This window comes from Dipodomys spectabilis, unplaced genomic scaffold (genome assembly GCF_019054845.1).
Source record: "Dipodomys spectabilis isolate Male_0828 unplaced genomic scaffold, ASM1905484v1 ptg000533l, whole genome shotgun sequence".
NCBI lineage: Eukaryota > Metazoa > Chordata > Mammalia > Rodentia > Heteromyidae > Dipodomys > Dipodomys spectabilis.
Genome location: NW_024871210.1, coordinates 3,604,667 through 3,748,845, shown reverse-complemented (window position 1 = coordinate 3,748,845; position 144,179 = coordinate 3,604,667).

Below are 144,179 nucleotides of genomic sequence, written 5' to 3'. Positions count from 1 at the left end.
CAACCCTGTACAGCAGTGTGTTCATGTCTAAAAATTTTCTTGAAAGTGCTCACTCAATTGTCATTGTGCATCTTGTGCATGGAGCATATAGATCTCTATAACAGTTCTGTAAGATACCAAATTTTCTAATGATTTATTTAGTATTAACATTTATATGTAAAGTGAAAGAGATAATCATATAGTCGCTGGTAAATCTAAACCAGTGCAGATGATCTTTACTGTACAGCAAAGCATACATATATTGCAGTAATTTTATTGAAGATTTGTTACCCTTAATTAAAATTCCTATGAACGATGAATTAACTTATTGTGAAACTTTTTGAAACTTTTGATTTTTGCTGTGAAGCAATTACAAAAAATGATTTTCTGGCTCCCTGCAAATGAGAAGCATGCCCTTTCAAAAACTTGTTCAGATTGAATGGGAGGGAAAAATAAAACTTTTCTGATTTTAATCATCACATTTATTTACTTAAACTCAGTTTTGGAAATGAGAAATGGCCTAGAGGTTTTTATGCCAAAGATTATGACAAAATCCTATTTATATATTTCCTAAGCAAGGGACCTTAACATACAACTTGTAATGTGGAAATAACGAACAAGAATATTCAGGATTGATCTAGATATCAGAATTTAAAAGATAGCCTTGGCTAATTAGCCTAAAACTCTTTTGGTCTCAGTTTGTTTTGTATATCCAACAAGGAGCTAGTGGCACCAGTAGTACTCAAAGAATTACTCATAGATATTATCATTCTCATCTGTTTCAAAGGGAATTGTTATGGAATATGTACCAATAGTCATCCCATCTTTTGTAGGATTTAGGTCTTTTATTTTTATTTTAATTTTATTGTCACGGTGTTGTAGAGAGGGTGTATAGCTACATAAGAAAGCTAATGAGCACAATTCTTGGTGAACATGTTACCCCTTTCCTCATTTATGACTCTCTTTCCAATCATAATCCCCTCCCCAAGTTTTACAGGTTATATCCAGCATATTTTCGTGATAGTGTTTCTAATACATATGTTTCTCCATTTCTTACCATTTTCTTGTTATGTGAATCATTGCAGAAGTTCTATAGTTTCAGTCTAATTTTTCAAATTTAATGTCATGGCAAATGCATAATCTCCACAATTTTTATAACAATTTCAGAAATACATCTCACTTATTAACCCATGTTCTATAGGGAATTACAGATATTCAAAAGTCATCATAGGATGTGATATAAAAATACAATAAAATTTACTAAATTTGGAAATAATTTATTCATGATTTTATATGAATTCATCACACATTCTGTTCTCTGGTGCTGTTTTCCTAGACTCTTGCATTTCACAGTGTCATGCAATATGCCTTGTTATGTTGTGAAGACTATCATGAATTGATAAAAATTATAGCCATATATGCAACATATTATATTGATGTAATAATCTTCAGTACAATTACAAAACAAGTGTCATAGATAAAATTTCACCTATGTTCAAACACAAAATAGTCTTGATTCCATTAGGATGTGTGAAATATGCAAATGTTTGCAACATAATAACAGTCACAGAAGGTAGTGCTCTTAGGAACAGATTCATAATGATGTGGAATAATTAGCTATCTTTTCATAAATATATAAATGATTCATGTCTGTGAGAATAGTTGCATTCTACATGTCGAGTAGGAGATTTTAAAGACTGACTCCCATAAAATTTCTTTTTCATATCTGTATCTTGAGAACTTTAGTGTTGGGGGACATCAGTATTTACCAACCCTGCAGATGATAGAGCACTTTGTGGTTATACAAATTAGGTGAAAGGAGAGCAATAGTGTAGGATGGTGTAGGGTAAAACTAATTTATTTAAATAGTATTGCAAGGTGTGGTATGTGATTAGGTTAATCCTTTAAAATAATACGACCAATGATGATTCCCTCATTAATATAACAAAATTTTTGTTTTTGCAAGTATGGAGGTATAAGGTGGAACAAGACTGCACCACATCAAAGCAAATATTTCAGACACATGCATATGGGAAAAAAAATTAGCATGAATATACAAAGGCTTATTAAGCATACACATATTTACACAGCTCATCACTAAGAAGCAAAACAATTGTTTAAACAATATATCGAGACATAACAGAAAGTATTGATTTCACCTTGATATTTTCAAATGTTCTCTCAAGACAAATCTCTAGATATTGAAATTTTCCCTCCCAGAAGAATTAAACAGCAAGTCATATTCAGTATGAGTTTTAAAGCTTTGAGATATCATGGAGTAATTAAATGGTGTTGCCTAAGTTTATAACTTATAAATATTCTATATTGATGTGAAGAAAATTTCAATAATATCTCAGGATATAATACATGAGTAAAACTACTAAATTTGCTTCAAGTCCTATTTTAGATATGAAGAAATTACAGAATTCACAGACTAGTGTTTCCAGAATTAATCCAGTGGTATTGTGTATACGAAGGATATGCAGACAAATTCACAGAAATATTAAGATGGCATTTACAACAAAATTTAGTATAAAATTTATATCAATATATGTATTTTGTTTACTGAATTCCATAATGCTTTTATACATTGTGCATCACAGTTCAAAATTATGACTGAAAATTCTCTGGAAGCTACTGAAAATATATTTTCACAGGAGAGTTCATGGGACTGGATAATACCGTTTTTCCAAAGTATATTTTAATACTTACCTGCCTTCTATTAAGTACTGCTAGAAGGGGCTGGGAAGGTGGCTCAGTGGTAGAGTGCTTGCCTTGCATGCATGAGGCCCTGGGTTCGATTCCTCAGCAACACATAAGCAAAAACAAAAAGCCGGAAGTGGTGCTGGGTGAAGCCTTGAGCTGAAGAGCTAAAGGACATCACCCAGGCCCAGAGTTCAGACCCCACAACTGGATTATCCCCCAGCACCCCAAAAAAGAACGAACTGCTAGGAAATATTCCTGAAGAGCATCCTAGCAAAGACTACAGTGTAAATTTCCTGAGTTGATAGAATATTCGGACAGAATTTAATGATTGGTGCTATCATTCCATGATTCAAAAAAAAAAAAAAATGCTTCAGAGAGTAGTGTCTTGCCAGTTCAATTAAACCTAGAAAACTCAACATAACAAAGAACCTGTAAGAAGACAACAGCTGATACTCAGAAAAATTCTGAATCTGAATAATATTTAGCTCTAAGAATAAAAGTAGTAACATAAACGGGAAGAATGAAAAGAATTGTGTGCACATTAAGGTATTTGCTAAAGATAAGGAGACCCATCAAAGACAACAGGAAGCTCTTCTACCAAATAGACATATCATTTTCAGTGGTCACTTCTAATGTCTCCTCTGTTTGGTTCCACCCTTAATGTAATCATTTCACGTTGAGGATTTCGGGTCCTTCATCATCGTGCCAGGTGTCTCAATTGAAATGCTCCCTTCTGGCGCAAAGACTGAAGGGACGATTCCATTTCTGAGTGCTATGATTTTCGTCATAGAATTCACTGGAATTGTGCTAGGCTTTGATAGATGTGTGCTGCTGGTGTCCTCTTAGCATTTAACTCACCAGAACTATGATCATACTTTTTATACATACATAGAAGGTACTTTACATGGCACTTGTTTCAATGGTCTGTTTGATCTAGGTAAATATATATATCCCTGTGCTAAAATATTCCCAGCAAAAAATAATAACTGCATTATATTTCAGCCACTGAAATAGGGTTAATGGAGGGCAGTGTACGTTTCTCCTCAATGAAGTTTATCCAGCAAGGAATGAAGTAACTGCTTGCAAATATAAATACCTTAAAGCTCATGGTGAGTACTTTACCACTGGAACCACAACACCACTTCTGGTTTTCTAGTGCTTTATTGGAGATAAAAGTCTCACGGTCCTTCCTGCCCAGGCTGGCTTTGAACCATGATCCCCAGATCTCAGTCCTGAATAGCTAGGATTACAGGTGTGAACCACCAGTGTCCGGCTTTGTTTCAATTATCTTAAACCATATCATATTTTTCTACCTATAGAAATAATGAAATGCTTCAGTTCAGCTATTGGAAACAGACAAATTTGTAGACCAATAACATCCTATCCTCATTATTATATCATCATAGTTTAATTTACAATAGTTTGTTCATATACACTAGTTATTTATTGAAGAACCTTGCCACTGAGAATACATAATTCTCAAAGTTTCCTTAGGGTACAACAAACATCTTTGGCATATTTTTAAAAAATTACTTGGTATTTATGAAAAATAATGATCTGAAATCTACATAATGCTAAAAATGTGACATATGTTAGGTAACACCTCATATATCAGAAACACTTCAATTCATCTTACCAAACTTGCATAATATCTTCATATTTTATTAAAATCTAACTGAATTTCATGTGTCCTACATGAACTTGTCAATAGATTCTTCAGTTGCAAGTTCTATAATCAAAAGTTATAGTGCAGGAAATTTGCATGTAGTTTATATTATTGGTGATTAAATAATGCAAAGGCATTCCTAAAGCCAGACATCCAAATGTATTTTTGTACAGCTTTTATATGTTTATTTTGTACTATTTAATAACATTAATATTTGTATAAGTAAAAATATACGGTATATACATGAAGAAATTCATCTGTGAACTTGTCTCTCACTTGCTGTTTTCATTTAATATTTGTGACTATTTGCTCTGAGAAATCCTAGAGTACATTACTCTTACATTACATGGATTTTAATAAAAAATGTGAATTAAAAATACCAATCATATCTCCAAGGAAGGCTAAGGAACATTTTTGGCAGAAGGTGATTAAGTTCTAGAAGGGTCTTTTTGTGAAACTGTCTCCTAATAAACATATTGATGAGTAAAGAAACTAAACAAGGAAAGAATACTATGTAAAGAATGACTTATTGTGGCTATATAGACCATAGTAAGTGTACAGATGTCTAGGCAGAACAATTTACATAGAACCAGTAGTTGATGTGTAGATCAAACGTGTGACACATCCATTCACATTATTGTTCTACTGAATACTCCCACATTTCTATTATACTGAATTGGAGTCCACCAATGCATTCCAAAGAGAAATGTAACTTTATCTTCCGGGTTCAGGCCGGAAGTCAGCACTTGCGTTATCATACGCGGAAGTGTGACTGAGTTCCATCAGTTGGTAAAACAGAAGTGAGATTTATGAGATACATCACAATAACGGTGGCCCCATGCAGAGAAGTCATTATACAGGAGTAGCTGTTGCGGTTTAAAACCTGCTAGTGGGGCATCGTCTGTCGTGGGGAGGAAGAGATCCTGACTTCTTTGGTGAATCCAGTTAACTGAAGGAGACAGGGAACAGTCCCTTGCCCTCTTTTCATACTTTTACGTCTTAGACATGGAAATCATCTTCTTAGCTCATGTATGTGACTGGGACAATTCTTGCTGACACCAGTTGTAGTTCTTAAATTTTCTCCAAATACGCAGTATCGTTTCATTGGTAATATAATGAAAATTCATTACTTTCTTAGTCTTCAGAAAATACCTATTTCCATTCTGGGGATTTAAAATTTACTTTTATTCCCGTCACTTTTATGTGTGTCAAAGTAGTCATAGTTTTAATGACTTCTGGTTCTGCTTCATGGCCACTAGACACTGTAGTACTGAAATTTACTCCCTATTGAATGACAGCACGATCTCAAACTTTGACTCTAACGTTTCTCAATGATTCCTTTGCTTTGTAATACTTATCTTCTCTAAGAAGCAGTTACCTGAATAATACTCCATACTGATCTTATAATCTGAATAGGAATCACGCTATATCTATGAGAACACCAAATCCTCCTTCAGATAAGTGCATATTTTCTATGGGTATTAGATATTTGTAAAATGGAATTTGGAATTTGTTAATTCAGACATAAATAATTTAGAAAACTATTTCCACATTCGTTTAAAAGTTGTCAGAATACATCATCCTCTGTTTTGGTATGATGAAGAAAAATGCCTGAAATATACGAAATATTTTGAGTTAAAAGTTATACATTTCTACAGCTTGCTATAAGTGACCATAATTTTGGAAGTAGACAGATATCAATATATCAATTCAAGTGTGTCTAGCAACAAAAAGTATTAGAGATGAATAGGTTCTATCAAATTGTTTCTCATATTGCTGATGAAATCACAACATTTAAGAAATATGGTTTTGAAGTATTTCGTCATGTTTTCTCTCAGAGAATTTTTTTATCCACAGGACTTGCTGATATTTAGCTGTCTGTCAAAATGGAGAAAGGTAAACCTGTTTACGCATTTGTTATGAGAAATTACTTTAAATGGTCTAGTTCATGCTATTTTTTTTTCTTGTTTGGAATCACAGAAAGTATATTGACAGGAACCGAGAGAATAGAATAGTAGGATTCGTCTTGATTGAATCTGAAACTTTAGACATATAACTTTGACTTTTGCTGTGCTAGATTGAAAGGTGAAAAGAATGTAAATTATGGGTACATTTTAGACTGAAATATAAGAAAGAATTTAAATCAGGGGCACTCAATGTATGTATGCTTTCAAAGATAAAAACAAAATCTGAGTTCGATTTGACTCAAATCAATAATTTTAACTATAATAAATATATTTCATAATAAAAATTAAGAACTATCTAATAGGAACTGAGAGTACATCATAACTTAAATCCCAGAGTAATACTCTTTGTCATATTTTGAATCTATATTCCCCAAATAGGGATTCCTGAGCTAAGGTAGACTTAATATTGGAAACAACATTGAAGACTTGCATGTTCCCCAATATATTGATTTTCCCGAGGTATTTGTTCTCTTTCAAAGGTTATCTGTGGATCCTGAGAGGTTATTTCAGTGTCCCTATGATAAAAATCAGAAAATCAGATCATGCAGGTTCCCATACCATCTTGTGAAATGTAAAGAGGTAGTGATTCATTGGAACATGTTGATATTACATAATTTCTTTAGTTCATGGATAAATCTGAGTATTGTTTTTGTAATAAATTGTGGGAAATGTATGTGAAAATATGAGAGAGACTGTGGGCATAAATGTCATAGTAAGATTTTTGTATTTTTTCTGATATCTCAGCAGCATGTAATGGAAAGTAAGACAATCGTAGTCCAACTTTATTTGTAGTCATGTTTTTCTAGATCCCTATTCAAAGCAGAACAAAGGCCAGATGTTTTATGTGGGCAATTATGTCAAACTATCTGTGCCATATTTCACAAATATTAGAGGTCGTTTCCTTTTCCTCCCCACAAATATTAGAAGTGGTTTCCTTTTCCTCCCCATTGCCTAATGGCCAAAATGTAACTCAATGGTATTATAAACATTAAATTATTTGGTTAAAACACCCACTCTATTATCATATGGCCTAGAATTCAGTTTGGGTACTTTACTTTTCATGCCACGGCTATAAACATTACATGGGAGGTTCATTGTCTCTTTTCTATATAGAGGGTATTTATTACAAAATTGCTCTTATTTGCATCAAAAACATCACAATATTTGAAGATTCACTGAACTATGGGTAGAAAATTACTATTGTACTTCATGTGATACTGCTACAATAAGTTCCAAAGCTTTAGTAGAGGCATAGTTTCTGATATTTTGTTTGTAAAAAAGACACATGAGAATACCCACGGTTTTGGATATTTTCAAATTTTGGATGTTTTCAATCACCCCATCTATGCATTGGTCAATTGTATATAAATAATACATATTTGAGTAAACATAGGCCAAATTGAGCATATATGTATGTTTCTACAGGTCCATATACAATTTATGGATACTGGCACTGTTTCCTCATTAAGGTGAAGGGTTTGAGATCGCTGTAGCATTTTTTTAATGCCAATCCAGGCAGGAGATTCATAAACCTTCTTATCTCCACTATCAAATGAGAATACAAGAAGTGCTGTGGCTAAAATTGTAGAAGTCTAGCCCTGTTCAAAAGGATGCCCTTGTTTTTCTCTTCCTCACCCAAATTAGGTAAATGTATATACACAATGCATTGCACTAGAATCAATTGCAGTGAAAATAGGGTTTATACCATGGTGGAGGAACAAACCAAAGGAAAAAAAATCACATAATTTATTACAAATACGTTGAAAACTATAGCAAGAAAGAAAGAAAAAAAAAAAAACACTCGAATCTCTACCTTTGTGTTTATTTCATTTAACATCTTTTTTTAAAATAAGTTTTTTATTGTGAAAATACTGTACAGAGTGGTTACAGTTACAGGAGGAAGATAATGAGTATTTTTCTTAACAACATTGTTGCCTCCTCCTTGAACTTTCCCCTGCCATCCCTTTCCCAGTCTCCAGAACTACATTCCCCCTCCCCCTGCTTAAATTATAAAGTTCATTTTTGACATAGCGTATTTTTAAATAGTTTTTATTGTGAAAATATTGTACAGAGGGGTTACAATTAATGAGTACATTTCTTATCTAAAATTATTGCCTTTGTTTTTCCCCTATCATCTCGTCCCTCCCAGCTCTTTAACTACACACCCTCACCTCCATCCTTACCCCTGCCTAGATTGTAAAGTTGTTTATTTCAGTCTTGTACATACAATTGTTGCAATGGATCAATCTGTATTCTTAGTTAAGCATTTTGTTATTTCTCTTCCCCTTCCCAAATTATACAAGCATCAAATACAATGAAAACAGGGGTTATACCATGGGGCATGGACATACAAAAAAAAAATCACATACTCCCTTAAAAATACATTAGAAAAAATAGCAAGGAAGAAAACAAAAAACACCCTGTGTCCCTATCTTTGGTTCATTTCCCTTAACATCATCTTATTTAACCATTGCTGCTTGTGCCACATATATACTTGTTGCGAATAAAGGAAAATATGGGACCTATGTTTTTGGGGGCTGGCTTACTTCCCTTCATATAATTTTTTCCAAGTTTTTCCATTCCCTAACAAATGGGGCGATGTAATTCTTTCTAAGGGAGGCACAGAATTCCCATATATATATATATATATATATATATATATATATGTATGTATGTATGTATATATATATATGTATGTGTATATATATATGTATGTATGTATGTATATATATATATATATGTATGTGTATATATATATATATATATATATATATATATATATATATATATATACCACATTTTGGTGATCCATTCATCTATTGAGGGGCATTTGGGTTGGTTCCATATCTTAGTTATGGTAAATAATGCTGCAATAATCATAGTTGTACTTGTAATTTTACTATGGCCTTTATTGTGATCATGTGGGTAAATGCGAAAAATGGGTTGCTGGGTCATAGGGTGGCTCTGTGTGGAGTCTTTAAAGGAAACTCCATACTAATTTCCAAAATGGTTGAACAACATTACACTCACACCAATAATGCAGTAGGATTCACTTCTGGCCACATCCCTCAAGCATCTGTCGTTATTAGAGTTCTTGATTATAGCCATTGTAATGGGTGAGGGGGAATCTCAATGTTGCTTTAATTTTCATTTCTTTTATGGCTAGAGAGGTTGAGCATATCTTCATGTGTCTATTTGTCATTATGATTACCCATACAGAGAAGTTTTTCTTTCTGGCTTTAGCCCACTTATTTATTGGGCAGTTGTTTCTTTGAGGATTTGTTGTTGGGGAATAAATTTTTACAATTTCAAGCATATTTTATATATGAGACCCTTATCCATTGTATGGCTAGTGAAGTTCTTTTCACAATGTTTGGACTTTCTAATTGATCTTGCCAGGTATGTTCTTTGCCTTGCAGAAACACTGCAGCTTCATGCAATCCCATTTTCCAAATTTTCTTTGATTTGTTGTATTTCTGAGTCTCTATTAAGAAAATTTCTGTCTAGGCCAAGGAGACCAAAGGTTTCTCCTATTACAACCTGTAACGTTCTCAGGATGTCTGCTTTTACTCGAAGGTCTTTAATGCATTTGGAGTTGATTTTGGTGCAGTGTGATATTTAAGGATCTAGCTGTAGTTTTCTACAGGTGATTAACCAATTTTTCTAGAAACACTTATTGTAATGGTTATCCTTCCATTATAGTTTCTTTAGATCCCCTATCAAAGATTATGTGGCTATAGGACTGTAGGTTGATTTTTGGGTTTTAAATTCTGTTCAATTGGTTCTGAGGTCTCTTCTTGTGGCACTATCAAGCTGTTTTGATTACTATGTCTTTTTAGTAGAGTTTCAAATTTGGTATTGGTATTCCTCCAGCATTGTTCTCTCTTTTAAGAATTGTTTGTGCTATTCAGGGTCTTTTATTGTTCTATATAAAATTTTGGATTGTTTCTTGTATTTCCTTGAATAATGGGGTTGGAATATTGATAGCTATCGCATTGAATTTGCAGATAACTTTGGGAAGTATTGCCATTTCCACGATGTTGATCCTTCCAACCCGTGAACATGGGAGGTTTTTCCACATTCTAAGTCCTGTTTTGATTTTGTTTTTCAGACTTTGAAAGTTTTCATCACAGAGTTCCTTCACTTCTTTGGTTAATTCCTAGTTATTTTATTTTTTGTGGGGCTATGACTAATGGAGTTGCTTTCCTTATTTCAGCTGCTCTCTTCTCATTTTTGACATACAGAAAACTCACTGATATTTTGAAGGTTAATTTTATAACCTGCTACTCTGCCAAAGTATTGAATCAGCGTTAGTAATTTGTGAGTGGAGTCCATGGGATTTTTTAAAAATTAAATAATGTCCTCTACAAAGAGGGAGAGTTTTTCTTCATTTTATACTATTTGAATCCCCTGTATATTTGCATCGTGTCTTATTGCTGTAGCTTTGCAATCTAGTATTAAATTGAAGAGAAGTGGAGAAAGTGGGCATTCTTGGCTCCTTCCTGAAGTTAGAGGAAATGACTTCAATTTTTCACCATTGAGTACAAAAATGAGCCTTTATTATTTTGAGGAAGGTTCCATGGATTCCTAGTTTTTCCAGAGCCTTCAACATAAAGGAGTTTGGATCTTGTCAAATGGTATTTCTGGATCGATTGAGATAACCATGTGATTCTAATCCTTGGTCTTGTTGATGTGATGAATTATATTAGTTGAATTGCATGTATGGAACCCGCTACGCTTCCCTGAAATGAATCCTGATTCATAGTGGTGTATGGCTTTTTAATGAATTGTTGAAGTTGATTGACCAAAACTTGTTGAGAAATCTTGCATCGATGTTCATCAAAACCATACGTACATAGCTCTCTTTCTTTGATGAGTTCCTGCCTGGTTTTTGGAGGAGACTTATGATGGCTTTATAGAAAGAGTGGTAGTGTACGTTCGCTTCATATTCATTGAAAAATTGGAGGAGTATTGGTGTGAGTAGTCCTTTGAAGGCCTTTTAGAATTCCTCTTGAAATCCATTCAGTCCTGGGAATTTTTAAGATGGGTGGTCTCTTATTGCTGTTTCTATTTCAATGCTTGATATGTGCCTGTTAAGATGGTTTAACTCATCTTGATTTAGTTTGGGTATGTCGATGTTTATTAGGAATGGGTCTATTTCTGCCAAAATCTCAAACTTATTAGCATAAAGAGTTCAGAAGTATTCCCTTATAATGTTCTGAATCTTGGTTGTTTCTGTGGTGATGTTTCCATTCTCATCTCTGAGTTTATGTATTTGGCTGAATTCTCTTCTTTTTCTGATAAGATTTTCTAAGGTTCTGTCAATTTTGTTAATTTTTTTTCCGAAGAACCAACTATTTGTTTTGTTGATTCTATATATGTATATATATTTTTTGGTTATAAATTATTTAATTCTGATTTAATTTCAATTATTTCTTTCAATCTACAATTTTTGATATAGGAACTCAGAGCTATAAACTTGCCTCTGAGTACTGCCTTTGCTATATCCCAGTGGAGCTGGTAATTTGTACATTAAGTTTTGTTCAATACTTGAATAATTGAATTTCCTTTCTAATCTCTTCAGTGACTCACTGGTCATTCAACAGTGTGTTGTTCAGCATCGATGTCTTACAGGACTTTCTTTGGTGGCTTTTGGTATTGAGGTCTAATTTATTCCCTTGTGGTTTGAGAGAATGCGGGGCATAATTTCAATGTTTCTGAATTTGGACAAGGTTGCCTGTGACCTAAAATGTGGTCTATTTGAAAATGCCCCAAGTGCTTGAGAAAAACGTGGATTCTGGTGTTGCTGGGTGAAATATTAAGTACATGTCTTTTAAATCTAGTTGATCTATGTAGTTCTTTAGATGGACAGTTTCCCTGTTCAGTTTTTGCTAAGTTGATTTATCTCGTGGGGATAATTCTGTGTTAAAGTCTCCAGGAATTAACATCTTTGGGTTTATATCAGAGTTTAGGGAAAGTAGTCTTTCTTGGATGAATTTGGGTGCTCTGTTTTTAGGTGAATATTTAGAATTTTAATATCCTCCTGAAGGAGAGATCCTTTAATTGGTATGTAGTAACCTTCTTTATCTCTTCTCACTAATTTTAATTTGAGAAGGCTATTTTACCTGAGTGTAAGTAGTGAAATTTCCACCTGTTCACGGGGGCTCTTTGCTTGGTAAATTTTATTTCAGCCTTTTACTTTCAAAATATGTTTGTTTTTATGGGAAGGTGTGACTCCTGAAGGCAGCAGATACAAGATTCTTGCTTTTTAACCCAACTAGTTAGTCTATGTCCCTTAATTGGAGAGTTAAGCCCATTGATATTGAGAGTTAGTACTGAAAGGTGTTTTATAGTTCCTGCCATGTTATCCACCTTCTTGGAGGCTGTGACAATTGGCTTCTTCCTATGGTTCTTAGATTCTGAGTATGTGTGCACATTCTTTAGACTTAATTTTGGTCTTGTTGGTTTTCTATGTGTAGGACATCTTTAAGTATCTTTTGTATGGCTGGTTTGGTTGAGATTTATTGGTTCAGTTTGTCTTTGCTATGGAAGGTTTTTATTTGACCTTTGGTTATGAAGAAATGTTTACAATATTCTTGGTTGATAATTGTTTAATTTTAGGGCATGGCACACATCATTCCAGGATCTTCTTGCTTTAATTGTCTCTACTTAGAAATCTGAGGTTATGCTAATTGAGTCCCTATATAGAGGATAGATATTTTCTACTTGATAGCTTAAAGGATCTTTTCCTTGGTCTGAATTGCTCCTGTATGGATTATAATATGACAGTGGAATATAGTGTTCTGGTCTGGTCTATTTGGGGCTCTAACAGCTTCTTGTATCTAAATAGGCCTATCATTTTGCATGTTATATAAGTTCTTTTCTAGGTTCCTATTAAATAAATTCCTTAGACCATTAACTTCTGTCTCCCGGTGTTTCTCTACCCCCATTATCCTCAGATTAAGACTTTTGATGGTGACTTCCAAACGTGAAAAAGATCTATTATGTTTTTTGGGTTTGTCTTGGTTAGTTGTGCGTTTTTCTCTCTGTTATCTATGCTGTCTTCCATCCCTGAGATTCATTCTTCTTCATGGTATAACCTACTGTCAAGTTTTGCACTCGATTTAATCGCCTTTTCTTCAAATTTATCGACTTTGATGGTTTCCAATTCTCTGTTGTAGTTTAATTTTTGATCTTCCATGAACTTCTTTACTTTCTTAATTTTGTGTATAGTGTTTATTCTCAAATGACTTAGCTGATTGGTTATGGTTTCCTTGTACTCCCTTTCCTTCTTATGGCCTCCATTCAGCAATCCCTTTGTGGTCTCCCTGGATTCCTTCAGCTTTCTCTTTATTGATTCCATGAATGCCTCTATTGATCATCTATTCTTATCCTGCTCATCAAATTCCTGTATTTGTCTTTCATTAGCTTCCTCAAGCTCACACTTCCTGTGTTTCTCTTTGGGTGTCCTCAGCCTGCTCACATAATTCCTGTCTTTCTCTTTGATGTTCTCAATTATTCACACAATGCCTTTCTCTTTGACTGTTCTCAGACTGTTCATACAATTCCTGTTTTAATCTTTGATTGGCTTTCTAACACTTTGGAGATTTCTGTATTATTCTCTGGTTTTCCTCCTCTTGGTCCTTATCTTACCGAGTCCTTTGGAGGTTTTTCAATCTTTTCATTCACCACATTTATATGTATTGTTTTTAGAGCTTTTTGGGATCTATCCTCTGAATTATTCATTAAAAGTTTGTCACCTGCTTATCTTGGATGGGAGATGAGATACCCAGACTTGCCATTTTTCTTGTGTTTTTCCTTCTTTTTCTGCCCATTTTGTATGAAAATAACAATTTTGTTTTAGAGCAGTCTTAAGGAAAGCATCAACCAAAGTCCTGTAGATGCACAGTCAAAATGGCTGTAGATACAGTCTAGTTCAAGAGATACAATCTATTCAACATCAAACAACCATGGATTAAAGAACTAAGAAGAACAGAGAGGGATTTAGCAAACCAGAAATTATTAGTTTTAGGGCGACTTGTGGGGAAAATAGGATTAGAGGTATGGAGAGAGGTAAAAGGAGAGTGAAGTTAAAGAAGCCCAAATCTCAGAGGGGAAATGGATTTGACAGAATGATAGGAGGGAGATAAAAAAGAAAGAAAAATCGAAAAACAAAAATATAAATCTAAGAAATGAAACAGTTCATATATGTAACTATGAGGAAATGATATTGATAGAGGAAAAGTATAGGATGAGAGGAGGCAAGAAATAAAAAGGAACATGAAAAATTAAATAATAAAAATTCTTAAAATTGGAATAATTCAGCAGCTGGGAAGGTGGCTCAAGTGGTAGAGCAGTTGCCTTGCATGCTTGAGGCCCTGGGTTCAATTCCTCAGCCCCACATAAGCAAAAAGGAAAAAGCCGGAAGTGGCGCTGTGGCTTAAGTGGTAGAGTGCTAGCCTTGAGCTGAAGAGCTGAGGGACAGCCCCCAGGCCCAGAGTTCAGGCCCCACGACCGGAAAAAAAATTGGAATAATTCAAAGTTACATAGGTACAAAGAGGTAATACGACTTAAAAAATTAAACCTAAGAGATTGTGAAATGAGTAATACTTTCCTGGATTAAGTATGTACACAATGGGGGATTAAATCTTATAAATTATTAGGGGTATATATCTAGGGATAAGCAGAACAGCAATTAAGTCATGTAAAAAGAGAGAGAAAAGAATAAAAAGCAAAAAAGTAGAAAAATAAAACAAAAAAGGACCATAAGATCAAAGGAGATTACAAAAATATATCACACTACATATACACCTAAAATAAAAATTATGAGATTTTAAAATAATAAGAAATATTTTTAAAGAAAATAAAAATAAAACAAAATAGACAAAACAATTTTGTGATTTATTTTTTTGGGGGGAGGAGGAAAATCTTGTATCTCCTGTTTGTCTGGATAAAGGCTCTTGTTGGAGTTTCTGGTTTGGTTATGGTGTTTGCTTTTCCTGTTGTTTTATTGGTTTCTTGTCAGTTTGGTTGAGCAGGCAAAAAATGCTCTGCATTGCTCAGGATTTTGTGATCTTCCTCCCCCAGGCTAGTTTAGTGAGAGAGAGATCTGTTTTGAGTATCACAAAAGAGAGAAATGGCTGTTTCCTCTAGCTTGGAGTTGATATGATAAGGTAAGGGTTTGGGTAGGGGTGAGACTTATCAGCAATCAGTAGCTCTTCCCTCAGAGACTAGCTCTTGAAAAACTCACAGAGCCCAGGTTGGAGTCATGTCAGGGTTGATGTTTACTGAGTTCCAATTGTTTTTCTAAGCTGCTGTGGGCAGGGGCAGGCTCTGGCTCTGTTTACCCAATGAAGCAAGACAAGCCTCCAGGGACGAAGCTCCCTCTGCCTGGGAAAAGTGATTTTCCCTGGGTGGAGCAGAGCCTGGCAGGTCAGGTCAGGTTCTTGGGACCTGCTAAATGGCTGTTTTTGTATTCTTCCAAGGCCTGAGTTGGAGCTAGATGCTCTGTAGGGCCTTTGTCAGTATCAAATATGATGATATCAGTTTGGGGGAGAGCAGCCTTCTCACAGGTACTCCATGAGGAGTACAGATGTCATGGTTGTACTCCTGACATACTCTTGGTTTCTGGGCGGTCTCTGGTCTGCGAACCTCAGGATGAAGATTTCTGCTCCTTTTCATTTTTTACTGGTGGTGAGTAGAATCCACTGGCCCACAGCATCTGATGCCTATATCCCAGACTCTCTCTGTTGGTATGGTGGCCACGGCTGCCTCTTCCACTTAAGCCACTGAAGCTGCAGCTACCTGCAAGGCTCAGATCTGTCCCTGGCTGGGCTTTCCCTCTCTTGCCAAACTCTCTGTACTCTAATATCACACTTGGTGTGTGTCTCCAGCCTAGGACTGTTTACTGGAACACTAAAATTGCATTCTATGCGAGAGCTTGTATATCCTCCAGCTCCTCTTCCCCCATCTTCCTCAGGTCTTCCTACATACAGGAGTTATACCATTGGGAAAGGACATTCAAAAATAAATAAATAAAAATCATGGGGTGTGAAGACTCAGGATTTATGTTGAGGGGTCAGAATGCTGCAGGCTCCGGCCTCAGGATTATCTGAAGACTGTGTTCGTGTATGTGGAAAGCTCTTGGAATGCTGGTCTAGATAGTGAATATGTTCTCTCTCCCTATGCCAAAAAAAAATGTCACAGACTCCTGGGAGCTGAGGAAATAACTCTTCTGCTTGCTTTAGCATAGATGATCAGCTAGTCAAGCATTTTCCTGAGATTGGGGAAGTGGTTTGAGATTGCTCTAAAATTGTTTAGATAATAATATACAAAGAAATTGTCTCATAGGTTAAGTAAAAATGTATCTGTTGAAACTTTTTTTGTGTGAATGTCTCCTGATTAATCTTGGCAAAGAATCATGCTTGCTTGCCTTTAAATAACCACTAGCAATAAAGGACAGCCTGCAGTGGTAATTGTTGTTTTCACTATGCATCCCCTGTGTCCTGATTTCTTGACCCTTACCCAGGGACCCCAACACCTTAGACGTTGACAATGGGGAAACTTATAGATACATTAGAAACAATAGCAAGAAAATAAAAACTTCTGTCCTTGTGTAGGGGTTCTTTGCTCTTAACATCATCTTATCTGAGCTTGTGTGCTTGTCTCAGACATTGGAAAAAACGAAACCATGGGAACTATGTTTCTTTGGGCCTAGCTTACTTCACTTAATATAATTTTTCCAAGTCTTTCCATTTCCTAACAAATGGCGCAATGTCATTCTTTCTGAAGGAATCATTGAACAATTTCCCTTCTCTTTTATTTTTTCTCTACCAACCCCTCATTCCCACTTCCTCAACTACAATTGACCCCTGACTTATCCGCCTCTTTAACAGTAAAATTCATTTTTTAATGATCCTATATACATCGCTTTTGAACATTTCTGCTTGTCTTAAATATATACTAGTTATTTCAAATAAGGGAAACAATGGACCTATGTTTATTTGGGCCTTGTTTACTTCAATTAATATAATTTTTTCAGAGTCTTTCCATTTCCAACAAATTGAGCAATATCATTCTTTCTGATGGAGGCATAGAATTGCATCTTAATATATTTACCACGTTTCCTTAATCCATTCATCTACTGAAGGACTTTGGGGTTGTTACATATCTTAGCTATGACAAATAATGGTGCTAACTTTAGTATGGTCTTGTATGTGATCATTTGGAAAAAGCACAAAAGTGGGATAATATATGCTTGCCAAATTTCATCCAGCTACTATAATTTATATGTTGCCAGAATTGAAGACATGGTTTTTCTTTTTTCCCTTCTATTCCAGCCACAATAGAAAATTTGAGGATTTCAAGTATCATCCAGAGTACTTAAAACTTGAGGCCCAATTGTTCTGTGTCACAGTTGGTTGGCAAGTTTCATGAAAAGACCAGTATTTCGATTCTCTGTCTCCACACACACTTTAGGATTCTAAACCATACTACTCAAGCTTATTTTTATATATTTTTTGCTGTGATAAATGCTATAACATAACTGTAAATTTTCCTCCTCTGATTTTATTTCTAGACAAATAGTGGAAGAGAATAATAGGGTGTTACGTGTGCATAGCAATAAATAATCCAAGGAAAGGTATAATATCTGCTAGGAGAATCATGGAAAATACAGAAAATTCAATCAAGGCACACATCTCCTTAAAATAGCACAGTTGCCATGAAATTCATTAAATAAAAGAATAGTGACCATAATGTACACCTTGTCAGGTTGTTTTATGTTTCAGTTGACTGAAGCACAAGTTGATCTTAGAGTTCTGAGGTGATGAAAAGGAAATGGCCAGTATTTTGCCTATCACAATGAAAAAGACAAAACTCAAGGACATAGTCAAAAAGGCTACAATTGGTTGTAAACCCGGCAATGAGGATGTTTTCTTCCTTCTTCTGGGAGGATCCTGCTTTATTTTAGGTGATATCAACGAAAATGTATCATTTGTGCACCTTTCCAATACTATTTCTGAAGGTCATTTGGTTCTTGGTTGGTTCTACCTTAAAAAATAATAATATTATTCCTCTATTTCCACTTTCTGATGTATGTTTTGATGATAGTTTCTAAAAATTGCTGGTTTTGTCCTATATGTACAGCAACACCACAATGCTTCTGTTTCTATCAGTTTAGAAAATTGCCTTGTAAAACTCATATAAATGGAAATGTCACTAATATTCATGTTATAGTTTTTAACACAAGATGTTCATATGTTTTCTCTTGTGAAATTCAGTCACTTCACTTACATATTAAGAAGTTTGTTACCATTAAAAAGAACTTTCCAACAAGAGCTTTTGATTGTTAATATTCCCAAATTTTACTTCTCCTTCATTGAAGAATCTGCTTTAAGATATTCTTGTGTGATGAACGCCGGTGTCTCATGCCTGTAATTCGAGCTAATCAGGAGACTGAGATCTGAGGATCCTGGTACAAAGCGAGCTCGAGCAGGAAAGTCCCTGAGGCTTTTATCTCCAATATACCACTCAGAAAAACGAGAATTGGTGCAGTGGCTCAAGTGGTAGAGAGATAATCTTGAACTGAAAAACTGAGGGACAGCATTCAGGCCCAGACTTCAAGCCCATGACATACAAAAAAAAAGAAGAAGTCTTGTGTGAAATTTTGAAGTTGAGTCCTGGTGGTCATGCCTCCAATCTTCACCACTCAGGAGGATGGTGGGTTAAAGCCACTAGGGCAGGAGAGTCTTACTTCGAGTGAAATACCAGATCACAGGAAGCATCACATTGGTTCAAAACAATAGAGTGCTGGACTTGAGTAAAAAGACCTTAGAGATATGGAAGGGCCCTGAGGTCAAGCGCAATGATCTATACAAGCCTATCTGTTATTTATCAGAATTTGCCAGTTGCAAAATAGGAAATTTCAAAAAATGACATTATTGCTAATGACTATTACAAATCATTAAACATTTTACAAATAGTGTCACACAATTCGAATATAATTGTGAATTGTTTTCTTCTTTCATTTGTGAATTGTTTTCTTCTTTCATTTGTTATCAAGAAAAGTTCCAAAAATATGAGCAATACATTCTAGGCATGCCAAGTTATAAGGACTAACTGCTACTATATATCTTTATTTGACACCTATATTGAGTACTTCCCTCTGTCTTGCTCTTAGTCATCAGTCGTTTAGAGAAAACCCAGGGGATGGGGTGTTAGCATTACATCAGCACTTGGCATCACTTTCGCTTCACATTATTTTGTTAATTTTTTGAGAATATTTTAAATCAAAAGATGTTATATCATATAACACCATGTCACATTCTTTTTTCTTTCTGCCTTTTTTTTTTGTTGGGAGGGCGTTGAACTCTGGGCTTGGATGCTGTCCTTGCACTCTTCAGCTCAAAACAAGTGCTTTTTCACTTGAGCCACAATGCCACTTGTGTATTTTTACTGGTTTGTTGGAGATAAGTGTCTCACAGAATGTCCTGTCAGGACTGGCTTTAGACCTTGATCCTCAGTTCTCAGCCTCCTTAGTAGCTAGGATTACAAGCATGAGCCACCAGCATCCAGTTCCATGTCACATTTTAATGTACAGTATTTACATACTTTTTAAATACAATTAAATCTACATCATTCTATATCTTTCCTTATACCTACATACTGTGACTGTGATTATTTTACAAACATTGCACACTTCTTAAGGGAAACAAACTAATTCTCTGTTTAAACAAAGGGGCACCATTATGCATGACAGGCCTTTTTCAATTATATTCAAGATTTTTTTTTATTATATCACTTGACAATTTTTTGTAAATTGATATATGTCTTGAATCAATTAATTGTAGTCTCCTCATCATAAAATATAGTCTCTTTATCACTCTGTGATTTGCAAGACTTCTTTTTGTCAGTTGTGGTCTCAGAATTGTCCCTCACCTTTTCAGGTCAAGGCTCATCCTCTACTACTTCACTCACAGTACCACTTCTACATTTTTCTGCTTATGTGGTGCTGAGCAATTGAACCTAGGGCCTCATGCATGCAAGTCAAGAACTCTATCAATGAGGCACATTCCAGGCCAAGACAACTGATATTTTCAGAATTCTGGTATCTATAATAATCCCTATGAATATACATGCCTGTTATTTCCAGATTACAGAATGTATGTTAGAGTATTTTGCACAGAAAATATATAAATGAGGAGTTGTTACCAGTGAATAGTATTCTCCAATTCATGTATTGATTTTACCACCAAATAAATCACAACATCTGATATTCTCTAGAAATTTTAAAAGGATATATATGCTCCAAACACAGGAATGTAGCATGACAACGGAACGAGAACTTTCAAGAAAACTTTTAGACAAGAATTGACTACTGCCAGAGTTTTGACAGAATCATTCTATCACAGGTGTTCACTGAGTAAAATTATTAAAGTAGTATGAACTCCTAAGTTTGCAGTAGTTACTCCTATTGAAGAAGGACCTACAAAGAGAAAGAACACATGCTGAATATTTTAAGAAAGTGATTTTTGGGGCTGGGAAGGTGGCTCAGTGGTAGAGTGCTTGCCTTGCATGAATGAGGCCCTGAGTTTGATTCCTCAGCACCACATAAGCAAAAAGACAAAAGCTGGAATGGCGCTGTGGCTCAAGTGGTAGAGTGCTAGCCTTGAGCTGAAGAGCTGAGGGACAGCACCTAGCCCAGAGTTCAGGCCCCACGACCAGATCCCCCCCCCAAAAAAGAAAAAAAGAATGTGATTTGTCACTTCATTGAACCCAGCAATATGTAAAATTATACAACGTGTGGATATGGTGAAATTCATAAATTTCAAGAAATATTCCAGAGCATGTTAAAACTATTGGCAAGTTACACCTACACACACACACACACAAGCTCACACACACAAGCTCACACACACACACACACACACACACACACACAAACACACACACACATGACCCCATAAAATGTTGTCCATGTGATTCATGCCTGGACAAGAACCTAACACAGAATCAGAAAATGTAAACAGTAATAATTGTGCTGCTCAGCACAAACAAGCTTTCATTTTCGTGACCTGAGCACTTATGGAAATGCATAAAAATTTATAGAAAATATTTACTTCTTGGTTTCTGTTGGCCACTGTCTGGAAGGGCAGAATTACTCAATCTTTTTATGTTCTCATATTTTTTCAATTTTAATATGCTATGTGATTGTTTTCTCCTTTGTTGATTCCTTGATCCTTCCTCAGCCTCTACACCATTCCATATGAATAGAAAATCCTTAGGGTTATACATAGACTCTGGTCCTCGGCCTTGAATTCAGGTCTGGGAAATGAATTACCTGCCTGAGCTTTGAACTTGGCACCTAGGACTTCAAATTTCTGCCTGGCTTTGAATTTAGTATTAGGACTTGAACTTTCAGCATCGGACTTGAACTCAGGGTCTGAACCTTGTACTCAGTGCCTGGGACTTGAATGGTCAGCCTTAGCCTTTAACTCAGGACTAGATCCTTGAACTTTTGACCTGGTCCTTGAACTCATGGGCCAAGATATGAACTCAGCACCTGGGAATTAAGTTGCAGCATGAGAATTGAACTTAATACTTGGGCCTTAAACTATCAGCCTGGGTCTTGAATTTGGGCCTGGAATTTAAAGTCAATATCCTGACATTTATTTGGGGCCTGGGCCTTGAAGTTGGGATCTCAAATTTTAATTTGAGCTTGGGAGTTGAACTAAGGCTTGAGGCTCTTATTCACAAGTTGGGCCTTGAATTCACAACCTGGGACTTGAACTGGGGTCCTAGACCTTGTACTTAGTGTTGGGCCTTGAATTCACAGGGTTCAATTTTAAAATGCAGCCAGGGATGTTAACATAGCCTGGGACATGAAGTTTACCTGGAAGTTGTTCTTTGAATTTGGGAGTTGAACTCAAACTTACGACTGGAACTGACATACTGAGGCTTGAACTCACAAACTGGGATTTGAACTAGTCCCTGGACCTTGACCTTACTGTCCAGGCCTTGAACTTACAGTGTGTGAGTTGAACATGGAGCTGGGGATATTAAAAAGCTTGGGACAGCTGGGAAGGTGGCTCAGTGGTTAAAGCACTTGTCTTGCATGCCTGAGCCCCTTGGTTCAATTCTTCAGCACCACATAAACAAAAAGAAAAAAGCCAGAAATGACGCTGTGGCTCAAGTTGTAGAGTGCTAGCCTAGAGCTGAGGGACAGTGGCCAGGCCCAGAGCTCTGGCCGTATGACTGGAACTCCCCCCACCCCTCAAAAAAAAAGATGTGTCTAAAAAGCTTGGGACATGAACATGGCCTGGGGTTTGAACTCAGGATCTGGGAATTAACCTAGGGTTCAGGCTTAAATGCAAAGCCTTTAACTGGAACTCACAGTCTAGGGCTTGAACTCATGCAGTGATATGTGAATTGTTGCTCTGGATCTTGAAATCTGAGCATGGTGTTTGAATTCACAGCCTGGGCTTTGAATTCACAACCCAGGTCCTGAACTGAGTGCCTAGAACATCAAGTTGGAGCCTGGGAATCTAAGGGTCTAAAACTTTGGGCATAGGCCTTGAACTCACAAACTGGGCCTTGCATCACACCCTGGGCCTTGAAATCACAGCCTGTGACTTAAATGACTGGCCTGGGACTTCAACTCACAGCCTGGCCTTAATCTTATTTCGTGATTCTTGATCTGGGTCGCTGAACTTTGAACTAGACAAGAAGTGGGTACTGAAATTTCATTTTGGGGTCTAGACATTGAACTCATAGTCTGGGCCTTAATCTCATGGTCTGAGCCTTGAACTGAAAGCCTGGGATTTGAGATCTGGGCCTGGGACTTGAATTCAATACCTTGCCCTTCAATTTGTAACGGGCAATGAACTGTGTGTTTCAGCCTTGAATTGGGACCTGGGACTTGAAATCATACTCTGGGCCTGAAGCACTGGGCCTGGGTCTTGAGCTCACAGAATAGTCCTTACTCAGTAGTAGTTTGACAAAACCACAGGAAGTTTAGGATTATATGAGAACATATCATTTTCCTTTCACAATCCTAATTTTCTCAGAATAGTTTTACATGTACAAGTATATCATATTCCTTGATGTCATAGTCTAAGGCACAGGTTTTACATACTTTTATACATGTTACAAATCATAAACTATTTCCTAACTAAAGACACATTTATTAAAATATATATGTATATATTCTAATTAAAGATATACTTACTAAGATATATATATACATATATACTTACCAAGCAAGTATTTCATTCCTTGCTTCATAAATTTCATTAATAAGAAAATATTCTGCACTCCAGTCACCTTGTTTCAGGGGCTGAAATGTTACAACCCAGGTATTTTCACTGAGGCCTGGGAATATTTTTAGGAAAGGGAAAAATTCTCTACAACAAACAAACCTTTGAAACAATAGTGATATAAAGCACTTTTACCTAGGTATAAACACTATGATACTAGTTTACATGAGTTAGAGGTGAAGAAAACACCAGCAGCACCCTTCTGTTGAAGAATAGCAGAATTCCAGTGAATTTTATGATGAAAATCATAGTACTCAGTAGTGGAATCTTCCCTTCTGTCTTTGGTGCAGAAGGCAGCATTTCACTTGACATAGGCTGATTTGCTGATGAAAGACCTGAGATCATGAAAAAGAAAATGATTATATCAGAACAATAGCAATTAGCACTCCACATAGAGAAGATAGTGGTTGTGACCAGTGCAAATAAAATGTCTATTTTATGGAAGGGCTTCCTCCTATATTTGCTGTGTCTATTTATCTTTCACACACACCATTTTCTGGCAATCATGTGGGACATAAACTTGAAAACAAAAAAGTAGGACACAAGTCACAGTAATGAAGGAAAAATCAATTAGGGTTTAAACTGACTAAGGATTCACTATCACCTAATTTGTGAAAAACTACTTAATTATCAATAACAAAATAGTCATTGGCAATTCTGACAAAGGATATATATTTCAAGTATAAACATGATATGAGAGACAACTCCCCATATAATTTTATGTTAACTAAATATTGGAAAAGGAATGCCATTTTACATTACCTATATTATTTTTTGAATTGAGTTATTTATCCACTCAATTGATATCTTATCTGGGAATGGGTAATGATTAACTGTATGTCCTCCAAAAGAATCAACTATTCCTGCAGTCAATAGGAATTACATTCACATATATTCTTTTTCGGTGTACATGTTATGTGCATCTGACCTTAAAAGAACAAAAATATGAGTGGATACAAAATCACCAGCTACTTTTATTTTCATATAAAGGTAAATTTAATCAGGGAAATTTATTGAAACTTGTAAAAGTTGTTTAATTTGAGGCAGCACCCCAAAGGCTGTTTGCTTGGGGATCATATATACATTTCATAAAATTTTCCAAAGATAAATATAGGCAACACCATTTAATGAATCCATGATAATTCAAATATTTTACCTGCTGCCGAAAATAATTGGCAGCTTAAATTATAATTTTTTTTTTTTTTGGGTCCGGTCGTGGGGCCTGAACTCTGGGCTTGGGTGCTGTCCCTCAGCTCTTCAGCTCAAGGCTAGCGCTCTACCACTTGAGCCACAGCGCCACTTCCGGCTTTTTTCTTTTTGCTTATGTGGTGCTGAGGAATCGAACCCAGGCCCTCAGGCATGCAAGGCAAGCACTCTACCACTGAGCCATCTTCCCTGCGCCTTAAATTATAACTTTTAAGGGCGGAAGAAAACAATAGTTTAGGTAGTTGTGTTGAGAGAACATGAGAAAAAATAAAGACCAAATTAATGTTTTCTGTTTTTTTATCAAAATTTTTTTTTAAATCATTGATTTCCTTCTTTGTGATGAACTGTGTTAATGTGTACATATTCATTCCTTTTCTTTTGAGGGTTGTGGGGTCCAGTCGTGGGCCCTGAACTCTGGCCCTTTGCCCTGTCCCTCAGCTCTTCAGCTCAAAGCTAGTGCTCAACAATTTGAGCCACAGTGACAACTCTGGCTTTTTTATTTTTTCTTATGTGGTGTTGAGGAATCGAACCCAGAGCCTCAGGCATGCAAAGCAAGCGCTCTACCACTGAGCCAACTTCCCAGTCCCATATATGCAAAACTTTCTATGTGTCAGTTTCTTCATGTAATTCTCTCATGCATATTTGTGAAGCATTTGGTTGGAAATTGTGCAATCTTGTTTAAACTTATGTCTCCTTGGTTGTAATAACAAAATTTTTGTTAGATTAGTTTGGGAAGCATGAATGTTCCCGTTATTTTAATGTTATCAACTCAAACGTACATATATGCAATTTGGCACCTTGCCATAAAGTTTAAACTAAATCATTATTTGCATGACTTCTTCCTATACTCCTCACTTTTTTTTTTTTTTGTCGGTCGTGGGGTTTGAACTCTGGGCCTGGGCGCTATGCCTCAGCTCTTCAGCTCAAGGTGAGCGCTCTACCACTTGAGCTACAGCGCCACTTCCGGTTTTCTGGTGGTTTATTGGAGATAGGAGTCTCACGGTCTCTCCTGCCCGGGCTGGCTTTGAACCACAATCCTCAGATCTCAGCCTCCTGAGTAGCTAGGATTACAGGCGTGAGCCACCAGCGCCTGGCTACTCCTCACTTCTTATCATGCAATTAGAATAACTAATAATTTCTCTAACACATAGAGAGCTTACACATATTGATATCCCTTTCACCAGAGTTCTGATGATACAGGTAAGTTAAAAACGATTTTTAACAAGAGCCATTCCTTAGAAACTCCTATTGTTTCACTGTCCAATTGCAATACTCACATCGGCAGATATTAATATATTTATGAAAATAAAACTAATTCTACACAGTTCTATATCTCTCCCTATTATCACTATGTATGTGATGTTAATACTTTAAAAATTTGCATGTTTCACAGGTATAATGATTAAACATAGGGACACCGTTATGCATGACATATGTGTTTTTATTATGTTAAAGACTTTGGATCATATCACTTCAAAATTTTTTGAATATTGATATAATTCTTGATGAATTCATCCTAGTATCCTCATCCAAGTACACAGATCGCTTCACACTGTGATGTGCAAGAGCTTAGGAAATGAGCAAATGAGTACAGTAGTCACATAAAATCATGAATAAAGTACTTCCAAAGCTAGTAAAATTGCATTGTATTTCTTCATCACATCCTGATTTTTTTTTTATCTCATTTGCTATTGTTCTTTTTTTTTTAATTTAATTTTATTTTATTTGAGAACATACTGTACAGAGGGGTTACAATTACATGGGCAGGAAAATGCATACATTTCTTACCAAGCATTGCAGCGTCCTCCTTTGTTTACCCTTCACCTCCCTTCCCAGCCTCCCGCCTCCCCCGCACCCAATCATACCCCCCCCACACCGACACTGTAAAGCTGGTTTTGACATGACATTTTGTACTTCTCATTGTTGCAACAGGTCCACCTGAATCCTTAAACGACTTGTTTGTCCCCATCTCCTCCACATGTTATACTGACATCAAATATAGTGAAAGCAGGGGTTACACTGTGGGTGAGGGACATACAAAACAACAAAGAAATAATCTTATAAATGCTTTAGAAACACATGCATGAAAGAAACAAAAACATTAAAATACATATTTGAGGGTTCTTTTTCCTAACATCCCATTATCTGACTTTTTCCTCTTGACTCATACCTATACTAGATATTGCAAATAAAGGAAACCATGGGACCTATGTTTCTTTGGGCCTGGCTTACTTCACTTAATATAATTTTTTCCAAAGCCTTTCCATTTCCTAACAAATGGAGAAATGTCATTCTTTCTGATGGAGGCATAGAATTCCATTGTGTATATATGCCACATTTTCTTGATCCATTCATCTACTGAGGGGCATCTGGGTTGGTTCCATATCTTAGCTATGGTAAATAATGCTGCAATAAACATAGTTGTGCTGGTAGCTTTCGTGTGGTCTTTTTTGTAAACAATAGGGTAAATGCCCAAAAGTGAGATTGCTGGGTCATAGGGGAGTTCTATGTGACGTCTTTTGAGGAACCTCCATACTGCTTTCCAAAGTGGTTGAACAAGTTTACATTCCCAACAACAATGAAGTAAGGTTCCTTTCTGTCCACATCCCCTCCAGCATCTGTTGTTGTTAGAGTTCTTGTTTTTTGCTGTTCTAACTGGAGTGAGGTGATATCTCAATGTTGTTTTGATTTGCATTTCTTTCATGGCTAGGGATGTTGAACATTTCTTCATGTGTCTATTGGCCATCCTTCTTTCTTCTTCAGAGAAGCTTCTCTTTAAGTCTTTCGCCCACTTACAAATTGGGCAGTTGTTTCTTTGAGGATTTGTTGTTGGGTGGTTTAATTTTTTGAGTTCCAAGTATATTTTAGATATGAGACCCTTGTCCGTTGTATGGCTAGTAAAGATCTTCTCCCAATTCGTGGGCTGTCTATTGATCTTGCTAGCTATGTCATTTGCCCTGCAGAAGCTCTGCAACTTCATGCAATCCCATTTGTCCAAACTTTCTTTGAATTGTTGTGTTTCCGGGTCTCTATTCAAAAAATTTCGGCCTAAGCCAAGGACCTAGGGTTTCTCCTATTCCATCCTGTAATGTTTTCAGAGTGTCTGCTTTGACTTCAAGGTCTTTGATCCATTTGGAGTTGATTCTGGTGGAGGGTGATATATAAGGATCTAGCTTTACTTTTCTACATGTAGTTAACCATTTTTGCCAGCACCATTTACTGAAGAGGCTGTCTTTGTTCCATTCTATTGTTTTAGCTCCCTTATCGAAGATTAGATGGCTATAGGTCTGGAGGTTCATTTCTGGGTTTTCAATTCTATTCCATTGGTCCTGAGGTCTGTTCTTATGGCAATACCAAGCTGTTTTGCTTACTATGGCTTTATAGTAGGGTTTGAAATTTGGTATTGATATTCCTCCAGCAGTGTTCTTTCCGTTGAGGAGCGCTTTTCCTATTTGGGTCTTTTATTGTTCCATAGGAATTTTTGGATTGCCTCTTCTATTTCCTTGAAGAATGAGGGTGGAATTTTGATAGGTATTGCGTTGAATTTGTAGATAGCCTTGGGAAGTATTGCCATTTTCACGATGTTAATCTTTCCAATCCACTAGCATGGGAGGTTTTGCCATTTTTTAAGTTCTGTGTTGATTTCCTTTTTCAAGATTTTAAAGTTTTCATCATAGAGGTCCTTCACTTCTTTAGTTAAGTTAATTCCTAGGTATTTTGTTTTTTGTGGGGCTATTACAAATGGAGTGGCTTTCCGAATTTCAGCCACACTTTTCTCATTGTTGGCATACAGAAAAGCCATTGATTTTTGGGGGTTAATTTTATAACCTGCTACATTCATAAAGTTTTGAATCAGATTGAGTAATTTGGGAGTGGAGTCTATGGGATTCTTTAAATACAAGATCATGTCATCTGCAAAGAGGGAGAATTTTATTTCTTCTTTCCCTATTTGGATCCCGTTTATGTCTGTATCTTGTCTTATTGCTGTAGGTAGGCATTCTAATACTAGATTGAAGAGAAGTGGAGAGAGTGGGCATCCTTGTCTTGCTCCTGAGTTAAGAGGAAATGGCTTTAGTTTTTCACCATTGAGTATAATGCTGTCATATATGGCCTTTATTGTATTGAGGAATGTTCCATGGATTCCCAATTTTTCCAAAACCTTCATCATGAATGGCTGTTGGATCTTGTCGAATGCTTTTTCTGCGTCTGTTGAGATAACCATGTGGTTCTTATTCTTGCTCCTGTTGATGTGATGAATAATATTAATTGATTTGCGTATATTGAACCAGCTTTGCATCCCTGAAATGAATCCTGTTTGATCGTGGTGTATGATTTTTTGGATGAATTGTTGAAGTCGGTTGGCCAAAGTTTTGTTGAGAAGTTTTGCATCAATGTTCATCAAAGAAATGGGTCTATAGTTGTCTTTCTTTGATGAGTCCCTGCCTGGTTTTGGGATGAGGGTTATGATGGCTTCATAGAATCTGTTCGGTAGTGAGCTTTCTCTTTCAATTTCATTGAAGAGTTGGAGAATTGGTGTGAGCTCTGCTTTGAAGGCCTTGTAAAATTCCGCTGTAAAACCATCTGGTCCTGGACTTTTCTTAGCTGGGAGGTCTCTTATTGCTGTTTCTATTTCAATGCTTGATATGGGCCTGTTAATATAGTTTACCTCATCTTGGTTTAGTTTTGGCATGTCAATATTTGCTAGGAAGAGGTCCATTTCTGTCCAGTTCTCAAACTTATTAGCATAAAGTTTTGAGAAGTATTCCCTTATAATGTTCTGAATCTTGGTTGTTTCCGTGGTGATGTTTCCATTCTCATCTCTGAGTTTATTAATTTGGGTGTGTTCTCTTCTTTTTCTGATAAGATTTGCTAAGGGTCTGTCAATTTTGTTGTTTTTCGAAGAAACAACTCTTTGTTTTGTTGATTTTTTCTATAGTATTTTTGGATTCTAATTCATTTAATTTTGATTATTTCTTTCCATCTACTGGATTGGGGTTCATCTTGCTGGTCTTTTTCAAGGAGGTTTAGATGTGTCATTAAATTGTTAGTTTCAGATCTCTCCAATTTGTTGATTTAGGAGCTCAGAGCTATAAACTTGCCTCTGAGTACTGCCTTTGCTGTGTCCCAGAGGAGCTGGTAATTTGTGTGTTCATTTTTGTTGAATAGCATGAACATTTTAATTTGCTTTCTTATCTCTTCCATGACCCACTCATGATTCAGCAGTGTGTTGTTCAGCCTCCATGTGATACCGGACTTTCTTTGGTGGCTTTTGGTGTTGAGTTCTAATTTTATTCCCTTGTGGTCAGAGAGGATGCAAGGTATCACTTCATTGTTTCTGAATTTAGACAAGTTTGCTTTGTGGCCTAAAATGTGGTCTACTTTTAGAAAACGTTCCATGTGCTGCTGAGAAAAACGTGTATTCTGATGCTGCTGGGTGAAATGTTCGGTAGATGTCTGTTAAGTCTAGTTGATCTATGCAGCTGTTTAGATCTGCGGTTTCTCGGTTGACTTTTTGCCGAGTTGATCTATCTAGTGGGGAGAGTGGAATGTTAAAATCCCCAACAATTAATGTCTTTGGATCTATATGGGATTTGAGGGAAAGTAGTATTTCTTTGATAAATTTGGGTGTTCCATTGTTTGGCGAATAGATATTTTGAATTGTAAGATCCTCCTGAAGTAGAGATCCTTTAATTAGTATGTAGTGACCTTCTTTATCTCTTCTCACGAATTTTAATTTGAAGTCTATTTTATCTGATATTAGGATTGCAACTCCCGCCTGTTTATGGGGTCCGTTTGCTTGGTAGATTTTGTTCCAGCCTTTAACATTGAAAATGTGTTTGTTTTTTCAGGCAAGATGTGACTCCTGCAGGCAGCAGGTAGAAGGGTCATGTTTTTTAATCCAACTAGACAGTCTATGTAGCTTAATTGGAGAGTTCAGTTGTTAATATTAAGAGATAGGACTGAATGGTATTTGGGAATTCCTGCCTTGTTATCCACCTTTTTGGGGGCTGCAAAAACTGGGTTCTTCCTATGGTTCTTGGATTCTCAGTTTGGGTGCAGTTTCTTGGCCTTTATTGTGGTCTTGTTGGTTTTCTATGTGTAGGACATCTTTAAGCATCTTTTGTAGGGCTGGTTTGGTGGAGATGTATTGTTTCAATTTTTCTTTGCTATGGAAGGTTTTTATTTGACTTTCAGTTATGAAGGAGAGTTCAGCTGGGGACAGTATTCTTGGTTGATAATTGTTTGTTTTTAGGGCATGGCATACATCATTCCAGGGTCTTCTTGCTTTGATTGTCTCTGCTGAGAAATCTGAGGTGATTCTAATTGGTTTCCCTTTATAGGTGATTACCCTTTTCTCCTTGACAGCTTTAAGGATCTTTTCCTTGGTGTGAGTTGATCCTGTGTGGATTGTAATGTGACAGTGGGATGTCCTATTCTGGTCTGGTCTATTTGGGGTTCTAAAAGCTTCTTGTATCTGAATAGGCCTATCTTTTTGCATGTGTGGCAAGTTCTCTGCTAGGATCCTGTTAAACAAATTTCCTAGACCATTAACTTCTGTTTCTAGGTGCTCCTCTACACCCATTATCCTTAGATTAGGCCTTCTGATGGTGTCTTCCAGGTTTTGGATAGATCTATCATATTTCTTGGACTTGTCTTGGATGGTTGTATGTTCTTTCTCTATAATATCTAGGCTGTCTTCAATCCCTGAGATTCTATCTTCTGCATGGTCTAACCTGCTGTCAAGACTCTCTACTTTGTTTTTTATCTCTTTCCCTTCTAATTGGTCAGCTTTGATCGCTTCAAGTTCTTTGTTGAAGCTCTGTTTTAGGTCTTGTATGAATTTCTTTACTTCCTTAATTTTGTGTTCAGTGTTTGTTCTCAAATCACGTAGTTGATTGGTTATGGTTTCTTTGGACTCCCATTCCTTCTGTTGGGTTCCATTCAGCATTCCCTTTGTGGTCTCCCTGACTTCCTTGAGCTCTTTGTTAATGGATTCCATGAATGCCTTTAGTGATCATTGTGTATTCTCTACCTGGTCTCTCAATTCCTGTATTACTCTTTGATTAGCTTCCTCCCGTTCGTAGGATTCCTGTAGTTCTCTTTCCTCCCGTTCCTGGGATTCCTGCAGTTCTCTTTGAGTGTTCTCAGCCTGCTCACATCATTCCTCCTTTCTCTTTGAGTATTCTCAAGTTGTTCATGCAAATCCTGTATCAGTTTTTGAGTAGCTTCCTCAGGCTTAGGTTATTCCTGTATAAGCTTTTGGGGTGCCTGCTCTCTCTCCCTTTCACTCTCATACAGAGTCCTTTGTACCTTGTCAAACTTGTCTTTTATCATGTTTCCAGCAGTGTTTGTAGAGCTATTTGGGAACTCTCCTCTGGATTATTCACTATCTGTTCTGACCCCTGGTTATCAAGATTGGGAATTGAGATATCCGGATTTGCCATTTTTCTCGTGTTTTTCCGGCTTACTCTGCCCATTTGAGATGAAAATAGCACCAGTTTTGTGCTAGAACACTATCTAAAGGCAACCAGCAATCAAAGTTTGCATTTGTACAGTCAATAGTCTACAGATACAATCTTGTTCAACAGATACATCTATTCAACATCAAACAACTATATGTTAATGGGCTTTGAACCGCAGAGAAGAATTTGGAAAACCAGAAATTATTAGCGTTAGGGAGAGTTGTGGGTAAAAAATAGGAATAGATTGGTGTGGGGAGGCACAGGGAGAGTTAACTATCTCCTAATCCCAATGCAGGAAATAGGTTGGGTAGGATGCAAGTAGAGAGAGAGAGAAAAAGAAGCAAGGGAAAGGGAAATGAAAAGAGACCAGAAAACAATAGAAACGTAGAAATTAATATTATTATGGAGATTAAAAGACCATCTATTTAGAGAGGAATGTGAGTATATTAAGAGAAGGGAAGGGACAGAGAGAAGTGAAAAACTTAAAAAAATGCTTAAAATATTTTATAGGTATAAAGAGGTAGTACTGCTATTAAGGAATTTAAGTGTCAGAGGTTTTGAATTGAGTAATAAATTTGTGGATAAGTGTGTACACAATGGGGCGTAGGGTCTACTAGTTAACTATGGGTTTATCTGAGGATGTGCAGGACAAGAGTTAAGTCACATAAAGAAGATCAAAAGAGAGGAAAAGCTGGAAAGGATAAGAAAGGGAGAAAAAAAGATCAGAAGTTCAGTAGAGCTAGACAAAAATCAAAAAGATAGTTAATAAAGAAAGAAAAAGAGAAAGAAGACAAGAAAAGAAAGGAAAACGCACATTCACGTATTCCTAAAATAAAAATTATAAGTGGGGAAAAAAAGTTACTGGAAAACAATTATTTTTTCAAAAAAGGCAAAAATTAAGGATTAATAAAATTTTAAGAAATTGAAAAAAAAAATTTTATATATATAAAGTACCAAAAATAAATAAAAAAAAAAAAGAAAAGAAGAAGAAGAAAAAAAAAAAGTTCTTTGATTTTTTTTTTTTGATATTTTTTGGGAGGGGTGGGAAGAATCCTATATCTCCCTTTTGTCTGTAACCAACCTCTTGTTGGAGTCTCTGGTCAGCTTGAGGTCCTGTGGCTTGATTGGTTTCTTAAGTCAGTTTGTTCGAACAGGCAGAAAAATGCTCTGCTTTACCCAAGATTTTGAGATCCCCCTCCCAGATTAGTTTAATGGGAGGGTGATCTGCTTTGAGAATCACAAAAGAGGGGGATGCAGTGGTGAGGCTAGGTTCTGCATAGAGTTGAGGCCTTTCAACAATCAGTAGCTTTTCCCTGGGGCTATTTTGTGAAAAAATTCACAGAGCCCAGCCTGAAGCCATTCTCAGGGTTTCTGTTTTTCAATTGATTGTTGAGGCTGCTAGAGGGAGGGGCAGCCTCTGGCTCTGGTTACCCAATGAGGAGAGCCACTCCAATGGCTGGCGCCTGAGCTGGATGACATTTCCCTGGATGAAGCTGAGTCTGTGAGGTCACTTTGCTGTTAAGTTCTTTTGACCTGCTAAATGACTCGTTTTATTCCAAGGCCTGAGTTGGAGCTGGCAGTTCCTCCCAGCTTTGTAGGTATCCGAGATGGAGATCACCGGTGCTGGGGGGGGGGGGGGAAAGGGGTGGCCTTCCCTCCTCTGCTCCCTGAAAAGGAGTGAGGACATCAGGCTTCTACTCACGCCGAGTCTTGAATCCTGTGTCGTCTCTGGTCTGCAAACTGCAGGATGAAGATGTCCTCTCCTTGTCGGTTCTTGCTGGTGTTGAGTAGAATCTGCTCACCTGCTGCATCTGGCTCCTTCATCCCGGACTCTCTGTGTGAGGACTCAGGTATGGCCCCGGCTGGGGTCTATGCCGGACCCTGCCACCGCTGCCGCGGCGGCTTTTGGCAAGCGCTCAGATGTTTCTTCTTGCCTTGGCTTTCCCTCTCTTGTCTAACTCTCTGTCCTTTGATGGCACACTTAGTGTGATTCTCTGGCTTAGGACTATTCACTGGAACTCTAAAACTGCTTAATATGTGAGAGCTTGTTCAGATGCCATCTTCTCCTCTGCCCTCTTCCCGGAACCCTTCATCCTCGTTTAGTTTTGGCATGTCAATATTTGCTAGGAAAAGGTCCATTTCTGCCAAGGTCTCAAACTTATTAGCATAAAGTTTTGAGAAGTATTCCCTTAGTTGTTTCTGTCGTGATGTTTCCATTCTCATCTCTGAGTTTATTTATTTAGGTGTGTTCTCTTCTTTTTCTGATAAGATTTGCTAAGGGTCTGTCAATTTTGTTAATTTTTCCAAGGAGCCAACTGTTGGTTTTGTTGATATTTCTGTGTATTTTCTTAAATTCTAGTTCTGTAATTCTGATTGATTTTTAATTATTTCTTTCCGGGTACTGGATTGGGGTTTATTTTGTTGATCTTTTTCAAGGAGATTCAGATGTCTCATTAAATTGTTGGTTTCAGATCTCTCCAATTTCTTGATGTAGGAATTCAGAGCGATAAACTTGCCTCTGAATACTGCCTTTGTTGTGTCCCAGAAGAGCTGGTAATTTGTGTGTTCAATTTTATTGAATATCATGAACAGTTGAATTTGTTTCTAATCTATTATATGACCCTCACCTGATTGAGCAGTGTGTTGCTCAGCCTCTGTATGTTACAAGACTTTCTTTGTTGACTTTTTCTCTTGAGTTCGAACTTTATTTCCTTGTGGTGTGAGAGAATGCACGTTATAACTTCAATGTTTCTTAATGTGGACAAGATTGCTTTGTGACCTAAAATGTGGTATATTTTGGAAAATGTGTCATGTGCTGTTGAGAAAAACTTGTATTTTGATGTTGCTGGGTGACATATTCGTTAGAAGTCTGTTAAATCTAGTTATCTATGCAGTTGTTTAGATCTGTGGTTTTTCTGTTTAGTTTTTGCAGAGTTTATCTAGCTGGTGGTGATAGTGGTGTGTTAAAATCCCCAAAAATTAATGTCTGGATCTATGTGAGGTTTGATGGAACATGGTGTTTCTTCTATAAATTTCAGTGCACCAGTGTTTGGCAAATACAAATATAGAATTGTAATATTCTCCTTAAGGACAGATCCCTAAAATAGTATGTAGCGACCTTCTTTATCACTTCTCACTAATTTTAATTTGAAGTCTATTTTATCTGATATTAGGATTGCAACTCCTGCCTGTTTATGGGGGCGATTTGCTTGCTTGATTTTTTTCTTACCTTTTACTCTCAAAATGTGTTTGTTTTTATGGGCAAGGTGGGACTCCTGAATGCATCAGATAGAAAGATCTGGTTTTTAATCCAACTAGACAGTTTATGTCGTTTAATTGGAGAGTTAAATGTTTATATTGAGAGATAGGATTGAGAGGTATTTGGAAGTTCCAGCCATTTTACCCACCTTCTTGGGGCTGTGGCAACTGGCTTCTTCCTATGGTTCTTGGATTCTCAGTTTGAGTGTGATTTCTTGGCCTTTATTTTGTTATTGTTGATTTTCGGTGTGTAGAACATCTGGATATCTTTTGTAGGATGTTTGCTTGAGATATGTGGTTTCACTTTTTCTTTGCTATGGAAGGTTTTTATTTTACCTTTGGTTTTGAAGGAGAGTTTAGGTGGGTACATTATTCTCTGTTTATAGTTGTTTGTCTTTAGGGCATTCTATACATCATTCCAGGCACTTAATTGTCTCTGTTAAGAAATCTGAGGTGATTTTAATTGGTTTTCCTTTCGATGTGATTGATCTTTTCTCACTGATATTTTTAAGCATTTTTTCCTTGGTCTGAATTGATCTTTATAAAGTGTCAGTGGGATGTCCTCTTCTGGTCTGGTCTCTTTGGGTTCCCAAAAGCTTCTTGTATCTAAACAGGCCTGTCATTCTGCATGTTTGGGAAGTTCTCTACTAGGATCCTGCTGAACAAACTTCCTAGACCATTGACTTCTGTCTCTAGGTCCTCCTCTACACAAATTATCCTCAGATTATGCCTTCTGATGGTGTCTTCCAAATGTTGAATAGATCTATCATATTTCTTGGAATTGTCTTGGATAGCTGTATGTTCTTACTCTATAATATCTAGACTGTCTTCAATCCCCAAGATTTGATCTTCTGCATGGTTAAACCTACTGTCAAGACGTTATACTTTGGTTTTTTTTTTAAATTTGTTTTCCTTCTATTTGGTCAGCTTTGATGGCTTCATTTTTTTTTTATTGTAACTTTGTTTTAGATCTTCTGTGAACTTTTTTCTTCCTTAATTTGGTGTTCAATGTTTATTCTAAAATCACTTAGTTGATTGGTTATGGTTTCCTTGGACTCCCATTTCTCCTGTGGGGCTCCATTCAGCATTCCCTTTTTGTTCTCCCTGAATTCTTTCATCTGTCTGTTTATGGATCCCATGAATGCCTCTATTGATCTTTGCCTGTTCTCATCCTGCTCTTGCAGGTCCTGTATTACTCTTTGATTAGCTTCCTCACGTTCACCCAATTCCTGTAGTTCTCCTTGACTGTTCTCAACCTGCTCATGCCATTCCTGACTTTCTCTATGTCTGTTCTCAGGCTGCTCACGCAATTCCTTTAGTTCTCTTTGAGTCTTCTAAACCTCCTCACACAATTCCTGTATCAAACTTTGAGAAGCTTCCTCACACTCATGATATTCCTGTATTGATCTTTGGTTTGCTTCCTCTCTCTCCCTATCACACTAACACTGAGTCCTTTATGGGTTTTCAATCTTTTCATTCACCATGTTTACCATTAGTGTTTGTAGAGCTTTTTGGGAACTCTCCTCTAGGCTATTTATTTTCTGTTTTGTCCCCTGATTATCATGAGTTGGAGTTGAGATACCCTTACTTGCCATTTTTCTTGTGTTTTTCCTGCTTGTTCTATCCATTTTGTATGAAACTAACACCATTTTTTGCTAGGAAACTCTTTTAAGGCAAGATTCAACCAAAGTCCTGTAGTTACACAGTTAAAGGGCTGCAGATTCAATCTAGTTCAACAGATACCAATCTATTCAACATCAGACAACTATGTATTAATGGGATAAGAACAACAAAGAAGAATTGAGCAAACTAGAAATTATTAGATTAGGGAGAAATCAGAAAAAATAGGATTAGAGGGAAGTGGAAAGGTAAAAGGAGAGTGAAATTCACCAAGTCCTAATCTCAAAGAGGGAAATGGATTGGACAGAATGATAGAGAGAGAAGAAAAGAGACAAGAAAAAAATGGAAAAACAAAAATTTAAATTTAATAAGTGAAACAAAAATATCTAATTTTAAAGACGAAATTGAGAGAAGAGCAGGGATTGAATGAGAGTAGGAGAGGGATAGAAAGAGACATTAAACACTAAAAAAAACCAAAATTCTTTAAAAAATGGTACTGGGGTCGTTTCTTGTGCAAGTAACAAGCTGTTTTGATTACAATGCCTTTACAGTAGAGTTTGAAATTTGGTATAGATATTCCTCCAGGACTGTTCTTTCTGTTAATGATCATTTTTTGCTATTTGGGGCCTTTTATTGTTCCATATAAATCGCGAAATGAACATAAAGACTTATAGCCATCTAATCTTCAATAAGGAAGCTAAAAATAGAATGGAATAAAGACAGCCTCATCAGTAAATGGTGCTGGCAAAATTAGTTAACTACTTGTAGAAAACTAAAGCTAGATTCTTATACATCACACTGCATCAGAATCAACTCCAAATGGATTAAAGACCTCAGAATCAAAGCAGACACTCTGAAAACATTACAGAATGGAATAAGAGAAACCCTAGGTCTCCTTGGCACATGCCAAAATTTTCTTAATAGAGACCCAGAAATACAACAAATCAGAGACAGTTGGACTAATGGGATTTCATAAAATCACAGAGCTTCTGCATGGCAATAGACAGAGTTAGCAAGATCAATAGAAAGCCTACGGATTCGGAGAAGATCTTCACTAGCCATAAAATAAACAAGGGTCTCATATCTAAACTATACCTGCAATCCAAAAAATTAAAACCCCCAACAACAAATCTTCAAAGAAACAATTGCCCAATAAATAAGTGATCTAAAGACTTAAAGAGAAACTTCTCTGAAGAGGAAAGAAGGATGGCCAATAGACACGTGAAGAAATGCTCAACCTCTCTAGCCATAAAAGAAATGCAAAACAACCAGTTAGAATGTATAAAATCAAGAACTCTAAGAACAACATCGGCTGGAGGGGATTTAGATAGAAGGGAACTTACTGCATTGTTGGTGGGATTGTAAACTTGTTCAACCACTTTGGAAAGCAGTATGGAGTTTCCTCAAAAGACACATACAGCTCTCCATGATGCAACAATCCCACTTTTGGATATTTACCCAAATGTTCACAAACAATACCATACTAAATCTACCTGCACAACTATGTTCATTGCAGCTTTATTTACCAGAGCTAAGATATGGAACCAACCCAGATGCCCCTCAGTAAATGACTGAATCAAGAAAATGTGCTATATATACACAATGGAATTCTAATGACTTCTATAACATTGCTCCATTCATTAGGAAAGGGATAAGATTTGGAAAAAAATACTTTTATGTCTTCATTTATTTAATTTTTATGTATTCATTTATTTTGGGAAAACCAAGTAAATATTTCAAATGTACCTAAATTAAGGGGGACATATTATATTGGTCTCTTTTTAACCTGGAAGCTATAGATTATGTTTGTGGGTTTTTTATACTCTAATTAGGGATAATGATCTGCTGTCAGTTATTTTCGTCTCCTCCCCTTCTTTTGCCCTTTCATGTACACGATTTTTATTTAAAGAGACATAGTTGAGTTTTCATTTCAAAACTCTTCAATATTATATGAACTTTATCCTCTGGCAGCCTCCTATATCTTTCTCAAGTGAATATTTTATCACTTCTATTTTCATCCTATTTTATATTGGATATTTTCCTGTGTAATTCCGTGCAACATATACATTAGAATCGTTCAGATATCTCAATGCTTCTACCACCAAATAATCATATCTTACTTAGAAATCATGCTTTAAAAATGTCTGTGAAATTGGCATTTGTCATTTTTGAATGTTCTTAAGTGATACTTTCATGTAACCATCTTTAAAACTCATCTACCTCTCAATGGATGAATCGAGAGAATGTGATAAATATATTCACAGTGGAATTCTATGCTTCCATCAGAAAGAATGATAATGCACCATTCATAAGGAAATGGAAAGACATGAAAAAATCCTATTGAATAAAACAAGCAAGACACAAAGAAACAGATTGCATGGTTTTCCTCATTTGTATTAATTAGGAAATGTTTAAGAGAGTATATCTGATGAGCAGAATGGCTCCATCTCTATGTATATATGATGCGATAACATGATGCTTAGCAAAAGGGCTCCAAGATAGGTTAACCGAGGTTTTTCTTTGCAGGGTTTTTTTTTGTGTAATATGTCATTGCGTGTGTGTGTGTGTGTGTGTGTGTGTGTGTGTGTGTGTGTGTGTGTTTTCCCCCTTTCTCTATCCTGTGCTGTATTTGATTTTGGTACACTGTGTATGGTATATACATTGATCTTAATTAGAGAAGGGAAGAAGAACAACAAAATTGTGAAAAAAGGAAAAAGGGGAAAGCAATAAAATAACAATGTTCAAAAGACAATATGTTGTTGGGCTGGGAAGGTGGCTCAGTGGTAGAGCACTTGCCTTGCATGCATGAGGCTCTGGGATCGATTTCTCAGCACCACATAAGCAAAAAGAAAAAAGCCGGAAAGTGGCGCTGTGACACAAGTGGTAGAGTGCTAGTCTTGAGCTGAAGAACTGAGGGACAGCGCCCAGGCCCAGAGTTCAGGCCCCACGACCAGAACCAAAAAAAAAAAAAAAAAAAAGATAATATGTTGGAAATTTACTGTAGAAATTGTGAGGGGTCTTAGGGTGAAGGAAAAGTGTGAAAAATGAGGACGGGGGTAACAAATTTCAAAAGTTATATATTCACAAACTTTCTCACTGTAACCCCTCTGTCCATCACCTTGACAATAAAATTAAAGTTAAAAAATTAGGTACATAAAATATAATTTCACTTTATTGGTTTAGTAAATATTAATCTAAATGTATTACCTATTAAAAATTAATACTATTTGCCATCTAATTTGAATTAATCACCCCTTCTTTATCAGAGGCTTATCAACTTGAATTGTATCAAACTATACAATATTTACACAATATTTTCACATTTGACATTATTTTGAAAAAAAACGATTATCTTAATATTGTCTCATTGTAAACCAGAAAATAGTTCAATTCTTTGGAACCTGATCTTTTAAAAGTAGATAAGTTGTTAAGAGGACAGAACATATGTTTTCTTCAAAATTCCTTTAACTACTAACTACTTATTTTCAAATTCTCCACATTCCATACAAGAAAGATACAAAACATCACCGGTTTGCATGTTACGTAATTCTGAAATAGATTCTGTTTCCCATCAGGTGTTACATATTGAGAATTCGATGGAAAAATAGCCACATTCTGGTAGAGGATAAAACTCTGAAACATCTGTAATAATTCCTCAAGAGTAAACTCTTGTTCCTTAGAATAAGCTATTATTTATCTTTTTTTTTAATTATGAAAATACCATACATAGGTGTTACAATTACATGGGGAAAATAACGAGTACATTTCCTTTCCAGCATTGTTGCCTACTTCTTTGTTTCTCCTTCCCATCCCTTCCATTACCCGCCCCCCGCCACCCTACTGGATCATCCCCCCCACCGAAGTTGTACAGTTCGTTTTTGGAATTAATGACTTGAACATTTCATTGTTGCAATAGGTCCACCAGTATCCCTATGTAAACGAATTGTTTTTCCCTTCCTCTCCACAAATTATGCCAACATCAAATAAAGTGAAAGCAGGGGTTATACAATGGGGGAGGGACATCCAAAGCAACAAAGAAATCATCTTAAAAACATGTTAGAGACAATTAGATGAAAGAAAAAAAGATTAAATACTTATTTTGGGATTCATGTCCCTAACATCATCTTATCTGACCTTTTCTGCCAGACTCAGACATACACTGGTTATTGCAAATAGGGAAACCATGAGACCTATCCTTCTTTGGGCCTGGCTTACTTCTCTTAACATAATTTTTTCCAAGAGTTTCCATTTCCTAACAAATGGGGTAATGCCATTCTTTCTGATGGAGTCATAGAATTCCATTGTATATATATTTACCATATTCTTTTGATTCATGCACCTACTGAGGGGCATCTGGGTTGGTTCCATATCTTAGCTATGGTATATAATGCTACAATAATCATAGTTGTGCTGGGAGCTTTAGTAAGGTCTTGTTTGTGATCATTTGGGTAAATGCCCACAAGTGGGATTGCTGGGTCATAGGGGAGCTCTATGTGGAGATTTTTGAGGAACCTCCTTATTATTTCCCAAAGTGGTTGAACAAGTTTACACTCCCACCAACAATTCATTATGGTTCCCTTCTGTCCATATCCCCACTAGCATCTGTTGTTATTAGTTTCTTAGTCATTGACATTCTTACTGGGGTGAGGTGATATCTCAATGTTGTTTTGATTTGAATTTCTTTTATAGTTAGAGAGATGAGCATTTCTTCATATGTTTATTGGCCATCCTTCTTTCCTCTTCAGAAAAGTTTCTCTTTCAGTGTTTAGCTCGCTTATTTATTGAGCAGTTGTTTCTTTTAGGATTCGTTGTTGGGTGATTTAATATTGTGAGTTACAGGTATAGTTTAGATATAAGATCCTTGCCCGTTGTATGGCCAGTGAAAGAATAAGCTATTATTTCTATGAAAATCAATCTCAAGCTTTTATGCCATAATGTCATCTTAGCTCATCAATTTCTAATTTGTAATCTGCACTTTAAATTCCCTTAATTCACATCATTACTAGCTTATCACTATTGTTAAAAAATACTACACCTCTGCTACTGTGATGTCCTTCCAATTATGGAAAGAATGCTGCACTAACTTTGCTGCATCATTTTCCCCCTGTGGTATATTTGAGATGAGAACAAGTGCAAAATATTATTTATATTTATAGTTTTAAATATCTTAGATATTCAGGGAATTAAGATCTGAAGTTTAGGGTTCAAAGCCCACCCAGGAAGGAAGTTTTGTGAGACTCTTATCTCCAATAACTGCTCAAAAAGCTAGACCAAAGTGGCACTGCCATTCCAGTGGTAGATCATTAAAATTGAGCACAAAAAGACTCAAGAATATCGTCCAGGCCGAGCTCAATCCTTAGGACCAAATAAAACACAAAAACAAAAATAAAAACAAACCCCATACATAGCATTTTTCTTATTGTGTATACAGTCACGTAATTAAGGAAATTTCTTCCTGTGTTACATATTGGTAGAAGAAAAATGATTTCACACAAACACTCCCTTCATACCATGTTATAACAAACCCTGAAATATTACAATTTTTCTAAATTTATAAATTAATATCCATGTGTGGGAAACTCTGTCTAGATTCTTCACATTATCAATTCTTACATGAACTATTTAAATTATACTAAGTTCTAATTTCTCCTCTCTTGAAAGAATATTCTAGGCAAACAGCATGCCAGAATCATTTTTGAATTTGTAAATTAAATCTGCTACTTAAAAAGAATTTTTTAGTGTCCTATATAATACCCAATTACAAACAAAACCAAAATGTTTATTTAAAACTATATTCTAATTTAGGAAGGTCTACAAAGTCCTACATTAGATGAACTTTGCTATTTCTCCAGGCGTCAGCTTCTATAATCCATCATTTATTGAAATACAACAGAATGGTGCTTATGTTTTCCTAATTTGGTTGGTAACAACGAGCGATATTACATCTACAAATATTCACTAATGAAGATTTCATTTAAAACACAAATGAGGATTACATGTGAATTGCATTTTAATAGGAAACTTGACTTCCCAAAACATAATGACAAAATTAACCCAAACTTCCAACTCTGTATCTCTTTCTTGTTGTTTTGTTTATTTTATTGAGACAAAATTATACAACCTTTTCCAGGGAAGGTATCACTATGTAATTCTAATCTCTAATCTCCTGTCTCAGACTGACTGCTAGAATTACAGGCTTGTATTACATTACCCTGCCATAGTTTGTTGTTGTTATTTAATCTAGATACAGAGTTGCAATTTTGAACTTTTTCTATGATCTAATCCACTAGAATGACTGTTCAGGCTGTATGTATTATTTTCAAAGATGTTCTAACATTTGACACAGCATATGAATATTTTCAGAGGCACTGGCAGTGGTCTCTGATTGATTCCTCCATTGATCTGATACATTTAATAACCATTACTCGAATTTCTGACTATCTCTGCTCCCTACTTATATAATATTCTCAAACTTTTTGGAGGACAGTTCACATGAGGACTTTCTAGTATTAAAAATTATCAATTGATTCCAGTCTTACTCAGGACATATTTTCTACTGTTTTCTAAATTTTCTACACATTCTGAGTTGTATCATTTATGTATGTGTGTTTGCACATATAAGTTCCTCTGTGTGTATGTGTAGGTTTGTATTACATAAGCAAAAGCCTCAAGCTCTTATTAAGGAATCTTGCTCATGACTAGTATTTCATCACTTGAACCATTCTTCCAAAGCAACTTTGACTGGTTAATTATAGGTAGTGTCTCAAGGACTGTTCTGCCAATGCTGCCAGCAAACTGCATTTCCCATCCGCCTTTACATACTTAGGTTTAATTTTTGCAGGAGTATCAATTTTTAAACTGTGAGTGTGAAGTGTAAGTTGTAGCCCCTGATTTTAAACCCCAGAATTCATACAAATAAAAATGTTCATACACATTACATATTCTGAATGTACACTGTTCAAAATGAGATCTTAAACCAATTGTCAGTGGCTCATGCTTGTAATCCTATCTACCCAAAAGACTGAGTTTTGAGAATTGGAGTTCAAAGCCATCTCGGATAGAAAAGTCCTTGACACTTGTTTTTGTTTGTTTTTTTTTGTTGTTGTTTTTTATTTTTGTTTTTGTTTTCCCTTGGTCTGTCCTGGGACTAGAACTCTGGGCTTGGGCACTGCCCCTCAGCTCTTCAGCTTGAGGCATCACTTGAGCCTCAGTGCTACTTCTGGTTTTCTAAGTGGTTTATTGCAGATATGAGTTTCACAGACTTTCCTGCCCTGCCAGGCTTTGGACCGAGATCCTCACTTCTCAGCCTCCTAAGTAGCTAGGATTGGAGGCGTGAGCCACCGTTTCCCAGCTCCATGAGACTATAATCTACAATTAATCACAAGAAACCTGGAAGTGGCACTGTGGCTCAAATGGTAGGACTTTGGCCTTGAGCTGTAGAGCTGAAGGGACAACATCTAAGCCCAGACTTCAAGCCACAGAACCAACAAAAGAAAAGAAAAGGAAAGAGAAGGAAAGGAAAGGAAAGATAACGTAAGGAAAAGAAAGGAAAGGAAAAGAAAAGAAAGGAACGGAAAGGGAAGGAAAGGAAAGAAAGGAAAGGAAAGGAAAAGAAAGGAAAGGAAAGGAAAGGAAAGGAAATGATCTTTACCACCAACTCATTGCTAGTATAATCCCTGCTTTCTCAATATTCCCTTTTCCCAGTTAAGTCCATACTCTTATATCTGACTTGCTTTGGAAGCAGAATTATTCTTCCTTCCTACTTTTTACCAATTTGTGTGATTAGCAACCATGATTTAGAACCAGGAGATAAAAGAGGGTGGCTACATCATTCAAGTTCCATTGAGTAATGATTTCTCTATATCACTCCCATAGATGAACATACTGGCCTTGGCTTTACTGTTTCAATGCTGTCTTATGTATAGAGACTTCTGTAGTGTATTGAACCCTTATACTTAAAGACAGTAATTCTCTTTCTTTTATTCCTCTTGTTCCCCTACTGTTAACTCATGTACATGGGAAATAATGCACAACACACACACTCACTCTCTCTCTCTCTCACACACACACACACACACACACACACAATTTTCTTAGAATCTTCTTCCTACTTAAAATTGGCCTTAATTTACGGAGCACTTACAAAATTGGAACTCAATGTACTCCTGGTTAATATTTTTAAAACCATTTAAATTTCATATTTTCTCTTTACTAAGTTGTCTCTGAAACACATGTTATCTCATGTCCAAAGATATCCTTGTGCTATTTCAGTGAAGCAAGAAAACATTCATTGTATGTTAACACCTTTAAAGAGCAGCACCATAGATTCTTATTGGAAGTAACTGGAAGGAACTGTTACTGGAAGTGGAAACTGTCAAGGAGAGGAATTGAATACAGAGGATGACAAAGTTCAAGGTAATTTGTGCTCTCCTTTTTACTGTACAAGAAAAGAATCGAAGGCTTAATGGAAACTTTGTTCCTGACTTGTTCGAGTGTGTTCATTACTCATGTAAAACTTGACTGTAAAGTTCTAGTTGAGAGTATTACAAAAAGAAACTTTTTGTAATTTGAAGGCCAACATCGAAAAAAAGGAAATAACCTGGTTTTCAAAGTGTTCTACTGCAGAGAAACAAAAACATGGAGGTTTTAAAGTGCCTTTTGGGTGGATATTTCACTCCTGAAATGATTCTCTTGTGGCAGGAATCAGTTATTAATTTCTATAGTCTGGCCCTGGGTTCTCCATAGCAACAAGGATTTCAAAAAAGAAGGATCCAGGGAATATAATTAGCAAAAGGAGACTGTTCTCAGACCAGTGCTGCTTTAAGAAGGATCACAAAGATATATCTGGTGGGGTTTTTTTTGTTTTGTTTTTGTTTGATTGTTTAGTATGTGCTGGTTCTGAGGCTTAAACTCAGACTCTTGACCCTGTCCCAGAACAGTTGATTTCTTTGTCCACCTGCCCCCAAAGCTAGTCCTCTACTGCTTGAGCCACAACTCCACTTATGGTTTTTTGGTTTTAATTACAAGTATGAGTTTGACAGGCTCTCCTTCCTGAGTTGGCTGTGAAAAGAGATAACTAAGACAAGTGACACCAATTGTATCAAGAGGTCTGTTTTGAACTGAACAATATTTGTAGAAATTTATTATAAAGCTAATGTTTGACAATTTTTGAAAGAGAATATGTCCAGAAAAGAAGCCGTTGCTTTACCTCAGCAAAAGTAGGTGCACTAAATTATTTTTTTTTCTGCTTGGGAAGATTATTATTGACATCATAGCTTCTCTTGGGGATACCCAAAGTCATATTTCCTTTTTTAAATTTTTGGTCTTGGGGCTTGAACTCTGTTCCTGGGCATTATCCCTCAAATCTTCAGGTCAAGATGATGTCACTTTATGTACCTCACTGCTTCCAGTTTTCTGGTAGTTACTTAATTGAAGATAAGATTCTCATGGACATTCCTTTCCAGGGGGACTTTGAACCTCTATCCTCTTGTCTCAACCACCTGATTAGCTAGGATTACAGAGATGAGTCTCTGGCACCCTGCTCATATTTGCATTTGTGTGCAGTTAATGACACTATGTAGACAAATCATGGAAATTTGAATGAAACAATGACATTGCATCTATTCAGAATAATTGAAATAGCAATAAATATGTCCTCTTTTTCGGTGTTACCTTAATGACTGATTGGCTATTGGACCCTTACATTATCATTCTCTGCCTACTAGATAGGTAGACTTTCATAGAAAATAGAGAAAGACTGACATTTTTAGTAAGCAAAAGTGATTGGGTATGAAAGATCATCATAGGAGATATAACTTGGTACACAGAGGTTAAGCACTAGCATAAGAGATTTAGAATGCTAAATGCAAGGAGGAATAGGCCTAGATAAATAAGACTAATTCTTCAATATCCAAAAATGGCTCCATTGAACAGTTTCTGGTATACCTTATTTACTATCATTTATTCCTTTCGTCTGGAATTACTCCTTCTCTTTTGTCATAACTATTAACTACCCTCTGCGTTTCTGGTGCTGTGCCTGACCAAAAAGATTTCTAGATCTCACTGCCATTAATCTTTTCATTGTAATTGCAAGTGACAAATCAAAAACCTGGAATCTTTGGATTTCTAGGATTAATCTTCACCTATTATCTAAGCACATTCCTGGCATTAATTGCCATGACCTAATGAACAATACTTTTTTTTTCAACACTGTATCCTAATATAGGTAAGCACATGAATTAGAGACTTTTGTCAGGTATCAGTAAGGATGGAGCAATTATATATTCCACGTATGGGTTCTTTATTTTTCATTTACTAATTAAATGACCTTTTTCTGCCAGTCCTAGGGTTTGAATTCAAGGCTTTTTTCCCCCTAATGGCTAGCAACCTACCACTTGAGCCAGCACCATTTCCAGTGTTTCTTTTTCTGTTTATGTGGTACTGAGGAATTGAACTGAGGGTTCCATGCATGCTAGGCAATCACTGCACCATGAAACCACATTTCGAGAGCCCTAAATGACTTTCTTAAGATGGTATTACATTTTCATTCCATTACACGGTATCACAATTTTGGCCAGGTGCTGAAAAGGAAGTAGAAAACAATGCTAAGTCAATTCACATCACAAAGTAAGTACAGTTAAGACCTGCAGGACTCATAGAACTGTTGCATGTAGCATTATTATGTAAAAAAGCATAAACAGCTCCAACATCCAAACCATTCTGCTTCTACTTTCAAGGTCAAGAATGTTTTCTAGGAATGAAGGAGGAAGGGGTGGATGGCAATAGTGGAAAAATATGTGTATTAGCTTACTCTCCACTTTTTTCGCGTTTTAAAAAGTGCTACTGATTAACTCCCATTTTTATCTAATTGACCATGCTCTCTGCCAAGACGCAGATAAATGTAGAAATTTATTCTTGTGGATAGTCACATATAGTTAATAAAATATATTTATATAAAAAGAAAAGATACTACATTACAAAGTATAAAGTTCTTCTCCTAGTATTGAAAAGATTGCTCCAATTTTCTTTGAGATGTTATGAACTCAGTATCACAATATTCTCTAATTCCTGTAACATACAAGGCATGAAAACATGATTTGAAATTCTAATAGTTTTATAAACAAAGGTACATAATAGCTTCCTTCCTGCAGAGACATGTGATGCAAAGTATTGTTGATTGTATTATAATATTCTTCTTTTTTCTCTTTTTCTCAAGTGTTATATATCCTTGCAAATAACTGTATGACCTACATCAGCTTCCTGTAAGTGAGATTTCCCTCTAATCTGGAATGTCAAGATAGGTCATGTGACTTACTTCAGCTTACAAAATTGAACCAGAAGCAAGCGCTGAAAAACTATTTCTAGAGGAAGATTTTTATCTCATTGTCTATTCCTAACAGATGATTGTCTTTCCATACCTATAAAAGTAGTATATTATTTGCCTCAAGTGGTAGAGTGCTAGCCTTGAGCTGAAGAGCTGAGGGGCAGCTCCCATGCTCAGAGTTCAGGCCATGACCTGAACCAAAATAAAATAATAATAATAAAATAAAAACAAAATAAAAGTAGCATATTTCCAGAAGGAGTCTTCCTTCAAATTATATTCTGGAAGACTAAAGAAAGCATGTGAAATGAAGGTAAAACTCAAATGCAGCTTCATATAACACATCAAAAACTAAGCTAATATTAGAACATAATATTAAGATGATATTTTCTTACAATCCTTGTATACCTTCATAAGAATAGACTATAGAACACCAGAATTTAACAAATTCTAAACAAGAAGTAAACAAATAGATAGAATTTCTTGCTTGATGCTATTACATGTTTTCCATCAATAAGTATTCTCCATGTGGTCACTTGCATGTGGGGTTATCTTTTCTATAGATGAGTTTAATCACTCTTGAGCATGATATCTAATATCCACAATCATTATCCAGACATTGTGATTGAGATTTGGAGAAACATAATGCCTACATTCCTCCTTCATATTCACCTTCTCCATTTCCTAATATGAATTTTCGTCTTTTCTCCAAAATCTCCTATTAATAAAGTATAAATGACTCATTGTGGATATTAAGCAAAAGGCGTCCATGCAAGAATTTCATTCTTTCAGAAATTGCTTAAATAAATCACAGTGGCTCATAGAAGAATAAAAACCTGATTTTCTTTCCTTCTCTTGTTTGCATCTTAGTTACTGAACATGATTCTAAATATCTAATAATCCATTTGCTTTGGCTAAGCTTTTAAAAGGAATAACTAGGAATTTTTGTTTGCTTTTGAGAGACCTGAAATAATGTTGCAATAACATTGTGTGTTGAGAGGCTAAATTTTATCCGAATCTAAACATAATGAAATATACATGATTTTAAGACAAATAGCTTGTAGGTATATTTTGAATGTGACATATACAATAGACATTTTTTATCTTTTCCTTTCCATACTGATTCAACGTCAATAAGCAGTTCAAATAATTCAAATAATTATATTTATTTCAGAAATAGATTAGTCACAATAAAGGTAGAAAAAGAGAACAATATTGGGTGATATATTCTTTAAAAATAGTCGTCAAGTAAATATAAACCATATTACCAAAAATAGCAGTCGATTGCTCTTGAAAAGAGAAACTTTTTAAATATAGAGTATAAGAAGTGACAGTGCCAGAATTCTTTCAAGAGCTGTTCTGGGATTTAAAGTTTCTAGGAGGTTACAATATTTTAATCAGTATTATTTTCAGGGAATAATTTTAATTTTTTTAGTTAGATTTCATTGAAAAAATACGTTGTTCAAATCTAATGAAATATAACAGGACATAGTAGATAGAATGCTACACATTCATTGTGGTAGGCAGAAAAATACCTTCCCAAATCATCTATTGTCCCCAAATATGTAATCTTTCAAAAGTAGATTTGGGTTATCAGTAAAATAACCACCTTTCCTTACCCAAGGAATGCAAATTTGAATAATTATCACATGGAGGAACAATACTCAAATGGGTACTTAAATGTCCCAGTTTTAGTTGGAAAGGGCAATGATTGGGGCCTAACCACCAGAAAGGTGTAAAAATGAAACGTGAAAATAAAGGAAAAGAGAACAGCCAGATTGTGAAATAGAAAATAAAGGAAAAGACAAAAACAATATTGTGAAATTTCTGGAAAGTGGAACAGAAAGTAAATGCCTTGCAATGTTCGTTTTTCGGCATTATGACTTTACATGTCATTGTTGCAATCGGTCCATCTTTATCCCTCATTAAATGAATTGTTTTGGCTCTTCCCTTCCACAAATTATACCAACATCAACTACAACTTTGGTGTCGGGGTTAGGACCGAGTGTGGGGAAGTAGGGAGCGTGTGGGAAGTCATGGGAAGGAGAAACAAAGATGAGGCATCAATGCTTGATAAGAAATCTACTCGTTATCTTGCCCATGTAATTGTAATTCCTCTGTACGGTGTTCTCACAATTAAAAATAAGAAAAAAAAGTAAATGCTTTTTCTCTTAGAATCATCTGAAAATATTTCAGCTCTGTTTGTGGCTAGATTTTAATCTAGTGAGACTTCTTTTAGATATCTGTCCTTTAGAACTGTAAAATTATAAATATGGATATTGCAATCCATTAAACTTGAAGAAATTTGTTACAGCAGTCTTGGTTTAGTAAACTAAACTCAACTACACAGCTTTCCTGATGCAACTACAGGGACACCACATATCCTAGTTTCTTAGAATAAGTAAAAATTGCCACCAGTTTTGTACACATGTATGATGGAATTACTAAGGGCTTTGCATTAATGAAGTCTTGAAATTCTAAAGAATATCTAACTAAGCAGCTCCCTATCTTTATTTTCACATTTGGGGATCACTAAGTACCAAAGACTAGGGTAGGAATATGTAAATGAAATCTGTCTTCTGATATTATATGTCATTTTGGGTGACAGTTCCTAAAATAATAAAAAAAAGATAAAACCAAACCAGAAATTCAATTTTTTATCCTTCCGGCCCATCTAACAGAAATGAGAGAATCCAGTAAGATACAACAATTCCAAGATGTTATTAGATATTATAGGATCACCAGATGGAGAAAAGAAAGATAACAAAAATGGGCCCCCTGAAACAATGGGAAACAAAATCTATGCCTACAGATTGATATTGCTAGAAAATAGTTTCCAGTATGCTGTCTTTTATTTTTTAGGTTTCTTTACATCACAACTTTCCTTCCTAAGGAAATGACTCTTTGTTAATATGCAAGTGTTTGCACCCTGTACCCCAGCAACAAATAATATTTCTAGATGTAAACAAGCATGATACTCTGAGTAACCAAGCCCTCTTATGTTGCTATAGCTGATAAATAAGAATGACCTTGGGAAAAAGTAAAAAATAATACTGAACATTTTCCATATCTTTCCTCTTCTCTAACATGAGAAATCCTAGTCAAGATATGTAAAACATTAATAAATGATTTTTATATTTTGTTCTTTACATTAAAGCAAATACACTTTTCCTCTTTGTAAGCCTGATCTTTGAAAGAGTCACACCCTCACATTTATTTTATAGACAAAATTTTACTGCTGTTGTTTAGGTGCTTTCCTCCCTTTGGGTGTTGCTCTCTATTAAGTTTGGAACTACATAGAAAAAAAGATTTATTATGCTTATGTTAAAATTTTCAAAGTCATACTTCCTTCAAATATTTTCTTTCACTTCTTCACTGATAATTAAAATTATTTGTTGTTCATTAAATGATAACAAAAAAACATATTTTACCATATATTTTCAGTGAAATCAGGTGGGTTTGTGATTGCTTTTTAATTGGTTTCAAGTATTTCCTTGGCTATTTTTATTACTGCCTTTGTTCCAGTCATTTAATCAGGAACAGGTTAAATAAAAAATTATCCTAAGGAACAGGATGTTAGTGAGTATAAAAAAATACATGTATAACTAAAGTGTTTCATCTCTTAACAGATTGAAAGGCTCAGAAGACATTTTGCTATTACTGGAATGGTTAAGATGATTACAATGTTTTAGATGTTAAGCGAAGTGAAAAGCATGTAAAATGTGACAGTTATTCCAAACAATGATTTTGGCTTATACTTTCCTACTCCAATGAGATGAGTGACTTCTGTCAATGAAAACCCTGAAAAGGCGGGAGGGCATATCGATTTTAGCTTAGAATGGTTAATGTTAGAAAGCCAAGGGAGATTCCTAAAACAGCACTGCATTATCACTTAACAATTATACTTATGGCATATAAACATACAAAGGTGAATTGAGAGAGAATTGTTTAATTTACACAATTCACTGACAACTAAAACCGGAAAAAACATCTCTACATTTATATAAACTAGTACATCTAGTGAGGATTTAAATTTTTTTAGAATATATATTTTAGCATTCATGTCAAAATATTAGTTTACTTTTAATTGTTTAATTTTAATTTTTTTATCATGGGGCTTGAAATCTGCGACTGGATGCTCTCCCTCAGCTTTTCAGCTCAAGGCTTGTGCTCTACCACTTAGGCTACTGCTAGGTTTTTGGTGGTTCATTGTAGATAAGAGTCTCCTGGGCTTTCCAGCCTGGACCTTTCCAGATCTGATCCTCTATAGTAGCTAAGTTTACAAGAATTAGCCAATGGCCCCTAGCTACATAATTAATTTTAACATAGTTATGAAGAAGTTAGTAGTAGTCCCATATATTTATATGTTGTGTAATGATCAAACTATATCATATCAATTAGTTGCTTTAAGTAACATCAAATTTTTAGGAGACTGCTCAAAATACATGGTTTTTGAATGTATTGAAATATCTATTCTTAACTATAATCACTTTGCTTATTGTGGTATACAATTAACCTATTTGTTTTATTCATTGAAGTCTGATAATTAAGGTATAAAAGATGAATGTAAAGTGAAAGAAATTCATGGTCCAATACTTGTTTTAAGAAAACAAATATACCTTTTGTTTTCAATTATATTTCTGTGGGAATGTGAAACATTAATTGGTTTAACAGTTAAAATTGATAACAGTTACATTATAACAAGTTGATTCAAACTTGTTTTTGAAAATTGCGTACTTAACACAAATATAATTCCACATTCTTCTATTACATAATTTAAGTAACAGTAACACAAAGCTTGATGTTAGTGGCCTCTTGTGTAGAATCCTAGAAAATCAGGAGGATAAGACCTGAAGATTTTGATTCAATGTCAACCTAAAGAGAAAAAAATGTGAAAAAATCTTCAATTATCCCGCAAGAAGAAGAATGTGAGGATAAGGCTCAAAGAATAGAGTATAATCATTCATTAGCAAAAAAAACCAAAAAAACAAAAAAAAACTAAGGAGACCATGAAACACAGAGTTAAGCCACACAAATGTGGCTCAGTGGTAGAGCACTTGCCTTGCATGCATGAGGCCGTGGGTTCGATTTCTCAGCACCACATAAGCAGAAAGAAAAAAAGCCAGAAGTGTCGATGTGGTTAAGCTCTAGCCTTGAGCTGAAGAGCTGAGGGACATGGCCCAGGCCCAATTCAGGCGCCACGATAGGACCCCCCCACCAAAAAAAAAGTACTATGCGCATCAGTAATGAAGCCAAAATAGTAGAAAAGATCATGAGAAATGTTTTGTAAATATAAGGAAGATAAATTATTTCATAGAATTTTCATTCAGCGGAGAGAAAAAAAGTTTCATTTGTACAATCTCATTGTACTGGTTTGTGTTGAAACCTGGCTATTAGGTTACACTTGAATGAGTAGATTGGATTAGCTGACATAGCAGAGATTGCCTGTGACTATGCACAATCCAATACTGCAAAAATCTCAAATCGTGCTTCTTAATTTAAATGCAACATCATGTTAGAGACTGTTCAGTCCACATAGACAGAGGTCCTTATTTTGAGGCTTCAGACCAGTGCTTTTGTTGATAAGCATGCCTGATTTACTGCCCTTCCCTTGTGTAACTATACCTTCCTTAGCTGGCACCTAGCAAGGCTTCGAGCTTCACCCTCTGCCTTAGTCTCTCCTTTCTTGTGCTTCAGATCAATTCACATGCTATCTACGTCTTACCATCAGTTATTTTCTTAATAATCCCCACGGGAAAACTCTTATGTTCATGTAAACCCACTATAAATATCCTAGTTATAAAAGAGAGTAAGGTCTAGCATTAGCCGAGGCTCTCATGTGTAGTTTTGTTCCCTAGTAAATCTGTCCTACACAATCACTTTTTTTTTCTCCATGGGTTTAGGTTCCTCAAAAGACATCACATAGAGCTCCCATATGACCCAGTAATCCCACTTTTGGGCATTTACCCAAATATTTACAAACAAGACCACACTAAAGCTACCAGCACAATTATGTTTATTGTAGCATTATTTACCATAGCTAAGATCTGGAACCAACCCAGTAGATGAATGGATCAAGAAAATGTGGTATATATACACAATGGAATTCTATGCCTCCATCAGAATGACATTGCCCCATTTGTTAGGAAATGGAAAGCCTTGGAAAAACTTATATTAAGTGAAGTAAGCCAAGCCCAAAGTAACATAGGTTCCATGATTACCCTTATTTGCAATATCGAGTATATGTATGAGTCAAGCAGAAAAGGTTAGCGAAGGTGATGTTAGGAAAATGAACGCTAAGATACGTATTTTAAATGTTCTTTTCTTTCATGCACTTGTTTCTAACGCAATTATAAGATTATTTCTTTGTTGCTTTGTATGTCCCTCCCCGACAGTGTAACCCCTGCTTTCACTGTATTTGATGTCAGTATAATTTGTGTAGGGGAAGAGGAAAAACATGTCATTTCAATAAGGATACAGGGGAACCTGTTGCAACAATGAGAAGTACAAGTTTCATGTCGAAAATGAACATTACATTGGGGTGGGGAGGATTGGGTGGGGAGCGAGGGAGGATGGGAAAGGATGGGAAGGGTAAATAAAGTAGGAGACTACAATGCTTGATAAGAAATGTACCCACTATCTTGCCCATGTAATTGTAATCCCTCTGTACAGTATTTTCACAATAAAAAAATAAAAACTGAAATTAAAAAAAGAATAAAAAGAAATAGTATATGTGAGCAAAGTTAGAACTGGAGATGATCAAGTCAGCTCCCAGAGCAACACAGATTTTTCAATAATACCATATAAGGGTATAAGGTTTTTGGGGAAGCATGTTTTACTTACAAAGTAGCTACTATATTTTATATAGAAAAGTGAATGAATTTTTACTAAATTGGGAAGTTATTTCAAAAGTCATATTTTTTTGAATTATGTGAAAAAGGTTTAAGCAAAGACGATCTATTCTGGACTTCTGTTGGTGAAGGTTCAAAGCAAAAAGTCAAGTAATTATACACATAGAGACAAGAACCTACGTCAAGTGGTTATTCTGGAATTGCATGATGTTAAAAGAGAAGAGAACAGAGTGCAGAGGCAATGAACTTTTTATAGAGGATGCAGATTGTAAAAAATCTAGGGACGGCAGGCCACATAGTCTCTTATCTGCACCTCAGTCTCGAACATTGTGGTGATAAAGCAGCTACAGACAACCTGAAAGAGATAAAGCTGGGCAAGGTAAAATGTAATAAAGATACACATTCCCTATAGTTTACAATAATTTGTACTTTCAGTTATTTGTCTATTTTTCCATCACTTAAAACCGTAGAAATATATTCTTAGCTCCAGATCAAAGCACAATATAAAGATCAGAGACTACTATTTGCAATAATCTGCAAATTGTCTATGATCTTTTTCTACCTGGTCAAGAAAATTAACCTCTGAATAAAAGAATCCAAACAGGAAATGACAGTTATTTTTTCTGAAAGAGGGAAAAGAATATTCAGAGCATTGCATAAAAAGTCATATAATTTGAGCAAATTATCTCTGACATTCATGGGAACTGGCTGCCAAGAGTTAAAATCTACACTGCCTGAGATGTATAAGGTTTTATGAAACATAGCCCTTTCATTATTATACAAGCAATAGAATTTAGAGTTGCTTAAAAAAAGAAGCCACCTTTTTCTACCCATGATTCTTACACTTGCCCACCCCTCCCAACGTAAAATCTTGATTTTAGTGGTTCTACAAACCTAAGTTCTATTCTTGGCCCTCTCATAATTGCCAATTAACTAGCTTTTCCCATCTCAGTTTACTGTTCCATGAAATAAAGGAATCTTGGTGGATCAAGCATGACGTGAGAGAGCAAGCCTTTATATGAAAGCATTTAGCAGAATATGCAGAATATGCACCTATTCAAATACCTTTTAAATTTCTGTCCTCAAAATGATTGCAATTTGATGTTCTATGTGGATTTCTGATAGTTGTCAATAGAATTATCTGTTTCTTAATTTCAGATTTGGTGAAATACTATAGTCAATAGCACTATCAATGAGTATTTTCTGATAGAAGTATTGCTTGAGCTTTTATAAATATGCTTATGTTGCATGGATTGTTGATGATCTGCAAATATGTCTGACAACTACCATGTATATCTCACGTGAATGCAAGGATGGGTTATACTTTCATTGGACTCTCTTTCCATCTGCTGGGTTTCATTCAGCATACCTTTTCTGGCCTTGGATTCTTCCAGATTTCTGATTGTGGACTCCATGAATGCTCTATTAATTTGTATTTATTCCCATCCCACATGAATAATTCCTCAATTAGTCTTTGATTAGCCTCATCATGCTCATGAATTTTCCTATCACACTCAGCCTTTTCCTATCACCCTTATAACAGTCTTTTGCAGGTATTCAATCTTTTTATTTAGCATTTTTATTAGTTTTTATCAGTGTTGTAGACCATTTGTGGAACTCCCCTTGGATTATTAACTTTTCTATTGCCTGGTTATCATGAGTGGGAGTTGAGATACCTGCAGTTGCCATTTTTCTTGTGTTTCTCCACTTTTTCTTCCACTTCGGGTATTAAAGCAATGCCAATACCGTTCAAGGACACTATTTTATGGCAATCGTCAATCAGAGTTCTCTAGTGGCACAGATTTTTTGAAACAGTCAAAATGAATACATGTATATTCAAGTTCAGTAGATACATCTAGTTCAACAACAAATAAGTAGGGACTAAGAAAATCAAAGAAGGAGTCAGCAGACCAGAAATTGATCGGTTTAGGGAGAATTGTGTGAAGAAAATAAGATTAGACGAACATGGAGATGGAATGGGAGAGAGGGACTATAACCAAGATATATGCAGAGAGAGTCAAAGGATAGAAAGAAAGAAGAGAGATACAGACAAAGGAAAATGAAAAATAAAAAAATTTAAAAGCGAAATAAAAAATTATATAAATGTGTTGAACAATGGCAAGAAAGGAGAACATATGAGTCCTTACCTTGTTCTTGTAATTGTAACCACTCTGTGTTTACACAATTAAAAAAATCATATTAATAAAAATAAATAAATAACGACATTGGAACATGAAAAAATTATATAAGCATAAGGAAATAATACTACACTTAAAGGAGTCATGGCTGAGGGTTTGTGAATTGAGTAATTGATATCTGAATTAAGCATGAATACACAATGAAGAAATGGTCTTACATAAGATGTGTGTTTACTTGGGAATGAATAGAACAACAATTATGTAAAGCTAAAAAACAAAAAAGTACCAGTAGTAAATATAGTAAAAATAATTCAAAAGTTCATTAAAAATGATGAAACATGAAAGCATTTTAATTTTAAAAAATCACATAGATCTTTTTGGGAAGATATTGTGTCTCTAAGAGGTCATACCAGATTTAGGATGTCACAATGTGCTTCTGATATAACAATGGCAATGTGATGTCACAATGATTTTGTCATACCACAGTGATGATGCAGTGACAACATCTGTGAGGTCACAGTGTATTTGTAGTATCAATAAGTATATGAATTCACATAGGGACCATGATGTCTTAAAATACATGTATTGTCACAACTATGATGAAGTCCTATGAAGTGTGTGATGTCACCATGTGATACAATGGTCATGAAATCTGGCAGTGTAATGTCAGTGTGGTCATGACATCTCAGTGGATTTCTGCTATCACATAGGCAGCATGTCATAAAAGTAATGAGGAGAGACAGGTTTGTGATGTCACAGTGTGTTATTTGTAACACATTTGCACTGTGATACCAAAATAGTTGTGATGTCACACTGCATTTCTGATATCAAAACACATGCTGCATTTGAAATAGAATGAAATCACAGAGTAGGCATTTGCAATGAGTCTATGGCATCATAATGACACTGTGTTGTGAGAATGCATTGAGGTCACTGTAGTTTTTGATGTCCCAATGAGCTGAATTTGTCATAAAAAATGTGATTTTATACTGGTGATGATGACACAAATAGGTTGTGATGTTACCATGGCATGACATGACATCTCAATTATCATTAGATCACAAAGAGGATAATGATAAAGATAGGGATTGTGATGTCACAAAGGCAATGTGTTTTTTCAAAGAAGCTAACAGTTCATAGTAGGTTTGCAATGTGACAATGTGATTGTGAAAGCACAATGGCAATGTGATTTCACAATGTGTTTGAAATGTTACAGTGCTGATGCAATGGAGATATCAAAAAGAAATTGTGATGTGACAATGATTATGGGGACACAATGGGTATCTGCTATCAATACACATGGAAATGTGAAATTGAATGAAATCACAGAATATACATTCACAATGTGCCTTTCACATCCCAACAAAAATATGATGTGATAATGCTGTCACAATAGTTCAGTGATGTCACAATGACCTGTTGATAGCATATTAACAATTTGATGTCACTCTGGAGATGATGTCACAAAGGGTTTGTGTTGATACATTTAAAAATATGATCTTAAGTCTGGTCAAAATGAAGATATGAATACACAGACCATGAAGTCACAAAGACCATGTGTTGTTTCAAAAGTGCTAGCAGGTCAAAATAAGTTTGGTGTGTCACAATGTGATCATGATATCACAATGTCAGTGTGATTTCACAGTGGGTTTGTGAATGATGGTGAGCTCACATTGGGTTAGTGATGTCTCCATGAGTTTGTAATATCACAATGACATTTCCAATATCAATATCACAAACAATGTTAAAACAAACATTATAAGGCATAAAACAGATAATCCGATTGTGAGCTGACAAAAGTCCTAAGATATCAGAGTCCTGGATTCTCAAGGAAGCACCAAATGACCTCCAGAGGAGGTCAGAGATAACATGACAGATAAATTCTCTAAGAGGAACTCGATCGCTTCCCAAGGAAGCCTCTCAAGGAGGTCCCAGATGACATCTCAAGGAAGCCACAAATGACCTACAGAAAAGGTCTGCAACAGGCTATCATGCTTACCAAGACTCAACACTAGAGGATTTCTAAATGAGTCTCAACTTTGTTGGTCCTTGGCAAACAAACCCTCAAGAGAGACTTTCAGTTCTGAGGCCTGACAGTCTTACCTATGACGGGTTTCCCTGAGACCAGGCTCACAGCCATCTCACTGGAGCCTCCAAAATTTATAACCTCTAAAGCAGAAAACAGTGCATAGAGGCACATTTAAGAGAATAACCAAATTTATTTACACAAAAAGGGCCTGAGAATGCCTGATTGTGTGCTGGATATCCAGAGACAAAAGCAGCCTTGACCAACAAACCTCTGATCTCCAATGGGCTGCCTCACCCTTTTTTTATTGGTCTGCAAATCACCCCCCCCCACACACACACACACAATTATGATCTCCAAATCTCCATACTTCCAAAGGCAAGGCATTTTAATTTTATCTTCTTCCCTCCCTCTCTACTGACTTGTCCTTCCTTCCATGGTGTTTCCCTTTTTCCTATCTACCACTTCTTTCTTCTCTTTAGGACTTTCCATATTCCACAGGGTTGCCCTTCTGCCCCAGTGGCCAGTTGCCATTTTTGCCCTACGGCTTTCCTTCAATTCCTCTCCTCCCAGGTCTTTCCCCTCCTACTGTCTCCCCATGTCCTTCCTTCCAGGTATTTCCCCGCATTTACTCCTATTCAGTTGCTCAGAACACATAGCCTGTACCCCTACCCAACAACAACCAGTCTCCTTTCTAAGATATTTCAATGGTCACTTCCCAAACTGCGCATTGTGCAATAACTAGTTGATTGTTAAACATGTGGAGCTTGATATCCCACCCCCTCCAGCAGAATGCCCATCTGCCTGTAGCAACATGTCCTGACCCCTCCACACAGCTAGAGCAAAGGGCCATGATGATTTTAGTTTCAGCAGAATTTAGATACTCCCTTGATTATCATGGTGGCCTGGTTTTGAACATGTCATTTTGATATTACAAACGTGTCATAAAAAGTTCATAATATCACTAGTTGTGACTAACCCATTAATACCTCACCAAAATTGACCTCATAAACCCAGTTTGAAATCACATTGTTTGTGACACCACGACTAAATTGTGACCCTCCAAACTTTATATGACCTCTTAGCAATTTTGAAAAAAACACAATTTCTTTGTGATATTAGTAACTTTGTTTACCCATATATTCATGGTGAACTAATGACATGCCATTGTAATATCACAAAATATTAGTGACATCATTTTCAGTGCCAAATTGTATTGTCATTATGACATCATCAACTCATTGTGACATCATCAAACTGTAATGAGTCATACCATTATGACATCTAGTTGTCATTGTGAGATCATAGACTAAATGTGAATACCTATTCTGTAATTTCATTCTGTTTTAAAGGTAATGAATATTGGTTGATATTATAAACCCACTGTGACCTCATAACCATTGTGACATCAAAATCTCTTTGTGATATTACAAGCCATTGTGATATCATTAACACACTGTGATGTAATAAGCCTATCCTGTACCCATATCTTGTTGACATGGTTCCATTATGATATCTTAGGCCTTTGTGAGCTCATAATCTGTTTCCAGCCTCATAATATTCCTGATATGATATGTGATTTAAGAAATCCACTGTAACATCATGCCCACTGTGACTCCACACTATCAGACATCACTGTGCCACCTAGTGCATCACACACTTGTTAGGACTTCATCACATTTGTAACAAAACATGTCTTTAAAGACATCAGAGTCCATTTTTGAACCCATATACTAATTGTGAATTAATGAAAATTGAGATCCAGAATGCCATTGTGACATCAACACATTGTTACATCACAAACCTATTGTAACTTCCTCACCATTAGGGCATTACCAACTCATTGTGACATAAAAACATTATTATAAAATGATATTTTGACAACTTGCCATCATGATATCACTGTCCCTTTGAGATTTCATGAATTATGACCTTATAATCTTTTAGAAAATTCGCCATTGGGAATTCAAGGTCCTTCTGTGAACTTGTATCCTCACAACAATTGAAGGTGGTAATTGTGATATTTCAAAGTTATTTGTGACATCACAAAGGCATTGTGAGATCACATTGCTGTTATGATATCATGCTCCCATTATGATATCCTAAACCTATTATGACCTATTAGCACCTGTAATTACACAAATATCCTTTGTGACATCACAGTCTCTTTGCATATCTTTAGTCCAAATGTAAACTATTGAAAGGAGATTATACATTCCACTGTAAGCTCACCTTTCCTTTGTGACAACACCATTTTGAGATCATATTGTCATTTTTACACCATCAACTCATTGTTACATCATTAATCTAAAATGACATCATACATTAGGAATTTCTATACTGTGAGTTCATTCCATTTCATATGTGGCATTTGTGTTGAAATGAGAAACCCATTATGATTTCATAACCATTGTGAAATTACAATGCTTTGTGACATCATTTTGCCATTATGATATCACTGTGATATCACAAACCTGTCCTGTCCTCATAACTGATGTGACATGCTGCCATTGTTAATTCTTATGCCATTTTTGAACTCATGATCTGTTTTGACCTTGTCATATGTTAGGTATGATGTGATAGGACAAATCCACAGTGACATTATGACCACTATGATATCACACTGCCAGACATTATGACCATTTTGTCACATTGTGATATCACAAACCTGTTAGGACTTCCTCCCATTTGTGAAAACACAGGTCCTTAGGACATAACCATCCCTTTTAGAACACATGTACTCATTTAGAGTTAAGGATAATTGATATACACCATGCTATTGTGACATCACTAACTCATTGTGATCTCCCAAAATTATTGTCACAGTATCACCATTATGGATCCCAATTGTGTCATCAAAACATTTCTATGACATGATGTTGTGACATCACATTTCCATTAAGATATTATTGTCCTAATGTGTTTTCACTATTCTATTTTGACTTCATAACGTTTTAAAAATCCATGGTCTTTGGACTTCAAGCTCTTTCTACGAACTAGTATCCTCATTGTGAAACATTCTCAAATGATATCGAACATGAGATGATCATATTCCAAACTCATGGTGACATCATTCTCATATCCTGACCTCATAACCATTGTGACATTACATACCATTGTGACATCACATTGCCATTGTGATATCATTGTCACGTTGTGATATCCCCAATCCACTTTTACCTCTTAGCACCCTAGACACAACTCAGAGTCTTGGTGACATCACAGTCCCTTTGTGTACCATATCCTGATGTGATCCTAGAACAATTTATATCAGACATGCCTTTTAACATCACATACACTTTGGGTCATCAGCAGTGTGACATCACATTGTCATTATGAAACTATCAGCTTACAGTGATATCACTAAACTATAATGAATTCATAGCATCTTGACATCACATTATCATATTGATACCCATACTTCAGGCTTTACCTCTATGAATCCACTTCTCCAAATTAACCATTTGAGGTGACTTGCATAAACACTCTCTCCATGAGTTCAAGCATTCCAGCATTTACCTGTATGGAAATTTCTATGTACATTACATATGCTTGTAAGGCTGAGGAACAACTGTTTTAGGCATTGGCCTGGGAAAATTTACCAGAGTGCCTGATAACCAGATATAAACAGACAGAAGGCTTGAGCCTATAACCATTTTACAGAAATTTAATGTACACACTTGCATACTTGATATCACTATTTTTCTTCCTCCTTTCAATCGTAATGATTAGTAGCTCTAGACACTCCACTGTGTTTAGAGTGGTCTCCCAAGTTACCTAATAATCTCAGTTGTTCCTCTGAAACTCAGGGATCTCTATTTTCTTTAACTCCTATTTAGTACTCTGACCTCAGTCTGGAACTTGGAATCCTCTTCCCTTTTATCCTCCTCCTTTTCTTTGAAGCTAGCTTTCATGATCCCCATCTCCATTTCCAAGTCCTCCTTATCCTGCAAGTGTTCTTCCAGGAGCAAACAATTCCTTCCACTCTCCAACTGCTGCTCCTTCTCACAACACCTCTAACTGGTCTTCAGCTCCTCCTTTAAGTTTGAAATGGTGTTATTAAGAGGGTTTTTTTTTTCTACCTCCCCCAATTTCATTGATACCTGATACTTCTGCATTATATTTTTGGTGAGATCTCAAAAGTCTCTTTGCCCTTTTCCTCTAAAAGCTTCTATTTCTTTTCCCTTTAGTGTATTTTGTGACAGACCTTTTAACTGTTTAACTGTTCTGTTTTTCTGCCTAATGCTCTTTCCCTTTCCTGGACATTCCTCATCAGAGCATGGCTGTCCTTTAACTCTTTCTGAAGAATAACAATCACTTTCTTGATTCTGGTATTTTGCTGTTCAGTTTTCATGGCCTCTTCTTCTATGATATGGCACCTCTAGTCAGCCCCCTTGAGCTGCTCTTTCTATTCTTTCTTTGTTGAATTTCAGCTCACATGCTTCATAGCTTATAATTACTATACACTTCATCCTAATACATTTTTGCATCATGTTCAGATCCTTTCTCTGGGCCTTGATTTCCATGTAGAGTGTCAGGATATTCTCCTGCTCTACCTTGTAGTCAGCAAGGATGGCAGCATTTCATCCTGTGCCTTCTTCAGCCTCTGATCTTTGTTCCTAAACTTGGGAAAGCTATATCAACAGAAATGTCTCAACACAATCTGTACAGTCCCTGCAGTCTTTGCAACATGTTCTTTGGTTTATCCACTGGCCTCCTGAGAAAAACTCCACCCACTCTTTCTTGCCTGGAGAGCTGGTCTGGTTAAAAAGGCATCGCGCTCCTAAATTTGAGCCCATTTGTAAAGTAACTTACTTGGTGTTGCTAATTATATCATCGGCTATTAATGCTGCAGGGAAACAGCACTGGATCCATTATTCTCAAGTAGAACAATATCCAGAGAAGGCTGCACGTTGAACAGTTCAGAGAAACTCAAAGAATCCATTCGGGAATGTTTTACCAAGTGTTAGTTAGTGCTAACTAGCGTGTTTTCATGGTTTACTCCTTATTATTTGTTATAATTGTATTTTAAAACTGTTGAGGGCAGGGGAGAGAAGGGAAAGTTTAGGATTTGTTCCAGAAGGAATCAATGATTTGATTGTACATGAAAACCAGTGGGGGATATGCTAACCAGTGGGGCCCCAATGGTCACTGGGCCCAATAACCAGTGTAGCCCCTTGGCTTGATATGCTGGTGTGGACAAGGTTTTCACCAAATGGGACAGAGCATGCTGCTGGAGGGGATAGTGTGTCAATCCCGACATGGTGAGCTGTATCTTAGTGACTGGGCAATGTGCAGTTTGAGGTGGTTTATAATTGTACGGCAGGAGAGCCATTGATCTGACAGCCTATCTATAGGCTGTGTGTTCAGAACAATAGAGCAAGAGAGAAAGAGGAGAAAGTCCTGGAAGGAATATAGTCGTAAGACAGGAGGATGCGGAAGCTCTGGGGGAGACGGAGTTGAGAAAGAGTAGGAGGGGAAGCATGATAATTGGCCACTAGTGTAGAGCAGGTCAATCGTGTTGAGGGTGGAGCAGCCTGAAGAGAAGGAAGTGGTGGAAGGGGAAAGGAGAAGAACCTGGAAGATAGGAAAGCTGTGTAGAAAAGGTGGGAGGAAGGGAAAGAATAAAGCCTTGTCCTTTGAATTTTGGACCTTTGGAGATTTTAATTTGAGTGGCTCTTGTTTGGCAGACCAATTAATAAAGGACAAGGATGTCCATTGGTGGTCTGAGGTGGTCGCGGCTGCTCATGTCTCTGAGTATCTAGTCCAGTACAAGGTAGCTGCAGGTCCTTTTCGATTGTAAATAAATTTGTTTGTTATCTTAAATTTGTCTCGAAGGATTGTCTTGATTTTATGGGTCATAATATACACGTTCATATGGAGTTTAAAATCCCAAAGCCTATGAATTTTCTAAAATGTTATAGTCATAATGTTTGTAAAAACCCAATGGAACAGAAATATCACAATGGCAATATGATATGTCATGATTATGTAATGTTGTCAAAATTATTTGTTGATGACATAATGTTCAAGATGTCACAAGAATTTTATGATTTCCCTATGGGTTGTCTAACTACCAATGATTATATGAGCTCAGAAAGGCATTGTGGGGTCTCCAAAGGCATGTGTTGGCAGGAATGTGATGAATTCCTAACAAGCTTATGATGGTCAAAATGTGGCAAAATGTTCATGACCTCTGACATTGTTATGTCACAATTTTCATGATGTCACGGTGTTTTTATAATATCACACGTCATAAATATTATGTGCTTGAAAACAGAATATGAGCTCACAAAGGACCTAAGTATCACACTGGCAGCATTTCAAAAGTTATGATGAGGGGACAAGCTTGTGATGTCATATTGGTGATGAGGTCACTATAGGTTTCTAATGTTGCAATGGAAGGTGTGTTGTCCTTAATCCACAATGAGGATGTCAGTAAATAAAGAGATTTTGATGTCACAAAGTAGGTCTTGTGTTTTTTTCAATGGTTCTGAGAGGTCATAACAGGTTGGGATGTCTCAATGTGATAATCATGTCACAACAGCAATGTGATGTCACAATGTTTTCCTGATGTCACAGTGGTTATGACATCAGCAATAGAATAATGATGTGACCACACTTGTAATATTTCAATCACAGGTCTGATTTCAACTGCTACTGTTTTCCAATGAGGATCTGCTTTCAAGGAAGGAGTTCGAAGTCCCAAAGCACATCAGTATTCTAACATGTGATGGAGTTAAAATAGTTTTTTGAAAACAAAATGGGACAATGATATCACAAAGAAAATGTGATGTCACCATTCCATGACATAGTGATTTGATGTCGTAAATAGTTGTTAATGCCATAATTGTGATGAGGTCACAGCAGGTTTCTGAGGTCACAATTGGATATTGAAATCAAAATATCATGGTAGATCTCTATTGTCATTTATTCTAAACAAATACATAAGTTCAAAAAGGGATTTGGATATCTCCAAATGCAGGTCTCAACACAAATGCGATAAAGTCCAAAGAGGTTTGTGATGTCGCTATGTGACACAATGTTCATGACATCTGGCAGTGTGATGTTACAGCAGTCATGGTGTCACAGTGATTTTCTATGACATGTCACACATGAAATATTAGGAAGTCAAAAACAGATAATGAACTCACAAATGGCTTAAGATATGATAAAGGTAACATTTTACGAAAATTATGAGAACAGGAGTTTGTGATGTCACAATGGATTATTGATACCACAATGGTTATGCAGTCACAATGGGTTTCTGATAACAAAACACATGTCACATTTTAAATAAAGGGAATTCATATGATACACATCTATATTGGATGTATGATGTAACAATGCATATGTAATATCATAATACTATTATGAAATTGTAGTATTGTGAGGCCAAATGAGCTGATGATGTCATACTAGGAATGTGATGTCCAAATAGTGATGATGTAACAAGGGGTTTGTGATATTACCATGGCATATCTGATCTCAATTGTCACTAGTTCACAATGAGAATATAGGTAGAAAGAGGGATTGTGATGTCACAATGGACTTGTTTTTATCCCAAGAAGCTGAGAAATACTCATAAGAAGTAATCATGACATGATATTGTGACATCACATTGTCAGGGTGATATTACTGTCCCATGGGGTTTTCACAAACCTATGATCCTCACAATGTGATCATGATTTCAAAATGGGAATGTAACATCATAATGGGTTTGTTATTTGAGCGGTGTGATTAGGTCACATTTTATTTGTGATTAAAAAATGTGAGATTGAAATAATACAAGTACTTCTTCAATTTTATTTGCTCCTAGTACAGGAGTACAGGAGTTCAAGGAAAGAGCTTGGAGTCCCAAAGGCCAGGAATTTTCTAAAATATTACGAGAACATACTAGGTTTGTGAAAACACAATGGGCAGTTATATCATAATGGGAATGTGATGTAAAAATATGATGTAATAATGTTTTAATGTCACAATTAGTTGGTGGTGCCACAAGCATGTTGAAATCCCAATACATTTGTGAAGCCACCATTGGTTGGTAATGTCACAATGGAATGCCAAAACTCAATTGTCATTAATGCACAAATGTTCACAAAAGAGCTGTGATGTCTCCAAAGTCATGGGTTGTAAGCAAAGTTATGAAGTCCTAACTTATTTCATTATATACTTCATTGTAAAGATACTGTCCAAAGAGATTTATTCTATTTATTTATTTATTTATTTATTTATCTTTACTGTGAAAATTCTGTACACAGGAGTTACAATTACATGGGCAAGGTAATGAGTACCTTTCTTATCAAGCCTTGTTGCTTCCTCTTTGTTTCAACTTCCCATCCCTTCCCACTTCTCATTCCCACTCTCTGACTCTGCTCTGCTGCCTCTCTTACCCTTTCCCCACCCCCCACCCTTACCCCACTCTTGGTCAAAGTTAAAGTTCATTTTCGACATAAAATCGTGCCCATCTCATTGCAATGCTTCCACCTGTATTCATATTTAAACATTTTTTCCTTTCTCCTCCACAAAGTATACCAACAACAAATACAATGAAAACAGGGGTGATGTCATGGGGGAGGGATATTCAAAGCAAAAAAAAAAATCATCTTTTAAATGTGTTAGAAACAATCATAAAAAGAGAAAAAACATTTGGTTCCTTATCTTGCACTTCATTTCACCTAACATCAACTTATTTGACCGTTTATGATTCTCTTAGAAATATACTAGTTATTGCACATTTACTTTATATAATTTAAGTCTTTCTATTTCCTAACAAATGGGGCTTTCCTAACAAATGTATATGCATGTAAATGATAATATGTTTATTATGTAGTTTTATAATATATTTGATATATTTTATGTCATATTATTATTTATAATAATATAAGATATACTACATATTGTATATATGAATATATGTATATATAAGAATATTGTATATATTATATGTACAACTATATATAAATATATTATATACACAATATATACTTATATAATACATATACAATATATACAGTATATGTATATACATACATATCTAATATATAAATAATATCATTAATATACATATATATGCATCTATATACATATACATATATACATATATATGAATATATGCATAAATATGCATAAGCATGCATATATATATGCATGTTTATACATTTGAAATAGATATTCAATAAACTACATTCTCCCTCTCTATATATCTATCTATCACATTTTTTTGATCAGTTCAGCTACTGAGGTTTTGGGGGTGAATAATCCTGTGATAAACCTTCTTATGCTGAGAGCTCTTTTATGGACTTGTTTGTGATCATTTGTGCCAATGGCCAACCATGGCATTGCTGGATGATGAGTGAGCTCTATGCATTGTCCTTTGGCTAGCTTCCATACTCCTATCAAAGGTGATTGAACAAGTTAATGTTCACACCAAAAATGATCTAGGGTATACATTTGATCACATCCATTTCAAGATCTTGTATTAGATTTCTTGATCATAGTCATTTTAACTGAGGTGATGTGGAATCTCAATGTTGTGTTGATTTGCCTGTCTTTTGTGGCTAGAGAAGTTGAGCATTTCTTCATGTGTCTGTTGGCCATTCTTATTTCCTCTTCAGAGAAGTCTCTCTTGAAGTCTTTTAAAATAAGTTTTTTTTTGTTGTAAGAATACTGTATATATCTTAGCTATGGTAAATAATGCTGCAGTAAACATAGTTGTGCTGGTAGATTTAGATTTAGTATTGTCTTAATTGTGATCATTTTGGTAAATGCCCAAAAGTGGGATTTCTGGGTCATAGAGGAGTTCTACGTGGAGTCTTTTGAGGAACCTCCATACTGTAATCGAAAGCAGATGCTCCTCAGTAGATGAATGGGTCAAGAAAATGTGATATATATATATATACAACGGAATTCAATGCCTCCATTAGAAAAAATGACATTGCCCCATTGGCTAGAAAATGCAAAGACTTGGAAAAAATTAAATTAAGTGAATTAAGCCAGGCCCAAAGAAAAACAGGTCCCATTGTTTCACATATTTGTAGTAACTAGTATATCTGAAACAACCAGATAAGTTAAGACAAGTTGATGTTAGGCGAAATGAACCCCAAGATAAGGACCTAAATGTTTGTTTTTTCTTGCTTGCTATTGTTTCTAACATATTTTATAGATATTTCTTTGTTGTTTTGTTGGACTCTTGTAGACGGTATCAACTCTGTTTTCACTGTATTTGATGTTAGTATAATTTGTGGAAGGGAAGGGAAAAAAATGTTTAAATTGGAATACACGTGGACCCACTGCAACAACGAGATGTACAAGATATTATGTCGCAAAACGGACTTTTCAACTTTGTCAGGGGGGTATGCATGGCGAATGGATATTGTGGGAGGAAATGGGAAGGGATAGTAAGAGGAAAGAAAGAAGGATGCAACAATGATTAAGTAGAAATGCACTCACTTCATTGCCCATGTAATTGTAACCCCTCTGTACGTTATTTTCACAATAAAAAATGAATACTGTACAGAGTGGTAACAGTTACCTGAGCAAGGTAATGAGTACATTTCCTATCAAGCATTGCCTCTTCCTTTGTTTTTCCCCTACCATCCCTTCCGCCTCCACAACTACATTCTCCGCCCCCCATCCCCACACACACCTATTGTAAAGTTCCTTTTTCAACAAAATGTCTTGTAGATGTCATTGTTACAGTGGGCAACCTGTATCCCTATATAAACTTTTTTATTTCTCTTTCTCTTCCCAAGTTAGAGAAGTGTATATACAAGATGCAGGGCACCGATATTACATACAGTGAAAACAGGCGTTATACTGTAGGGGAGGAACATACAAAGCAAAAAGAAAGAAAGAAACAATTTATTTTCTATAACTAGTATATGTCTGGGCAAGCAGAAAAAGTCAAATGCTATGTACATATGGACCAGATAAGATGATGTTAAGTGAAATCAACACCAAGGTAGCAAAACAAGTGTTTTTTTTCTTTCTTGCTATTGTTTCTCTGCAAGTCTTTAACCCATTTATTAGTGGAGAGGATGTTTCTTTGAGAATTTGTTGGTGTTGGGTTCAATTTTGTGAGTTCCAATTATATTTTAGGTAAGAGACCCTTGTCTGTTGGATGGGTAATGAAGATTTGTTCCCAATCTCAGGGCTTTCCTTTGATCTTGGTAGCTATGTACTTTCCCCTGCAGAAGTATGCTGTTTCACGAAATCCATTTTGTCCAACCTTTTCTTTGAATTTTTGTTTCTCAGTCTTTCTTCAGAAAAATTTGTCCATTGTCAAGGAACCCTAGAATAGCTCCTATTCCTTCCTCTAATGTTTCCATGTGTCTGCTTTCATAGTGAAGTCTTTGATCCATTTGGAGTTGATTCTGGTACAGGGTGATATATAAGAGTTTAGGTTCAGTTTTATTTGTTTACTATTTTTGGAAAGCAGCATTTACACAAGAGGCTGTCTTTCATCCACTCTATTGTTTTATCTCCCTAATATAAGTTTAGGCAGCTACAGGTCTGTGGGTTCATTTCTGGGTCTTCAGTTCAATTCCATTGTACCTCTGGTCTATTCTTGTGCCAGGAAAAAGCTGCTTTGATTATTATAGCTTTGTATTGGAATTTGAAATTTTGTATTGATATTCTCCCATCACTATTTTTTGTGCTAAAGATTGCTTTTGATATTCAGAGTTGCATGTGAATTTGGGGTTACTTCTTCTATTTCATTGATGAATGAGGTTGAATTGTTGATAGGTATTGCATTAAATTTGTAGATAGCCCTTGGCAGAATTGTCAAATTATTGGTTTTCAAATCTCTCAAATTTGTGGGTATATGGACTCAGCTATAAACTTGCATCTGAGTACTACCTTTGCTGTGTCCCAGAGGAGCTGGTAATTTGTGTGTTCATTTTTGTTAAATATCATGAGCATTTGAATGTCCATTCTAATGTGTTCCATGACCCACTGGTGGTTCAACAAGGTGTTGTTCAGCCTCCATGTGTTACAGGATTTTCTTAGGTGGCTTTTGGTGTTGAATTCTCCTTTTATTCCCTTGTGATTTGAGAGAATGCAGGGGATAATTTCAATGTCTCTGAATTTGGACAAATTTTCTTTTTTTTTCTAATTTAAATTTTCATTTTTGTAAACATACAATACAGAGGTGTTACAATTAGATGGGCAAGATAAGAGTATATTTCTTATCAAGCATTGCAGCCCCTCCTTTGTTTACCCTTCATATCCCTTCCTAGCCTCCCCCCGCCCACTCAACCAATCTCACCCACGTACCCCCCCAAAAAATTGTAAAGATCGTTTTCGATATGACAATTTGTAGTTCTCATAGTTGCAACGGGTCCAGTTGTATCATTAAACGACTTGTTTTTCCTCATCTCCTCCACAAATTATACTGGTATTAAATATAGTGAAAGCAGGGTCTATACTGTGGGGGAGGGACATAAAGCAACAAAGAAATAATCTTATAAATGCGTTAGAAACAAATACATGGAAGAAAAAAATATTTAAATACATATCTAAGGGTTCATTTTCCTAACGTCACATTATCTGACCTTTTCTGCTTGACCCATACATATACTAGATATTGAAAATAAGGGAAAACATGGGATCTGTATTTCTTTGGGCTTGGCTTACTTCACTTAATATAATTTCTTCCAAGCCTTCCCATTTCCTAACAAATGTGGCAATGTCATTCTTTCTGATGGAGGCATAGAATTCTCTTGTTTATATATACCACATTTTCTTGATCCATTCATCTACTGAGGGGCATCTGGATTGGTTCCATATCTTAGCTATGGTAAATAATGCTGCAATAAACATAGTATTGATGGTAGCTTTAGTTTAGTCCTGTTTGTGATTATTTGGATAAATGCCCAAAAGTGGGATTGCTGGGTCATGGGGAGCTCAATGTGAATTCTTTTCAGGAACTTCTATACTGCTTTCCAAAGTAGTTGAACATGTTTACACTCCCACCGACAATGAAGTAAGGTCCCCTTCTGTCCACATCCCCTCCAGCATCTTTTGTTGTTAGAGTTCTTGATTATAGCCATTCTAACAGGGGTGAGCTGGTATCTAAATGTTGCTTTGATTTGCATTTCTTTTATGGCTAGGGAGTTTGAGCATTTCTTCATATGTCTATTGGCCATCCTCCTTTCTTCTTCAGAGAAGTTTCTCTTAAAGTCTTTAGCCCACATATTTATTGGGCATTTGTTTCTTTGAGGATTTGTTTTTGGGGGATGTAATTTTTTGAGTTCCAAGTATATTTTAGATATGAGACCCTTGTCTGTTGTATGGCTAGTGAAGATCTCCCAATCTGTAGGCTTTCTCTTTGCTCTTGCGAGCTATGTCCTTTGCCATGCAGAATCTCTGCAACTTCATGCAATCCCATTTGTCCAACCTTTATTTGATTTGTTGTGTTTCCAGGTCTCTATTCAGAAAATTTCGGCTTGAGCCAAGGAGACCTAGGGTTTCTCCTATTCCATTCTGTAATGTTTTCAGAGTGTCTGCTTTCACTCCGAGGTCTTTGATCCATTTGTAATTGATTCTGGTGCAGGGTGATATATAAGGATCTAGCTTTAGTTTTCTGCAAGTAGTTAACCAATTTTGCCAGCACCATTTACTGAAGAGGCTGTCTTTCTTCCATTCTATTATTTTAGCTCCCTTATCGAAGTTTACTTGGCTATAGGTCTGTAGGTTAATTTCTGGGATTTCAATTCTATTCCATTGGTCCTGAGGTTTGTTCTTATGCTAGTACGAAGGTGTTTTGATTACTATGGCTTTATAGTAGAGTTTGAAATTTGGTATTGATATTCCACCAGCAGTGTTCTTTCCATTGAGGAGCGTTTTTGCTATTCGGGGTCTTTTATTTTTCCATATGAAGTTTTGGATTGCCTCTTCTATTTCCTTGAATAATGAGGTTGGAATTTTGATAGGTATCGCATTGAATTTGTAGATAGTCTTGGGAAATATTGTCATTTTCAAGATGTTAATCTTTCCAATCCAGGGGCATGTGGTGGTTTTGCCATTTTCTAAATTCTATTTTGATTTCCTTTTTCAAGATTTTAAAGTTTTTCTCATAGAGGTCCTTCACTTCTTTGGTTAAGTTAATTCCTAGGTATTTTAATTTTGGAGGGGCTATTACAAATGGAGTCACTTTCCTAATTTCAGCCACACTTTTTTCATTGTTGGGGGTTAATTTTATACCCTGCTACTTTGCCAAAATTTTGAATCAGCTTGAGTAATTTGGGAGTGGAGTGTATGGGATTGTTTAATTACAAGATCATGTCATCTGCAAAAACGGATCCCCTTAAGTTTGCATCTTTTCTTATTGCTGTTGCTAGGCATTCTAATACTAGAGTGAAGAGAAATGGAGAGATTGGACATCCTAAACCAAGGTGAGTTAAACCATCTTAACGGGCCCATATCAAGCATTGAAGTAGAAACAGTAATAAGAGACCCCCCAGCTAAGAAAAGTGCAAGACCAATTGGTTTTACAACGGAATTCTACAAGGCCTTCAAAACAGAGTTCATATCAATACTCTTCCAACTCTTCAATGAAATTGAAAGGGAAATTTCACTACTGAACACATTCTAAGAAGCCATCATAACCCTCATCATAAAACCAGGAGGGACTCATCAATGAAAGAGAATTATAGACCCATTTCTTTGATGAACATTGATGTAAAACTTCTCAACAAAATTTTGGCCAATCGACTTCAATATTTCATCCAAAAAATCATACACCACGGTGAAATAGGATTCATTTCAGGGATGCAAAGCTGGTTCAATATATGCAAATCAATTAATATTATTCATCACATCAACAGGAGTAAGGAAAAGAACCACATGGTTATCTCAATAGATGCAGAAAAAACATTCGACAAGATCCAACACCCCTTTATGATGAAGGTTTTGGAAAAATTACGAATCCATGGAACATCCCTTAATACAGCAAAGGCTCTATATGACAAACCTACACCCAGCATTATACTTAATGTTGACAAATTTTCTTTGTGACCTAAAATGTCATCTATTTTGGAGAATGTTCCATGAGATGCTGAGAAGAATATGTATTCAGATGATGATGGGTGTTATATTCTCTACATGTCTGATAATTCTAGTTGATCTATGCAGTTCTTTACATCTGAGGTTTCTCCCTTGAGTTTTGCTGTGTTGTTCAATCCAGCTAGGATACTGGTGATTTAAAGTCCCCAACAATTAATGTCTTTCAATCTATATGAGATTTTAGGACAAGTAATGTTCCTTGGATTAATTTGGGTCCTCTATTTTTTGGTGAACAGATATTTAAAATTGTAACATACTTCTGAAGGAGAGATCCTTTAATGAATATGTAATGATATTCTTTTTCTCTACTTGCTAATTTTAACTTGAAGTCCATTGTACCTGACATTTGGATTTCAACTCCCACCTGTTTATGGTGGCTGTTCATTTGCTAGAGTTTACTCCATCCTTCCATTTTCACAAGATGTTTGTTTTTGTGGCCATGTATGTTTATTGAAGGCAGATTTTTTTTTATCAAAGAGTTGGAGGAGTATTGGTGTGAGCTCTGCTTTGGAGGTCTTGTAAAATTCCTCTCTAAAACCATCTCGTCCTGGACTTTTCTTAGGTGGGAGGTCTCTTATTGCTGTTTCTATTTCAATGCTTGATATGGGCCTGTTAAGATGATTTAACTCATCTTTGTTTAGTTTCAGCATGTCAATATTTGTTAGGAAAAGGTCCATTTCTGTCAAGTTCTCAAACTTATTAGCATAGAGTTTTGAGAAGTATTCCCTTATAGTGTTCTGAATCTTGGTTGTTTCCGTGGTGATGTTTCCATTCTCATCTCTGAGTTTATTTATTTTGGTGTGTTCTCTTCTTTTTCTGATATGATTTGGTAAATGTCTGTCAATATTTTTAATTTTTTTGAAGAACCATCTCTTTGTTTTATTGATGCTTTGTATAGTTTTTTTGGATTCTAATTAATTTAATTCTGATTTAATTTTAATTATTTCTTTCCATCTACTGGATTGGGGTTTATCTTGCTGCTCTTTTTCAAGGAGGTTTAGATGTGTCATTAAATTGTTGGTTTCAGATCTCTCCAATTTGTTGATGTAGCAGCTCAGAGCTATAAACTTGCCTCTGAGTAGTGCCTTTGCTGTGTCCCTGGAGAGCTGGTGATTTGTGTGTTCATTTTTGTTGAATGGCATGAACATTTGAATTTCCTTTCTAATCTCTTCCATGACCCACTCGTGATTCAGCAGTGTGTTGTTCAGCCTCCTTGTGATACCAGACTTTCTTTGGTGGCTTTGGTGTTGAGTTCTAATTTTATTCCCTTGTGGTCAGAGAGAATGCAAGGTATAACTTCAATGTTTCTTAATTTAGACGTTTGTTTTGTGGCCTAAAATGTGGTCTATTTTAGAAAATGTTCCATGTGCTGCTGAGAAAAACGTGTATTCTGATGCTACTTGGTGAAATGTTCAGTAGACGTCAGTTAAATCTTGTTGATCTATGCAGCTGTTTAGATCTGCGGTTTCTCTGTTGAGTTTTTGCCGAGTTGCTCTTTCTAGTGGGAGAATGGTGTGTTAAAATCCCCAACAATTAATGTCTTTGGATCTGCGATCACTGCTGCCACTGCTGCCGCTGCCTCGGCAGCTGCTGGCAAGAGCTCAGATATGTCTTCTTGCCTGGATTTTCCCTCTCTCGCTTAATTCTCTGTCCTGTGATGGCACACTTGGTGTGATTTTCCGGCTTAGGACTATTCAGTGGAACTCTAAAACTTCTTTCTATGTGAGAGCTTGTTTAGACTCCAGCTTCTCCTCAGCCATCTTCCTGGAACTCTCTGGTAAGTGCATTTCTTATCATGTAGTCATGGTATTTGATTTTGGTACACTGTGTACTACATGTAAGTTACTAAGAATCAGAAATGGGAAGGGGAACATCAAAATCTGAGACAAAGGCCAAAGATCAAACCGAGAGAAAACAACAATGACAAAACAACATGTTGGAAATAAAATTTAAAACTGGTGGGAGTTGATGGAAATTTGAGGCAGAAGGAAAGTATGGGAGAAATGATCATTGGGTAATAACATATGACCAGAAATGTACTCACTCAGTGATACATATATAATTCTAATCCCTCTGTCTATCACCTTGACAATAAGATTCCATTAAAAGAAGAGTACTGATACATACACTTTTCAATTCTCATAAATTTCCACATAGACACATAAATTGATGGGTTTGTAGTACATGTGCAGACATGTGGAAATGGTTCTGTTCTCTTTACATTCCTAAACACATAGAAAAGACATAGGATTCCCTAAATCACCAGATTCCAAGCCAATATTGACAAATTACAAATTAATACTGAAATCATTTTTGTTCAAACATTTCTTTTTTTTACCAACCTATTGAATATTTTTTTATTGTGAAAATACCATACAGAGGTGTTACAGTTACATAGGCAAGGTATGAGTATATTTCTTTTCAAGGATTGCTACCTCCTCCTTGGTTTCCCCTTAATATCCTTCCCATTTTCCCACCTCAACATCCCCTTCTCCCTGCCCATTCAACTTGTCCCACCCCCACTCCCGTTCCAATGTTGTAAAGTTTGTTTTTCGACATAACGTCTTGTACATCTAAATGTTGCAATGGGTCTAAATGTATCCCTATAAGCATGGCCCACAAAAACCTAAGTCCCATGGTTTCCCTTATTTGCAATAACTAGTATATGTCTGAGACAAGCAGTAACGGTCAGGTAAGTTGACATTAAATGAAGTGAACACAAAATAAGGACTCAGAGTGTGTTTCCTTTATTGCTATTGTTTTCAACTTATTTATAATATATTCAGTTATTGTATGTCCCTCCACCCACGGTAAAACCCCTGTATTCTCTGTATTTGATGTTGGTATAATTTTGGAAGGGGAAGGGAAAAAACAAATTGTTCAAATATTTCTGTAGGAATTCCAGTACTCATGTGAAATTGCAAGCCAGGAAAAGTCCTGGTGATGAAATATGCCCCAAATCGGAAACCCTCCTGTTTACACATTCACATTTTCATAAATGTGAGCAAGTTTCTCACGTATGAAACTTCCTCTTCTGTATAGAAATTCTTCAACTCTATAGAATACATAGAAAACCTAACTACTAATAAATATTTTGGCAAGGTAGATCTTCCTAAAATATGCTTCCAAGGCTAATCCATTAAGCAATAGCAATGCTGTGGACCAGAAATAGCAAAACATCCATAAAATTGTGGTGGTGGGTCATCTAAATATGAGGGACTTATGATATAAATGGTGAAAACAAAGTTAGACTCATCGGATATGTTTCATAATCTAATGTTGAATTACATGCAAAGAGACAGATAAATCTTCTTTGAACATTTTAGCAATATACAGGAAAATTCTCAAATGGTGCCTGTATTCTTTTCAGATAAATGTCACATTCTCTGTATGAAATTATGGTATCTTCCTAAAGTGAACATTGTCCCCCAAAACTAATAAAAGTTGGGTGATAGGTTATGGACACCTGTATGTTCTTTATCTCTGCCACTGGCATTGGGAAGAAGTCACACTCTTCTCTTTTTACAACAGAAGTTGATGGGAAATTTGCACGAGGTTTCATTATCATTATACTTATATTTTATTATGTTGTACAGCAGTCATAAATGAAATGGAACATATTATTTCCATGGAAATGTAACTATATTGAGGGGTCTATGTATGATTAGAAATTAGGAAAAAGTCCTTTCTTCAGGTTACTTTCTTCATCCAAAAACTTGGCTCTATCCAAGTTATCCCTGAGAGAGCTCCCATGCCCTTCAATCCCACATTTTGTTTGCTTGACTGTTCTCCAGTTAGACACAATTGTTGATTGGATTCATTACTCAAGATTCTGGGCTCCCTACAACATCAGAAAAAAGCAGATACCTTTTATCTGACTTGGAAATTCTCTGTAAGTCCTGTCACTTTCATTGCAGGACAAATGGTTATATAACTTTTGTGTTCTGAGAAGAAACAGAATTCCAGATTCCTTGTTGGTGTCTCAATATTACCAGATTCCTTTCTACATTGATAAATATCTGCTGTCATTAAATCATTCATGGAAGACTCTTGATAGTACATACCACAATTATAAGAATTTAGGTATATATAGAAGAGGAATAATCTCACACCTTCTCCATCATAAGAAACACATGTGTAATATGTGTTTGAGAAATTTTGAAGAGAATTTTGAATATTGATTCTGAATTTTGTAATTTGGAAAAGCTCTGTATACAATTCCATCGAAAAATGAACCTCATCATGAGGCAGTAAGAATTTGCAGCACTTCTGACCAAGACTAGAACTTTCCATATTACACAGAAATGTTTTATACATTTCTCTTTCTTACATTTATTGGTTGTCTATCATGGGGTTTATACTGTGGGAAAGAAGGAAGATGTGAAGGATAAAAGAACGAAGGAGGGAAGGAAGGAAAGAAAAAGAAAGAAGGGAAGGAAGACAGGGAAGAAGGAGGGAATGAAGCGAGGGAGGACGGAAAGAAGGTAGGAAAACTGAGAAGAAGGCAGGGTGGGAGGAGGGAATTCCGGAAGGAAGAAGGTAATGAAAGGCGGGAGGAAAAAAGGAAGGAAGGAAGGAAGGAAGAATGAAGGGGAAGAAAGAGAAGGTATTAAGGGAGGGAGTCAAGTGGGAAGGAAGGAGGGAATGAAAAACGAGAGTGAGGAAGGAAAAATAAAGAATGGAAGGGAGAAAAAGGTAAAATGAAGAGTAAGCTGGAAGTAAGGAGAAAGAAATTAAGGAAGAAGGGAGGAATTGTTATTTTGTCATAGTGTGGAGGAAGATCTTTTGTTTACACCTGGGTTGTCTGAACTTACTTGGTTTCCTTCCTGGGTTTCAGTGGCCATGTGGAGGTCCAGTGACTGAAAACTGACGATGTGTTTGTGTGTGTCTGGGGGATAGGGTGGGGGTTGAGGGCACCTTGCCTGGGAAATGCCTGTAATCCAGCCCTATATATGTGGTGAAATTTAAACGCTAAAGGATCACATGTTCGATTCTAGGCTGTTCTGCTTTGCCAGTTCACAGCCAGATAATGCTTGATCCAGCCCCACAAACTTTCTGTTCCAGAAGGTGGGCGGGAATAAATTCACACAAATGACGAGGAGAGGGAAGGGGAAACAGAAGCTGTGGGTGATCAGTATTATTCGGTTATCTTCCTCTGAGTGTTTTCAGGGTTTCCTCTGCGTTATCCCCAGAGCTCCAGATAGGAGTTGGGGGCGTCTGTGGGGGATAAGAGACAGGGGGCAGCTGCCCCCTCCTCCGCATCCTTCTGTTCCTTTTAAACCTTTACCTTCATCAACCCGAAGGTGGCCATGGACTCCCACTGGATTACCATCTGGGAAAGGCATAGGCCATGATTCAGTCAAATCTGTCATAGGAAGACAGTAAGTGATAACAAGAAGCCCTACGTCAGGATTAGGATACACTGGGTGAGAGCTGATGGAGAAAGCTGGAGGTGGGTCTAGAGAGGGAAGAGATACCTGGCAGTCACAATAATGGAACAATGCTTTGGGTCCCATCACAGGAAAGATTCTGTTTGTGATGAGCTCTGGTGCAGATCTTACTTCACTCAGAAAAGATTAGTTGGTTGACTAGTATTTGCAGTGGGTTATTTGGTTGATTGATTGTTGGGTTGGTGGGTGACTTGGTAGGTTGGTCAATTAGCCAGAGCAATTCTTCTTTTCTCACTTGATAGTTCATATCACAGTCTGTATGAACCTGGTGTCCAGGCTCATGTGAAAAAATGATATTCACATATCAAACTCCTGCATTGATATGATTTCATACATGAGGAAACAATGAGAGGCTCCATGAATTTTTTTATTAAACTTTGGAAACATAAATATACTCAAAATTTCTGCCTCTGTTTATGCAAATAACGTTTACTTATAGATACATGATGAATGTATACAAAGGGTGATAGAAAAGGGTGTTGAAAACATCCCAAATGGAGGGTCATCACAGGTGACTTGTTTACAAAACACAAGAGCAGAAACTGTTTTCCTATATCTCCAGCACTTACTGTAGCAGTGTTAAATTAGGAAATATCTAATTTTCTACCTACAATTGTGTCAACATTCAAATATTGTGAGGTTTTTCATCAAAGTAAAAACAATTTGCAATCAATATCCTAGATACAGAAAGAGAAACAATGAATTTCTCCATGTTATAAGTTTATAACCACGGCCTGAAATCTAAAGTATTGAAGCTGAACTCAGATTGTAGGATATTAAAATTTAACCTTCAAGAATGTCAGGAATTTACACGTTTGACACTAAGCAATGGTGAGTGAAAGGACACCACCTCCAATAATATTGAAATATGGCAAAAACAGTTTATTGTCCAACATAAAACGTCTTTCCCATGCTCTGCTTTAGAAACACACAAGTTTAACTTCAACTGTCATAGTTTCACAAAATTCTGCAGTTTTCAGAATAGAAAATTCTCTACATGACATTATTTCCCACAAACTCTCTCATGTCATTTATAACATTTTCCAACATTTACCTTAAAAGATATACCCAAATGTATTTATGAACTAATAACTTTATGTGGTACCAATATATTCTACTGAAACATTAACTTTCTCCATTTCCCCAGGTGGTATGGGAATCTGCACAATGTAAGACTCTGATTTTTATCATTGGGACACTGCAATAAACTCTCAGGACCCCCAGATTCCTCTGAAAATGAAAAAAAAAAAGTACTGGAGAAAAGAAATATAGAGTGGAAAATAGAAACCGTTGTCGTTATTCCTTTAAGATCTGTAAAATACCTTAAGAATCCCTTTAGGCAATGAAGATTCAAAATATGATGAAGTTTTATGGAAATTACCTTCTGATATATCTCAATTCCCTATAGATAGTTCTTACTTTTTTTTCTTTATTAAAATATTCATTCCAGTTAAACAATTAATGTTTGAGTCACCTGGCATTGTTACCCTGTGTTGTCTTCTGAGAGTATACAACATGCAGGGTTCCTGATTTACCTGCATTTTTACAATTCAATATAAGTAACGCCCCAAATTTACTTGTTTTTTGCATCTCAACCAGGCAAAAATAATGTCAAAGTTATATTTATCATCATGTCTAAAATTTCACAGTCCATAAAGAGCAATGTTATCTATCCTCTTCTGTGGCTTCTGTGAATATAACTTCTGTGATTCAAAAAAGAAGAAAATAAGGTGAACTCGACCAGGCAAATGAATTCTAAAAATATGTGTATGTTCTACTATTGAGAGGTAAGTAAATGTCTGGTGGGAGAAAAATACACAGTGAAAAATCATGACTAAATATTTCAAAATCAGATGACATATATGAAATTACTTCTTTAGTGAAATGTAAAACAAATAGGTAGAACATATTTGTCTCTAAATCTTTTTGTAGCTAGACACACATGCACCGAAATACATTGATTTCTCTGTCTATTTCACAGATTAGGATCACTTGTAGTAAGCAATAGAAATATATAAATTTTGAGTGCAACACAATCCATAATTTTCAGGTTTTCCATCATAGGCAACCAGTAAAGAAAAATACGTCGTGACAACTTTTAAACGAATTTGGAAAAGGTTTCCTAAATTATAGATATCTGAATTAATCAACTGCATATCCCCTTTTAAAATATCAAACACCTATAAAAATATACACTATATCTGAAAGAGGATTTGCCATTCTTCTATATCTATCTTGATTCCTGCTAGGATTATAAGGTCAGTAGGGAGAATTGTTCAGATAGCTGCTTCTTAGAGAAAATATGTATCACAAAGCAAAGGAATCATTAGAGTCAAAGTTTGAAATTGGGACTGTTGTTCAATAATTAGTAAATTACAGTAGAACAGTGTCTAGTTGACCATGAAGTAGGGCCAGAAGACATTTAAACACAGGACTCACAAAAAGGTCATGGGAATAGAAGTAAATTTGAAGATCGCCAGAATGAAAAGTGTTATTTTCTGAAGTGTGGTGAAGTAAAGTATTTTGATTCTTCTATCCATTGAACAAAAGTGTCCACTTGCAGAAACTTTTGTAAGTACATCTTGCAATGTCATTTGTAGAAAGAAACAAGCCATTCAGAGGAAAATATCCCTTTGCTGTCCAATAGCCAAATCGATATGGAAGAAGGAAATGTGTGCAAGGAACTGTTACCTCTCTTCTAAAGTTATATGGATTCACCAAACAAGTTCAGTATCCATTCCTCCGTACAATGGAAGATATCCCAATCTTAGGATTTCTACAGCAATCGATACTTCTGTGTAGTCTTTTCTGGGTGGGTCACAGTTACTGTGATGTAGCCAATAATCCTCACCTCTTTTTAACAAACTGAGAAAATTCAACCCTATTATCCTATATGAAAATAGAAATGCCTCTGCAAGCCTGACACCAGGAGGCAACATCTCATTTTCTCTTATATGCATTGTTGGATTACAATTGTGTGGAAGAGAAATGCTCTCAGTAGTCACATACTCTGAATTGATTTCCCACACTTTTAAAGTGTGTATGTGTGTGTGTCTATGTGTGAGAGACAGTGTGCGTGTGGTGTCTGTGTTTTAAAGATACTGTAAAGAGAGGTGACAGTTACATGAGCAAGATAATGATTCCATTTCCTATCGAGCATTTTTACCCTCTTGATTTTTTCCTACCATGCCTTTCCTCCCTACCTCTCCAACTCATCCCTCTCCCATGCAATGTGGTAAAGTTTGTTTTCAACATAGTATTTTGAGATTTCATTGTTACAATTGGTCAACTTGTATCCTTATTTAAGCATTTTGTTTTTTCCCTTTCCCTCCTCGAATTGTAGTAGTTTATATGCAAGATTCACGACACCCACATCAAATACATTGAGAAGAGGGGTTCTACCATGGGCAAGGAACATACAAATGAACAAAAAGAAATTACATGATACATTATAAATACATTAGGATCAATAGAAAGAAAGAAAAAAGATATTTTGTGTCCCTATCTTGGGGTTCATTTCAATTAACATCATCTTATATGATCATATGTACAAAGACTTTGATCTTTTCTGCTTGTCGTACACATGTACTACTTATTGCAAATAAGGGAAACATGGGACCTTTGTTTCTTTGGGACTGGCTTACTCACTTAATAAATTTTTCTTAGTCTCTATTCTATAGCAAATGGGGAAATGACATTCTTTATGATGGAGGCATAGAATTCCATTGTTTATGTATATACCATATTTTCCTGGTCCATTCATCAACTGAGGGGTATCTGTGTTGCCTCAATATCTTATCTATGATAAATAATGATTCAATCAACATAGTTGTGCTGCTAATCTGTACGTGGCCTTGTTTGTCATCGTTTGCAGAAATAACCAGAAGTGGGATTGGGGATCATTTGGGAACTCTATGTGGAGACTTTTCAGGAAACTACATACTGCTTTCCAAAGTGTTTGAACAACTTTTCACCAACAATACGGTAGTGTTACCTTCTGGCACATCACATCCGTCATCTGTTATTATTAGAGTTATTGATTATAACAATTCAAAATTGAGTGAGATTGAATCTCAATGTTGTTTGGATCTTCATTTCTTGTATAGCTATAAAGGTTGAGCTTTTCTTCTTGTGTCTATTGGCCATTCTTATTTCCTCATCATAGATTTTTCTCTTTAAGTGTTTAGCTCATTTATCTATTGGGCAGTGTTTTCTTTGAAGACTGGTTGGGGGCTTTAATTTTTTACATTCCAAGTATAATTTAGATATGAGACCCTCATATGTTTTATGCGGGCTTTATATTGATCTTGCTAGCTATGTCTTTTGCCATAGAGAAGCCCCACAGATTCATGCCATCACACTTGTCGAAACTTTATTTGATTTTTGAGTTTCTGGGTCTCTATTAATAAAATTTTAGCTTGTGCCAAGGAGACCTAGGGATTCTCCTGTTATTTCTAGTAAGGATTTCAGTGTGTCTGCTTCGACTCTGAGGTCTTTGATCAATTTAGAGTTGATTCTGGTGCAAGGTGATATATAAGGATCTAGCTTTAGTTTTCTGTGGATGATTAACAAATTTTGCCAGCACCATTTACTGAAGAGGCTGCCTTTCTTCCACTCTATTTTTAGAACCTTTATCGAAGATTAGATGTCATAGGTCTGTGGGTTCATTTCTGGTTTTTCAGTTCTATTCAATTGGTATTCAAGCGTGTTCTTGGGCCATTACCATGGTGTTTGATATTATGGCTTTGCAGTGGATTTTGAAATTTAGTATTGGTATTCCTCTAGCACTGTTCTTTCTGATAAGGATCGTTTATGCTATTCGGGGTATCTTATTGTTCCATACGAATTTTTGGATTGTTTCTTCTATGCCATTAAAGTATGAGGTTGAAATATTGATAGTTATCTCATTGGATTTGTAGATAGTCTTTGGAAGTATTGCAATTTTAACATTTATCTTTCCAATCCAGGAGTTTGGAGGTTTTTTCCGCTTCCTAAATTTTGCTTTGATTTCCTTTTTCAGATTTTTAAATTTTTTATCACAGAGGTCCTTCACTTCTTTAGTTAAGATAACACCTATATATTTTAACTTTTGTGGGGCTATTACAAAATTGTTGCTTTCCTGGTTTCAGTTCTACTCTTTTCATTGTTGGAATACAGAAAAAACATTGATTTTTGAAGGTTAGTTTTATATCCTGCTACTTTGCCAAGGTTTCAAATTAGCTGGTGTAATTTGTGAGTGGAGTCCATGGGATTCTTTAAACACATGATCATGTCATTTGCAAAGAGGGAGAGTTTTACTTCAACTTTTCCTTTTTGGATCCCCTTTATTTTTGCATTGAATTGCCAATACATGCATGAAGATATATGGCCAAATAGAAATGTCAAAAACTCCAGTGTACACCCAATGATTTCTTGCTAGCATCTGCATGAATTTTGATAAATAAAAGAAATAGCAAGGAAATATGGGATTGTATTAAGAGTATAAGACAATTTGGTATAGTGATCAATCTAAATTGTCATGAGAAGTCTCTTTGAATTTTGTGAGATGTTTGTTCAAACCAAAATTCTAATGCAGTTCTTTGCATATAATGTGTGATAGTTAGTCTACCCTCACAGTGGATTTTTTAGTAAGTGCAAATTCATTTTCCTACTTGATGTATCTTTTCAATTTTACATAATTGATATGGATATAGTTTCTTTAAAGGTCTATTAGGCTCTCTGTTGATACATTTTGTTATCCTTGAATGTGACTATGAAATCTTCAAATATATCCATTGGAAAAACGTTATATTTAGCTAATAATCAGAGTTAGATATTGGGTTGGACATGTAGCACACGCATCATGCTTAATCTACAATATTGTTAATAAGGAAAAAATGAAATTCCTTGCACAAACATCAAATTAGTCGGCAAATTTCAAACCATTTCCTTCAAAAATAATGTAAAGTAGAACTCCAATTAGATTGCTACTTACTCCAGTTTCAGTGGGACATATTAAGAAAAGAAATCATATCACAATGTGGGAATAATAGTAGCCTGATATATGAATATAAACAAGGTTCAAACATCTTGGAAAGCTCTATACAATTTCTTCAAATATTAAAAAGAGAACTCCTCCTTTATCTGAAATCCATTCACTTGCATTTACCCAAAGTTCATAATTAAGGATACAATTCACATACCAACACGAGTATGATCATTTTATCATTATTTACCATACCATAAATTTTGGCATACTACCTATAACCACATCACAAAATGTTCACATCTTGTATTTTGAATAAAACTCTATGAGATTAAATGTAATTCTATAGATAAAGTTGTTAATACTGTATTTTTTCAGCTTTTTCTTTCTTAGAAAATCTATTCCTACTGGGAGCTGGTTTCTCAAGCTTGTAATAATCCTAGGTACTCAGGAGGTTGAGATCTGACATTCACAGATGTAGGCCAGACTGTTATCTGCAAAAATCCACTCAAACACCAATTAGTGCTGTGGCTCAATCATTAGATTCTCCTTGAGCTGAAGAATGCATGGACAGCACCCAAGAGTGTGTGTATGTGTGTCTGTGTGTGTGTGTGTGTGTGTGTGTGTGTGTGTGTGTATAGTCAGTTATATATATGTATATATATTCTTCTATTCAACATACAAAAAGATTTATACCAATGTTCACATATTTCAGTAAGATTTCAGAACCTGATTTCTGATGACTACATGTTAGTTACACACACACACACACACAGAGTTAACACCCCAAAAATAAACATTAAAGAATGAATGATGATCTGGCTTGTCACTAAAACAAGATGCTTAACTAGGACAGAATCCCACTTTGAAGAGTTGTTTATTCACTCACTCACACTGTTTTTGCCTTGAATTATTTACCCAAAACTCATTCAACTCGAAAAGAACACTGTTATTGTGGATGAAAATTGAACAAATAAGACAAAAACCTACACATGTTAATTCCATTTGAGATGCTGGAAAATTTAGATGTCATACAATTAGACATTCATTTGAAGCCTTAGAATAATATTTTATTGCAAAACCAGTGTATTTTGATGTCAAATTTACAACTTTCCCTTTGAAAGTACTTGGATTTATGTCGTGGCTTTCTTTCAAAGTATGTCCTAGTGAAATTTCTCATTGCAGATTAGCATTACAAATATTTGCCATTTCTCACCATTTTGTACATTTGAATATTAATGTACACAATACTTTGGTTTGAAAATTAGCATACAACTGCTTCATTGCATCTTTCGGCATGAGACATATACATCGTTTGAAAATTTCAATGAGTTTTTGAATATACTAATTATTTCATACTATACACAATGCACACAAAATGAAGCATCCTTATCTTGGACAAAACTATGATAAAAAATGAAAACACTGAAGTGGAAATACCATATAGCAAAGTATACTTACATTTCAATGATTTAACAATTCTTAACATTACAATATACATTCAAAACTGAAATGGATGATTTTGACGAAGTCACAAATATCTGCAGGTGTTGGTGAATTCAACAAGTAATTAAATATCGTTATCTGTACAATTACATGGTAATTCATATACATTCGTAATAAATTAGCTAGAGGTAATCAAAAAAATGAAAAAAAGATACACTGATTGCATTCACCATATACTAATTCATTTCAACTGCAGTTCAGGCAATGAGAAACACTTTAAAATCATGGGTACATTCCCAAATGGATTAGCACATGAATCCAATTACATGTATGTGTAAAATAATCTTAAATACATTTGTCTAGTTTGGAAATGTTTAGCAACAATATTCATGGGAAGATTGAAAGATACCTGAAAATTGAAAATGGCACTGATGAATATCCTCAAGTCAAGATGTGCTCTGAAGTTCTCATAAATTGATGAAAAGTTGCTAATTGCCAAGCAAGAAAATGAAGAGTAACAACAATTTGCAAGGGGGTTGTCTATATGAAACATACTCATAAGGCTTACATTGTTTCTAAAATATAGTTCTACTTAGAATCTGTATACTAATAACAAAACCGAAAATAGTATATTTCTTTTTATATTATTATTCAAAAGTTTTTGTTGCAAAAATACCGTACAAAGGGGTTACAATTACATGAGTAAAATAATGAATACATTTCTTATCAAGCATTATTACCTCCTCCTTTTTTGCCTCTTACCATACCTGCCTTCCTATCACCATCCAACCCCGCCCCCACCCCAAAGTTGTAAAGTTCATTTTGCAACACAGAATCTTGTATATTTCATTGTTGTGACCGGTCTCCTGTATCCCTATTTAAAGAATTTGTTTTTCTCCCTTCCCCTCCACAAATTATACCAACATTAAATAGAGTGAAAACAGCAGTTAAATCGTGGGGGGGACACACAAAGCAACAAAAATTCATCTTATAAATATGTTAGAAACAACAGAAAGAAAGAAAAACCATTTAAGTCCTTGTCTTGGGGTTCATTTCGCCAAGCATCAATTTATCTGAACTTTTCTGCTTGTCACAGACATATACTAGTTATTGAAAATCCTCAAAGAAACAACTGCCCAATAAATATGTGGGCTAATGAATTACACAGAAATTTATCTGAAAAGACAAGGAGGATGGCCAATAGACACATGAAGAAATGCTCAAACTCTTCTTGCCATAAAAGAAATACAAATCAAAACAACACTGAGATACCATCTCACTCCATTAAGAATGGCTATAATCAAGAATTCTAACAAGAAATTTTTCAGGGAATGTAGACATAAGAGAACCCTACTTCATTGTTGGTGGGTGTGGAAACTTGTTCAACAAGTTTGGAAAGTAGTATGGAGTTCCTCAAAAGGCTCCACATAGAGCTCCCCTATGACACAGCAATATCGCTTTTGGGCATTTACCCAAATGATCACAAATAAGACCATAATAAAGCTGCCAGCACAACTACGTTTATTACAGCATTATTGATCATAGTTAAGATATAGGACCAACCCAGATGACGCACAGTGAATGAGTGAATTAAGAAAATGTAGTATATATACCCAATGGAATTCTATGCCTCCTTCAGAAAGAATGGAAAGGCTTGGAAAAATTTATGTTTCTTTAAGGTGATCATGTTCACGTGCCTCTTTTGTCTTTCAATGCAATTATTTTAACATTTATATGGAAAAATAGTGAATAAAGTAATGTGAAATACACACTAATACTTTTTAAACATTTTTTTTTTACAGAAAAATAGTGTACAGGTGGGTTGCATTTAAATTAGTAAAGTATAAGTACATTTCCTGGAGTATTGTTACCTCCTCCTTTGTGTTTCCCTGCCAAACCTTCCTTCTACACCTCCCTTATTCTTCCCTCCCCTCCCCAAGTTTTAAAGTTTGTTTTCAAAACAGTGTCTTGTATACTTCATTGTTACAATGGGTCAAACTGTATCCTTGTTTCAGAATTTTGTTATATGGCTTTCCCTCCCCAAACAAAGTACTGGGCACCAATGTCAAATACAGTGATTTTCATCTTCTCTGCTTGTCCTTGACTTATACTAGCTATTGCAAATAAGGGAAATCATGGGACCTATATTTTTTTGCGCCTGGCTTACTTCACTTAATATAATTTTTTTTAAAACCTGAAAAAGGAAATTAAAGGACAACTAATAAAGTGGAAACCCTTCCCATGCTCCTGGATTTGGAAGATTAACATCGTGAAAATGACAATAATGACAAAGACTATCTACAACTTCAATGCCTATTCATTCCAACCTCATTCTTCAATGGAATAGAAGCCCTCCAAAAACGCATATAGAAGAAGAAAAGATTCCAAGTCTCGAAAATAATCTTTACCAGACAAAAACAGCACTGGAGGAATTATAATACTAGACCGCAAACTCTATGAAAAATCCGTAGAAACAAAAGAGCTTAATGCTGCCACAAGAACAGATTTGAAGACCAATGGAATGGAACCGAATAAACAGAAATGAAACCACAGAACTATAGCCACCTAACCTTCGATAAGGGAGCCAAAACCATCAAATGGAAGATAGACATTCTCTTCAGTAAATATTGATGGAAAATTGTATGAAAATTGTAGAAAACTAAAATTAGATCCTTATCTATCACCTTGCACCTGAATCTACTAAAAATGGAACAATGACCTCCAAGGTAAAGCAGAACCTAACTCTAGAGCTACTGCATGGCCAAGGACATAGCTAGCAAGGTCAATAGATAATCCAAAAATTAGGAGAACATCTTTAGTAGTAGCTACAAACCAAACAACAGCCTCATATCTAAATTATATTTAGAACTCAAAAGATTAATTCCTCCAAAAACAAATCCTCAAAGAAACAATGAGACCATCAGCAAGTGTGCTAAGACTTAAAAAGGAACTAAACTGAACATGAAGTAAGAATGACCAACCGATACAGGAAGAAATACTGAACTTTGCTGGCATAATAAAAAAACTGGCAAATCAAAATAATATTGAGATTCCACTTCACCACATTACAATGTCTTGACCAAGAAAATTAATAGTTGCAGAAGAGAATATGGCCATCATTAGTGACAGTGTAAACTGATTCAACCACTCTGGAAAGCAATATGCACATTTGTCAAAAGGCTACACATAGAGATCCCCTATGATTCAGCAATCCCACTTAGGTGCATTTATCCAGTTGAAAACAAACGAGGCCATACTACAGCTACCAGCACATCTATATTTGTTGCAGTACTATTCACCCTGCCTAAGATATGATAGCAAACATCATACCTTCAGTAGATGAGTGGATCACGAAAATATGGTGTGTGTGTGTATACGTATATATATACATATATATATGTGTATATATATATATATATATGTATATATATATATGCATTCTATGCTTCCTACAGAAAGAACGACATGCCCATTTGTTAGGAAATTGAAAGAACTGGGGAAAAATTCATATTAAGTTAAGTAAGGTAGTCCCAAATAAATTTAGGTTCCATGGTTTCCCTTATTTGCAGTAATTAGTACCCATATAGGATAATCATCTCAGATGAGCTGAAAAGATCAAAGATTATGAACATATTTCTATATAAGATGTTGATTAGTGAAATGAATCCAAGATATCGACTCAACAGTCCTGTGTTGTTATTGTTTTTTAATTTATTATGTGCTTATTTGTTTTTCACCCTAAGATATATCCTCCTTTGGCACCTTAAAGGATTTTTGTAAGCTGTATCTAGCATATACATTTGTCTAATCTAGAAAGGAGAAGGGGAATAACAAAGCACTGAAAAAAGGATTTAGGATGACATATTGCAACAATGGTATATTGGAGAAGAATTTGACTTCTTCGAATGCAGGAAAGGATGGGTGGGAAGAGTGTGGGAGTTGGAGAAGGAAGGCACTGTGAGACAACCATAAAGGAAGAGGAAACAATGATTAAATAATAATGTACTATTGCCATACTCATGTATCTGTAATTCCTGTGTACAGGATTTTTACAAGAAAATAAGATTTAGGAAAAGAAAATATCCTTAAGAACCAGTCCAATTCCCAAAAGGAGGTTTTCAGTGCAATACAATCCAAAAATAAGTAATTTCAGAAAGAAAGATGTACATGACAGCAGAATCATGAACAATGAAAGACTTTATGGAAAAAGCAAGTAGTAATTAATTAACCCAGTTGTAAAACTGATTCCTAAATATTTTATGGAAATGTATGCTATCATACAATTTGGGTAGCATTTGCTTATGGCAAATCAATATTTTGAAAATATGCAGGTAATAGAGTTCTTAGCATTTCCCCTAAATGTATATTAGAAGATCGTAATTTATCTTTGACTCAAGGTAGAAAAAATTAACAAAACAATTTTTCCAACATTCTTAAAAAGACCAATTTTGCAAAATAATTGTTACATTGATTTTAAGCAAAAGGAGATCGTATATTTAGGTTGTGCATCACTCTCTGAAAACGACAGAAAGGTAGAGAGCTGCTTTCCTTCACTCCTTTCTTCTTAATAGTTCATGCCTTTTGTTTGTTGGTATATAGTGTTAATATTACAGAAGCAATATATATATCCCTTCTTCAAGGAAATACTTTGTGGAAATCACAACATAATGACCCTGATGACTATCACTGGATACTAAGCATAGCGAAGTACATTGGGACGGAGTATTTGAACTTTTAATATCGATGTATATGTTTGAAATCATGCCTGTTATTACATTGACGCATTCATCACGTCATACTACAATGAATCAATCAAACAATATTTGGGTTCTGTTAGTCAATTGATTTTGATCCAACAGACTTACACAAAAGTTCGGGTTTTCAAGTTTTAATCATCCCAAAATAGAAGAAAGAAATGATATCAAAATACCTGAAAATACGTTAGATGAATGATCTCGCAATCTTCGACCAAATTGTATGATGATTGTATTTGGGAAGTTAATAATGTTATGAGAGGTAACTATGCCTTAGAAGTATCACCTGAAAGTGTTTCTCACGGCAGTTTTAACTTTTGTTAGTTTGATTAGTATAGTAAATTTCAAAATCTTCTTCATGTCTTCTGAGTTCAGACTCATTTGTTTGTCCCTTACCAATGATAACCATAAAACGGATTGGATCTTCAAAATATCTGATTAATCTGTATGTGGTAGAGGTAGCTTTATAACATAAAACAATTTTGGGCTGTGAATTATTTGATCTCTTTAAGTTCTTTATAGCATTTACTGAAAAAATATTGAAAGTACGAGCATGGTGTAAGAGTCCATACATACAATATTCTTCTGGATGTTAGATTGTACTAATTCTTCAATGCTAAAACGAATACAGTGTGTTAAAGAACTATCAACGTTTTTTCTGTTCTCAAGTATGGAATTCGATTGATTTAGGCAGAAAAGTGAAAAGCAATTAAACTTTAATCAAATCTTAATGTTGACCTCATATATATTGATACCCAAAATGCCTCCATCGCCTCCTGAAAATGTTGTCAAATGCATTCTGATTTAAAATGAGAAGACACACGTCAGGAAATAAGAAGCATACAAGGGGATTTTAAATTGAAAGCAACCTAAGGCAAAAAGAATAGATGCAAGCCCCAAACCAAAACCAAAATCAAAATTAGATTCCTTTGTTCTATCACATTGCAATGTCCATCCAAGAGAAGGGAGAGTTTATCAACACTAATATTGGTGTAATTCATTCAAGGGAAAAGAAAATGAAAGCAAGTAACTTAGAGATATATCGTTGAAAGTGGGTTCATATTTATGAGTACAAAGTTTTCAATAATTTTGCTTTGTACAACATTTCTTTGAGGGGGTGGGCATGCGTGTTAGATGGGGAAACATTCCAAGATCTGAAACAGGCTGTGGAATATTTTCTAAAATTTGGGATTTCAGAAATTTCAACAGATGATATAATTTTATGCACTTCTAGGTCCAAGAGGGATTTTAAGAAAAAGTTGTCATCATTGAAGAGAGATTTATGCATGATAAAATGCAAAACTGAAGGAGCTCTATTTACTAAACTCAGTCATTCCAGGGGAAAGGACAATGCCATGTTACCAAGAAATGTTGACTACACCATCAGAGTGATAGTACATCCAGCATAGTAAAAGGCCGACGTTTTATAGGACTTGTGCTACAAATGAAGCTTACCTGCAACTTTCTTATTAGACTTTGGTTCCATCGAAATTAATATATGCTTATTGGTTTGATTCCATGGAAATAATTTGTGAATATTTTGAGGATACAAAGTCAAATTGACAGAAAGATCAGCTTGATTTTATGCAACCAATGTCTCATACAGAAAATATATATATATATATATATATATATATATATATATATATATATATATATATATATATATATATATATATATATATATATATTTGAGCATTTTATATTCTGATGACTGAACTTTTATAATATTTCTCGATTATGGATAACAGCATTAATTAAATGAAAATTATTCCACAAAATTATCAATAATCCACTGTAGCCCAGTAGACCTATGACGATTCCTTTACCAGTATCATGGCATTTACTGAAAATATACCATGGTCTTGCAACTTGATTAACAGCTAGGAAATATGACTTAATAAGTCCTGATGAAAGATGTAAAGTAAAAGTATGAAGAAAGTGAAAAAATATTGAGGCTCATATTGTGAGATTTCTACTTCAGTTCCATCGGTAGAATATACCTTCACTTAAGTATGTAGTTGCTTGGAGTTATAATAAATACAGCAAAGTTTATAGGACAATTAATTTGTCAAAAGCCAAAAGACTGAATTTTAGAGAATCGGAGAACACTGTATGTTATTTAGATTGAAGACAGAAAAGAAGAAAATAAATTATTACGTGCTACAAGATTGAAAATAAACTGAACCTATCATTAAATGTGACAATGTGAATGAGTCTCACCAAGAAGAGCAATTAACCTTACCCTCTGAAGAAAGAAAGCTTACATCAAGCAGGTATGTCTACTGTTGATGTCCCTTGCTTCCAGTGTGCCTTCGGGATGGGGATCTACTTATTCTATTATTTACATAACCATATTTTTTATTGTGAAAATACCATACATAGGGGTTAAAATTACATGGGCAAGATAATGAGTATATTTCTTATCAAGCATTGTTGCCACGTCCTTTTTTCCCCTTCCCTTCCCTTCCCATCTCCCTACCACCCCATAACCATAATTTTTTTGTCAACATTACTCGGTTTATTGAATACCACCACACATGATGGCTCCCAAAAAGAACAAATTTCAAAAGCGAAGATACCACAGCATGCCCTAACTTTTCCCTTTTACACTTCCTGAGAATTGTTCTTTGGTTCAGTAGAATTGAACTCTGGGTGAAATTCTTACTCTTTTTAACTCACATATAAAAATGTCCTACTGCTCTAGTTCTCTTTCTTTGATGAGTCCCTGCCTGGTTTTGGGATGAGGGTTATGATGGCTTCATAGAATGTGTTCGGTAGTGAGCTTTCTCTTTCAATTTCATTGAAGAATTGGAGGAGAATTGGTGTGAGCTCTGCTTTGAAGGCCTTGTAAAATTCCGCTGTAAAACCATCTGGTCCTGGACTTTTCTTAGGTGGGAGGTCTCTTATTGCTGTTTCTATTTCAATGCTTGATATGGGCCTGTTAAGATAGTTTAACTCATCTTGGTTTAGTTTTGGCATGTCAATATTTGCTAGGAAGAGGTCCATTTCTGTCAAGTTCTCAAACTTATTAGCATAAAGTTTTGAGAAGTATTCCCTTATAATGTTCTGAATCTTGGTTGTTTCCGTGGTGATGTTTCCATTCTCATCTCTGAGTTTATTAATTTGGGTGTGTTCTCTTCTTTTTCTGATAAGATTTGCTAAGGGTCTGTTAATTTTGTTAAGTTTTTCGAAGAACCAACTCTTTGTTGTGTTGATTCTTTCTATAGTTTCTTTGGGTTCTAATTCATTTAATTCTGATTTAATTTTGATTATTTCTTTCCGTCTACTGGATTGGGGTTTATCTTGCTGCTCTTTTTCAAGGAGGTTTAGATGTGTCATTAAATTGCTAGTTTCAGATCTCTCCAATTTGTTGATGTAGGAGCTCAGAGCTATAAACTTGCCTCTGAGTACTGCCTTTGCTGTGTCCCAGAGGAGCTGGTATTTTGTGTGTTCATTTTTGTTGAATAGCATGAACATTTGAATTTCCTTTCTAATCTCTTCCATGACCCACTCATGGTTCAGCAGTGTGTTGTTCAGCCTCCATGTGGTACCGGACTTTCTTTGGTGGCTTTTGGTGTTGAGTTCTAATTTTATTCCCTTGTGGTCTGAGAGAATGCAAGGTATAACTTCAATGTTTCTGAATTTAGACAAGTTTGCTTTGTGGCCTAAAATGTGGTCTATTTTAGAAAACGTTCCATGTGCTGCTGAGAAAAACGTGTATTCTGATGCTGCTGGGTGAAATGTTCGGTAAATGTCTGTTAAGTCTAGTTGATCTATGCAGCTGATTAGATCTGCGGTTTCTCGGTTGAGTTTTTGCCGAGTTGATCTATCTAGTGGGGAGAGTGGTGTGTTAAAATCCCCAACAATTAATGTCTTTGGATCTATATGGGATTTGAGGGATAGTAGTGTTTCTTTGATGAATTGGGGTGCTCCATTGTTTGGTGAATAGATATTTAGAATTGTAATATCCCCCTGAAGGAGAGATACTTTAATTAGTATGTAGCGACCTTCTTTATCTCTTTTCACGAATTTTAAGTTGAACTCTATTTTATCTGATATTAGGATTGCAACTCCTGCCTGTTTATGCGGTCCGTTTGCTTGGTAGATTTTGTTCCAGCCTTTAACATTGAAAATGTGTTTGTTTTTACGGGCAAGATGTGACTCTTGCAAGCAGCAGATAGAAGGGTCTTGTTTTTTAATCCAACTAGACAGTCTATGTCGCTTAATTGGAGAGTTCAGTCCGTTAACATTAAGAGATAGGACTGAGAGGTATTTGGGAGTTCCTGCCATGTTATCTACCTTCTTGGGGGCTGCGAAAACTGCGTTCTTCCTATGGTTCTTGGATTCTCAGTTTGGGTGCAGTTTCCTTGCCTTTATTGCGGTCTTGTTGGCTTTCTATGTGTAGGACATCTTTAAGAATCTTTTGTAGGGCTGGTTTGGTGGAGATGTATTGTTTCAATTTTTCTTTGCTATGGAAGGTTTTTATTTGGCCTTCAGTTATGAAGGAGAGTTTAGCTGGGTACAGTATTCTTGGTTGATAGTTGTTTGTTTTTAGGGCATGGCATACATCATTCCAGGCTCTTCTTGCTTTGATTGTCTCCGCTGAGAAATCTGAGGTGATTCTAATTGGTTTCCCTTTATAAGTGATTACCCTTTTTTCTCTGACAGCTTTAAGGATCTTTTCCTTGTTCTGAGTTGATCCTGTGTGGATTATAATGTGGCGGTGGGATGTCCTATTCTGGTCTGGTCTATTTGGGGTTCTAAAGGCTTCTTGTATCTGGACAGGCCTATCTTTTTGCATGTGTGGGAAGTTCTCTGCTAGGATCCTGTTAAACAAATTTCCTAGACCATTAACTTCTGTTTCTAGGTGCTCCTCTCCACCCATTATCCTTAGATTAGGCCTTCTGATGGTGTCTTCCAGGTTTTGGATAGATCTATCATATTTCTTGGACTTGTCTTGGATGGTTGTATGTTCTTTCTCTATAATATTTAGGCTGTCTTCAATCCCTGAGATTTGATCTTCTGCATGGTCTAACCTGCTGTCAAGACTCTCTACTTTGTTTTTTATCTCTTTTCCTTCTAGTTGGTCAGCTTTGATGGCTTCAAGTTCTTTGTTGAAGCTCTGTTTTAGGTCTTGTATGAATTTCTTTACTTCCTTAATTTGGTGTTCAGTGTTTGTCCTCAAATCACTTAGTTGATTGGTTATGGTTTCTTTGGGCTCCCATTCCTTCTGTTGGGTTCCATTCAGCATTCCCTTTGTGGTCTCCCTGACTTCCTTCAGCTCTTTGTTAATGGATTCCATGAATGCCTTTAGTGATCTTTGTGTGTTCTCTACCTCGTCTCTCAATTCCTGTATTACTCTTTGATTAGCTTCCTCCCGTTCGTGGGATTCCTGCAGATCTCTTTGAGTGTTCTCAGCCTGCTCACGCCATTCCTCCCTTTCTCTTTGAGTATTCTCAAGGTGTTCACGCAAATCCTGTATCAGTTTTTGAGTAGCTTCCTCACGCTTATGATATTCCTGTATAAACTTCTGGGATGCCTCTTCTCTCTCCCTATCACGCCCATACAGAGTCCTTTGTACGTTGTCAAACTTTTCGTTTATCATGTTTGCCAGCAGTGTTTGTAGAGCTGTTTGGGAACTCTCCTCTGGATTATTCATTATCTGTTCTAACCCCTGATTATCAAGATTGGGAATTGAGATACCTGAATTTGCCATTTTTCTTGTGTTTTTCTGGCTTACTCTGCCCATTTGAGATGAAGATAGCACCAGTTTTGTGCTAGAACACTATCTTAAGGCAACCATCAACCAAAGTTTGCATTTGTACAGTCAATAGTCTACAGATACAATCTAGTTCAACAGATACATCTATTCGACATCAAACAACTATATGTTAAAGGGCTTCGAACTGCAGAAAAGAATTTGGAAAACCAGAAATTATTAGGGTTAGGGAGAAATGTGGGTAAAAAATAGGAATAGATTGGTGTGGGGAGGCACTGGGAGAGTTAACTATGTCCTAATCACAATGCAGGAAATAGGTTGGGTAGGATGCAAGTAGAGAGAGAGAGAAAAAGAAGAAAGGGAAAGGGGAATGAAAAGAGACCAGAAAAAAAATAGAAACGTAAAAATCAATGTTATTTTAGAGATTAAAAAACCATCTATTTATAGAGGAATATGAATATGTTGAGAGAAAGGGAGGGACATAGAGGAGATGTGAAAAACTTTAAAAAATGTCATCTGCAGGGCAAATGACATAGCTAGCAAGATCAATAGAAAGCCCACGGATTGGGAGAAGATCTTTACTAGCCATACAACGGACAAGGGTCTCATATCTAAAATATACTTGGAACTCAAAAAATTAAACCACCCAACAACAAATCCTCAAAGAAACAACTGCCCAATAAGTAAGTGGGCGAAAGACTTAAAGAGAAGCTTCTCTGAAGAAGAAAGAAGGATAGCCAATAGACACATGAAGAAATGTTCAACATCCCTAGCCATAAAAGAAATGCAAATCAAAACAACATTGAGATATCACCTCACTCCAGTTAGAACAGCAAAAATCAAGAACTCTAACAACAACAGATGCTGGAGGGGATGTGGACAGAAAGGAACCTTACTTCATTGTTGTTGGGAATGTAAACTTGTTCAACCACTTTGGAAAGCAGTATGGAGGTTCCTCAAAAGACTCCACATAGACCTCCCCAATGACCCAGCAATCCCACTTTTGGGCATTTACCCAAATGATCACAAACAAGGCCACACTAAAGCTACCAGCACAACTATGTTTATTGCAGCATTATTTACCATAGCTAAGATATGGAACCAACGCAGATACCCCTCAGTAGATGAATGGATCAAGAAAATGTGGTATATATACACAATGGAATTCTATGCCTCCATCAGAAAGAATGACATTGCCCCATTTGTTAGGAAATGGAAAGGCTTGGATAAAATTATATTAAGTGAAGTAAGCCAGGCCCAAAGAAACATAGGTCCCATGGTTTCCCTTATTTGCAATATCTAGTATAGGTATGAGTCAAGCGGAAAAAGTCAGAGAATGTGATGTTAGGAAAACAAACCCTCAAATATGTATTATAATGTTTTTGTTTCTTTCATGCATGTGTTTCTAACACATTTATAATATTATTTCTTTGTTGCTTTGTATGTCCCTCCCCCACAGTGTAACCCCCGCTTTCACTATATTTGATGTCAGTATAACATGTGGAGGAGACGGGGACAAACAAGTCTTTTAAGGATTCAGGTGGACCTGTTGCAACAATGAGAAGTACAAAATGTCATGTCAAAACCAGCTTTACAATGTCGCTGGGGGGGAAGGGGGGAGGCTGGGAAGGGAGGTGAAGGGTAAACAAAGGAGGAGGCTGCAATGCTTGGTAAGAAATGTATGCATTTTCCTGCCCATGTAATTGTAACCCCTCTGTACAGTATGTTCTCAAATAAAATAAAATTAAATTAAAAAAAATGTCCTACTGCTTATATCTATTTGCCCTTACCTACCCATCATCTAGGTTCGATTGCCATATTCGTTTCATGTGCACTTTTCATTCTTTGTAATACCAGTGTTCATATGAATAGAAATCATAAATTTGGACATTATATATTAGGTTTCAATCACGGTGATTATAGGGCAGTAGAAGACCCACCTCAAATGACCTCTCAAAATTCACTACTGCCTATTGAAGGCCTGTACTCATGAAGAAGCCTTTATCACTATCATATCAATTATCCGAATCTTACCATACCAGCAGGCATTACTTCAGAGTTTATTAAGGAGGATTTGAAGGATGAATGTGGAGATAGTGAGAGATAGTAAAACTTGTGATATAGTAAGTTTTGTCTAGCTGTCATGAATAAAATTAAATGCTTACAAATACTTATCTTCAAAAACAGAATATTAGTTGAGAAATAATTTACTGTGTCACGAGCCCAGCCTGGAGTCATTCTCAGGATTTATTTTTAATGAATTTCAGTTGATTTTCTAGGCTGTTGTAGGGGGTAGCAGCCTCTGTTTACCCAGTAGAAAGCCAGACCTGGGGGCGCATTTTCCTCTGGCTGGGCTGAGTGACTTTTTCTGGGTGGAGTTGAGCCTGGTAGGTCTGGGCTGATTCCTGCGACCTGCTAACTGACTCTCCTGTTTATTCCCAAGGCCTGAATTGGTACTAGCAGCTCAGCCAGGCCTTTTTCACTATCAAAGATGGAGATCTCCAGTAGTGGAGTTGGGGATGGGTGGCCTTCCATCCTCTGCTCCCTAAGAAGGAGTGAGAAGGTTAAGCTTCTACTCACACCTCCAGAGTGTTGGTTCGTGGGTCATCTCTGGTCTGCAATATGCAGGATGAAGATATCTGCTCCTTTTCAATACTTCCTGGTGTTGAGTAGAATTCGCTTGCCGGCTGCCTCTGGCACCTTTGTCCCGTACTCTCTTTGTTGCAGTTATGGTGGCTATGGCCACTGCCACCACCCCTGTGACTGTCGACAAGTGCTCAGATCTATCTTCTTGCCTGGATTTTCCTCTCTGGCAAAATGCTCTGTACTGTTAGAGCACACTTGGTGTAATTACCTGGCGTAGGATTGTTCACTGGAACACTAAAACAGCTTTCTATGTGAGAGCTTGTTTAGCCTCCAACGTCTCCTCCCCGATCTTCCTAACACTTCTCCAAATTTTTTGTATTTAAATTTTTTGTTGTTCGTAAAAATAAAAAAGGTTGAAAAATATTCAGATGCCAGTGACTCTCACCTATAATCAAAGCTACTCAGGAAGCTGATTTGAGGATCTCAGTTTGAAGCCAGCCTGGGTAGAAAAGACGTTGAGATTCGTATCTCCAATTAACTCCTCAAAAACATGCAGAAGTTGTGCTGAGGGTCAAGTGGCAGAACACCAGTCTTGAACAAAACTGGCTCAGTGACTGTGCACAAGCCCTGAATTGACATCTCTTGGCAGGCAAAAATCAAACAAACAAAAAAAAAAAACAGAAATCTAAAAATAGTCATAAAAATTATTAAATATTTAATAACATCATATTTTAAGATCATTTTTGAATTTCTTATCACATACCAGACTTTATGTTCATACCACCCAGATGACTCAAAAGTTGTTAGTTTGTGAGAAATAAGATAATCCTGTGAAATATAAGGAGTTTTCAATATATATTAAATGTATTTTGTGTAAAGTAAATTTTATGGTACTTTTGTTTTGGAATCTTTTGGGAAGAAATAATAAAACAATAGTAAACTGTTCATGTATGTAGTAGCCAAGTGCCTCAATGTTAGCCTTGAATATGTAACCTAAAGTATTAAGAAGATTAAGACAGGGGACTAGGGGCATGTTTTTAATTTGAATATAGATAATAAATAAACATAAGAAGTCAAGGTCATGTATTAGACCAAGTCTTGGCAAAATATCCAGATTGACAAGTAATTAAGATGAAGTTGGAGACAGAGGCATGTAGAAGTCTGGCAAGAAAATAATATAATAGGAGTGTGACTCTGTAGCCAGACTTAACAAGTTGAACACAGGTCCCTTAGATCATGATCAAAATGAGAGAAGGAACACACTCATTAGGATCTATCAACCTACATGATAGAGAAAAGTTAGTGAGCATAACAATTAGGGAAAGAATGACAAGGCAAAACAAATCAACTTAGGATGATTGAAACCTCTAGACCAAAAGTGGAGGGACAGAAAAAGGAAAAGAAACTCCATTAAACTGATTGCTTACACATGTATATTTTATACTGTTTCTGAGGACTAAAGAGAAACTGAAGATGAGCAGCATAGTTTTGTACTTTAATAAGAGGACTCATCAGCCCCTTACAATATTTTACACTTTGAAATTGACAAAATGCTTGCTGAAGCCAGGTCTCTCTTCTAATTTAGTAAATACCAGATAGTGGCAAGTCTTCTTTAGGAGGTATTTTGACCGTGTTTAGAACAGATGAAAATGAGTTATGAAATGATAAAACATATGAGAAAGTACATGTATTTGTTTCCATTTATTTACAATTAACAAATATCTGACCCAGTTTGAGAAAGTCAAATACATTAACATAGTGTTATCTCCAAAAGCACAGATGTAAGTTGAGTTTCATACTAATATTTGCCTATTAACAGAGGAACCCATAACTCTGAGTTCTCTTTTTGAAATTTTCCATAATTTCACTGTCTTCAGAATTGTTTCTTTGAATTTCACCTAATCTGTTTGAAATGTGCAGAATTCCCTAACCAATATGTAGAAAGTTTACAATGGCAGGTACATACATGGAGTCAATAATGCACAGCTCAGCTCCATTGTTCTGATAAGTTAAATTTAAATGATTGGATTTAGTGTGATTGTGTTTGGCAGGTTTGATAAGGTGGATAATTTGTAAGAAGAGGAAAGCAGGAAATGGATAGTAAAAGGACAAGCTGATATATATACATCCCTACTCTAATGTCTACGGTATCCCAATTCTGTTTTGCAGATGTTGTAAAAAATAATCAGAGCAAGGACAGAAATGTAGAATAAGAAAGTTTTGGGCAAAGGGACAAAGATAAATGGTATTGCCATTTGTTTATTTCCCCAATGAGGTACTATGAAATGGAATGTAGTGATTAAATGACATCACTTTTTTCCTTCAGAACATTGAGTTATATTCAACTTTTATTAGAATAGTGGTTGACAGGAAATTTCAAATAATTTGAAGTCATTTGATATTATGTTGAAAATGAACTTTACAAATTTCGTGAAGGGGAGTAAGTTGTGGAGTTGGGTGGGAAGGGATTGTTGGGAAAAAACAAAGAAGGCAACAATGCTTGATAGGAAATGCATTCATTACCTTACTCATATAACAGAAACCCCTCTTTACAGTATTTTTACAATTAAAAACTATGAAAAAAAGCTGATAAATCAGTTAGAAACAGTCGCATTTATTAGGTTTCTTTTGTATTTTTTATTGTAAAAATAGTGTACAGCTGGCCAATAAATTTTACAATCACTTTTCTGCTACTTCCACTTTTTAAGTCTAATGCTGTGTCTCATCATTTGATGTTCAGGTTCTATGTACTCCAAAATGCCATAGAATATTTCACAAGAACTCCTGAGTAGCATCTGCCATTTCAAATAATTCTTTTCCAGCATAATGTTAAAAATGAAATAATTTCAAGACTATCCTATCAGTTCCTTATGAAAAATTGCAAAGATATATGTTTAATAATAAGGAGAATTATGGCAAATAGTAAGATGAATGAAATTGATTGAACTTACATTTTATTATAGAAAAATTGGTTTATATTTATGTAATCTCACCTTACAGAAAGGAATTCACAATATTATTGTGGCAAGAGTTCTCATCCGTCTCATGTCACCATGAAAATGACTCAAATGTATGCATTTTTATCATTTTAGCTATGATTTTACTTAATCTTTCAAGTTAATCTAAGGATTTCATTGTACCTCCTTTGGAAAACGGAAAATTAATCTGACCTGACCTGATAATCCTCATAGTATTCACCCATTGCCAACATATTGAGCAATTACGAAAACATCATAGTTCCTTATTTGATATCTAACAGCTTAGTAAGTTTTTAATAAAAGACTAATATTTATTATTTAGTTGTATCACAATGTTATGTGAATTGGTAATTAGATCTTAGTTATAACTCATATGCAATTTAACATTCTAAACTTGCTAATTTTTAAAAGCCAATATTCGGATTTAAACATTAAAAATAATTCACTTATGGCTTTCAATAATATCATTCCTTCCTTTTGATGTTGGGTTATAGATCTTCAGAAGCTTTCTTATTTTTGCTTTTTTTTTCTTTTGTATTTAATGTGCTTGGCCTAAGGTTAAGTCAAACAGAGAAAGGCTCATGATAGATGCATGAATATTCATTGGAACTTAAATTAAATAGAGATGCTGCTTTCTAAATTTCATCCTGAAAGTGGTTCACTTTTTCTTCCGATATGATGACATAAAAAAAAAGTCTCAAGCAAAGTGAATTTATTTATTTACTTTTTATTTTTAATTGTCCAAATACCATACAGAAGGTTTACAATTACATAAGCAAGGTAATGAGTATATTTCTTATCAAGCACTGTTTTCTCTTCCTTTGTTTTCCCTTCGCTTCCCTTCCCATCTCCACCTTCCACCCCCTACAACCCTGCCTCCCCTCAGTATCTTCCAAAGATGTAAAGTTGTAAAGTTCGTTTTTCGACATAACATCTTGTACCTATTATTGTTGTAATGGATCCAACTGTATCCCTATTTAAACAATTTTTTTTCCCTTTCCCTCCACAAATTATACCAACATCAAATACAGTAAAAATATGAGCTATACTGTGGGGGAGAAGGACATTTATTTTCATTTAAAAAGAAGATATAGTTTGTTATTACCAGTGGAAAACTCATGAAACATGAAAATGATATTCACAACCAAGGGTATTAGAGAAAAAAATTTGCTTTTTGTTACTATTTGTGTTGTTAAATGAATTTTTTTATTGTAAAAATGCTGTAGAGAGGGGTTACAATTACATGAACGAATGAATGAGTATATTTCTTTTCAAGAATTATTGCCTCCTCCTTTGTTTCCCAATCCAGACCCTTCCCATTTATCCTACCCCATCCCTACCCATCCCATCCATCTCTCCCCTCCTTCCTCTTCCCTTGCCAAAGTTATAAAGATTGTTTTTGGACATATCGTCATGTACATCTCATTGTTACAAAAGGTCCACCTGCATCCTATTTAAACATTTTGTTTACTCCCTTCCCCTCCGCAAATTATACTAATATCAAATACAGTGCAAACAAAGGTTACACACTGGGGGAGGGACATACAAAGAGATAAAAAGATAACGAGGACCTTATAAATAGATAAAATACCAATCAAGAAAAAAAACAACACTTATGTCTTAATTTTTGGACTTTATTTTCATTAATATCATCTTATCTGATCTTCTCTGCTTGTCTCTGACATATACGTTATTGCAAATAAGCGAAACCATGGGAACTATGTTTCTTTGGGCCTGGCTTACTTCACTTAATATAAATTTTTCCAAGCAGAACATTTATTAATAGAGACCGAAAGACAAAACAAATCAAAGAAAGGTTGGAAAAATGGGACTGCATGAAGTTGTGGAGCTTCTGCATGGCAAAGGACATAGTTAGCAAGATTAATAAAAAGCCCATGGATTGGGAGAAGAACTTCACTAGTCATACAATGGACACAGGTCTCATACATACAATATACCTGGAACTCAAAATGTTAAATTCCCAAAAACAAATCCTCAAAGATACAACTTCCCAATAATAAATGTGCTAAAGACTTACGGAGAAACTTCTCTGAAGAGGAAATGAGAATGGCCAATAGACACAGGAAGAAATGCTCAACTTCTCTTGCCATAAAAGAAATGCAAATCAAAACAACATTGAGATTCCACCTCACCCCAGTTAAAATGGGTATAATCAAGAACTCTAATAACAACAGATACTGGAAGAGATGTAGACAGAAGCAAACCCTACTGCACTGTTGATGGGAGTTTAAATTTGTTCAATCACTTTGGAAAGTAGTATGGCACTTCCTCAAAAGATCTACATCGAGATCCCCTATGACCAAGCAATCCCACATTTGGGCATTTACCCAATGATCACAAATAAGTCTATACTAAAGATAGCAGCACAACTATGTTTATAGCAGCATTATTACCATATCTAAGAGATGTAACCAGCCCACATGCCCCTCAGTAGATGAATGGATCAAGAAAATATTGTACATAGACACAATGGAAGTCTATGCCTTGATTAGGAAGAATAACATTGCCCCATCTTTTTGAAAATGAAAAGACTATTTCCGATATTATGTCAGACATTTCCATACAGAAGGAACACTCAATGTCATATCACATCTCTGAAGTATTAGAAAATTGTAACTAAAATGAACATTTATTCCCTATTGCTTTCTCTCTTCATATAAGCTTATGTTAGAACATTTGGTATTATTACATCCATTTTACTAAATGCATACTCCACAACAATAGGATTATTTTATGCAATTAAAATAAAACTTTCTCAACAATCATCCACAAAGACAAAACTTGCATTTTTCTACTATATATTAATTTGACTTATTTCAAATTTCATATAAAAGTCTGATACAGAATAAAAGTAATTTTTTGCTGTCAATAATTTATTTTCATCCTTGCCATTGCATCAGTTAGCAGTTTAATTATTTTACTATGTAGCAATCTAATTTATGAAAATAGCATATCGTTTGTTATTTTTCTTTTGGTGTATATTTTCCACTTCTTAACTATTATAAATATACATACTATGAGAATTCATATAAAGACTTTCAGTAGAAAATTTTTTCTAAGCATTGTATTTTAGTGTCTTTTGTATTTTCTATTCTATACTGTGTTCTTGAATTCCAGTAGTTTCTGTTAGCTTTAGTCTAAGATTTTGTCTGATTCTAATTACTTAGAATATGAATTGTGCTATTTTATTATTATTTTTTATGTCAGTCATGGGTCTGAACTCTGAGCCTGGGTGCTGCCCCTCAACTTTTCAGTTCGAGGCTAGTGTTTTCCCACTTGAGCCCTTTCCAGCTTTTTTTCTGCTTATATGCTGCTAAGGAATTGAACCCAGGACCTCATGCTTGCAAGAAACACTCTTCCAATAAGCCACCGTCCGAGCTCCAAATTATGGTAATTTCCTGGTTGCTCCAATATTCAAAACACAGAGTAATATAACCTAAATTCCTCTAAATATAACAGGGTACTATTCAAAGTTGCTTTCTCTAATTCATAAGAGAATATTCCCTAACAAAATTGCTATCATTCATTTCCTTGAATCATAACCTCTAAACATTTTATTCTCTTTTGCTGTTATTACATTTAATAACACTCTATCAATAATCTATAACTAACAGAAAGAGAATACTTTATTTTGATATTTGTAAAACACCAGAAATTAACTGTAAAAAATATATTTTGGATCTCTCCCAATTCCCTCTTTGGAAAGAAGATTCAACATTATTTGCACAGCAAGTTCATTTGTAACCAATGGCTTCAGTTTTTTTTTTTGGAGACAATCTCTGTCTCTGTATCTCCCTCTGTTTCACTGTCTCTGTCTCTCTCTGTCTCTGTATCTCTCTCTATCTTCAAATACATACATATATATATATATATATATACACACACAAAATCACTGAATGAAAATTTCTGGATTGATTGTGATTTCATTTCTTTCTCTTCTTTTACATTATAATCCCAACAGCTTTGTAAATAATCTCTCCATTTTTTTGCCATTAAATATTTTGCTATTTTAAAAGGGTAGGAAGACTTTCATGCATGATATGTATACTGACATTTCCTCCCATTTTACCTTACAGCTAATATAACTGTTACATCAGTTCAGGTGAGTCTTCAGATAGAATTTGAAAACAAGGCATTGGTTTATGCTCTTAATCTAAATAGCTAGGTGCACCTGTTGCAGTAGGTGAAATCTTTGAAGAACTCCAGGACCTTCGTAAACACCATAAATTTAGAAATTAAAATAGAAAGCCTGTGTACTGCAAAATATCAACTCTCTCTACACTCAAAATCTCATTGACATTGACAATGTTACCCCACTATCTCCTATTTACCACAGCAGAACTTTGGAATACTAGAGACTAAGGGTAGAGCTCAGAAGGCTTGTCCTTTTTCTCCACATATTAACTCCTCTGTCTACCTATACATGCACAACCAGACATTTCCTTGGTTGAAAGCACAGAGGTAAAAAAAAAAAATACTCTTGGACTGATTCTGTTTTGATGTTTTTACAAACCATTCATCTCTTCCTTTAGCATATTTACAGTTAAATATTATTCTCTGATTTACTATTTTCAAAGACATCCACTCATATTTTAGATTTCCTACACATCCTTTCTTTAACTCGGATGGTGATTTCTCTTGTGATGTACCATTTGCATCTCTTTCTGTAGTCTTTGGAGTACCAAAAATAACTCCAGCTTGATTAACATAGCTTCCTCTTAATGGGATCATGATAAACACATTTTTTCTAGAACAAATTCTTGTAGATGGCAGTTGCTCTCATATTCTTTTATTCTTATTAGTTTTTAAAAATGACTCCTATTTTAGGAAGCTATATATGCCCCTGTTCAATACATAACTCTCTAGCTTTTATTGCATCTTAATACACGAACAATAAATTACCCAAGTCCCGTAGAATACTTACAAATGTTTTGTGGAAATGGTATAGAAGCCTCTTTCCTGGGCCAATGGAGAAATCATCGCCTACTCCAAACTGTTGAGTAAGGTGAGCTTAATAGACCATTTCTTACAAGTGAATGGAAACAATTTTTGGTTATTATTGTAATTAAAATATTTATTAGGTACCATGTGATTTTTTTTATTGGTTTGTATTTCCCTCCCCCATGGTATAATCCGTTTTCACTGTATTAAATGATGATATATTTGGGGGAAGGGAAGGGAAAAACAAAATAAAATACAGGTTGACCTCTGACAAAAATGAGATGTAGAAGACACTATGTTGAAAAATGGATTTTACAATTTAGGCTGGGGACTTTGGGCGGAAGTGTAGTAGTGGAGATGGGAGGGAAGGGATGATAGGGGAAAAACAAAGGAGGAGGTAACAATGCTTGATAAGAAATGTATTCATTACCTTGCTCTTGTAACTGTTACCCCTCTGTACAGTAGTTACAAAATAAAAAAAGTTATTTAAATAAAAATTACACGAATATTTCTAGCTATTCCGTAGTGTGGAAATCTTAGGGTCTCATTTCCAAGCTAGCTCAGGGGGAAGAGTCTGATAGACTCCATCTCCAATTTAACAACCAAACCAGGGCTGGAGAGATAGTGCACTTAGCAAAGCATTAGCCAATAAAGCAAGCAGAGTGAGTAGGAAGTCATGAGTTATAATAGTAGTACCACCAAAATCAAGGAAAAAATTCTCACTTTCTTTCTTTTGATTCTTTCCCAGTAATCATATTGAAATACGTTTTACATTTTTGAGCTTTGTTTCGGTTCATATTTTAAGATGACTTACAATTCCGGAATACATTTTCAAAATTTCTGGTTATTATTAGCAATTCCTTTTTTGAAATTTTATTGTAAAAATGATACACAATGTGTTTACAAATAGGTATGGAGTACATTTCCTTTTGAACGGCATCATCCCCTTCCTCACTCTCCCCAACCTGACTCCTCTCCACGTCCCAGTTATATAGTTCATTTTTAACATATTTTTCCATTTGATTTCTTGTTATATTCATATTCTGTATTTTTTCATTCATATACAATTTTAGTTAGAATGAACCAATTCTACTTATATCTAACAAAAAACAGAAATGTATCTTAGTTACATTGATTTTTAGTGACTCTTTTATATTAACCAATATTTATAGAAAGAAATTTCCTTGTAGTATTTACCTGCATTTATATAATATTCTTTGATAAAAAGCATCTTGGGTTACGTCATTACGTTTCCATAAAACTGTATAGAATATTATGATCCCCATTCACTCTACTCCATTTGCTCACTCCTTCTCTGTAATCTTCACTGCAAAATACTTTTTATTTAATGTATGTTATTTATTTAAGGTTCCAAACGCACATATAAAAATCTATGTGATAATATCAGTCTTTCTGCTAAATATAGAACACTTGACATGGTGACTTTCAATGTTCTCCATTTTCCTTCAAATGACATAATTCTTGATGTCTGAATAATAATCGACTGTGTAAATACACTACATTTTTTTATTATTTCATTGTTTGAATGGATCACCTAGTTTGATTGCATTGATTTACTGTGTAAACTACGCTTTAATACAACATATGCTCTATGTTTAGTTTAATGAGAAACTTCCATTGTGATTTCCATAGTGGATTTACTAATTTACATTACTATAAATAGCATAGAGATTACTATTTTCCCAACATCTTCCATATCACGTGTTTGGAGTTTTTGTTAGTTTTGTTTTATTGCTTTGAGGATAGTTATTCTGACGACAAAGACACAGAATTTCAGTGTCTTTTGATTTACATTATTCCCTATAGGAAAGGATGTCAAATAGTTCTTTAAATATTTGTCAACCATTTATACTCCTTTGGAGAAATGACCGACCACTTATTAAATTGGTTGGTTGTCACAACATAACCAGATCATATTTAAGTCAGGCCACATTTAGAATATTAATGTGGTCATAAATATAGTTGTTCTGGTTGTTTTCACATGTTCCAGTGTTCTCTGACCACACATATAATGGACAGTATTTACTGATAACAATCTTCAGGCAATCTATTTAATTGTAAAATTTCTTGTTTACTAACATTGCTGTAAAAGCATCGTTGCTGAACTCAATAATTAATTTTCAAAATTAATTCATATTAGTAACTCTATATAATAATTCTGTGTGCAGACTCCCAATTGTCCTCCCATCTTTAATTTTCTTTCAGTGGATCACTCAGGTTCTAACTTGGTGTTTGCTTAACTTGTCTTATCTGTCTCTTCTTCTAAACTCTGTTGATCCAATAACCATCATCTTTAACTGGGTTCCTTATAACTTGTTGATTTTTCAGTAGACAAATCACAAGAGATTTTGGAGAGTGATAGATTGTGTTAATGAATTATGCACAAGGAATGAATTGTCTGATGAAATATGGAATACCATGATGAATTTGCATTTCAGATGAACATGCTTTTACTAAAAATTATATATTCTTTATCTGAAATGCTAATTGAAGTGGATATTTTGTGTTTATTCCAGGTATGTCTCTGCTATTATTTTTGGCTGTCCTGAGGCTTGAACTCAGGGCAATGTCTCTGAGTCATGCTCATGACTAGCACTCTATCACTTGAGTCAAGGATCCACTTCTGGGTTTTTCTTTATAGTTTATTGGAGATAGGAGTGTCATGGACTTTCTTGCCTGAGCCTATTTCAAACCAAATCCTCAGATATCAGCATCCAGAGAAGTTAGGATTAAACGTGTGAGCCACTTGCCTGCTCTATTAACATTTTTATTCCAATGTATAAGTTATGCTGAGGGTAGTTCTCATATTGATTTCTTTAAGATAATCAGACTATTTTCCACTGTGGCTCTCTAAACCCACTCACATTCCTGCCGATACTGTGAGAGTTCCTTTAATCCACACTATGGTCAACATTTGTTAACTACACTAGTAAGGATATTGTATGACCCTAATTCTATGCTGTTTAAGTTTCTGTTTTAATAAGGTCTAAATCACCCATACAAATTTTCAAAACTTAACATAATTATCCCATTTTTAAATACATTTTATTCTAAAAATACAGGTACAGAGGCATTACAGTAATGTGAGCAAGGCATGAGCATATTTCCTATCAAACATTATCTCCTCCTTTGTGTGTATGCTATGCTCCCTTCCCACTATCCTCCGCAACACCCCCTCTCAGCCTAATATGTGAAGTTTGTTTTTCAGCACAGTGTCTTGTACATCTCATTGTGAGAATGGGTTAACCTGTATCCCCATTTATGCATTTTGTTTTTTCTTTCCTCTCCAAATTAGAGAAGTGTATGTACAAAATACAGGGCACTGACATCAAATACCATTAAAACAGGGGTTATATCATGTGGGAGGAACATACAAAAAAACAAAAACAAATAACATAATACTTTATAAATAGTGTAGGAACAATTGCAAGAAAGCAAAAAACTCACTTGTGTCCCTATATTCGGGTTCTTTTAGCTTAACATCATTTCTATGGTCATATGTAAAAAGCTTTAAATCTTTTCTGCTTGTCCCAGACTTATATTGTGTATTGCATATATATAAATGAAAACAATAGGATCTATGTTACTTTGGGCCTGGCTTACTTCACTTAATATAATTTTTCCATGTTTTTCCATTTTCTAACAAATGGGGCAATGCTATTCTTTCTGATGGAGTTATAGAATTCCATTATGTATATATAATACATATATTATAGAAAATTTTATATAATATGATATATATAATTTTATTTAATTATATTTATTCCATTGTCAATGTAACATATATATATATATATATATATATATGTATATATGAGTGTGTGTGTGTATATACACCATGTTTTCTTGATCCTGTCATCTAGATTGGATCTGTATCTTAGCTATGGTAAATAATTCTGCAATAAACATAGTTGTGCTAGTAGCTTTAGTAAGGATAGGAGAAACCATAATTTTACTAGGGACAGCCAGAAAGTTTCTCAATACAGATCAAGAAATACAACAAATCAAAGAAAGGTTGGACAAATCTAATAGTATGAGCAGCAGAGCTTCTGCATGGTAAACGACATAGCAACGAAGATCAATAAAAAGTTCATGGATTGGGAGAAGATATTCCAAACATACATGGAACTCAAAAGATAAAATCCTCCAAGAACAAATCCTTAAAGGAACAACTGTCTGATAAGTGGGCTAAATACATAAAAAGAAACTTCCCTGAAGAGGAAATAAAAATGTTCAATCGACACATGAAGAGATGCTCAACCTCTCTAGCCATGAAAGAGATTCAAATGAAAACAACTTTGAGATTGCAGCTAATGTGGCGAGGGTGGCTTTAATCAAGAGATCTAATAACTTCAGTTGTTAGAGTTGATGGGGCCAGAAGGGAATCCTATTGCTTTGTTGGTGGCAATGTAAACTTGTTCAACCACTTTTGAGAGCTGTATGGAAGTACCTCACGTACTCCACATAGAGCTCCACTACGACTCAGCAATCTCACTTTTTGGCATTTACCTAAATAATCACATACTTTTCCCATTTTGTGTTTGCAACTAACCCAACAAACAACACTCCTACTTTCTCTTTTTCTGTACAATAAACTTCCTTTCAATGTCTACCAAATTTTCCTAAACAGCTTCAGTTCTGTTAGGTTCAAGAGTACAAGATTTGGTCTCTTTCACCTAAAACTAGAACTTTCATCTTGGAAATAAATTTTCATTCCACTTATGGTGGCACACACCTGTAATCTCAGCATTCGATTAGTAAAGGTAAAATCATCCAAAGTTCAAGGCCAGCCTGATCTACGTGTAAAAGGAAAAATTAATTCTTTTTTCTCTAAATGCTTGCTTTTCCAAAGACTGCCAAGTGTACACTTGATTCATAACACAAGAAAGCATAAAAGACTAGCAGGATTTTCACCATGACTATTTGAAAACAAACTCTAGTATTTATAAATGAAAGCTTAAATTTTCTGACATTTAATCTTTTAACAGTAACAAAAGCTAAACCATAAGCTCTTTCAAGAGTTATAACTCCTTCATCTTATTTCACAAATTTCCAGCCGATAATAAGAAAAAAAATCAAAATGGCATTCCTGATGTTACCTACTAGAAGTTCAAAAGAGTTGAGCTCTCATGTAAATTAATTTAATAACTCAATGATACCATCATAATTCTTCCATTATTTCATTCTGTCAATTTTAATGCTGTATTCATCTCAGAGTTTGCAGTAAAATGGTAGTGGCAGTTCAGTAGATGATAATTACAGACACAAATAAATGACCCTAGAATTTACTTAACAAGAAAACCTTTTATAGAATTGCCAGCTATTTTTTTAAAAATCATATTATTTTGAAATAGATGCCACTCTAATGACTAAAGTTTTCAAGGGAATGAATTCAAATACATTGACTTAAATTTGATAACAAGAACTTTCCTGTTGTTGACAATAGAAGATAATTGTACAACTGCATAGCATGTAAGTTATGAAAACCTGGACATGTTAAGAAAGAGAGAGAAAACAGTGAAGTAGATTATTAAAATATGTGCTACTCTTTCAGTGTGGTCAAATTGTATATGTTGCCTCAATACTTATCAACATAGATAAAGACCTGAAAAATTATATTAACCCTATGTGTATGCTTAACAATTTCTATGTCCATATCAATTTATTTGGACAATTCTTTCTTACACATAGTTTTGTAGTATTTCGTAGGACATGGTGCAATCCTGTTTCACCCTATACTTCCTCAGTTTCAAAAACAGCATTTTTTTTCTTACCTTAATTAGGGAAGCATTGATCTTCCCATTTTTGTAATAGGAATAACCTATATGGCACCTTGCAATAACATTTACAATGAATCAGACTTTTACCTAACTCCTGCCTACACTAATGTCTTCTTCAAATATACTAAGATAGCCAGTATGTTCTCTAATATCTGCAGAATTTGCAAATATTGATATCTCTTTTTCAGAAGTCAGTCTTCTGAAACTTCTCATATTGCCCTCTTCAATTGCTATATTCACACAGATTTGGCATTCATATACTTATGAAAATATAGCTAATTGTATATCATTGAATATCTTCTCGGTTATGATTTAATATCATGACTGCGACTATTTTACAAACATTTGCATTTTTCACACATCCTAAAGGGAAAAAAGCTTTTCTCTGATTAAACATAGATGCAACATATACATGAAATACCATTTGTAATTATATTGAAGATTTTCCTATTGTATCACTTCAAAATTTTGCATACATTGTATAACTTCAGTCAATTCATGTCAGTCTTCTCATCAAAATAATACATACCACTTCACACTTAGATGTGCAAAAGTTTAAGAAATGTGTAAAGGAATAGAGTAGTCATATAAAATCATGAATAAAGTACTTCCAAATTTAGTAATGTTCTATTGTATTTTTATATCACATTCTGACATAATTTTCCAAAATCTGTACTTCCTGACAGTACACTCAAGTTTATGAATGTGATGTATTATAAAAGTGTTATAAACATTTTCAGAAGATTGGTTATTCACCATAAGGCTAACTTTGTAAAGGTAGACCTAAAACATAGAACTTATTCAAATAGTAGTGTTACAACAATATGGTAACAGCATATGTAACATCAATATACAAAAGTTAGTATGTTGGATATGATATTTACAACTCGGGTGGTGGGATATTGGAGATTGAAAAAGAGAACAATAAGGAAAGAAGTAACATGTATCACAAGAGTTTTATTCAGTCCCTAATTGATTTAATGATACCACCTTTGTATCTCACCATGAGAATAATATTAAAATTTAACAAAAGTTAGACCTAAACCATAGAACTGATGGAAAGTCGAGTTTCACTTACAGAATTCACTTTTAACATGATGAGAATGACAGCCTCTATTAATAATTCGTTAATTATTATTTTGCAATTAGCTATCCTTTTGATACAGAAGACAAAGGCAACATATAAGAATATTAGACAAATAAGACAAGTGGTATATTTTAAATTCTGTTTTCTTCACTAATACCTATGATATACTAGTTAGGTATTAAAATCAAATACAGTGACAACAGGGATCTGCAATAGGACGAAGACAATGAAATAGAAACAAAAACTCACATAGTATAATATAAACAAGAAAAACACATACCAAAAAAACACTTATGCGAATATTTTGACAATTTCATTTGTCATCATAATTTATAGTTATTTATATGCATACACATGCATGTAAATGTTTATATACATATACATATGTACACATACATATACATATGTACACATACATGTGTATGTATACATATACATATGTATGTACATGTACATGTAGATACATATATATTTATATATTTTTGAGATTTTATGTTCATCTGCCAAGCTTACCTTAAAAATATACTAATTATTGAAAATAAATGATAAGCATTATCTTGATGGTGTACAAGTGACAATCCAAATAATTCTGAACAGGACACAAGCAGGATTTGATACTTACTTCACAAGTCCACTGAAAAGAGTTAAAACCTGCCTCGAGAAATACATTCAGTATATGTTGTTCAGGCAAAATTACCTCACCTAAACCTATTAGATGCTTAATTACAACCATTATGTTAGTTGGGTGAAGCTTGCAAGATCATTTATTTATGCCACTTGATATCCTTTGTTTCCTGTTCTTTGGTGTATATTAAAATTGAAGACCTTAACCTCTGTTCAAATCAGTTTGGTTCAAAACTAATTCACTAAATGGACATGAAAAGTGTTTGACTGATTCATTGTAGTATGAGATAATGAATTTGACATGATAATAAAAGGCAGAAATTCAAAATTAAGGATCTATACTAATAGATCAAATTCTATTTCTATTATCGTTTGTTACATTTAATTTTAGGTGAAAGTCATCTTGGTCAATACTTTGAGATGTCCACTACCCTAGTAATAAAATGATAAAGAAGAGATGAAAACTACTTATTGAATATTAATAAAATAAGCTAACAAAATGCATGAAATATGTAGAAGAAAGTGAGCCGAGGAACATTCTATATCTTTCTAACCCTTTGAAAGAGTGATGAAAACACAAATATCCAATATCATTTTCCTTGAGATCAGTGCAATGTTGAGTTTTCAAAAATACTTCTTCAAGAGAATTTTAGAATAATGAATTTGACCATTTTTTCTTACTTGAGTCAATGTTAAATTACAGTTTTTTATTATACAATTAGGATAAATGCTAAGATCTACACTTCCTGTATATTTTGAATGTACTTATGTGCTAGAAGCAAACCCTGTCCAAGACCTTACCAATTATAGATATCAATTTACAAATGAGTACAATCATTAAAAACTACTTGTTTTGCACATAAAATCTTGCATTGTACATATAAACTGGTGCATTTTCTTTTCTAAAACTACAATTTAGTTTTAGACATTATTGCACAGGAATAAATAATACACTGGCCCCATTACTGCTGCTAATTGAACTGGTTCTTTAGGCACATTTTATGAAGATCTACATTGTGAAAAAAATTGGAATATTGTATTTAGGATATAGGTTACATATGGGAGTTCATGAGATGATCAACAGAGATGTTAGTTTTGAAAACAGACTGTTTCTGGTGATATGCATATTCAGCAGTTTTATTTTTCCTATTGAATAATAATAAAAAAGTGAAGTATTTGCTTAAAACGTTGAAAATGACTACAATCCTTGTGACTGATTCATTTGTAACAATTATTGAAATCCTGCAGAGTCTATAAGTAAACTATACCATTTTTCTATTCACATTGCAGTATGTCTCAAGGAATCAATATAAGGAGAAACCTCTCACAAGGCATATTAAAATGGAAGAATAAGAGAATATAAAGAGATTGAGTGTTTCTGCAAGTTACACACAGTGGCCAACATAAACTAAGAACAGATATTTTCTGACATATTCCTACATTTTTGCATAAGTGTTAATGGAAGGAAATGGAAGCCTGTTTGTGATGGGTAGAGAAATTATCCATGACTATGTTTTCAGACTCTATGTTAGACTTTTTTCCAGGCATAAAACACCTGTTTAAGGAATGGAAAGCCAGTATAATCACTAAGAAATGGATATATTCTTGATTTTAGAAGCTCCAAATATTCCCTATTGCTAATCAGCTTATGGATATTTACCTCAGAAAACGTGATTTCTTTGAATTGATTTTGTGACACTTATTCAAATTGTTTCCTGTCATTCTGACTCTAGTATTGCCACAAAGTAAAATTTTCATTAAATCTCTGTTACTGAGCCTGTGTGCACCATTTGACTGAATTTTCTTCATACAAATAATACATCAATGTCATTGACTAGAATACAAATTCAGTGATTGTTTCCTGTTTCTTCATGAGTCAATCTGTCTTATCAAGTTACATTTTCCCAACATATAAAATGTGCCCTAATTATTTCTAATTGTCGCTATCAGTAGGCAATTTCTATGAAGAAAAAAAGTGGAATTATACTCCATATTTCAAACATTGTGTCTAATTTTATCTCTCTTACTTGTGTAGAAAATAGTTTTAAGAAAAGTAACTTGTAGGTAGTAACCTACTGGAACACTATTGAAGGCAGAGAAATATCACTGGATTAGAAGAAAGAATGAGAATGAAGATCAGATTGCAGGCTGGTCAATAACAGGGAAAATTCCATCTAGTGTTCAAATGAACTGAATTTTAGTACAGTTGAAATGAATTTCAGATCATTTCACCATAAGAAGAAGGAATTGGATATTATGTTATACATTGACTCAATTGCCTGGAGCACATGTGCTGAAATTTCTGGTATCTTGGTTCTTACCTGAGCTCACAAGATTGATGAAAACACCCATACTAGAGAGTTAGAAAATCTGATCATTTCTTCTGAGAAGCTTTCTGATTGGAATCATTTCCTGCTCAGCCTTGGTGCATCTGATTAATTTCAGGAGATATCAAGTACGACCATACCATCCCTTCTTTTATCAGTACCTGTATCCAAGTTATTTGGATTGTTCAGAAATTTTGTCAGGTTCTGCATTTAAAGACTATACAGACTTCTAAGTCTTCTCTCCCATGTCAGTCTTGTTAAAATTGTCTCAAACCATATGCATAACAATATTGAAATGCTTCAGTTCCTTAGGATTCATAAAAGAGTAATTCCAAATAGGCAGATTTGGAAACCCACAATTAAATGTCCTTATTATTGTAAAACCAAACAGTTTTATTACCATTTTGTTGTTCATATACACTAGATATTTAATAAAGGAACTTGCCACTGAATAATGCATACTTCCAATGTCGATATTTAATTACCCATACTCCCAAAGTTCTCTCAGTATAAACTCAAAACCGTAGTAGATTTTGATAAAAAAAATTGCTTGGTATTTATGAAAAATAATGATAGGAAATGTACCTAATACTAGAACAGTGACATATACTAGACAATAGCTTCTACATGTCAGTATCATCTGACATATTTTACTCCCACTTTTAAAAAGTTGTATAATTAAATCGTATTTTTATTAATTCCTAATTGACTTTCATGTTCTTCATAAACCTATCAACTGAAGCATTACTGAAAATTTTTCCAATATTATTTATATTCCAGGATATCGGTAAGTAAGTTATGCAATTTTGATTAAATGTAATATCAATGCAAAAGTCTACATGTATATATATGTATATATATATATACATTTATACATATACATATATATATATGACACATACACTGATATATCTCTATATATTCGATGTTTCTTTCTTATATTATATAGTAACATTAATATTTGTTTAATAAAATAAATTATATGTACATAAAAATCCTTCTGGGAAACTTTCTCTTTCCTGCTTATTTTATTTAACTTTTGCTAGTACTTGTTTTGAGAAATCTTTGCCCGTTTCACTGTTACTTTGAAGCAATATCAATATAAGATGTGAATTAAGAAGATATACACAAAGATAAAGCATATCTACAAGGCAGGCAAAGCAACATATGTGTCAGAAACTGGATAAATTCTAAAAATGGCTCTTATTGAAATTACCCTCTAATAAACATTAACATAATACGAGAGATTCATGAAAAAATAATCACTCTCATTCTCATACAAAATCTACCTTTAGTAGAAAGTTGTCACCTTCGTGTCAGAATAGTGGCCCAGAATGTTCATTAAAGTTTTATATAGAACCAACATACAAACGTAAGCCAAATAAATTTGAAATAGAAAATTTGCACTTGAAATGTTTATATTTGTGTTGTGTTTGCATCATTGTTCAATAGTCACCATTCATGAACATAAGCATTTTCTGAAAGCTCAAATAACACAGGCCGTTTCTTTTCCTAAGAAACATTTTCAAATTTTTCCTAGCTATCACTATGAAAAAAAGATACTAAAGAAGTGAAGAAAATAATATTTTTTTGGTCCAGTCTTGGGGCCTGAACTCTGGGCCTGGACGCTGTCCCTCAGCTCTTCAGCTCAAGGTTAGCGCTCTATCACTTGAGCCACAGCACCACTTCCGGCTTTTTTTCTTTTTTGCTTATGTGGTGCTGAGGAATCAAACCCAGGGCCTCAGGCATGCAAGGTAAGTGCTCTACTTCTGAGACACCTTCCCAGCCCCAAGAAAATAATATTAAATATTGATTTATTGCAGCTGTGTGGGACATAGATTGCAGAACAACTTAGAAAGATGGAGCAGTTGATATCTAGATGAAAATGGGTATAAAAATTAAAATACCTAGGGTTAACTAAAGAAGTGAGGGACCTCAATGATGAAAACTTTAAAAACCTGCAAAAGGAAATTAAATCCTGCTAAGGAAATGTAAAAAAAAAAAGTCCCATGCTCCTCTATTCAGAGGTTCAACATAGTGAAAATGACAATAATGCCAAAGGCTATCTCCAAATTCAATGTGATACCTATCAATATCCCAACCTCATTCTTCAAGAAAATAGAAAAATTAATACAGAAATTGGTATGGAACAATGAAAGAATACAAATAGCCAAAAGAACCCTTACCACAAAGAACAGCACTGGAACAATACCAATACCAACCTTCAAACTCCACTTCAAAGACATAGTAACCAAAAGAGCTTGGTAATGGCACAAGAACATATCTGAGGAACAAAAGAATAGAACAAAGAATGGAACAATGTACTAGACGAGTAATAAACCCACCGTCCAATAGCCATCTAATCTCTGATTAGGGAGCCAAAAAAATAGAATGGAAGAAAAACAGCCTCTTCAATAAATGGTGCTGGACAAATTGGTTAAACTTCAGGAAAACTATTACTACAACTTTAGATATCACCCTGCACCAGAATCAACTCCAAATAGATCAAAGACATAGAAGGCAAAGAAGACACCCTAAAATATTACAGGAAGGAACAGGAGAAACTCTAGGGCTACTTTTCATGGGCCAAAATTTTCTTATTTTTTAGTAGTAATTTTTTTCTTTTAGTAATAAGTTTTTTATTGTGAAAAATACTGTACAGGGGCGCTTACAGTTACATGAGCAAGGTAAAGGGTAAATTTCCTATCGAGCATTGAATGATAACACAGAAACACAACAAATCAATTAAACTTTTGACAAGTGGGATCGCATGAAACTCCATAGCTTCTGCAAGGCAAAGGACATAGCAAGCAAGATCTACAGAAATCCAACCGATTAAGAGAAGATCTTCACTACCCATAAAACGGACAAGGATGTCGTATCTAAAATAGATTTCGAACTCAAAAAATTAATTTTCCCAACAAAAAATCCTCAAAAAAACAACCATCGATTAACAAGTGGGCTAAAGACTTAAAGAGAAACGTCTCAGAAGAAGAAATAAGAATGGCCAATAGACAAGTAAGCATCGGTCAAGTTCTCTAGCCATAAAATAATTGCAACCCCCGATGTCACTGTATTTGATTCCATTGTCCTGCAACATGTATGTACATTTTTTTGTAATTAAGGGGGTAAAACAAAATAACAAAATGATGAAATAAGTATATAGGATGACCCATTGTAACAAATAGATGTACAACTGTGTGTGGAAATTATTTTTTTTCTTAATTTAACATTACTACAGTAAGTTCTAGAGCCGTAGGAGAGAGTTTCTGCTGTTGTGTTTTGTAACACAAACACCAGGGATTTTTTTATATATACTTTTCTATCTCATTTTGCATAAATTAATCAAATACATGTAAATAAACATTATTTGCAGACACAGAGGCCAAAATTTTGAATATACTTATGTTTCACATGTATGATAAAAAAAAATTTCATGGAGTTTCACACTGGTTCTCCATGTATGAAATCATATCAGTGAAGGAGTTTGAGATCGAGTATCATTTTTTTAAACAAGCCTGGACACAGGTTTCATAGAAACTCTTATATGAGCAATCAAATGAGAAAAAAGTTTCCTTGCTAACTAACGAACCTACCAAGCCAACCATCAACCACTCAATCATCCCAACAACCAACCAAATAACCTACGGTCCGACCAATCGTCCCACCCATCTTTTCTGAGTGAGGTCAGATCTTTGCCAGAGGTCATCACAAACATAGTTTTTCCAGGGATGATATCCAAAACCTACATCTCTGTGAATGCTTTCTATTTCTTAGACTCCCTTTTCCCTAAAACTCCCTGCATCCATCTTCCCCAGCGATTCTTGATACTGGTGCAGGACTTCCTGCTGTCCCTGGCCTTCTATGGCTGAACTGGCTGCAGCATGGTGGTAGGCTTTTGCCCAATGCTCATCCAATGCTTGTCCATGCCCTCCTTGGGGCTGATGGAGGTAAAGGAAGAGGAACAGGAAGAGGACGACAAGGAGGAGGAGAGCAGCTGCTCCCTGTCCCCTCCCCTCCCACCCACACACCTACCTGAGGCACGATGGATAATTCAAACGAGGCTCTGAACACACTGTGGAGGAAATAATCAACAAACGCTGACCACTAGTAGCCTATTTTCCCTTTCCTCTCCTTGGCATTTATGTAAATATATTCTGGCCAACCCTCAGGCCCAAAAAGTGTTTGGGGCTGGATCAAGCCCTGGGTAGCCTTGAACTGGCAATACAGAATATCGTGGAGTTGAACATGGGACCCATTGCCTTTAAATTCCGTCATACAAGTACATGGCCAGGATAACAGTTACTTGCCAGCCACTAGCCCCACCATCCCCAAGGTCAGAATCCAGTTCCCTCAACATTCCACATGGATAGCGACACCCTGGAGGGAAACCAAGCCAGTTCAGACACCCCAGCTCCGAGGGATGTGTGTAACATGGTCACAACTCTTCCCTCGTCCTTTATTTCCCTTAGTTCCAGCTTACCCTTCTTTTCCCCTTCTTCCTCCCTTCCTTTCTTTCTTTCTTTTTCTTTCCTCGCTCTCATCTTTTATTCCTTCCTTCCTTTCCACTTACCTCCCTCCATTACTACCTTCCTTTCTCTTTCTCGTTCCTACGTTCATTGTCCCTCGTTTTTTTCTTCCCTTCTTCCTTCCTGTCTTCGGTCCTCTTTTTCCTACTTCGTCTCTTCTTGCTGTCTACTTTCCTCTTTTCCTCCCTTCATCGCCTCTTTCCCCTCGCTTACTTCCATTCTTCCTTCTTCCTCCCATCCTTTCCTACTTCCTTCTTACCTCCTTCCCTTCTACCTTCTTTCCTCTCTGCCCTCCTTTCTTTATCTATGCCTTCCTTCTTTCCTTACATGCTCACTTCCTTCCTTCCTTCTTCTCTCTTCCTTTGCCCTTTTCTATTCCCTTAATCCTTAGGCCCTTCCTTGCCTCCTTTCCTATTTTTTTGCCAACTCCACCTTCTTAGCCTGGTCCACACTTCCTTTCATCTTCCATTTTTCTATCCCCCTTCCTTTCCCTCTTCTTTCTATCATTCCTTGCTTCTCTTTTCACTTATGGCCTCCTTTTTCCCACATTCATTGCCCCACTCCCTCTCTCCCTTTGTCACCTTCATCCCTCCTTCTCTACCTACCATCAGCTATCACAATTCACACAGCTTGGCTAAAGAGGAACCTGGGTGTTCCAAGCAAGAAGCAGATCCTTAGGAAAACAGTCCCATCAAACAAACGATCATGTTGAAGCCTTCCCACCCAGGGATCAGCAGGACAAAGTAAAGAAGGGGAAGGAGAGGAAGAGGAGACAGAAATAGAAATGAAGAATTTAGGAGATTCTTTCACTTCACAAAGGGCCTGTCTCAGGAAACCATGGTCTTTCTTAATATTGAACAAAACAGGTAAACAACAACAAACAAAACAACAACATAACAAGTCTTGTGGTGTAATTTTGGGAGCTTTATTCTTCCCACAGCAGGGCATGTGGGCCTCTTGAAATGAGGAAGGTGAGGTGAATATAGAAAAGGTCTGGGATCAATATCAATCCCTCAACCCTAACCTGAAGGAAAAAGCAGCTCACAAGGTAGAATACACCTTATGCAAAGCGGGGCCTGGTTCGTGAAACTTCTTTCAACCCTCTGTGTGTGCATATATGTGCAACTCTATTCCTGTGTGCTTCATACATTGGTCTTGCAATTAATTCTTTTTCTGCACAGTTGTCTCTGTACCCTGTCCACTACTTATCTCCCCACAGTCCAGAAGGCCTGATAATGCCCTCTCCTGCCTTTCTATTGAAAGCATACAAGAGTAGAGCCCCTCCCCCCACACACATTACATGCTCCCTGCCTCCCAGCCCAGCCCATACACTTTCACATAAAGGGAACTATTTACATATAAAAGCAGAAGCAAATAAACCAAATGTAAGAAATATGGAACCAGATGGATTGACTTCTCTTGTAGCAAAAAGTATGTTTGTGATTCAAAAACTAAAACTAAAACTAAAAGTTTTTATCCAACTATGGAAAAAACGCAGCAAAACACTTGAGTCTCCAGTAGTTGAGCACCAGTATTGAGCACAGAGAAGCTCAGGAACTTTGTCGAGTTTCCAAATTTAAGGCCCCGGAACCATATTCGAAGTTGAGGTCACTTATTCAAGGCCCAGAACTGAGTTCAAGCCCCAGGCTCCTAGTTCAAGGCACAGGCTGTGAGTTCAATTTCTAGGTCCAATATTCAGGGCCCGGGCTACAAATTCAAGGCCCAGAAATGAGTTCAAGTTCCTGGGCCAACATTCATGGCATAGACAGTTAGGTCAATGAGCAGCTTGGAACTCAAGACCCAGGCTGAGTTGAAGGCCTAGGAACCAATGTCTAAGCCCCAGCTGTGAGTTCAATTCCCAGGCAATGAGCTCAGGCAAGGATCTCTATTCATGTCCCTTTTCCCTATTTTTCAATCTCAGGTGACAAGTTCATGTCAGGACATGAATTCACGTCCCAGGCTGTGAGCTTAAGGCTCACACCTGACTTCAATGCCCAGCTACCAGTTAGATGCCTAGGATCCAAATTCAGTTCCTAAACACTAGTTCTAGGAAGAGGCCGTGAATTCTATTCCTAGGCCACGAACTCAAGTGCAGGCCTGGTTTCAAAGCATTGCGAATTCAAGGTTCAGGCCCACGATAGGAGTTCAAATTCCAGCTCAAGCATACAAGTCTAAGCCTTTGAGTTAAAGGACTAGGGTATTAGTTCTAATCTCAACCCCAATTTCAACTCCCAAGCCATGAGTTTAACTTCAGATCTTCATGCTTGCGTTAGTAAGGGCGAGTAAGGAGAAAGGAAAGAATGAAATGATTTTGGATGGATGGTAGGAGATGGAGGTTAAATGAGAGTAGGAAGAAAGAAGGAAGTATAGAAAGGTAGAAGAGAAAACTGGAAGGAAGGAAGGAACAAAGGAAGGAATGCAGGAAGGAAGGAAGGAAGGCAGAAATACATGGCAGGAGCGAGAAAGGTAGAGAGGGAGAGAGGGTGAAGAAAAGAGGGGAAGAAGAAGAGAAGAAGGGGAAAGGGAAGAATTGGAAGAAGGAAGAGTAGGAGGGGAAAAGAAGGACGAATAGTGAAAAGAAGAAGAGCAAGAGGATGAGGAGTGAGAAAAGAAAGGGAGGATGAGGTGGAGAAAGAACTGGAGAAGAAGGTCTTTCCCAGGATTTAATGTATTAGTGTTGAATCAATCCAAAGAATTTTATTCATGTTCAAAGTTTGCTTCAAAAATTGGAGGGCATTGATGATAGGGAAAAATCAAAGGGAGAAGCAACGATGCTTGATAAGAAAGGTATTTATTACCTTGCTCAAGTAATTGTAAACCCTCTGTAAGTATTTTCACAAAAACAAACTTATTGAGAAATTGTAGCCAATTTTTGATATTACTCAGTAGGTAAATATTACTGTATAAATATGCAGATCATCAAAAACAACCTGTTTTCAAAACCACCATGACTGCTGATCATCTTCTGAATTCACATATCTCTACTAAACTCTACCTGAACTGTTCCATCTTTCTTTCACATGGTAGATTTTCAGAAAAAAATGCTTGATGTACCAGTCCAATTAGAAACAGGGCTGTATTCAATGTATTATGTGTTCTTGTGCAATAGTGTCTGAAAACAAATTCTATTTTCAGAAAAAAAACAAGCATTACACCGGTTAGTGTGAACAATAAAAGATACTATGTGGAAAAGAAGTAATAATTAGTGATTGAACTCATGTGTAAGATTGTTAAAATTGATATGACCTTAGGCAGCTTGTGCTTACTACATTTCCATACTTCAAAAACAGCTAATAGAGTTCTTAGCATTTATCAAAGTTGTACACAAGTGATTGCAATTTTTCTTTGACTCAAGAAAAACTGAACAAGTATATTTTTCTAAAATTTTCTTGTCGTTCTCTGAAAGAGATTAAAAGATACAGTGTCTTCCATGACTGCCTTTTTTCTTCACAGTTCATGCATTTTTTTGGTCAACTGGTTTTGAATAATGTTCAGAGTTCCCATCATCTGAAAAGGACAGGGAATAAATGATATCAAAATATATGAAAATAAGGTGAAATATATGATTTTGCAATTGTCAACCAAATTATATGACAGTTGTAATTCAGCAGGTAATAATTTTTTTCTCACTAAGTCTTAAGAGAATTTAATGAATGTATTTCTAGAGATAATTTTTATCTCTTCTTAGTGTAAATTCTATAGTAATTATTAAAATTCAGTTTTTGTCCCTTGTGTTCAAATTTATTTTGCGTGTCCCTTCCATCCCATCAGTATAAAACTGAACATTAATTTGCTATAATTAGCATATATCTATGATGATTTCATCAGATTAGTAGAAAAGCTGCAAAGCTCTATAATTATATATATATATATATATATATATATATATATATATATATATATATATATATACATATATTCAGAGCCTTAAAGCTGTCAAAGATACAAGATAAATCACCTATAAAGGAAAACTAATTAGAATCACCTCAGATTTCTCACAAGAGACAATGAAAGAAAGATGATCCTGGAATTATGTATGCCATGCCCTAAAGACAAACAATTATCAACCAAGAATACTGTACTCAGTAAACTCTCCTTCATAACCCAAGGTCAAATAAAAAACCATCCATAGCAAAGAAAAAGTGAAAGAATATATCTCAACCAAAGCATCTCTACAAAAGTTACTTAAAGATGTCCTAGACATAGAAAACCACCAAGACCACACTAAAGGCCAAGAATCCGCACCCAAACTGAGAATTCAAGAACCATAGGAAGAATCCAGTTGCCACAGGTCCCAATGTAGTGGATAAAATGGCTGGATATCCCAAATACCTCTCAGTCCTATCTCTCAACATTAACGGTTTTAACACTCCAATTTAGCGACATAAACTGACTAGTTGGACTAAAAACCATGATCCTCCTATCTACTGTCTTCAGGAATCATACCTTGCCCATGAAAACAAACACATTTTGAAAGTGAAAGGCTAGTATACAATCTACTATACCAATCACCCCTATAAACAAGCAGGAGTTGCAATCATAAAATCAGATACAATAGACTTCAAATTAAAAATAGTGAGAAGAGAAAGAAAATCACTGCATAATAATTACGGGATCTCTCCCTCAGGAGGATATTATAATTCTAAATCTCCATTCGCCAAACAGTGGAGCACCAAAATTTATACAAGAAACCCTACTTTCCCTCAAATCTCACCTAGATCTAAAGACATTAATTGTTGGGGACTTTAACACACCACTATTCCTACTAGGTAGAGATTGGCAAAATCTCAACAGAGAATATATAGATCTAAACAACAGTATAGATCAACTAGATTTAAAACCATGTACCGAATATTTCACTCAGCAGCACCAAAATGCACATTCTTCTCAGCAGCCCATGCAACATTTTCCAAAATAAACCATGTTTTAGGTCACAAAGCAAACTTTTCCAAGGTCAGAAAATTTGAAATTTTACCATGCATTCTCTGAGGCCACAAGGGAATAAAATTCAAACTCAACACAAAAAGCCACCAAAGAAAGTCCTTTAATACCTGGAGCTGGACATTACACTGTAGAATCACGAGTGAGTCATGGAAGAGATTAGAAAAGAAATTCAAAGTTTCACGATATTCAACAAAAATAAACACACAAATTACCAGCTTCTCTGGAACACAGCCAAAGCAGTACTCAGAGGCAAGTTTATAGGTCTGAGTTTCTATATCAACAAATTGGAGAGATCTGAAAACAGCAATTTAATGTGACATCTGAGCCTCTTTGAAAAAAAGCAGCAAGATAAACCTCAATCCAGTAGACAGAAATTTTTCAAGAGAAGAAGGATTTAGGGTTTGTTTTTTTTTTAATTCCTCATGATTGGCAACTCAGAGTGGTGTAGACTTCACTGGTCCACACCAGGTACTTGCTAGATAAAACTATCAGATAAAAAATCAGAATTAAATGAATTAGAATCCAAAAACAAAAAAAAATATAATCAAAAAACAGAGATTTGGTTCTTTGCAAAAATTAACAAAGTAGACAGACCATTAGCAAATCTTATCAGAAAAAGAAGAGAACACACCCAAATAAATAAACTTAGAGATGAGAATAGAAAAATCAGAACAGAAAAAAGCATAAATCAGAACATTATAAGGGAATACTTCTCAAAACTTTATGCTTATAAGTTTGAGAACTTGGCAGAAATGGACCTTTTCCTAGCAAATATCCACATAACGAAACAAAACCAAGATGAGTTACACCATCTTAACAGTCCTATATCAAGCAATGAAATAGAAACAATAAGAGACTTCTCATCTATGAAAAGCCCAGGACCAGAAGGTTTTACAGCAGAATTTTATCAGGCCTTAAATAAGAGCTCACACTAATACTCCTCCAAACTCTTCGAGGAAATTGAAAGAGAAAGTTCTCAACGAACTCATTCTATGAGGCCATCATTACCCTCATCCCAAAACCAGGCAGGGACTCATCAAAGAAAGAGAACTATAGACCCATTTCTTTGATGAACATTGAATGCAAAACTACTCAACAAAATTTTGGCCAATCGACTTCAACACTCATCCAAAAAATCATAAACCATGATCAAACAGGATTCATTTCAGGAGTGCAAAGCAGGTTCAATATACCCAAATCAATGAATATAATTCATCACATCAACAAGAGCAAGGATAAGAACCACATGGTTATCTCAATAGATGCAGAAAAAGCATCTGACAATATCCAACACCCAATTACGATAAAGATGCTGGAAAAATTAGGACTCCAGGGAACATTCCTAAATACAATAAAGGCTGTATATGACAAACCTACAGCCTGTATTATACTCAATGGTGAAAAACTAAAGCCATTTACTCTTAACAAGACAAGGAAGTTCAGTCTCTCCATTTCTCTATAATCTAGTATTAGAGTGCCTAGCTACAGCAATAAGAAAAGAAGCAAACATAAAAGGGTTCCAAATATGGAAAGGTTAAGTAGAACTCTCTCTCTTGACAGATGACATGATCTTGTATTTAAAGAATCCAACGGACTCTACTCCAAAATTACTCAAGATTATTCAAAACGTTGGCAAAGTACCAGGGTGTGAAATTAACCCTCAAAAATCAATGGCTTTTCTGTATGCCAACAATGACAAAAGCGTGGCTGAAATTAGGAATCTCCATTCATAATATCCACACAAAAAATAAAATACCTACGAATTAACTTAACCAAAGAAATGAAGTACCTCTCTGATGAAAACTTTATAAACATGAAAAAGGAAATCAAAACACATCTCAGAAAGTGGAAAAACCTCTCATTCTTCTGGATTGGAAGGATCAATATCGTGAAAATATCCATAAAATAAGTGCATATCAGAACAACATTGAGATACTCCCTCACCCCAGTTAGAATGACTATAATCAAGAACTCTAATAATATGTTCTAAGGCTTTCTACAAATTCAGTGCGATACCTATCAATATTCCAACCTCATTCTTCAAGGAAATAGAAGAGGCAATCCAAAATTTCATATGGAACAATAAAAGACCCCAAATAACAAAAACATGAAGGAATATCAATACCATATTTCAAACTCTTCTTCAAAGCCAAAGGAATCAAAATAACTTATTACTAGCACAAGAACAGAACTTAGGACCAATGGAATAGAATTGAAACCCAGAACTGAACCTACAGCACTATAGCCAATTAATCTTCTAGAAGAGAGCTAAAAAAATAGAATAGAAGAAAGACAGCCTCTCTGGTAAATGGTACTGGCAAAATTGGTTAATCACATGTAAGAAACTAAGCTAGATCCTTATATATCATCCAGCACCTGAATCACCTCCAAATGGAGAAAAGACCATGTAGTCAAAGCAGACACTCTGAAAACAATACAGGATGGATGGAGAAATCCTAGGTCTCCTTGGCATGGGCTGAAATTTTCTTAATAAAGACTCAGACACACAAAAAAATCAAAAAGGTTGGACAAATGGGATTCCATGAGCTTCTTCATGGCAAAGGACATAGCTTGCAAGATCAATAGAAAGCCAATGGATTGGGAGAAGATCTTCACTAAATATACAACGGATAGGGGTCTTATATCTAAAATATACCTGGAACTCAAAAATCTAAATCCCACAACAACAAATCCTCAAAGAACCAACTGCCCAATAAATAAGTGGGCTAAGGACTTAAAGAGAAACTTCTCTGAAGAGGAAAAAAGGATGACCAGCAGACACATGTAGAAATGCTCTACCTCCCTAGCCATAAAATAAATGCATATCTGAACAACATTGAGATACCCCCTCACCCCAGTTAGAATGACTATAATCAAGAACTCTAATAACAACAGATGCTTGAGGGGATGTGGACAGAAATGGAACTTAATGCATTGTTGGTGGGAGTGTAAACTTGTTCAACCACGTTGGAACGCAGTATAGACGTTCCTTAAAAGACTTCACATATGACACAGCAATCCCAGTTTTGGGCATTTAACAAATGATCACAAACAAGACCATTCTAAAGCTACCAGCACAACTAGGTTTTTTGCAGCATTATTTACAATAGCTAAGATATGGAACCAACCCAGATGTTCCTCAGTAGATGAATGTATCAAGAAAATGTGGTATATATACAGAATGGAATTCTATGCCTCCATCAGAAAGAATGACATTGCCCCATTTGTAAGGAAATGGAAAGAATGGAAAGATTGGAAAAATTTATGTGAAGTGAAGTAGCCATGCCCAAAGAAACATGGGTCCCCTAGTTTCCTTTATTTGCAATAACTAGTAAATATCTGAGACAAACGGAAAAGATCAGATATAGTGATGTTTGGTGAAATGAACACCAAGATAAGTATTCAAATATTATTTTTTTCTTGTGATTGTTTCTAACATATTCATAAGTTGATTTTTTGTTATTTTTATGTCCCTCCCCCACTGTATAACCCCTGCTTTCACTTTATTTGATGTTGGTGTAACCCCACTGTATAACCCCTGCTTTCACTTTATTTGATGTTGGTGTAATTTGTGAGGGGAAGAGGAAAGACAAATCGTTCAAATAGGGATACATGTGGGCCCATTGCAAAAATGAGAGTTATAAGTCATTATGTAGTAAATCGAACTTTACTAATTTAGTCGGGATCTGGGGTGGCAGGGGGGAAAATGTATGGAGGTGGGAGAATGGGAGATGATAAGGGATGCGAAGGGTAAACAAAGGAGCAGGCAACTATGCTTGATAAGAAATGTACTGCTTGCATGCGGTTCTGGGAAGATGGCAGAGGAGAATCTGGAGGCTAAACAAGCTCTCGCATAGAAAGCAGTTTTAGAGTTCCAGTGAACAGTCCCAAGCCAGATAATCACACCAAGTATGCCATCAGAGGACAGAGAGATAGGCCAGAGAAGGAAAATCCAGGCAAGCAGAAAGATCTGAGCGCTTGCCAGCAGCCAGCGTTGCGGCGGCAGTGGTGGCGGCAGTATCTGCAGTATTTGCAGGTATTGGCCATACCTGCAAAACAGAGAGTTCGGGAAGAAGGAGCCAGATGCAGTGGGTGAGCTGATTCTACTCAACACCAGCAAGAACCGGACATCTTCAAGGAGTAGACATCTTCATCGTGCAGTTTGCAGACCAGAGACCACCCAGGAACCAAGACTCGGCGTGAGTAGAAGCCTGACGTCCTCACTGCTTCTCAGGGAGCAGAGAAGAGAAGGCCACCCCTCCCCCTCCAGTACGGGTGATCTCCCTCTTGAATATGAGCTGCTAGCTTGAACTCTGGCCTTGGAAGAAAACTAGAGTCATTTAGCAAGTCACAAGGACCCAACCTGACCTGCCAGACTCAGCTGCACCCAGGGAAAATTCACCCAGCTAGGGCCCCATCCCCCAGGAGTGGCTTCCTTCACTGGGTAATCAGAGTCAGAGGCTGCCCCTCCCTTTAGCAGCCTTGACAATCAATTGAAATTCCATAAACATAAACCCTGATAGAAGCTCCAGGCTGGGTTCTGTGAGTTTTGCACAAACTAGCCCCCGGGAAAAGCTATTGTTTGCTGAAAGGCCTCAACTCTACCCAGAACCTAGCCTCATCATAGCATCTCCAAAGTTGAGGAAAAAGCCTTCTCCCTCTTTTGTGATACTCAAAGCAGGTCTCCCTCCCATTGAACTAGCCTGGGACTAGGATCACAAAATCCTGGGTTAAGCAGAGCATTTTTTCTGCCTGTTCAAACAAACTGACTTAAGAAACCAACCAAGCCACAAAAAAAATCAAACAGCACATGGAGAACGGAGACTCCAACAAGAGGCTGGTTACGGACACAAGGGAGATGCAGGATTTTTCCAACAACTCTCCCACACACAAAAAAAATCAAAACCTTTTTTTCCTTTTTTTTGCATCTTTTATAAAAATTTTTTCTAAATCATTCTTTTAAATTTTAATTTTTATCTTTTTGAAAAAAATTGTTTTCTAGTAACTTTTTTTTTCTCTTAAAATTTTTATTTTAGGGGTATATGTGTGTGTGCGTTTTTCTTTCTTTTTTTTTTTTTTCTTTTTGAAAAAACAATTTTTTTTGTTTTTTGTCTAGCTCTACTGAACTTCTGATCTTTTTTCTTTCTTTCTTATCCTTTTCACCTTTTCTTCTCTTTCATTCTTCTTTATGTAACTTAATTGTTGTTCTGCACATCCTCAGATAAACCCATTGTCGATTACTAGACCTTATCCCCCATTGTGTACACACTTCATCCTCAAATTTATTACTCAATTCAAAACCTCTTATACTTAAATTCCTTAATAGCAATACTACCTCTTTATATCTCTATAATATTTTAAGTATTTTTATTTTTAAGTTGTTCACATCTCCTCTATATCCCTCCCCTTCTCTCTCTATAATCACCTTCCTCCCTGCTTATGTTGTTTTTGGGCTGCATAATATGTTTAATTATTACTTTTCTATTTTTTTTGGTCTCTTTTTTATCCTTTCCTTTCTTCTTTTGTGCTCTCTCTACTTACATCCTATCCACCCTATTTCCTGCTTTGAGATTAGTACTTAGTTAACTCTCCCTGTGCCTTCCCACATCACTTTATTTCTATTTTTTACCCACATCTCTCCCTAAACCTAATAATTTCTGGTTTACCAAAATTCTTCATTGCAGTTCGTAGTCCATTAATATATGGTTGTTTTATTTTGAATAGATGTATCTGTTGAACCATATTGTATCTGCAGACTATTGACTGTGCAAATACAGACTTTGGTTGATGCTTAAGTTAGTGCCTTAAGTTAGTGTTCTAGCACAAAAGGTGTTATTTTCATCTCAAATGGGCAGAGAAAGCCAGAAAAACACAAGAAAAATGGCAAGTCCGGGTACCTCAACTGCCACCCATGATAATCAGGGGACAGAACAGATAATGAATAATCCAGAGAAGAGTTCCCAAATAGCTCTACAAACACTGTTGGCAAATATCATAAATGAAAAGATTGAAAACATACAAAGGACTCTGTATGAGCGTGATAGGGAGAGAGAGGAGGCAATCCAAAGATTTATACAGGAATATCATGAGCGTGAGGAAGCTACTCAAAAACTGATAAAGGATATGCGTGAGCTGCTTGAGAATACTCAAAGAGAAAGACAGGAATGGTGTGAGCAGGCTGAGAACAATTAAAGAGAACTACAAGGATGGCATGAATGTGAGGAAGCTAAGCAAAGAGTAACACAAGAATTGAGCGAGCAGGATGAGAATACACAAAGATCACTAAAGGCATTCAAGGAATCCATTAATAAAGAGCTGAAGGAAGTCAGGGAGACCACAAAGGGAATGCTGACTAGAACCCAACAGAAGGAATGAGAGTCCAAGGAAACCATAACCAATCAATTGAGTGATTTGAGAATAAACACTGAACCCCAAATTAAGGAAATAAATAAGTCCATATGAGATCTAAAACAAAGCTTCAACAAAGAAGTTGAAGCCATCAAAACTGACCAATGGGAAAGAAAAGAAATAAAAAACAAAGTAGAAAGTCTTGACAGCAGGTTAGACCCTGCAGAAGATCGAATCTCGGGGATTGAAGATAGTCTAGATGTTACAGAGAAAGAACATACAACCATTCAAGACAAGTCCAGGATATATGAGAGATCTATCCAACACTTGGAAGACTCCATCAGAAGGCCTAATCTAAGGATAATGAGTGTAGAGGAGCACCTGGAAAGAGAAGTTAATGGTCTAGGAATTTTGTTTAACAGGATCCTAGCAGAGCACTTCCCAAATGTGCAAAAAGACAGGCCTACTTAGATTCAAGAAGCTTTTAGAACTCCAAATAGACCAGACCAGAATAGGACATCCCACCATCACATTATAAATCCACAAAGTATCAACTCAGACCAAGGAAAAGATCCTAAAATTGTCAAGGAGAAAATATTAATCACCTATGAAGGGAAACCAAGTAGAATCACCCCAGATTTCTCAGCAGAGACAATCAAAGCAATGTGGAGACCTGCGGGAGCCGCAACCAAAGACGGCGCGGCCATAAGGAGCGGCCGCAAAAATGGCGTGGCCGCATGGCGCAGCTGCGACCAAAGATGGCACTGGCTCCCACCTTCCGTCTTCCCAGTGACGAGTGCTCTCTGTAAAAAACAACTCCTTATATGGCTATGATTGGCTTCTATTTTGCTTCCGTGTTTGCAGCCCTATTGGTATATGCCCCGTGGGGCTTCAGGATTGGCCATCCAGGAGGCTTATAACCGGAGTGCGGGGGCGGAGGGAAGAAGAAGCGGGAAGAAGTGGGCAGAAGAAGCGGGAGAGAAGATGTTGTAAAAGGTCCTGAATAAACTGCCTGAAAGAAGAACCTGTTGTCGCATCATCCTTCCTGGTCGAGGAGGTCACGACAAGTGGCGCCCAACGTGGGGCTCAATGGGATTCAGAACTTTCAGCGGTCAGGGGGTGCACCGGTAAGTCCCCAGGTAAGAGGGGATCCGTGATAAAAGTGGGAGTGATTTTGGCTCATCTCGGTAGATAAATAGAGAGCAGGGTCTCGGAGCTCAACAAGGTTAACTGAAAAGGAAGACGGGGAGACAAAAAGAAAGTAAACCTGAAAATATGGGCGCTTCTTCCTCGCACCCAATTTTGCTGGCTCTTAAGGTGCTGTTATACTCAAAAAGGTTAAAGTTAACGACAGGTACCCTAGAAAGATTTTTAAATGAATGTGATTCTGTTGCTCCATGGTTTGTGGTCTCAGGGAGCCTCACGGTAGCCTCGTGGGAGAAGTTGGGAGAGGACTTAGATTTTGCTTATGAACAAGGGACACTTAAGAGTGGGTTAGTGAGAAGTTGCCTGGAGGATCAGCGCTGCAGCAAGGTAGTGGAGATTGGGCAAGCAGCTTTAGAGAGACTGCAGGAAGAAAGATCAGAGAGAGGCAGTGTTGCTAGCGGCACTGCAAAAAGGCCAAGGTCAAAATTATACGCCGATTTTACAGAGCTCGATTCCCTTGAGGAATCTGACTTCGAGGAGGTTCAAGCAATCACAGAACAAATTGAAAGGACAAAGATATCAGATAAAGGAAAAGAAGAGGAAAAGGAGTTAGGGAAAGATAGAGGGTGCTGCTGTGGGACTTCCAGATGCTCCAGAACACCGACAGTTTCTCCCTCTTATAGTGAAGGTTTCAAGGTCTCGGCTGGTCCTTCAAACCAGGGGCATGGAGAGAGGCACGAAGTGAGTTACCCCAGGCTTTTCCAGTATTTGTGGATGCTAATCAGCAGAGATACCATGAGCCTTTAGACTTCAAGGTGATTAAGTCTCTAGCTGAGTCTGTATGTACGTACGGAGTAACTGCATCCTTTACTGTTGGACAAGTCGAGGCATTAGAAAGGCATTGTATGACCCCCGGAGACTGGGCTAGTGTCGTGAAATTCTGCTTGAGCTCTGGACAATACTTGGATTGGAAAGCTTATTTAGTTGAATTTGCAAATGAAGAAGCTGCAGCAAACCAAGCTGCTGGCAATCCTGCTTGGGATAGAGACATGCTTCTAGGTATAGGAAGGTTTGCCAACCAACAGATAGGATATCCAGTAGAAGTATATCAACAGATTAACAAGATAGGGATTAAAGCATGGAAAGCCTTGCCTAATAAAGGAGAAGTAAGTGGGAACTTAACAAAAATCATACAGGGGTCTTCTGAACCCTTCTCGGACTTTGTAGCAAGGATGGTTGAGGCAGCAGGAAGAATCTTTGGGGACCCTGATGCGGCCATGCCCCTAATTAAACAACTAGTATTTGAGCAATGCACTAAAGAGTGTAGGTCTGCCATTACCCCTTACAAAAATCGGGGATTGGAGGCTTGAATGAAAATTTGCAGAGAATTTGGAGGGCCTTTAACCAATGCCGGATTAGCCGCTGCAGTCTTGCAGTTAACACACAAAAAGGGAGGAAGGACAGGGACGTGCTATAACTGTGGGAAAGATGGACATATGAAGCGTAATTGTCCCCATAGAGGAGAGGGAGGTAGCAAGCTCCCGAGGCCACAAAAACAGCCTGGCCTCTGTCCGCACTGCAAAAAGGGGAAGCATTGGGCAAATGAATGCAGATCCGTTAAGGACATCAATGGCCAACCCCTAGAGCAGACAAAAAACGGGAAGCAGGGCCCTCGTCCCCAGGGCCCACAAATATATGGGGAAGTGGAGCAAGGACAATCAAAACTGGAACAGTGGCCGACATTACCGCACCCACAGAACTGCGGAGAGCCACTGCGGGCTCCGCAGAACTGGACCTCCGCGCCACCACCAGACTCGTACTAACCCCCCAAATGGGCATTCAGTTAGTGGATACAGATTTCAAAGGACCCTTAGAACCAGGAACAGTAGGGTTGCTTTTGGGCAGGTCGTCTGTTACTCTACGGGGTCTTAAAATACACCCTGGAGTAATAGACCCTGATTATACTGGAACTATTAAAATCATGGTTGAGTCCCGAAAAGGAATTTTTGCCATATCTCCTGGTGACCGCATTGCACAGCTGCTTATTTTACCTAGCCTCCATGAGCATTTTGAAGCGCAGCAACAGACTAGGGCAGAAAAGGGTTTCGGATCCACAGGAGTAGATCTGACATTTATATCACTTGATTTAGACCAAGTACCAGTGCTAGAACTAAAAATAGACAATAAAAAGATATTAGGTCTTCTAGATACTGGGGCAGATAAAAGTATAATTGCAAAAAAGGATTGGCCATTGGGATGGCCTATACAGACCTCTCCTCAAGTATTACAAGGCCTAGGATACGCAAAAACTCCTGAAATGAGTGCAAGACAACTCTCCTGGAAGAACGATGAAGGCCACTCAGGCACTATTCAGCCTTACGTGCTAGAGCTGCCAGTATCATTGTGGGGAAGAGAACTGTTAAAAGAGATGGGGTTTACTCTGAGCAATGAATATTCAGCTGTTTCCCAAGATATGATGACTCACAAGGGGTATCATCCTGGCTTTGGCCTAGGGAAATTTCTACAAGGCAATAAAGAGCACATCCAAGTAAAACAAAAGTTACACAAACAGGGACTGGGTTTTTCATAGCAGCCACTGGGGCGGGCATTCCCATAGTTTGGAAGACGGGGGATCCAGTATGGGTGCCTCAGTGGCCACTGCTCTTGGAAAATCTTGCTGCTGCTCAAACTCTAGTACAAGAACAGGTAGAACTGGGGCACCTTAAGCCTTCTGTTTCTCCTTGGAATAATCCTATTTTTGTAATAAAAAGGAAATCCAGAAAGTGGAGATTGCTACATGACTTGCGTGCAATCAATGGACAAATGCAAATTATGGGTCCAGTTCAGAGGGGCTTACCTCTTCTTTCTTCCCTACCTGAAAATTGGCCATATATAGTCATTGACATAAAGGATTGTTTCTTTTCTATTCCATTATTTGCTGGGGACACTGAAGGTTTTGCTTTTACCCTCCCTTCCTGTAATCATGAGGAACCGGACAAACGGTATGAATGGGTAGTACTTCCCCAGGGCATGGCAAACAGTCCAACCATGTGTCAGTTATTTGTGGCCGAGGCTCTTAAGCCGCTTAGACAAAAATATCCCAAGGTGCGCTGCATTCATTATATGGATGATATTTTGTTGGCCTCTAAATCAGAGCAATTACTACACAAAGCGTAAGAGGAACTTACCAAGCTGTTAAATGCTAAAAGCTTGTTTATTGCCCCTGAGAAAGTACAACAACACTCTGTTGTTGAATATTTAGGGGCTACCATACATAAATCTCATATTGTACCCCAAAAGGTAGAATTGAGGAAGGATCATTTAAAAACCCTGAATGATTATCAAAAGTTATTGGGAGACATTAATTGGATCCGATGTTATTTAAAACTGCCAAATTATGAACTTAAGCCCTTATATAACATGCTACAAGGAGACTCTGCATTAGATTCTCCAAGACAGCTTATAGATGAGGCACGTGATACAAAGGGCATGTTTAAAAAGAGCTAAGGAAGGTGAGCCAATTACTTTGTGTACTCTCCCTCCATGTGTTCAACCTTCAGGGCTTTTATGGCAAGATGGCCCATTGCTTTGGATTTACCCAAAAGTTTCTACGGCAAAATCCATTGAGTATTACCCTGCCGCGGTAGCCAGTCTGGCATTGTTGGGGGTTCAGCAGTGTGTCCAATATTTTGGCAATGCTCCATGCTTCATTGCTGTTCCATATACTAATCATCAAGTACAAACATTATGTGCTACTGTAGATGATTGGGCAGTCTTAAAATGTAGTTTTAAAGGACAGATAGATAACCATTTTCCAAAACATCCCCTGTTAAATTTTCTAAAAGAACATCCCGTAGTTTTTCCTAAAGTTACCTCCTTAAACCCCCTTGCTAGAGCTTGCAATATTTTTACCGATGGCTCTAAAACGGGATGCGGCGTGTACATGGTGGAAGGCCATGACCCAGTCTGCCACCAGTTTCAAGCTGGTGCTCCACAATTAGTGGAACTACAAATTGTTGTAAAAGTGTTTCAAACCTGTCCTTTTCCTTTTAATTTAATTTCAGACTCTGCTTATGTTATAAATGCTTTAAGAGTCTTGGAGGCTGCAGGGCCCATAAAACAGGCCTCTCCTGTTGGATATTTGTTTTGTCGCTTACAACGATTGCTTTGGCAACGACAACACCCTTTCTATCCCTTACATATTCGCGCCCATACTGGTCTGCCTGGCCCTTTAAGCGAAGGCAATGATATTGTTGATTGCTATACCCGTCAAGATTGGATTTTTTTTAGTTCAAATTTGGATAGAGCAAAAACTTTTCATAATAACTTTCATGTTAACTAAAAAGCTTTACAAAAACAATTTCGACTTTTCCGTGCGGATGCCCGACAAATAGTTTTAGATTGTCCTCATTGTGTAATTTATCACCACTTACCTAGTGTTGGTGTTAATCCTCGAGGCCTTTTGCCTCTTAAAATATGGCAAATGGATGTTACTCATGTACCTGAATTTGGACGCCAGAAATTTGTACACGTTTCTGTAGACACATGCTCTGGCATTATATATGCCTCCCCTATGACTGGGACTGACTCCAGTGGAAATTTAGGGCTTCTTCAAGAGGCTATTTGGGGCCTTTCCTATAGTTTACCTGGGAATTCCTCTGGAGGTCATTTGGGGTCCCTTCAGAGGCCAATTGGGAATTCCTCCACAGGTCATCTAGGCACTTAAGTGAGAAGGCATCTGGGACCTCTTCCAGGGGTCAGGTTAGGCCTTTTCTACAGGTCATCTCAGAGGTCCTCAGTTCATGAAATGGAACCTCATCATGAGGCCATCTGGGACCTCCTCTGGAGGTCAACTGGAGACTTCAAGAGGTCATCTGGAGGGCACTTTAAAGCCATCTGAGACCTCCTTGAGTGGTCTTTTATAACCTCCTTGAAAGGCCATCTGGGACCTTCTCCAGAAGTCATTTGGATCTCATCAGTTGCCCTTATGGGATCTCCTCCAGATGTCATCTCATACCTCCTCAAGAGGGCATCACTGAGAGATATGGGACATGTGGGTATAGGGTTTATGGCTATTTGTGTGTGCTGATAGTTCTGTTTCCTGTATACACCTCTGCTTACTCCTTTTTATTTCCAGGAATGGAGTAGAATATGTTAAAGTTCCTGTAACTGAAATATCTTCCTTCTGGTGTTACAGGATCCCCCAGAAGAAGACACATCCTCCTAATCTGTGCCATCAGCATCTCTGATGTTCAGTCCCTCCATACCAGAATTAGTTTCTTGAACCAGCCTGAGGAGGTACACAACAGGCACATTGGGGAGATGGTGGGAAAACCAACTTTCTAATACATGTTCCCTTTACAATTAGTGTCATTTATAAGGGGAAATAGCAAAATCCGCCCTTTTCTGAAAACGCCCAGGGCCTCATCTCTTTACATCAGCCCACCTGGAATGACTGAGGGCAACTTTTACAATTGCTTTCCACCTGGGAGGAAGGGAGCAAATCCGGCAAAGTGGCTTGAAGTTGGTCCTTGGACCAGACCATTCCCCTACTGAAGACCCATTCCTATTGGAGCAAGTCTTTCCCCAGACTCAACCAAGCTGGGAGTAGAACAGCAATCAAGGTAAGGATGTGCTTAGCAATATTGCAAGCCTGTTAGCAGGATAAGGGTAGCAGCTAGGAAGCCAACTAATTTAATTAAGATGAATGAGACTATAGTTCCCCAATGAATCCCCTAATGCTTTTCTAGAAAGTCTCCAAGAGGCCTATAGGAACTATATGCCTATAGATCCTGAGGCCCAAGATAATTGAAGAGTCCCAAATATGGCTTTCACTACGCTGTCGGCCCAGATACTAGGAAAAAACCTTCACAATTTAGAAGGATTTGAGAAAAGGTATTATCTGAGTTGTTAGCAGTTGCCCAACAGGTGTTTCATAACAGTTATACACTGGAAGAAAAACTTTAGCCTAAGAAGGGGTATTACATAGCAGCACCAGGACAGGGATCAAGAGACTCATGGTGAAGACAGTTTAATTCATTTGCAAATATCAATAGGGAACCTCTAGGTCTAGATCTGTGTGCTTACTGGAAGTAAACAGCAAGGGAAAAACGAATTTCCAAGGAAGAAAAGGATTAAAAATGACATGTTAAGTAGGCAGGATGCCACTGGGAAACTGTGATTATATCTCCTGAGAACAAGGCAAATGAGCTCGAGAGCCTGAAATCCAACTGTGGTAAACATAAAAATCAGCCCACTGGACTTAAGAAAAAATGTGGTGATTAAAAATTTCACACCTCTCTGCTTGAAAACACAGGCTAAATATATTATAAAGCTCAAATACATGCCAATCAAAATCCATAAATAGGTTAAAAGTGCATTAAACAGCACTGTGGAGAAAAGAAAGAATTATCAGATGTGAAGAAAAGTTTTGAAAACATAAATCATAAAATTGTGAGAGTCTAAAATAAGAACAAAAATTCACAAAATGAAAACAGAAAAACGCAGAATCAAATGAAATCCAAGTACATCAGACAAGGTGTGCCTGATGCAAAGGTCGAGCCCACAGGTCACAGGTTGAGGAGGAGAAGGACAACAATGCTTCCCTCCTTGCTGACTACAAGCAAGGCAGGGAGAAGATCCTGACACTGTACGTGAAATCAAGGCCAGATAAAAGGAGCTGGTCATGATACAAGAGTGCATTAAGCTTTTACTTTTGAAGGGTGTGTGCAAAATTTCAAAGCACCAGAGGAAACCAGAAAGTCCAGTTAGAAGAACAGACCCCAAATTCCTGTGTCATTGAAGAAGAGGCCAAGTAAAGTGAGCAGAAAAATAAATGGGTCAAAATACGGATTGTTACTCTTTAGAAAGCATCAAGGACAATCATATTTTGATGGGGAATACCCGGGAAAAACAGCATTAGGCACAAAAAAAAGAAGAGTTAAACAGTTGAAAGACTTGTCATAAAAATGCAAGGAGGTGTAAAACAAGAAAGAGGAGCGAATAGAGGAAAACCCAAAGACAATGACAAGATCCTCACCATAAATGTAATGTAGAAGTAGCATGTCCCAATTAAGCAGATGGAAGTGAAAAAAAAACAAAACCCTCTCAATAGCCCAACTGAGAATTGAACGGAGAAGATGAAGAGCAAGCAAAGGTGCTGCTGAAAGAGCAGGAGTTGAACAGTCAAAGGAACTTTCAGGTGACCCTGGCAGAACACTTGCAAGGTCAGGAGGAATTTACAAAGGAGATTGAGATCTTAAAAGCAAGCTTTAAAGAGTGAAAAGGAGGAGGATAAATGGAAGAAGTCTCCAACCTCCAAACAGGTTCAGAAAAATAAAAAGGAGTTAAAGAATCTAGAGAACATGTAGGTGCAGGGAAACAACTGAGCTGATCAGGTAGCCCAGGAGACTACTCTAAAATCAGTGATGTTTCTCGAGCTACTACTCGTAAAGATTAAAGAATGAAGTAAAAAAGAGTGGTAACAAGTGTGTAAATATGGATACTGATCTTGTGAAAAGAATTACATGCTCAAACCTTCTGTCTGTATCTGGTTATTTGACATGCTGGTAATTTGCCACCAGCCACTGCAAAAACTATCTTGAAAACCATTGGGCCGCTGCCTGACAAACTTGTATATACAAAGTTCCAACAGGTAAATTCTGTAAAGCTCCAACATGTAGTTCTCAGAAGGAACTTCAATCACAATATGATCATGATGTCACATCAGCAATTAGATATCACAGTGCTGATGAGGTCCTAATGGATTTGGGATGTCACAATGAGATTGTAATATCACAATGATATGTCCGACTTCAGTTGCTCCTTGTTCACAATGAATTCAATGTTCACAATGTTCAAGGAAGGAGCCTGACATCTAAAATGTTATTAGGTCATGATGAAATATGGACGACAGTTCTGGCCATCACTTTATTGGCCACATGGTTGATTGTGGGGTCTTGCATCTTGCTTTCATGCTGGAGGAAGCAAACACTCTGCCTATCACCTAACTCCAAGGTAATGTGCATGACCACATCTCTGGAGACAGGTGTGGGTACTTGGCTGATAGGTAACTGAATTTGCTTGGACTAGGAATTTCCTGATGATCTGACCTCTGCATCGACCTACTTAGTTCTGAACCAGCTTTGACATCATTATGTCATGCCAATTGTCTCAGTGATCATGTCCTGTTTCCTATCTCCTGGCTCAGCTTCGGTCATCATTGCAGCCCAATTAACCTATCCATACCATTGTTGGGATGACTTTTGTTTTTTGTTTCTCTTTAAAATGTTTCCAAGCTGTGTTATTTTATTTGCTTGCTGTAGGTCTTTGTAATAATTGGCTACCTGCAACCTGTAAGCTCTATTATAAATATTACAATATACTATACTTCAAAATGAGGCTTCTGGGATAATTTCCCTTAAAGCAATTAAAGTGTTCTGAAAACACTATGGGACAGTGATATCACAATGAAAATGTGGTAGAAATATCATGTTATAATGTTTTGAAGTCACCATTAACTGTTGATGCCTACTACGATGAGATCACAGTAGGTTTGAGATGTCACAAAAAGGTATGGATAGCAAAATGGTATACAGGATCACAATTTTCACTAACTCATAATGAATATATGAGTTCACAGAAGAACTGTGATGTCTCTAAAGTATGTATTGTGAAAAATGTAATGAAGTGCTAGCAAGTTCCTGATTTCACTATGTGACAGAATGGTCATGACATCTGGCAGTGTGATGTCAGAGTGGCCTTGATATCACAGAAGATGTCTTTATTTTTTTTAATTTTTTTGTGTGAACATACTGTACAGAGGGGTTACAATTACATGGGCAGGATAATGCGTACATTTCTTATCAAGCATTGCAGCCTCCTCCTTTCTTTACCCTTCACATCCCTCCCCAACCTCCCCTCCCAA